General features: G+C 36.8%; 6 protein-coding genes, 3 long non-coding RNA genes and 1 pseudogene across 21 annotated transcripts; 3 read left to right on the top strand and 7 right to left on the bottom strand.

Moving 5' to 3' along the window:
- Positions 1-15,853: 15,853 nt before the first annotated feature.
- Positions 15,854-17,766, bottom strand: LOC147487430 (uncharacterized). The gene is made up of 3 exons (XR_015202336.1): positions 16,802-17,766; positions 16,307-16,400; positions 15,854-16,159 (listed from the first exon to the last, which is right to left on the bottom strand). It is a non-coding gene; the product is annotated as an uncharacterized LOC147487430 (long non-coding RNA).
- A 5-nt stretch (positions 17,767-17,771) lies between these two features.
- LOC147487429 (uncharacterized) lies at positions 17,772-25,268 on the bottom strand. Of its 10 annotated transcripts, XR_015202331.1 has the most exons (11): positions 23,423-25,268; positions 22,732-22,818; positions 22,572-22,624; positions 22,144-22,167; positions 21,931-22,055; positions 21,666-21,815; positions 20,368-20,561; positions 19,411-19,471; positions 18,645-18,762; positions 18,049-18,106; positions 17,772-17,909 (listed from the first exon to the last, which is right to left on the bottom strand). It is a non-coding gene; the product is annotated as an uncharacterized LOC147487429 (long non-coding RNA). The 10 variants fall into 10 exon arrangements; XR_015202327.1 differs by adding an exon at positions 21,164-21,219 and having other exon boundaries at positions 21,931-22,624; XR_015202329.1 differs by having other exon boundaries at positions 22,144-22,624.
- Positions 25,269-44,108: 18,840 nt separating this feature from the next.
- On the bottom strand, positions 44,109-45,684 carry LOC147487428 (zinc finger BED domain-containing protein RICESLEEPER 1-like; annotated as a pseudogene).
- A 27-nt stretch (positions 45,685-45,711) lies between these two features.
- LOC147487427 (zinc finger BED domain-containing protein RICESLEEPER 4-like) lies at positions 45,712-46,149 on the bottom strand. The gene has a single exon (XM_086574031.1). It carries the CDS (start codon positions 46,147-46,149, stop codon positions 45,712-45,714), a length of 438 nt encoding a protein of 145 aa, XP_086430157.1.
- A 13,553-nt stretch (positions 46,150-59,702) lies between these two features.
- Positions 59,703-63,329, bottom strand: LOC147487426 (uncharacterized). Of its 2 annotated transcripts, none has more exons than XR_015202161.1 (4): positions 63,006-63,329; positions 61,645-61,710; positions 60,541-60,707; positions 59,703-60,407 (listed from the first exon to the last, which is right to left on the bottom strand). It is a non-coding gene; the product is annotated as an uncharacterized LOC147487426 (long non-coding RNA). The 2 variants fall into 2 exon arrangements; XR_015202160.1 differs by lacking the exon at positions 63,006-63,329 and adding an exon at positions 61,908-62,152.
- A 13,490-nt stretch (positions 63,330-76,819) lies between these two features.
- Positions 76,820-79,374, top strand: LOC147487425 (putative xyloglucan endotransglucosylase/hydrolase protein 32). Its single transcript, XM_086573467.1, is given in 5 exon segments — positions 76,820-77,097; positions 77,220-77,319; positions 77,482-77,685; positions 77,687-77,700; positions 78,677-79,374. Coding segments are annotated over 5 exon segments (876 nt in total). The 5' UTR covers positions 76,820-76,906; the 3' UTR covers positions 79,044-79,374.
- Positions 79,375-83,873: 4,499 nt separating this feature from the next.
- Positions 83,874-89,341, top strand: LOC147487423 (uncharacterized). Its single transcript, XM_086573184.1, has 2 exons — positions 83,874-85,392; positions 88,865-89,341. Exon 1 carries the CDS (start codon positions 84,001-84,003, stop codon positions 84,838-84,840), a length of 840 nt encoding a protein of 279 aa, XP_086429310.1. The 5' UTR covers positions 83,874-84,000; the 3' UTR covers positions 84,841-85,392; positions 88,865-89,341.
- LOC147487424 (uncharacterized) lies at positions 86,145-87,033 on the top strand. Its single transcript, XM_086574030.1, has 2 exons — positions 86,145-86,501; positions 86,755-87,033. Exons 1-2 carry the CDS (start codon positions 86,145-86,147, stop codon positions 87,031-87,033), a joined length of 636 nt encoding a protein of 211 aa, XP_086430156.1.
- A 4,396-nt stretch (positions 89,342-93,737) lies between the features above and the next one.
- On the bottom strand, positions 93,738-96,204 carry LOC147487422 (casein kinase II subunit alpha-1-like). Of its 3 annotated transcripts, none has more exons than XM_086571379.1 (5): positions 96,072-96,204; positions 95,584-95,666; positions 94,908-94,971; positions 94,713-94,781; positions 93,738-94,328 (listed from the first exon to the last, which is right to left on the bottom strand). In XM_086571379.1, exons 2-5 carry the CDS (start codon positions 95,655-95,657, stop codon positions 94,230-94,232), a joined length of 306 nt encoding a protein of 101 aa, XP_086427505.1. In that variant the 5' UTR covers positions 95,658-95,666; positions 96,072-96,204; the 3' UTR covers positions 93,738-94,229. The 3 variants fall into 3 exon arrangements, with proteins under 3 accessions (XP_086427505.1, XP_086427504.1, XP_086427506.1); XM_086571378.1 differs by having other exon boundaries at positions 96,031-96,086; XM_086571380.1 differs by having other exon boundaries at positions 96,003-96,074.
- A 26,197-nt stretch (positions 96,205-122,401) lies between these two features.
- Positions 122,402-122,926, bottom strand: LOC147487421 (uncharacterized). The gene has a single exon (XM_086574029.1). The coding sequence runs from the start codon at positions 122,924-122,926 to the stop codon at positions 122,402-122,404; it is 525 nt and encodes a 174-aa protein (XP_086430155.1).
- Between the last annotated feature and the right edge of the window lie 21,253 nt (positions 122,927-144,179).

Genomic DNA, 144,179 nt, shown 5'->3' with positions numbered 1-144,179 from the left:
TCGTAGATGATTGATTATTATGCACGTATTAGCTTAGATTTTGATTTGATTATTCTGTATTCCTAGCTAGTGAGATGTATAGATATATGAGGATAAAGTAGGAAACAATAATTTTATTTCTTAGTCGTTATAGTATAGATGAAGTTTGTTAGTACCTTCTCTAGAAAACTCTCACGAGGCTATAACTCGTCCACTAGGGAATTCCTAGTGGTTTAAGGCCTTATTGCATATGGTCAATACAATTGCACTCGGCGAAACGAGATTAATTAGAACTCCATTTTTGGTCACTTATGCTAATTTCTCATATTTGCTTGAGGACAAGCAAAATGCTGTTTGGGGGTGGTTTGATAAGAGCCCAAAACTGTAGTTTTAACCCCTTAATAATCTTACATTTAGACCAATTATATGTATAATAAATAAGAGTTAGTACTGTTTATGTGCTTTTGTGTATTTCAGGTCTTGAAGTCAAATAGGTGAAGAAACATATCACTTTTGCGAGATAAATGAGCAAAGGTTGGTTGCTAAGAAGTTTTATGATTAAAGGCAAAGATTCAAGGAGAAAAAGCTTTTTTTAAAATCCCGGTCAAAGCTGAAAAGTTAAAGTCAACGCGGGTAGAAATAGAGCAGAAAAATCAACAGAACTTCCGTAGGTCGTATCTTTAGACTTAGACCTCATAATTGGGCCTATTATATGTCAAAACGACCAAATCGGAAAGAGCTTTCTAATGGTCTTAGTCTTGACCCAATCAGAGTAGTAATAATGGATGAAAAGAGTGTTGAAGTAAATTTGCATAGAGAAACCCTCTTTGGACATATGTAATTAGGTTTTGGGATTGATTTCATGGCCTAAAACCTGGCTCCAAAGCCCATGCACGAAATTGTAACCTAACCCTCTCCTAAATAAAGAGAGTTAAGGCTAAAACAAAACTGGGCTACTCCCACTTTAGTTTAATATAATTTAGGGTTCTCTCTTTCTCTCCCTTTGTAGTTTAGTTTAGTTTTAGTTAATTAATTTAGTTTATAACCTCCATTAGATTAATAAAAGTCAAGTTATTGTTCTTCATTATGTTTTCTTATTATTCATATATTAATGATAGCCTAATGAATTCTAGGTAAACCTCCATTAGAGGGGTTTGATGAAGCTTGGATGAAGACTTGATGTGTTAGTTAAAATTATTACATTTAAGAGTTCACTCTAGTAGGTTAGTTGATTCACCATGAGAATGGGTTGAACTTCCACATGCTAATTATTAGTTGGCAGAGATTGCCATGAATAATTAGGGATCACAATTAATCTTAATTGGTTATGATTGCAATAATCTACACTAGCATATTAGGAATTTACTTAAGTGAAATCAAATCTCCCTAATCTCTTCTCCATATTCTTCTCTATATTTTATTCAATTCATATTCAATTGTTTAGTCAAATTATTATAAGTAAATTCATATAATTAGTTTCATAGTATAAATTCATCTCTATAAATATTGCTTACACCATTGTCTCCTTGTGTTTGACTAATTGAATTCGTTTAAGTCTAGATAGATTAAGAGTAGAATGATTCCGTACTCTATATATTGAATGAATATATATGTGAAAGTAGGAAATAAATAATTGATACTGTAAAAATAAAGTTAGAGTAATCTAGTTGAGTTTTTACCGGTTATCATAGGCACGAGATTGAGTTCACAACTGCTCCTAGCTTGGATAATGGGACACATTGGGGACATCATGTTTGTAATCGGTTATGTGGTCTTATTATTCCACCATTTAAGTGTGGGCTCAAAAAAAAAAAGGGAACTTAATGGAATTAATTTTTTTAATGGATAAAATGTGATAAACTCATGAACAGTAAGTTAAAAATTTATCAATTAAACACATGTTAACTCTCACCGAGTTTATAAGTTCTATTTAGGCCATGTTTACATGAACATATTAAATAGCATAAGCCTATTTAGGTGATGTGTGTATTGTGTTTGGGCCATGTTTACATTTACGATTGGATGTATCATGTGCACATAAAACGACCTTATGTTTACATTTATGAGTAGGTCTTTCTCTTTTGGGAATCCTTTGGGGTGTTTGTATGAAGTCGAGTATTATCTTGCTATGAAAACTTAGCTTTTGGGATGTTGATCTGTTTAGTTATGTTGAATGTTTTCTCTTCATTGTATGGTGTTGGTGTATCTTGCTTGCTATTTGAAAGCCTATGGATACAATTATTTTTAGCTTTGTGATGTTATTGCTTATGTCAAACATAGGTTTTGCTTTGTGATGTACAACCGGTCTACTGTATATAGGTTTTGCTCATGAAATTAAAAGAAAAAGAAATCCAATACCTGCTAGCATCTAGAAATTCATAATTGCCTAATATTTTAGTAGTAGACTAATATTTAAGTGGTAAACTAATATTTTTTAATTTATCTCATAAAACTTCTTGATCAGTACACTTACCATAGCTCCCTCTGACAAAACTATCAACCAAAACTGACAAGCAAAACTAGAAGGCTAAGTAACTCAATTGAAGTTTAGGTTTTCGTAATTTGGTTTTGAAACTTTAGTTATAAGAAAGTAAGGTTATTTTCTTTTAATTACACTGGGTCACGGTTCAAAGATTTGTCAATTAAGCAAGAAAAGTGAAGTTATCTCGAAGATATATTTAATCCAGGTTCAAAATATTACTAAAAACTATATTGTCGTGCCTTTTCCAGATATATATTATCGACAATTATTGATTGTTTTATGAAGTTGCAATTTTATATCTTTCCTAGGTGGTATTAATACTTTTGGGCAAGCTACCAAGAAAATGGTTTAAACTATGAGCGCAAAGATGTCTATGAAGTTTGCAGTATCAAAATGTGTATTAATACCTAGGTCAATCTGGTTTCGGTGAAACCATTGTCGTCTGCACATAACCACTCAAACCAATCGCTTGAAAAATACTTTTGACCTATGTAATATAATAAACACATACATTAATGGTTTTGGTGCAATGCTTGAGAAAGAAGGAACGGATGCTATCTCCAGTTTGATATCCAACCGTCTATATATTCATTGTACTAATGTTCCTTTTAATGATCATGTTGTACCTTGATAACTTATCATTTGTTGTGTGTATCCTTTCATTGTAATGTAGAGGATCCAAGTGCTATACCAGTTTTCTGTAGTAAAGGAAGAAAACTACGCATAACTAGATCTTGGAACTTTCTTGGATTGGAGAAGAATGGAGAAGTTCATGCTCATTCACTCTAGAAGAAGGTGAGATTTGGTGAAGATACAATCATTGGAAACCTTGAGAATGGGGATTAACTTTTTCCTTTTTATTTTTTCATTTTTCTGTTTTGGTATTAATCCCAATATAACCCAAAGAATTCCATAGAAGATAAATCCTCATAAAAAAATTCCCAACAAGCCATATAGAAGAATCAAAGGCTAAGCAGTAAGGCACAACCGGTGTGCATTAAATATTTTTGGAGAAAATATTTGATCTTCTCTATTAACTTAAAAAATCGCACCAAGGATTTCATTCTCAACACTCAATCTTTCAAACTTCAAATAACTTAAGACCAAAGGATGCATATACCCAAATTGGTTTGAAACCTAGGAGGCTTGCAAAAGTCGAGGTGCTATTCTTCTATTATTTTTCTATCCATCGTCTCTTACGTTGTGGTCCTTCTTTTCTTCAATCTCTTTACAATGTTATGTTAGTGATCCATTATTACTTCCTTATCATGTTGTGTTTCTCTTCCCAGATACAAGTTTCTCACATTTTTTGTTGAATTCAAGCACTGGGTATGTTTCTATTTTCATGATTAAGCATGGTATGAATGTCTTTTGTTGATTTTAAGCAATGGGTATTGTTTAATATTGATAAGAAATGATTTTGCTTGATGGGTCGAGCTGATTAACTGTTTCTTGGTTACCTTAGAGTTTGTTGAATTGAGTCAATGGGTGCATTTGAGTTCATAATCCGTCATCAATTCACTATCTTCTTACTTACAAGCTTGATAAACAAGTAATTCCTTTACCCCATTTTGGACTTGAATGATTTTAAATCTAAGTATATGCATTTTGATACTGATGAGTTTTTGATTAATCACCAAAGTCGTATTTTTTTTATTTCCAGGAATGACTGTCTCTTTTCTTATTCAGTTATTCTGGCCTGCTCTTATTGGGTTAGCTCGATTTTTCATGAAAACAAAATGCTACCCAAAACAATCTCTTAAATTTTGGGCTATGCTCGAATTGTTTGCACACCACGATTTCCCTGTATCCAAAGTCTAATATAGGTGTCAATGCCACCCAATCTTTTACATCATACAATCAAATACTGAACTTCTTGACATACATTGAAAGAACTAACACCTCGAAACCATACAATGTCTACTGAATTGTGTTTCTTTAGCAAATTTGAGAGGATGATTGTTTCTTTAGAAATTTGATGATATTCTTCCTTTACGGACAATATGATGTTGTTGATATTTGATAGTTACGAGTTTAGCGAAATGATTTCATAACTTCAATATTACCTGTTTTTTTTTATCATGCACTGATTTACAGTCCATAGTCTTGGGGAGCTGCTTCTTGACATGGATATAAACGTGTCTACACCAATTTAAGGGGATCATAGAATTTCAATCAAGATTCTGCAATTAATTCAGAAAGTGTGTAGCCTTCTACAGGTTTGAGTTTATGAATTGAGGTATGGCTTTATAGTTGAGTTTTAAAATCATTTCTTTCACATTTTTGTGTAGCTTGCTTTCATGTTTCATTAGATAATATCTTCCTGTTAATGATGTGATATTATTCAAATTTCTCAAAATTTTATTGCCCACCCTATCATGAACTCTTTATTATATGCGAGTAATAAGTTTTTGATGGGTTGTTTTCGGTTTGTTTACTCTAATTGTGATTATTGACTCATGCCAAAAATGGACTTATATTTGAGTATTATGCATCTATACCTAATCAGAAGGGGTCAAAGACTAAACTAGCTTAGATCATGTAGTCTTACTAGGTATCAAATATTCTTGATAGTTAAAAGAACCTTTTCAATAAATTATATTGTACTGTTGTATATACTATTCTCATTATTCTTATATGCCTTGGGATTTAGTAATTAAAAAAAAAAACCCAAATAAGAAAACTATTCACAAGTTTATTGTAAATTTTAACTTCATAACACATGTGAACTGCAATTGAATTATAATATATCAAATGGTGGATACTTTGGAGGTAATAATCAAGGGGTAGCATGCTGGGGGTGCATTGCTAAGAAGTTAGAACAACAAATGGTGGATTAACAGTTTCTTTTACAGAAGAACTTGGTGTAGAAAGTTGCCATGTAGCTGAGTCTATGGCCGTTGTCAAAGGGGCTAGCAAGGCCAATGAATTGGAATTGAATTTAAAAGGGTTGAGTCTAATTTTGCCACAGGAAAAAAAAATGTTCCAAGCAAACAAGGTTAACTGGAAGGCTATATCAGAATGGAATGTATGCAAAGCCATAGCAACTTGGCTCACCTTAACAACTACAGTAGGAACATCCATGCATGGCCAAAGTAACTGCACAATGATGGGAAGGTAAGCCTAATTTTCGACACAAGGTGGAACAAGATGGACTCACTTAATCTAGGTTTTTGAACTAAAAGAGTGAAGTCTAATAAAGCTTCCTCTTAATTCTCTTTGGAACTTAATGTATATTCTTAACACTGTAATAAGCTACCTTTTTGCTATTAATACAAGTATCTGATTATATTAAAAATAACAAAAAGATAATCTTATATAAGCTTCCTTATTTTTGAGTTATGGAAAGGCTAATTATAATGTAGAGTGGCATTACTCTTTAAGCTTTGTAACACATGGAGAATTCAAAAGGGAAGGCATTCGATGTCGAATTGATAAAACCAGCCAACGAACCACCCAGAAAAGGCCACAGCCCACAGGTAACTATTGAAATATCTTTTATGGTTTGATCTAAGTCTTTTTTCTCTCGAGTAATAGGTTAATATGCATGTACACTGTAGGTTTTAAGCATTGACTGCACGCTCAAATGAGCAATATTTTAAGGTGGAATATGACACGCAAAGTGAGCTTATAATATGTAGGATGTGTCATTGGCTTTATGCGTGCAGTTAAAATACCATAATTACTAGGTAGTATTGAGTGAATTTCCTTTAGTTGTTAGCTCATCTCGATTGAGTTTGCAATTTTTTGGTGCTGCTGAACTTCTTCCTCGCTTGAAATTTGTTTCAGCAACCTTTTGACAACTTATTTGCAAAGAGCATGAAAACATTATGCTTAATCGTCCTGGGCAGCCAAGTTTTATGCATCGTGACAATTTGTTTGGAGATTGACTGGCTATGCTACGATGACAAGACAGCAAACTGGATCAAATTCAAGTGCTTTCGATTCCATTTTAGTCATTAATTCAATTCTAGCCACTTGGCATGTGCTACAATGTCAATAAGAACTAAAGGGTGTTTGATTCGACTGAAAATTCAATTCCAGCACGTTTCTTATAAATGTTATTCAATTTTATCATTTTGTGCAATATTTGCTTTTCAGGGGTACAATAATCCATGGAGACTTCAATAAAGGTGCAAGAGGGCGCAAAGGACATTTTAGGCATGGAAGATTCAACCTATTTAAACTTGGAGTTAATATTTTTTGTGATGGTTTTTATGTATAAATTGAAGGATAGTGCATAATCAGTTTCACAAAAAGGGTAAGTTAGCAAATGAAGTTGCGAAATTGTTTCTCTAAGTACAATTTTTATTTTAAAAAATGATAGGCGAATTTCATACTGTAACCATTTAAAAGCGTTGCGTCATTTTCATAATGCAAGTCTTTTATAATTGTATAACAACAAAAAAAAACTACAACAATTATTTTGTAATGCAAATTATAATAAAATTTCATAATAACTTTATGAAATTCTGCTGCCTCTTGAATATATTTTGGCTCAAGAATGGTTTGTGCTTATTCATTGGTCTACATTTTGTTATTTTAAATCTCACTTTTGTCTTTAACAGGTATGTTCATGACATTGAGGCTAGGAATTTCTATGGTACAATTATGTTTTGTTCTCTTTATGGAGTTATGGAAAGGAAGGAAAAATAGAAGATTTAAGCGTCCATTCTTAACTCGGGTACTCTGCAATACCATGAATGAGATGAAGACTTACATTAAGATATGCTCACTTTTGTTAACACTACTGTTGTTGTAGTACATTGGATGAACTGTATATGAACTGTCAATGCCATTCACTAGCAAACAACCCATTGTAACAGCTTTGGAACCACCAATACAAGACTACCGTTTGTACAAGACTACACTTTTGGACAAGATGCAAGCATAATTATGCAGTTGATTATCTTGCATGATTAACCTCATTAAGCAATGTATACCTAGACCTTTCCCTGAATAATCTTTTAAGTCATTTTTTTTGTTATTTGGAGAATGTAGAGTTTAACTTTATATCAGAATGTACAAACATAGTTTCAGAAGCTATGGCGGCATTATCGAGATTTGGATAGTTAGATTTAAAGGAGCCAAAGTACATAGGGTTTAGCCTCACACGAATTCAAGTAAGTAAATTGGAATTTATATATGTGTGAGTTCCACATAATTTATAGCAAGTGTTTTCCATAAATCAACTATCAGTATAAATTGAGTGCATAATAAAGCGGAGACAATTGAAGGCCAGTAAATTATGTGATTGCTCTTGGAAAGTATTATTGGTTATCCCCATGCATATCTATATCTATATTATAAGAAACAATTTCTTTCCTAAATAGCTTTTCAATGCTAACTAAGACATTCATGGATCCATGCAAAGAAAAAAAAAAATACACGCCCTTTTGTATGCATAAAAAACGAAAAAACAAAATAAATCGCAAGCAGTTCAGCGTGACCAATCTGTGCAACTTATGATGGACTGATGAGTCTCTTCATTTTCTGTTTGAAGTATTTCTTTGTGCTCTTGATATTGTTTGTGAGGAATTAACTTGAAAAACTAAAAGCCAAACTATGCTGAAAATTGTTTATCACATTCATTGAAACACTATCTATTCGTGCTTTCTTTCTTGCTTCTTGCTGACATTTGTACTCTTCTTAGCATAAAAGTCAATAGCTATTGGACAATCAATTTTTCTATGAAAATTTTATGAGTGTCTAGAGAAGACTATAACATATCCAATCCAAGACATGGGGTTTAGATATATCTATTATGAGTCCCATGTTACAGGCGGACTCCTGAACATAAAGTATCGGAGAAGATCCTTTGTTCAAATCCGATACATATATACCTTAGAAAAATCAATTTGCCTATTGCATTTTTCTTATTTTAATTTATTAGTCATTTTTCACCCTTCTTCTTTTAATAGCCTTGCTTTTTTTTTTACTGACAATTGTCATTCTTAGAGTTGACATGTGTTGTAGAAAGTGATCTAAAAGAACGGATACAATTTCATGTAGGTCACTTGGTTTGGATCATTGAGTTTTGATGCCTTTTTAAAAAAAAAAAATTTTGATATGACAATAATGACTAAAAAGCTTGATTGACCTGTTTATAGAGAATGTGCATTATGACTTCAACTTAATAATATGATGTTGAAGAGGATATGTTCTATGACCGCCTGAAAAAGCCTGATCGAAAGATACAGTTTCGATGGGTGGAACCTGTGGAATGTAAAAGCAGTCGAGACATACTAGCCTTTAACACATTTTGGGGATGAAGGAAAAGGGAGTGAGTTGTATTTTGAAATTTATAACTGCTCATACATTGATATGTATATGTACATGTGCCTGTGCCTGTGCCTGTGAGCGCAAATAAGAGAGTACTTAAATATACAATTATCAACTTATGAATTCCAGATGGAACGCATGAATATTCCGCTTAGTAAATTTGTTAATGTGCTAAGATGATGGAGACATTTGAACTCCAATGGCAAAGTCTCAAGTTCCCTTTTTTATGCGGAACCTCTCAGTTGGGCCTTCCCAGCAGGTGTCATTCCTTCTCCTTAAGATATTTCAGAAATAGTTGTTTCTCAAACCTTAGGTCCCTAACAGCACCACGACCATAAGGACTTGGTCCCGGGTATGTCTCAGTACCACTATAGAAACTTGGATGATATGGAAGGTCTTCCAAGTATCTCATTGAATTTACATCTGAAGGATTTGTACTCTGATCAAATGGAGCTACCCTTGAAACATTATGGTCCTGGAACTTACCAAGCAAAGTCGGCGTATAACTGAATGGCAATGTGAGGTCCTGAGTTCTATTATGATTGACGGGATACTAATGAAGCCATTGAATAGAATTGTTTTGGGCAGGGTATGCTGTGTTCCATCATTGAACCTAGGGATCCTAAATTCCAGTTAAATTTGAGTAACTGCTTACTTGAGATGCAACATGAATCAATGGTTTTACATCATCAATTACCACTGAACCACGTAACATCATCAAGTAACAATGGAGCAGAAGGCACTGGAGGCATATAAGGAGCTGGCATATGATGGATAGTTGCAGATGAATTATGATGACCAATGACAGAATCTCCCTCATAAGTGGATCCGTGCCCAATATTGGACACAAGATATTGAAGAGAAGATGTACTTTTCACGTCTTGCTGCCCTACTCTAGTTCCACCAATGGAGAGACCAGTTTAGTATGCCGAACAGAAATCATCAGCGCGTCCTTAACCATGTATCCCCTTTCCTCCTGGAATTCCTAAGCTATCTTTGTTTACAACCCATGAGCTGAGGGAGGGAGGCCCTACAAAAGATGTGGCCTCATCTGATTTTGAGCTTAATGCTTTAAACCTTGGTGAATCTGTGAACTCGGTAAATGTATCTATCGCTGAATCCTCTAGAACGAATAGGCTCTGGCCAGAATGTCATGTTGCTAGAACCAGCAGCATTTGAACAGTAATTGATGGGATCAGTGCAACTCCCAATCTTTAGGTCTAGAGACGCCAGAAGGTGCTGCTAGGTCCCATACTCCTTCATCGGCAACCTGACAACTTATTGCAACAGGAACAATAATAACCTAAAAATAGAAATAAAACCCTTCATCAAAACCCTTCAGAAAAAAAATAGAAAAACATAAACCCTTCAAACAAAGTATATATATACTATAAGCAATGAATCATTAACTATCAATATACATATATTATTTATTCAAGTTGACGTAAGGCTTTTGAGTCATTAGCTATCTACTAGATTTTTGGACCTGTTCAACGAACGGGGACCGTTTTTATAAATTTTATTTTTATGTATCAAAAATATTATTTCCAAAGTATATTGAAACTTATACAGTAAATTTATTGATCATATACTAAAAAGCTATTTTTTTTTTAATTCAATGGGAACGGGGACCGTTAAATAAAATCACTTTTTGAGTGAAGATACTAAAAAACAAAGTGATATTAATTTATTTTTACTTTTACAATTTTTTTGAAATTTACCCGTTCATATTTTTTTGAAGTCTAATTTTTTGTATATTTTTTAAAAATTTCTATTAAACAAATAGTTAAAAAAAATTATAATTTATAATTTATAATATTTAATTTTCTTTTCTTTGCAGTTTATTTTTGTGAAGCCCAACTTCTACTTATACAACTAACTAAAGCCCATGGTCCATTTAAAGGCCCAATTTGATAAAATGCCTTTCCTTTTGGATTTTCAATTGGAAGTAAGGTCAGTAATGTCCAATTCAAATAAAGCCTATTGAATTTTCATTTTGAAGTAAGTCCACTTCAAATAAATCCCATACTGCATACTTACAAAATTAGTTCAAATAATATCTCAACCCAAAGTCCTTTGATTTACAAAATTAGCCCATACTGCATACTTACAAAATTTAGGTATTCGTTTTCAACCCAAACAAATGTCTCCAAATATCACACAGAATTATAGAGTAAGATCTTGTCAGATATCTATGCGGAGACCTTTTTAGCTTATGTTTTTTTTTTTTTTTTCCCGAAGGTATATTTGTTTTCTTTCTTGGGGTTTTGTTTTGTTTTTTTTTTTTGTTTTATTTTTTAAAATCTTTTTATCAAATTATTTGGCTATTCATAATCTAAGAGTTGCCGGGTTTGCTACATTGATAGGTAACGATTCAAAATGACAAATTCCAAGTCCATTAGATTGTTGCTTATTTTTTCTCTCCTGGCTTTAGTTTAATCATCAAAAGGATCAACTTAGAGTTGAATTTCTATGCAAGTAAGATAATGTTGATGTGAAGCAATAAAGTACTTTGAAAGGGAAACTTATTTTAGACTTTGATACTTCATTCATTATTAATATGAACGATTGTACCATCATGGCACTGCTTCTTGTACATGGTACATTGGTACTACTAAATGAATTTTCATAATTAAAACAAATGCTTAAAGAATTTCGATAGTCCCCATCATACTGGTAGAATGCTCATGACAAAGAGTCACGACTTGAAGTGGCTCTTTATACAACAAATCATGATATCCCATATACAATTGTCTCGCAAAAGCACAATACACTATGTATGCAGTACAAAAAATGGTTACTCTCATCGGGAACATGCATCCTATTGCTTAACCTTGGAATGCATAGTGTAGAAAACTCCATGGTTTCTAAGATCTTCAGTTCTTCTTTCACCAACATAGAATCCATTAACGCAAAAGATGTAAGTCATTTAATTTATTTGGACCATGGATTCCTCTCTTAAAAAACTGTAGTTCCAGGAAACAAACTGCTCAAGTGCTCCATAAAACTCTTCTGATCACATTCATTTACTTTTGGGTTAGGCATAGTCCATTTTCATGACACTGAAAGCTATGAAAAACTGCAAAGAGATAAAAAAAAAAAAAAAATACCATCACTCTAAGTAATTGTAGTCAGACTGTAGTGGCCGGTTTTGCAACAAAAATCAATATTTTACCTTGTAATAAACAACTTCTAAAGTTGTATTATACTGTGTTGTGATTAAAGACCTTGGTCTTAACCAAAGTTCATTTTTTTTAATGGATTCGAATTGATTGTGGTTCGTAGCATCAATTCCAATCAATATACTCCTACTAATCCACGCTTTCCTCGATATGATCTATAAGGTCCAATTTCTGAAAAGGGGAAAAAATCGTAAGTGCACCAATACATCAGGAGCATTAAGTACCCAAGTATTCATCATGCTAATTATTAAGCAACTTAGAACATACATGTGAAGGTGTCAAATATGTAAAGCATGTGTACTAACCTTTTCAGTTAGATCTCTAGCAGCAAAGAGAATATACATGTGAAGGAGTTCACAACTCAGTAGGTTAAGCTGGGTTGTCAAATTTGAAGAAACACATAGTCGAGTTATGCCAAAAACAAACTCAATTATGTACCGAACCATAAAACAAATTAAACTTAAAAGAAACATTGCAAATGGAGCTAAAATTGTACTTTAAGTGCAAGCTTTGCATGGAAGTGTCGTTCATGGAAATTAGAGGCAGGAAAGATTCAGAAAGAGGAATTTAAACAGTTTTCCGTCATCAAGCTTGGAAACGTTGATGAGTAATTGTTAATATGCCCTTGGAAAAAGCTTATCTCATCGCATCAGTAGAATCAATAAGGTCATTAGAGCTTGAGGAGTCAGATCTAGCCACTACACCATCCTTGTATCTATCTGATTTGCAACTCTTATACTCCATGTCGTCATGTTGATTGCTAACTTCGGTGGACACATTCACATTGACTTGTTCCACATCTGCCAACTCCGTATTTTGTTAAGGATGATGCCTGAAAGTTGGGGCTCTGACTTGTTTCTTGTGCAGCTTGTCTTTGAAATGATTTTCCAACTTCTAAGTTCCATATGCAGAGAAAATAGTCACAATCAGGTTTCTCAACTGACAGAAGGTTGGATTGAGAAGATCCAAACAGTAAAATCTCCTCTGATAACCGTTCCTCTGCCTCAACCATGGCACTCTCCCGATGCGCCATATGACTTGTTGAAGAAAATGCAGATGAGACAACATTTGGACCCAAGGGCGATGGAAGAGTATGTATGTGTGGGTCAAGGGCCATGCCAAGGAGACACTTCTTTAAGTGGGTGTTCCAGAAGTTCTTAATCTCATTATATTATTGGTCCTCCCAAGTAACTGAGAAGTAACAACATAAGCACAAACATAAAGCAAAATGTAGACAGAGTATAACTTGAACATCAAAGGTAATTCCTACTTTGCAAATTGATGTGTAGCAAAATAAAAGCACGTCTTCTCCCATTATTTTGAGGCAACTCACCGTTTGCAGCTAGATATTAATGAGCCAACCATGAAAAAATTATCAAGAATCAAGTCCTACATGTATAAGTGAGTAACCAATGTCCATCATTGTAAGACTTTTAAAAATGCTTATTGAAGCGGAAATTTTACAGAGAGAAAACACAGTCATTACATTTTTTTTCAAAGAAATCTCCATAGTCTTCTAACTTACTTTATCATGCAAATCAACATGACGTAGCCTATAAGTTACTAACACTATGCATTCCAACCCACAAAGAAGAGAAAATAAGACCATGGTCAATAGACTTAAACTATGACATCATAAGAACGGGCAAACTCCTTTTAAACCATCCACGTAATTGATCACTTTTGACAACGATCATGACATAATAGTTATAGTGCTTTTTTAATCCTTTAAGTGGCAATCATTGCCTGATTGCCATTGTCTTTCTTGTGTCCAGAGATTTTACTAAACAACTAATATCTTTGTCACAAATACCATTTAGTAAAGGCAAAGTTTGTCTAGGCAATCCTACTTTCAAATGAACTCTTTGGTTTTGAAAGAGACCCAAGTGCAGGTTCTACTGAAGTGGCATGTGTGAAACTTACGACTGAGTTCCCTTTCACACTCCTCCTGAGTTAAATAGGTGAAATTGGTGGTAGTGCGGAAAACACACATATGCTAGACAATAAATCCTCCATCTCACTACACCATAACAGGCTATTACTGACGGCAAAAAACTGTTGCTAATAATATTCGCAACACTTTTTAAGCGTTGCAAATATGGCGTGGGTAAAGTGTTATAAATATTTGCAACGCTTTATAACCGTTGCAAGCAAAATTTTCCAACGGTTTTTAATCGTTGCAAATATTATTTGTAACGCTTGGTTATGCCTGTTTCATACAAAACTTTAGCAATGTGATAAGAGCCCAAAACTGTAGTTTTAACCCTGTAACAGTCATACTTTTAGACCAATTATGTGAGTAATAATTAAGAGTTAATACTGATTACGTGTTTTTATGCATTTCAGGCTTCAAAGTCCATTATGTGCAGAAATGTGTCACTTTAGCGAGATAAAAGAGCAAAGGTCGGTTGCTAAGGAGTTTTGTAATTAAAGGCCAAGATTCAAGAAGACAAAGCCTTTCTAAAGCCCGGTCAAAAGCTGAAAAGTCGACGCGGGCAGAAACAACACTCAAAGTCAGCAGAACTTTCCGAAGGCTGTATCTTTGGACTCAGACCTCGGAATTGGGCCTACCTTATGTCAAAACGACCGGCTCGGAAAGAGCTTTCCAATGGTCTAAGACTTGACCCAATCAGAGGAGCAGAAGTTGACGAAAAGTCTGTTGAAGCCAACTGCAGCTGAAGAGGCCTTTTTGGACTGAAAGAATTGGGTTTTGGGCCTGATTCTCTGGCCCAAAACATGGATCCAAGCCCATGCACGATTTTTGGATCTGAACATATAAAAACCAAAGCTTAGCTCTTTGATTAATGGTAGCTAGTTATACCTAAAACAATAGATAATTCTAGATCTAGTTTTCATTAAATTAAATTAAGTTTAGTTTAAATTCAATTCTTGTTTTAGATTAAACTCTTAGAATCATTGTTCTTAATTAGTTTGATAAATAAAATAGCTAGTTTGTTAATTTCGATTTTGTCATTTCAATTTATAGATCTAATTTTAATTCTTGTTGAGTATCATTTCTGAATTGTTAAATTAGATTGAAGTATTGTTAGTTAAATTAGCCAAGTTAGAATTTTGGTATGATGTTTAGTTTTAAATCAATGGGAAATGATAGTGGTATGAATCAAGGCTAAACCTCCATTAGAGGGGTTGAAGAAGCCTTGATGACGCTTATCTTTGTTAAACTTAGAAATCGCCGTGATAATTATTCCACTCTAGAAACGATTAATTCACCATGAGAATGGGTTTAATCGCCACATGCTAGTTATGAATTGGTAGAAATGTCATGTATAATTAGGGATTAGAATTACTATTTTGATATGCTAAGCATTCAATTTGGATCACGACGAGTCTTTGTTAGTAGGATTAAGTCGAGTTAAGGTGGATTCAATTCCCTTTAATTCTTTATCTAGATTCAATTCCCTTTAATTCTTTATCTAGATTCAAACCCTTAGCATTCTATCATTTTGTTATTTGTAACTTGTTAATTGAATTTACCTCGTAGTATAGAATTCCCCTCGTAAACCTCTCATTAGACTTAAGACCGATTAGTTGACTAGAAAACATTCCATGCTAGAGAACTAGGAGTGGAACGAATTTGTTACTCCACTCTATTTCGATAGAATTGAGAGTAGAAAACTTGATTAATATAGACTCATAATAAGTTTTAGTTTACTTACGTTTTGAGTTTCATCGTTCATTTCGTAGGTAAACTATCATTTTTACCATTTATCACAATGCTTTTTAATTTGTAACGGTTATGAACCGTTACTGATGGGTTGCAAATAAAAATATAAAAATTTCTCATATTTTGTAGCAACCAGCTAAAGCTGCAAAAAGATGGCCCTCTTGCTAAACCCTACAAAAAAATAATTTCTCATATTTCTCATTATATTGGGACACCCTTAACTTGCAAAAATGACATTACTAGTTCTATATTGAAATAAACATCTCAATTCCATATATGAATTTATCCATATCCCCATTACCTTACAAGTAAATAATAGCAAACCCAAGTAAAAGGCTGGAACATGTAGGATATTCGTTGAACCATATATATAGTATAACTTCAAAATATTTTCTAAGAGTTACAAATTCATATTTACAAATAACGAAGGGTTACAAATTTCGATACGATTTTCCAAGCAATCCCGAATCTTTGCAATACTAAGCATTAGTGATGGCTTCACTCACTATAAATCTTAGCTAGTGGGGCTCCACAAAGTTCATCTAATTCCTAAAAATTCACAAAGCAAATAATGAACTCGGAAATATAATAATACTAATTAAACTCATGTAATTAATTAAAATTTTGAAAATCCACCTAAAGGAAGTAACAAGTTGAACAAATGAGAAAATGGATGGTGGAATTTTAAGTTTTTACCTTGATGAGGAGCTTGACGTGAGCATGATCATCTGATTAGAGAGTTGTTCTTTTGGTCTTCTTGTTTTTCCCTCCATCAAACTTATACCCTACCCTACACAACATATTGAACCACAATAAAAATTATCTATCTAGCTATTCAAGAAGGCTTTGAAACACTTTAAGAAACAAAAGCATCACTTCTACAAACCTAGGAGTGTCCAAAAATATTGCCCTGCATCAACATGTAATAGCAAGCCATGGACCTAACAGAACTCTAAAAAGCAGGGGAACATAACAATGTATAGAGTAGGTCGACCTACTTTGTACCAAGTGAAATTCAAACTTTCAAACTAAAACTTGTGTCCAATGAAAATATATAGAGCAAATCATATGGATTCTCTAACCATGACGCCCAACTAGAAGCATCTAGTCATCAAGGCATTAGTTTCAAACACGGAGGTAAATGGGGCAGAGAAATTATAGATAAAAAAAATGTAAGAAAGAGTTGCCTACCTATTTTGTATTCCTGAAACACAGTACAGACTTCCCTTCCACCTGCCCAGTACGAATAAGATGCCGAGCAGTCCACCAATAGGGAAATCGAACCTTAAAAGTCAATAAATAATGATAAATTACAAAGAGATAGACACGTGGTCGAGCCACATGTCCTTGTAAAGTCAGTATAGCTCGTCATAAAGAACAATGAGGGCCATGTGCTCTATTGCACTGTAATATATGTAAAGTATTAATTCCATGACTAACTTAGTGCAAGTTGTGAATGAAACATAATTAACTTATGTGCCTGTGCACTTAAGGAATGTGCCGAAGTCAATTACATTGTCTCAATTAGTTAGACAGTGTATTAATAACTCATGTGCTTAGATGGTTTAACTTACCAGTTACCATGTACATTTCATAGGAACAACCAAGCATCATAGACCATGAGTGTCTCGTATGTCCACTACGACTAACAACATAGATCCTAACACCCATAGCTCTAGTTAGGACTTTTAGTCACTTAGTTAATTATGGAACTAGACAAAATAGAAAGACAGTAGCTAATCGAGCTAGACCAGCTTATGGTATGACATCAAAGTTAGCACAAAGTTACTGGTCTTTACCATTTACCACCATGGCTTAATGGAACCTTAATCTGAAGATAAACAATATAAATACAATTCACCAATCCAAATGTGACATGTTTCTTCATACTTCCAAGCTAATCCACAATACACACATGGATATAAAAATCTAATTACATTAGATAACCTCATTGCTTCTCCACATGAATAGTAGACATACAAGAGACAGGACATGAGAATGACATGAAGATTTTCTCTATTTCTAAATGCAGGAAAAACACTCTACCAAAACATCCTCACAACATTCCAAACAATCAAATGAAATACACTGTAATTGTAATCAACATAAAAATAAGCTAATTACATGCTATTCAACTCCCAATGAGTTTAAGATAACTTACTTTGTTATACCTGCAAAAACGTAGAAGGTCGTTTAAGCTGAGATTAGTTAACCTAAGATTCCATGAACTTATGAGGCTCTATAAAAAAAACTATGCTATCCGTTGTGCCCGTACAAATAACACATTCTTTTGGAAAACCTGCCAATTAAGTTGGTTATGGAAAATCAGCTAAGGCAATAGTGAAAATAACAGGTCTCAGAATCCAACATCACAAAGTGGAATGATAATCACTTAGGTATTTAAGTAAGATAGTATGGCAAACAGTTAGTATGTTCACCAATTTGTTAATCATGAGTGCTTCTGCCTCTTTTTTCGTCGATTGGGCTTGTGTTAACCTAGCAACAATTAAAAAATTCCAAATAGAATAGTTAATTACTTTTGTAAATAATTACAAAATTGAAAGGTTAATCAATCGCCTTAAAAAATAAAATAAACAAAAATCAAAATATCAAGTGATATATGCAGGAGAGACAAATTATAAGCGGAAGACAATACTATACAACTATACAAGTGAAATTCGTAACTCATTAATTAGTCAAAGACTAGTTGCAACGAAGACTACGTCTTTTGAAAAAAGAATACCAACCACTTTATATGTAAGTTAGAAATCAGTTAAACGAGCTAGACCATGGTATGACATCCAAGTTAACACAAAGTGGTCTTTACCAAACCACCATGGCTAAATGGAACCTTTATGTCAGTAAACGAGATCCCACAGCGGGAGCAATAACCAAGTAAACACATAATGCAACAACAAGGGAATACAATGAATTACCATATATTGTCCTCAAGAAAATTGCAAATTACTAGTAAAAATTCCATATTGAAACTAATGCAGACTAATACAAACTTATACAATATCAAAGAAATTACCTGACTGCACTAGATCTTTATATGCAGACCTTGAATATCATTATGTAGCTTCCTTTCATCTCCTTTATCTTGCTACAATAGCAACAAAGTACATGGAATGGCACAAAACCATAGGAACCTTTTTACACATGAAAATATCCAATAGTTTAGTCCAGATTTTGCAAAGAAAAAGTTATTCAATTTCAATAATAAGTACCTACATCAAGTCTTCACTTGAAGGATTTAACATGCTCAGGCGCAAGTATGAAACTATTTAAGAGCAATTCTTAAATGCAACAATGCTCTCTGGAGAAAGAAGGAATTACATGGGGTACAAACTTGTTTGCTAGTTGCTCTTTTGGGGAACCAACCAAGGTGGCTCTATGGGTAGGGATGGGTCTAACTCTTTGAAAACTGGTTCAGAAACTAATACTGGTTCACCTATGCCAGATACTAATCATCTTCCAACCAATCACCAATCAACACAACATGCCTATATGAGAACCAAACAGTTCACCTATATGGTTCTCTTCGACACCTTTCATCAAGTATTTCAGATGGTACACAAGTGTAATGGTGTCTACTTAGCCTGAACAACATAGAACAACACCCACAATTTACATTACATGAGCTAAATTAGCTCTCCAATACCACACTCTTGGTACTTGTTTCAAATCAAGTGATAAAGAACTTTATGTGCGACAAGTATTTAATGCACTATAACAATCTAAAATTCAGCACAAGTTCTTTTTCTTCCTTAAAAAATTAGAATAGTTAAGCTTCTTACCAAGTCAGCAAGGTAAACTCCACACTTGTGATTACGCCAAACCACTATATCTTAATTCCCACTGTCAAAATCAATTACCCAATTCAATCCTTTGAAATATATCACAATCTAACTAAATTTAACACTAATTCAATCTAACCTAAATTAACTAATTGAGAGAGAGTTATTCTAACCTTTCGACTAACTTGTCGAAGAGACCAAACTCAAATTTCACTCGATCTGTCATACTATCCAAACGTACCACTCAATCCTAATAGCTTATATATAAAAAGGTTGTTGAATTAAAAGGTGAACAGATAAAATACCACCGCTCGGTAAGGTACAGATGCCAGGGCCGCTGGTATATTGGTGGTTTCGGTGGGCTTGGTCTGCCGGAATCGATGTTTGGTGGTGGCGGCACGTAGGATTCATCTCAACCGAATCAGTTTATGCAAAATCCAACTGTGTCATAGATGATCCGAAGTTTCCTTTAAAATCCTCAGTATATACACTAGATTGCAGCTCACCTCTCGAAATTCAAAGTGTATTTGTTTGTTATTGAAGACAAAGAAAGCAGTAAGAGAAAAGATAAGAAAACCCTAATGGGAAGAGAGTAGTAGGGGCTGTGAGAGAGAAATAGAGGTTTTCTATTTCGCGATTTCTTTTTTGTTTCCCTATTTTTGAAATTTAAAAGTTGTTTTAGTTTTTTGGATTTCTAACACTTATCACACGGTTTTCAAGTGTTAGAAATTAATTCTTAAAATTCATCCGAATTTAAGTAATACTTTACCGCATTCCCAACGTTTACAAAGCGTTGGCAAATTACCAACGGCTAAAAACTATTACAAAGCAAAAAAGGTGCGTGTTACAAATATCCTATTATGGTGTAATGTCTCCTAGTCATATAATTTGTTGGCAAGTAAAACTAACATATGGTATATAAAACATAATACGTAATAACAATGAACATTCAATAACCTGGATGGCCTGCTTGTTGATTTTGGAGTGGGTATCAAATCACCGAAGCGTCAGCCCATCAGCCCACTTCTTCCTATGTAGGTTCAGCAACATCTTACCCTCAAATTCATTCATTTTTCCTTAAATTATATTGATTGAGTAGTAATGCATGTTCAACCCATGAATCAAATGATCTTTCCATTCATGCCATCCACCTATTTGAAAAAGTGTATATTCATAAGACCTCAAACTCGGTGAATAATCATATGTGTTTGATTATGTGTATATTAGGAGTAGATAATTCAATATAAATCATGGCACCTGCTCTGCTCCAAGAGCATCAAGCATCACATGAACAAAAACAAATACTAAAACGGTGCATATCTAATAAGTAGAGGGACTATCTAATGGACCCTAATCTTGTTTTGCGTCCTTGTAAAAAATCAGAAACTTAAATCTCTATGCAAAAACACTATAAATTAGAAACATGTTTTCACTTCTTGACATGTAAAAGAATCTATAAACTTTTGCTTACACATCTTGAGCAATAACATCATCAGCTAGTGCCAAAGATTGACACGATAGTTATTTATTTCTCATTGTCACCCTCGTTCTTCTGAGAGCATGTAGTTTCCAACTTTGGAAAGGGTATACATTGCTTATAGATTGGTTTTGTACCAACAATGAGAAGCAGATAGATTAAACCCAAAAGCATTAGCTCATAACGAAAAACAGGACAATCTTGTGGCTTATATATTAAAACTAAATCCGGTTTGGACTCGAAGTTCCTAGGACCTGTGGTGGAGAAGGGAGATACCTTTATGGTAAAGCTTCACTCCTCTGGTTCAATAAAAACTTGACCTAATAGATTGACTGAACACTCAAAATTGAAATTGATATAAGTGTTGGAAATTGATTGAAGGTAAGAGAAAAAGAAGGAACAAACTGTGAATTTGTAGATTGAAGAACACGATTGGCGACAATTATTTTCTCTGCTGATTTAGTCCCATTGATTATTTTATCACCGTTCAACTAATCAAATACCAAGCCAATCTTGAAATACAAAGACGTTTTTAATCAGTACCAAACACCAATATATACTGTTTCAACCATATCACAAACATAATTTTCAAGGGGAAAAAAAAGATAAAGCAAATCAACTAACTTGAACCATAAGTATTCTAGTAATATGTGAGATTAAAAACAAATCGATCTATAGCCAGGGATTGAAGAAATCAATCACCAACTGCGTCATGGAATAAGCATATTAATATTCTTAAATTTAATAAAGCGGATTCAACTGATCTTGCAAAACTTACACTATGCCAGTTGATCCCGCATAAAACCTGATGTGTGCACCAACTTCCACCACCAAATTCCTCTTTAAAGATCCATTAAAGAGAAAATGAATGTTGGCAATTGGCAATGCAATTAAGGGACCGAAATAGAGAATGCTTTGATTCTAATAACTGAGAAGCGATTAAACATAATTAAAACCCATTCAAATATGAGACATAAAATCCGCATGAAGGCAACCACTAATTGAAAAGGAAAATACCAACATTTATAAGGATAAATTGTTACCTGAGTTACGGATGTTGATGTTGCTAGCTATGTTGCCCCTATTTGATCTGTCATGCGAAATCCTCAAAGATCATTGGTTATTTGTGCAGTCTAACTTGGGATCTAAGCTAGTGACCTTGTTGCAACTATACAACCTTGTAGTTTAGAATGGTGCACTTGCTTGGTGGTAGGCATAAAGTCATATTATAACTAAGACTGAGATAGGGAAATTACCATTGTTGTCTTGATTTCCAACACCTTTTAAAGATAGAAAGAACAGACTCATAAATAAACCAAAATGAAAAGGTCAAAAATAGATTTGAGGTAATGCAACTAAAGAAGCAACCAATAAGCTTTTCAACCTTTTCAGCCGATTCAATAGTGATAATACTCCAGGACATTATGTCACAAAGCAAAGAAGACACATGGATTGATATTAAGTTCTGAGCATGTGTATATTCAACAGTAACTTATACTGTGTGCACGTCTAGTTAATAACAACTTAGATTGTCTAAACATGTCTTCTCGTAGTGGAAAATAGTGATAACCTATTGAACCTGCTTTCTCCTAGTGGAAAACATAACCCTTTTAGCAGGTCAAAATATAACCACATTGCCTCCAAGTTTTATATCACCCAATTTTCCATGCAAGAGATGTTTTACCATTGGCCACTTTATATAGGTTATGTAGTTTCGATTTCATCACCAAACATGTCCTACAAATAGGAATAAGACACCTTAGTAAAAGTAGTTGAAATTGTGCTAGGTTTAATTAGTATTGAATTACGGACAACATTAATGAAAACTATCAAAACCCACATACCTTGATCACAGCCTTATGTTTACTCACATAATTGGGCACCACAATCCAAATATTTGCCATCCATGATCCAAATGCACCAAAGCCTCACTGAAAGTGTGAAAATGTGCATAAACTTGTGTAAATAAGACCAATTTCGAAAATAATGTGCCATGTCTTGTAATGTCAACAAAATGTAAAACCATGCCAAAAACCAAGGTATGCACACCGTAAGAAATTTCTAACCGAGATCATACTAATTTCTAAAGCAAAAGCATTCAGCAAGGAACTTATTGCTGGAGTGGTTGTTTATAAACATATGAAATAGTCATGCTCATGACAAATAATGTAAATGGAAAAAGAGAATATGGCATTACACACCATGATTTAACTCTAATGGTAACCTTACTAGCTATCTCCAATCTAAAAGGGCGTATTGAAAAATTTGCCATCATCACTACTTGAGTTGTAGCTAACGATCAATCAAATGTGAAACATTGTTATAGAATTGAGTTAATACATTTTTTGATAGTCCAAAACCAACGCTAAATCAAGTGTGAAACACTTGAATCAAGCATTTCTACGGGTATAAACTCTAGTTATAAGGACACCTTACAAAGACATTATTAGAGTAAGATGGAATGACATTGGAGATTATATATATAACTAAAACCACAAAAATTAAAAATATTTAAGAATGGGCATAGAAGATTACCTTTAATTGATAAATGGGTTTTGAAATTGTTGTTCGACATAAGATGGTGATTATGATGGCGGGTGAAGAGATGGAGCCATGGAGGAGTGCTACCTTCATTTGAAGCATCATCAGTACCCAAAAATCAAATTAAAACATCAAGCAAAGAGACATGGAGATAGAGAGAAAGGAGATTCAATGCCTTTCAACGCAGTAACATAAGAAATAAAGAATTAACATATAATTTTGGACCTCATTTGTCGTAGGAGAAGAAGGGACAATAGAAGCTTATCGAAGGTGATAGACATAATAACATACTTTTTTCAAGAATGTTTGACTTCAGCGCAATATTTCTTAGACGGTATTCGATTTGAACCATAAAAACAACTCATATACAGGATTTAATATATCGTCTTTGATCGAATGAGATGGAAATGATTTAATTTAATAATTAATTAATTAATATGTGAAGTGCTTAGCATTCAAGCACGTACATCCTAGAAATCAGTTTTCCTAAACTGCAATGTACTTATAAATAAGGGTTTTTTAGACTTTGGTACCACCTTTTATACCGATACTAGATTTTGAACCCGAGCATACGCCCGGGATCTTTTAGGTATCTTTCGTGATGTAAAAGAAATACTTTATTATGATAGTTTTTATATTTAAAAAAAATTATGGTCTAATTCAAGTACAAAATGTGTGGCTCTTTCGCGTAAAACTCCTAAGAGTATAAGCAACTAGCCCAACCAATGAGGCAGTGACCCACTACTAATTTTACTATCATCACTTGAAGTTTCCAAGTTGAAGTAGAGTTTGGGCGGATGGAGATGTCTTGGTGCCAAGTCTTGCTTAATTCAATATGCTTTTACCTATAGCTAAATTGCTAATACTATTGGGGGTAAGATAATGCGTATGTGACATGTCTGTATACACGCAATTTATGCTGCAAATAGATAGTCTTAAAATAATAATATGAAGTCCATTTATGTTGTTGAGAATGGAAATCAAGGCATACTTAACATTGTTCTTTCCATGATCACCGTGTTATGCTAGTTTCCGATCAATTTGTATTCTTTTCTACTGTGCTTTTATGGCTTCATTGTCTATTATCTATTCTCTCTGAAACCTCCAATTATTTTTAAGATTTTTAGGAGAGCTTCAGATTTACATATTTTTGAAGAAATAATTGCTAGTTAAACATAATTATTTTTGCTGAATTTGTGGGGTAATTTCTTTCCTATTTTTGAGGAAATAATAGCTAGTTAAAAATAATTATGTTTTAAAAAATAATTGTACATACTAATTTGAATTGCACTTAAGTTGGGAGAGTTGTACTAAAAGAGTACATCTTGTTTAAATGGCTTATGTTGATCTTTAATTCCAATATTGAAGAAAACCCTATACGTACATAATTTGTGGGGGTAATAAGATCATGTTTTCTATTTTTTAGAAAATAATTGATATATTCTTTAGGAATTTGTGTGGTAATTTCTTTCCTATTTTTGAGAAAATAATTGCTATGCGTACATAATTTGTGGGGGTAATAAGATCATGTTTTCTATTTTTTTAGGAAATAATTGATATATTCTTTAGAAATTTTGTGGTAATTTTTTTCCTATTTTTGAGAAAATAATTGTAGTTAAACATAATTAGGAATTTGTGGGGACTAATTTGAATTTCACTTAAATTGGAAGAGTTATACTAAAATAGAAAACAATGTGATAGAAGTATATTAATCGTAAGTATGCACTCTTTTAAAAAGTAGAAATTGAATCAAACTCTCTAAAGACTCCATGTAGCATGGTAGAAAGTACTGTAGAACACCACATAAGAGAAAGAAAAATTTATCTCTAATATTAGAATGCCACCTTGATGTATACAAAGATCATCCATCCATGAAAATTTATCAAGGTGGTTTTTTTGGGTGGTTTCCCCTATGCTTGACGAGGGACAGAGTCAAGTTCATTTTGTTGTAGAGAGAGTCCAGTTATTTTGTTGTAATACTTGATGTACATAAATGACGGTTCATACGTAAAACAGCCTTGTATATATATACATTTTGCAATCTTTGCGTGTAAAAGTTAGGTTATATGTACATATGGTTGTTGGAAGGATGTTATTATTGATTTCCGTGTTATGACAGTTTAAGTATAATAAATGTTGACCAAACAAAGGAAACTCTGCCCAAAATTCGATAGAATTTGGATAGCGTAACACCTCATTCTATTTCTTCATATATACTTGGAGTTATCATAGCAAGCTTATAAGTCTATTAGTTTTACGACTGGGATGATCTCTTTTTTCTAGTGGTTTTCTTTGTACATTGTTTATTTAAATATGGTTTACTAATACTTGTTTTATTTTTCTTTGTAGCGATGGGTCCTCGATCAAAGAATGTGAAGAATGTAGCGAAAACTACATTAAAGGGTGTTAAGAAATTGTTTGGTGGCGGTTCCTCTAGCGGTGATGCAGTTGGAAAGAAAAAAGACATAGGGCGACGGCTTAACGGCATCGTAGAGGGGGGACCATTTGGAAAAAGAGGTTCTTGAGGTTCCCGAGGTTGATTCGTTTAGTGAAGATAGTGTAGATAGTGTAGATAGTGATATTAATGTAGGTTTAGATGTAGGTTTTAGATGTAGGTTTAGACAAAGGGAAGAGTATAGTAGAAGAGGAGAGTGAGAGTGAGGAGGAGAGTGAGGAGGAGGATGAGCGGGATGATGATGTTGAAGAATATGTGGTAGAAGACGCATACCACCAGTGGAAGAAGCACCTCGGTATTGATTTCGTAAGAAAATCCAATGATGATTTGGAGTTTCAAAGAGGTGTGTATGGGGAGGCCCGTATGAGTCAAAGTTGTTGTATGACTATGCGGTGCATGTCGCCATGATGTTTGGGAGAGAAGGGTAATATTTTGTTTTTCTTGTGTACTTTGATTTTCTTTTACAAAATATTTTGTTTCGCTCATATATATCTAATCGTGCTTCGGTTGTTTCGTGAGGATCGCGGAGCGTTGAAGTGTGTTTCACACTTAGCGAGGTTATCCCAATGGAATTTCAAAATGAATGTGAAAGGTCTCCGAGATTTGTCGATGCGGTTGAGAAGGATCTGGGTTGTTTGATCTCGTGGAAGGTTATCACGAGCATATGGATCCACCATTGATCTCGGCGTTTGTGGAGATGGCATTCGGAGACCAACACCTTCCATATGCCAGTTGGGGATGATGATCGTGACTTTGGACGATGTTGTCCAAATCGTGGAGTCACAGTTAGAGGAAGAGCGGTGCAAGGGGACAGTGAGCTGAACTTACAACAATCGATAAATCTCTTACATCTTGGTCTGGGGCTCCCTATTGATTTGATTAGGGCGGAGATGGAAGCTAGCAAGTTCACTTCAAAAGTAAGGCTAGAATTCATCCGGAAGCATTTTTAAAACAAGATTCATGATAGCCCTATATGTGACGCTGCTGGGAATGTGGTAGAGAAGGCCTCGAGTTTCCAGGATGTTCAACGGACTGTTAGAGCTTTTATTCTGTTTTTCTTTGGATGTGCCGTTTTTACTGACAAGTCTGGGACTGGAGTGCCTATATGTTATCTGAGGCCGTTGTTGAAATTCAGTGAGATAGAAGAGTATGCATGGGGTGCAGCAATTTTGGCGTTTTTATATAGAGGTCTCGGGGCTGCCACATGTGCGAAGGTGAAAGGAGTTACAGGCTATATGACTCTTCTACAGGTAAAACTTGAGTATTTTAGAGTTTATTTTTTTTAATGTTAATTTTATTACTCTATCAATATGTTAACTATTTGTGTATATCTAGGCATGGATCTATGAGTATTTTCCGTATTCGTGGATCCCCAAACTTCAACTATATCTCGTCTGACCGGCGTGCTCATAGACACATCCCACGCTCCACACTATTACGACCTAACGTATGCATTGCAGTTTTATCGGCGATAATTGATGATTTGAATGAGTTCAATGTAAGTATTAAATTCAATGACAATTTGGTATTTAAGTTTATTTATATTTATTTTTAGTAATTGATCATTAGAGTTGTTAATGACACATTTGATTTTGTTTCAGTTGTTTGGCATCCCTACAAAAATATCGAGATACAAACCCGATCGATGACATTGCATTTTTGAGGGATTGCTATGTTTTTTCAACATTGTCGAGCTTTACTGTTGTCGCAAGGGTGGTGCGTCGGTTGGGTCACGTGCAACTTGTACCTAAAGATCCTCCAATGCCAAATTGGAGAACAAGAACCGTGGCGGAGACGCTGGTATGAGGTGAAATTTGACCAATATTGGGCCACTTTATCGAGTCGTGGCGTAATCACGTGATTCAACTCGCAACCGAGGACCTATTTCGCCTTATCCATGGGAGTGTCATCAAAACTACATGACTTGGTATCGCGAGGAATTCTCATGTAGTTTTGGTGAACCTGAGCTTCTTCCGATTCATCCCTCCCCGAGAACACCCTAACTGCTTCACCGATTGTAAGTATTGTGATTTTTAATTGAGTTTTCTCTAACTGTGATTTTTTGGCATTCGATTGGTAACTTATCTTGATTTTTCTTTTTTCGACGAACGACGTCATCGATGAAACCAGTCATTTGCTAGAGAGAGGTCTGCAATTGGCTGGGAATGATATGCCAGAGGAAGCAAGGTCCTCCTTCGAACAGGCGTACAACTTGACTAGGTGCAAGTACATTGGTGGGCGCTATAGTTGATTTGTTTCAGTTTAGGGTTTGTAGAATGTGTTTGTAACTTTGTAGTTTAGTTTGATGGATGTAATTCATACATTGATGGATATGATGTTTGCATGAATGTTTGAATGGAATTTAATGTTTAGGGTTTAGGGTTTAATGTTTGAATGTAATTTGTTTCAGTTTAGGGTTTAATGTATGAATGGAATTTTATGTATGGATGAATGTTTGATATCTGATGAATATGGAATTTGATGTATGGAATTTGATGTATTGATGTATGGTTTAATGTTTGAATGTTTGATATCTGATGAAAAGTGGAATTTGATGAATATGAAAGTGTTGTAAAACAAAACGAATTTTTGAAATTTTTTCTTCCAAAGCGACCCAGCCACATCGTTTGGCATAAAGGCCAAAACGACTGAAAGCGAATCGTTTTCCTTTATACCAAATCCACCACGGCAGATCGGTCGCTTTAAATCTCAAACGACCCACCCGATCGTTTTGGTCTAAAGGCCAAACGACATGACCACATCGTTTGGTCTAAAGGCCAAACGACATGACCACATCGTTTTCCCTTTATACCAAACGATCCGGCTGGGGTCGCTTTTGTATTAAAGCCAAACGACTTCACCGTGTAGTTTCGGTCATTATTGACAACATCTGAACGTTATTTCAAATCACTTTCGATTGCGGTCGAATCAACTAGTCGATCACTTTCGATTGCCATCCGAATCAACTTAGTCGATCATTCGATTTCAAAATCACTTTCGATTGACGTCCGAATCAACTTAGTCGATCGCTTCTATTTCCAAATCACTTTCGATTGCCGTCCGAATCAACTTAATCGATCACTTGATTTCCAAATCAAATAAAATAAAAGCCCTAACATTATTTCCAAATAACAATAAAATAAAATAAAATTACATTTGTTCCAAATTACATCAAAATATCAAATTACATCAATATATCACTTAGTCGATCGCCGATTTCAAAATTTGCCGTCGAATCAACTTAGTCGATTACTTTCGATTTCCAAATCAAATCAAATAAAAGCCCTAACATTGATAACATAAAAATCAAATCAAATTACACTTGTTCCAAATTACATCAAAATACAAATTACATCAAAATATCATATCGACAACATACAAACAACTTAGTCGATAACATGTACCGGTTGGGTCTTCAACGAGAGCTCATTTTCCCATATTAAATTGGGAATGTTCAATGCCATAAATTGCAATTGCCTTCTTGTCAAGGCCAAATTCCAACTTTCAACAATATCATATCGAGCTCTAAGCCATTGGCGATTCTTGGAGGAACCGGGACAATCTTCAACAAGTTCAACATTGACAAAATGATTTCCACCAACATGTGCGCTACCCAACACTTGGGTCACTCTCTCTCGATTTGCTTGGGTTCTCGCATGAGAAGGAAGCAGCGACGAGCTCCTAAATGCATAAGGACAACATTAAATCTTGAAGCAAATAAGTATCCAAAGAAAAGGCATGCTCATCCACTTATTTAAGGGTCGTAACCTTCTTCATGTAGGATTTCCTTCATCGAATAAAAACCTCACTTTGATTGTACAAAGTACAATAAAGGGGAGGTTGTCGATAAAGCTCTTCGTACAACTCCTTCTCATCATCTGTGGCCATTCTTCTTGACTTCTTCCTAATGCAATGCATCTAAGCTCTATAACCGCGCGGTTGCCATCGCCAATGGTCATGGACTCTAACAATGTATTTATGCATTTCTTCGGGGAATATCCAACCCGTAATCCTTAGGACCCTTCGTCTTTCCAAAGTCTAAGTCATCTCTCACATTTAAGTGTGTGTGACCGCTTTTTGAGAAGGCTTATTTAAATGGTGTGGTTGTTTTGGTGTTTTTGGAGAAGGTTTATTTCTTGGTGTGGTTGTTTTGGTGTTTTGGAGAGGCTTATTTGTTGGTGTGGTGTGGATGTTTTGGGTTGGTAGTTTTGGAGAAGACTTCTTTCTTGGTGTAGTGTGGATGTTTTGGGTGGGGTGAATGTTTGGTTGTGGACGAGACCCACTCTTCATGGTCACGTTGAGAATGTTCAAAATGAGATGGATCTCGCTTTGAAGAGTTATCATCTCGGTTTGAAGCTTTCTCTGCAGCTACCTTCGGACCGACCTTTGGTTTTGCTTCCTCACAAGGCGGTACTAGCCATGTACTTTCCGTGTGCGGCAATCTCCATAAGCTTCCTAATCATAACCATCCGCTCTTCTTCGTAAACCATTGCAAACCTATTCATGAACAAGTCCATGAAGGTGCAACATCGGGACCAACACCCAGTACGACACATTGGGAGAAGCGGACAATGTTTTCCAAAAGGGGTCGATAGCGATCAAAGGGATGGACCGCTCTTGCTCTTCAAACTCAATTAATTCATGAGCACATGGCGGTCCATGGCTCGTCGGCGCAAATAGCACCAACACCTTATCTCTCCATCTTTAACACGCTTTACGCGGGTATCTATTTCTTCAAATAACAAGTCTAAACACTTTGCGTGAGACAAGGCCTCGAAGTTCACGAAACAAAGGAATCCGGTGGTGGTGCCGAGTTACAATCATACTTCTCGAAGGTAGCTCTAATTTCGGACATCGGATCTCTAGAATCGGGTGGATTAAGCTAAACATACTCAAAAATCATGGCCGGTTTGCATTTCCTAGTACACGCTTCACGAGCATGAGACCCTTCAACTCTATTGGTGATTTGTACTCCCAAAGTGAATGTGTTGGTCAGTCCAACAACATACGAATCGATCCCCAATGGGAAACCAAGTCTCGCAAATAACAAACAAAATTGGAGTACTTTCAACCCCGTAATATTTTTCCAAAGCATCCCATCTACTTGGAAAATAACCTCTGTCTTCGATTTGACTCTGATTGTTCCACGAAACTGGGCCTTCTCTACAAGTTCGTAGTTGGAAAAATATCGTAACATTTTGAAAGGGCGCGACGTAGCGATATGCCATCTACATAGATGCTTGTGTGCGTTAGGAAAAACTTCTGTCGGCACTCATCGGGGCTAAGTCCCCGTGGACCGCGATCCGCGGATGGACTTATGTCACCAAGCAAACCCACTAAAATGATGCAGGGCCCACTCATAGTCGACTGTTGTTTCAGGTGAGCGGCGGACCGACACGCGGTGAAAGATTTCCATGTTGAAGTCACCCCAACAAACTGTACGAAAGGCCACCGATACCTGTTAGTTTTGTAGGTAGCGTCTAACATGAAAACTGTTGGAAAAGTCCGAGCCAACTTAACACCTTCGGATGGGCCCATAACAATCCCGTTATCTCCTCGGTATTCTCATCCTGTCTCAACTCCTCAAAATAATGTTCTTTTGCTAACAACTCACGCAATCTCTGTAATTGTGTGAGACCGTTCATATCCAATTTCCTCACCTTCTGCCTTGCAGTGTAGACTTGGGATATACTAGAGATGTTATCATGATACCTATTCTTGATGGAATCCAATATTTGTTTAGGTTTTATTCCACACTTACTCATCTCTGACAAATACTCGAACTCTGGAACGGTTAGTCGAGTAGCAAATGCATGTCCTTCAAGGGTCTTCGCCAATGGATGGTTGTGAACACCATTAAGAACGACAATTTTCCAACTATCGACGCGGTTAGCGTTGGAAAATACCTTTTAACTTAAATGGACATCCCGATTTCTTGGTTCCCGACCTTCTCTTATTAGCTTCTCTTCGCTTTCCTTCTTGTGTGACCGATACACACCAGCACTCACAAAAGCCAAATTCAATCTTGCTACTTTCGGTTTCCTTTGGCACACTCGACTTTTCAATGACCACAACAACATTAACTTGTCTTCCTCTAGCGGTTGCCCAATCGATTGCCTGCGCTCGTGTATGAAAGACCTAAACACATAAAAACAACAACTATTATTAATACACTAATAAAATTATATTTAGAAAATTTAAAAAAAAAATGAAATCAATGCCTACTCAATCATACCTCTTACGTAGTAAAATTTCTGTTGTATCACTTAAAATCGGTTGACAATCCACATCATTCGAGTTTGCAGAAGATCGGTTCCCGGATAGCGGCAAAGAATTCTACATATAGAAGAATAAAACAAGAGTCTCAAACAATGCCCAACCATGTAGTTTCATCAAGAGTCCAAACGACCCGGCCATGTAGTTCTATAGTGTAATGAAACGACCGGCCATGTAGTTCTCAGTAGTGTAATGAAACGACCCAGCCATGTCGTTCCAGTGTTCTCAAACTACACCACCATGTCGTTCGTAGTGTTCTCAAACTACACCGCCATGTCGTTCCAGTAGTGTTCTCAAACTACAGGCCCATGTCGTTTGATAGTGTTACCAAACGACCCGACCATGTCGTTTGGGCTCGGTTTTGCATTCATTCATTTTGCATCCATTCATTCATTCATTCAATCAATCAAGTGTTTTGTATTCATTTTAATCAAGTGTTACCTCATTATTTAGGTTTGCATTTTGTCGTCGACGATTTCTCAGAATTTCATTTGCTTTCGACTTGTCGCGATCTTCAAATTCTTCACCTTGACCTTCAACATTTTGTTCCACTTCTTCACTTTCAACATATCTTCTATTTTCTCCTTCTCTAATTTGTTGTTCTTCTCTAATTTGTTGTTGTACATCAAACATTACCTCAAATACTTCTTCTTCATCTTCATGTTCTATTTAGAGAAACTTGAGTGTGTAGAGAAACTTGAGTATGTAGAAACTTGAAAGATTCTATGTAAACCCTAAACTCTAAACCGAAATAATGAGTATTCTATATATATTTGAAATTTTGATATATTTCAATAATTGAGTGAAATATATTTGTAAACCCCCAAACTAGTTTATTATTTACAATTGAATAAAAAAATGGAAAATAACAAGTTTAGATATAAAATAGATTATTATTTTAGATTTGGATAATTTAGTGAAATATGTTTGAAATTAAATTTTTTTTTTTTTTTTTTTTGTCGGTACGAAATTTGTAAACCCTAAACCCTAAACCCAAACCCCAAACCCCCAAACTAGATTATGATTCAAAATTTGAAAAAGAAAATAATAAATAATAAGTTTATAAATAAAACAAATTATTATTTTGAATAATTAAGTAAAATTTGTTAGCACGAAATTTGTAAATAACTCTAAACCCTAAACCCTAAATCTCAACCTAGTTTTATGATTCACAATTTTAAAAATAAAATAAAAAATAACAAGTTTAGATATAAAACAAATTATTATTTCAAATAATTAAGTGAAATATGTTGGTACGAAATTTCTAAACCTTGAACTCTGAACTCTAAACCCCAAACTAGTTTATGATTCACAATTGAAAAAATAATAATAATAACAAGTTTAGATATAAAACAAATTATTATTTTAGATTTTATAGCATGTTTGATTACATGTTTTAACTTGGTTATAAAGATACTATGTCATAACAGATAAAGAGTGTAGAGTGCATGTAGTTTTATTGATGTAATTGTGTTGTTTCTAACCCAATTTTTAAATCGGTTTCAATTTTTCTAATTCAATTGAAATCGTTTGAGTCATTTGGAATCGCTTTGAGTCGCGTGTCCACGTCGTTTGAGTGTACACTCAAACACGTGACCAAGTCGTTTGAGTGTACACTCAAATTACATGTCCAAGTCGTTTGAGTGTACACTTTCGCACGACATGACCATGTCGTTTGAGTGTTACTTTTGAGTTTGAGTTACACTCAAACTAGATGGCCAAGTCGTTTGAGTGTATACTCAAACGATATGGACAAGTCCTTTGAGTGTTACTCACACTAACACTGAAACTACGCGGCCATGTAGTTTGAGTGTACACTCAAACTACGCGGTCATGTCGTTTGAGTGTACACTCAAACGACATGACCGCGTAGTTTGAGTGTACACTCAAACGACATGGCCGCGTAGTTTGAGTGTTAGTGTGAGTAACACTGAAACTACGCGGCCATGTAGTTTGAGTGTACACTCAAACGACTTGGTCATGTAGTTTGAGTGCACACTCAAACGACATGGCCACGTAGTTTCAGTGTACACTCAAACTACATGGCCGCGTAGTTTGAGTGTACACTCAAACGACATGGCCGCGTAGTTTCAGTGTACACTCAAACTACATGGCCGCGTAGTTTCAGTGTTAGTGTGAGTAACACTCAAACGACTTGGTCGTGTCGCCCGAGTGTACTCAAACGACTTGGCGAAGTCGTTTCTGTTTTCACTTAAACGACATGGTCATATGGTTTTACGTTTTACACTCAAACGACCGACCATGTCGTTTGAGTAAAATGTAAACGACTTCGCCAAGTCGTTTGAGTGTACACTTCGAGCGACATACGGTCGTGTCGTTTGAGTGTAAAATGAAAAACGACCCCAGGGTTCGTTTTGGCAATACCGGTTGAATTGGTTCTTTGGGCTTGGGCTTTATGGCAAATTTGTAATATGGCAAATTTGTAAAATTTCTTTTTTTTTTAGGGGTTGCCCAATCCAATTTGATGAGTGCCCAATGGAATCACCTTAATTGATGGTCGTTGATTTATTCACGTCCGCATCACGATTTTGACACAATATTATGTGGAAACCACATTGAATATACTGTGGATATTATGAAAATATGAGCAGATTAAAACAGTTTGACTTCGCTCAACTGATAGAAGTGGTACTATTTTCTAATTGTTTTGAAATTTGGTACTATTTCCTAATATCAGTCTAAAAAGTAGTACAAAAGTCTAGAAAACCCTATAAAAAATGTTATCAAGTCATTGCTCTATGGTTGTTAAATCCATTTATCTCAGATTTGGTCCCTGCAACTCTTAAATATGGTGGAGTCTTAGTTTTTGAGAATGACTGCTACATGCAGGCCCTATAACTCTTAGATACGTTTGACCAACCAAGTCAGGCTAATAGTTTATTCAGCACATTAGTCCAGCCAAGTCTACAATTCTTCAACATCAAAAGCAAATAATCATACTCAATCTATAATGTGTTGCTAATGCTAGATTAATCCAAGACGATGGAAGATGATGTAAGATTTTATAGTACCAAATGATTCTCCTTTTAACTGTATAATGTTTATTTCAAATAATTAAAGAAAAAAACTAACATAATCAATTGAGGGGTCTAATTTAACAACTGAAGTTAAAGGTGAAGAAAGTAGGGATTTAATCAATTGTGTACATGAATCCTTTCTCTCCCAATTAAGGCAATATAATGGTAACGGTACGGTGGCATGGAAATCAATACAACATCGGCAATCTTCGATTTGGTGATCAGCGCATTGATTAGCTAATGATCTGGTACATTGATAGCTTATACGTTAATACGACATTGGTACAAATACACTCAGAAATAATCCAAGCCCTAAATTGAAATTGGATATATGACAAAAAAAAAAAAAAAAAAGACTCAGAAAATCAACAAAGGACTCAAATGAAAAAAATGCAAACAAAATTCAGAAATGAATAATTCTCATTGTAAAGGTACTAATTCTTAAAGAAAGAAAGAGGACCTGGAGTGTATTGGACTTGGGAAAATGAGGCCCTAGAAAAAAGAGAACATATGAAAGTGTTTGCATGCCCTTTGTAATCATAAAGAGATTGCACCTTTTGAACCAAAAATACCTGAAAAGTGCAATGCTTTAGTAAGTTAGTAACAAATAATTCAAAGTTAAAACTAAATTATTGAATGAAATATTTAAATATATATATATATATATATATATATATATATATATATATATATATATATATATATATATATATATATATATATATAAATAAACAACATTAGGACCTTAGAGAGGAGAATTCTTGCTCCAACATGTTTGTTATCCAAGCCAAATGTATTACAAGACTCATCAGCACCAAGTGTTTGTCCATTAACTTGAATATAATTCAAATAAGTTGAATTTTTAGTTGCTTTGTGCAACCATGCACCAACCCATAATAACTCATCCTTCAATAAATTGAAAAACTAATCATAACAAAACCCTTCAGAAACTACATTCAATAAACTATGGATGGATAACTGCTTACTTGGTATTTCGACCGCCACCTACGTGGCAAACGTCAATTAGTAGGGGTCTCCATTTTTATTCGTTTAATCGACAGGGCTAAAACCCAATTTGCAATACCATGGATCAATGTACAGGCCCATTAACTTATGTGTCTAAGGCTAAACCTTAGCCACATGACTTGCTACTAATGTACATTAATTTATGTCCAAATTTGTTTCTTATCAAAGAGATAATTATCAGTTGAGAGTTGTATTCAATTACAATTACTTAAGCTACAAGAATACTTGAGCTACAAGGAGCATCTACTCTACCTATATAAATACCAAACTATTTTTCATAAAGAACTACGTTCTTGAGACTTGATCTCATCTATAATTTGGGTACGTAGGCAACCGAAAGGTACAGTCTCATCATTCACTCAATCACCATCACTTTTCTCACAACTCTTCTACGTTATTCACCTATTTCGTCATCACTTAGTGTTTTGATCATATTTGGTCGAAACATAATTAGTGTCGTCTGTGGGGAAGTATTCAACACCCTCGATCACGTTCTGCAAAAGTTATGACGCATACTCGAAGAGCTCAAGGTCCCGATGCAATTACTGACGATCATCACGAATATGATGGTCAAGGTCAACTTGGCGATAACGAACTAATTCCTCCTAATACTGTCGTTCCACTAATGTGCCAAATTATTCAGTGCAAGGTTATTGCCTCTGACGATTCTCCATCATCTGATGAGGATAATGTCAGTCAAATTTCTCGTGAAGCACTTCTTAAAAAGTTCAAGAGTGTCTGAAAACAGAACAACTACTACAAGCATCGTCTGAAAAGACCCATTCCACTCGCTGATAATGTTGTATCTGTCACACCACAATGTAACACACGCCAACGACACAACAATGTGTGAGATTGTTTAAGTGGTGAGGATGAGATTCACGATATTCGCAATAGCCGTCAACGAGTTCCAAGTAATGGGTGCAGAATTCCCCGATCTCCGCCAAGAAACAACCAACCACTCGGTCACGTTCTCGGTAGGCAAAGTACTGCTAATAACCATCCGACTGCACCTCAAGGTCCTACAGATTATCAGCAAGTCCTGAGGAATTCGGGTGGCGAACAGAATAGTGGTCGCACTCATGATCGAAACCATCAATTTTGAGAAATACCTCAGCGACACGATTCTTATCATTCCGAAGGATATTGTACTAAAGTTATACCATACTGTCCATAATCATCTCGACACAGTCACGATGAATCTTTGTCATTTTCTTCTCGTTTCATTCGTTCCCATGAGTGTCATTGCGACTATGATTATGAGCCAGCAGATGTAGATCTGATGACTCCTCAGCGTGTCAAAGAAATGATTAAAAAAGCTCTTCTTGACAACGATCCTTTTGAATCGACACTAGAGAAGCAGGCAGTTGAAGATGGTATTTTGGACAAATTTTCTCTCACCGTCCAACAGACTACTCATAACAAAGATTTCAAACAACCAGAGTTTGATCAATATGGGCAAAGATGGTCGTTTTCTTCTCGTTTCGTTCGTTCCCATGAGCGTCATTCGACTATGATTATGAGCCAGCAGATGTGGATCTGATGACTCCTCAGCGTGTCAAAGAAATGATTAAAAAAGCACTTCTTGACAACGATCCTTTTGAATCAACACTAGAGAAGCAGGCAGTTGAAGATGGTATTTTGAACAAAATTTCTCTTGCCGTCTAACAGACTACTCATAGCAAAGATTTCAAACAACCAGAGTTTGATCAATGGATGCCCTATGCTTCATGTGATTACTTTCACGAACAAACTGGTTTTATCGGGAGGTGATGATGCTTTGAAATGTAAACTTTTCCCTTCTACATTAAAAGGAGAAGCGTTGGTATGGTTTTACGAATTACCACCACGATCTATTCATCGGTTCAAAGACTTAACCGAAAAGTTTTCAAAACGTTTTCATCATAATCTAAAACGTCCAAATGGTGTATGGGTTCTTTTCACCATCAAGCAACAACGTGATGAAACTCGCCGTAGTTTTGTCACTTGTTTTTGCCAAGCTGCAGCTGAGATTTCAGAGTAGTCCGATCTAATGGTGGTCTATGCTTTTAAAGAAGCTATCTTATTTGATAAAGACGGGTTGTACAACTCTCTTGTTCGAGACATTCCATCTTCCCGCCGTGCATTATACCAACGACTTTAACAATTTATCAATGTTGAGGATGACACGGCTGCTCGAATTTCTCGTGACAACGATAATAAAGAAAATGATTTCAACAATCAGTAATATAAATATAAAAATCTGACTTTTGATAAATAACAACCCAGTCAGAAGCCTCCGTATAAGAAAGAAGACTCCATGAGCAGGACCGGAAAGTCTTTTACTAATTTTGTATTAACTCCGCTTAATACTAAATATGTGGTAGTTTACGACAAAATCAATAATAAAAGTCTGCTCACTCTGCCATTTTCCCTGCGCGGCGACACTAAAACAACTCGCAATAAATTGTTATGGTGCAAATTTCATAATGATTTTGGTCATGAGACTGAGAATTGTCGGTCTTTGAGGGTACTCAATGAGGAAAATGTTGATCCCTAATTGTCATTACCTCCCGGGGGCGATGACTTGAAATATTTATCAGATATATCAGCTAATTGCTAAATTTACACCGATAGTTCGCATAATAAGTCCGCCTCCGGTCTTTGTTTTGTCATCTTGAAATTGAATGAAGACATAATTGAGAGGTCTCTACGTTTGGGTTTTGACGCTTCAAATAATATGGCCAAATATGAAACTGTCATTTGCGGTATACGCACAACTCTTCAGCTGGGGGCGACTAAGTTACGATTAATTATTCTAAGTTAGTCGCTAGCCACTTTGAATGATAATATGCGGCTCCCGATAATATAATGGTCATTTATTTGGACTTAATTCAATGAATTCCATGAAATTTTACATCTATCGGTATTGTGTAGTATCCACATTATGATGTAAGACATCCTGATTCTATCGTAACTTATTTGTAGAAATCAAGTCGTCGCTGCCAAGACAACACCGGATTAACCACTTATGCTGTCAGATGATTCCAAATAGCTTGACACTGATAATGTCTCGGTATCTACCGACGATGATCATGTAGCTGAGGATGCTCTGAAATTCCTGTTGACCAAAAACTCTATTGTAGTGGAACAAGTCTCAATCCTATCCTTCGTTATTTGGGCAGAACGAACGATTTACTAGACCTCGAAGAAATTCATTCAAGATTATGTGACCCAATGGGGGGGAAGTCTCGCTCATATAGCACTGACCCAATGGTATTGGTGGCCATACATGCCAAAGGATGCTAAGCGTTTGTCCGAGAAATGTGTACCTTGTCAAAAACATAATATATGATATGGGTCAAACTTCCCGTGATGAAGCGTCATCCAATCCATAAACCTTGGTCATTTGCAAAATGGGGCCTTGACATTGTTGGTTTATTTTTGACGACCCCTGGCAGTGTTCGTTTCTTGCTCATCACAACAAATTAGTTTACTAAGTGAATGGAAGCCCCAATCCATGTTTTGGACGTTAAAAATTTCTTATGGCGTGACATTATTTGTCGTTTTGGTTTTCCAGCATCGTTGACTTCCGAAAATAGCAAATACTATGACGTCCAAGAAATTTGACAATTTTGTTTTATGAGCGGACAAAATAGACAAGTTGAACGAAAAACCAGACAAAAATTTGTTAGTCTGTTTCCAATTCAATAGTTTCTTTTTCGTTATTATTTTTGCACTTTTCAAGATTTGGTGATCAATAAAGTATTTCTTTCACTTCAGTTCTAATGGTATAATTTGGTTTCCATCTCAACATTATTATCGCTACAACAACATCTGACGAAGTTACCACATTTAGCTTCGTCAGTCTAAGTTTGAACACTTTTACGCTCGCTTAGTTCGTTACTATCGCTATGACAAATCTGACGAAGTTACCGCGTTTAACTTCGTCAGTTTAATTTGAACGCTTTTACGCTCGCTTAGTTTGTTATTATCGCTACGACAAAATCTGACAAAATTACCACGTTTAGCTACGTCAGTCTAAGTTTGAACGCTTTTAAGCTTGCTTAGTTCGCTATTATCGCTACGATAAAATCTGACGAAGTTACCACGTTTAGCTTCATCAGTCTAAGTTTGAACGCTTTTACGCGGCTTAGTTCATTACTATCGCTACGAAAAATCGGATGAAGTACTGTATTTAGTTTCATCAGTCTAAGTTGAACACTTTTACGCTCGCTTAGTTCGTTACTATCGCTACGACAAACTCTGATGAAGTTACCACATGTAGCTTTATCAGTCTAAGTTTAAACGCTTTTATGCTCGCTTAGTTCGTTATTATTGCTACGACAAAATCTGATGAAGTTACCACATTTAGCTTCGTCAGTCTAAGTTTGAACGATTTTACGCTCGCTTAGTTCGTTATTATCGCTACGACAAAATCTGATAATGTTATCACATTTAGCTTCGTCAGTCTAAATTTGAACATTTTTACGTTCGCTGAGTTCGTTACTATCGCTACAAAAATCGACCAAAATCGGTGAAGTTTGAATGTTTTACCACATTTTCGCTACTATTGTTCGACAAAATTTGAACGCTTTAGCTTTTCTAAGTTTGAACATTTTTCTCACTTAGTTAGTTACTATTGCTACGACAAAATTTGACGGTTTACCGCTAAGTTTGAGCTTCATCAATCTAAGTTTGAAAAATTTGACGATTTTTACCGCTAAGTTTGAATGTTTTTGTGCTCGCTTAGTTCGTTATTATCGTTACGACAAAATCTGACAAAGTTACCGCGTTTAACTTCGTCAGTCAAAGTTTGAACGTTTTTATGCTCGCTTAGTTCGTTATTATCGCTACGACAAAATCTGACGAAGTTACCATGTTTAGCTTCGTCAGTCTAAGTTTGAACACTTTTACACTCACTTAGTTCGTTACTATCGCTACGACAAAATCTGATGAAATTACCATGTTTAGCTTCGTTAGTCTAAGTTTGAACGTTTTTACGCTTGCTTAGTTTTTTACTATTGCTACAACAAAATCTGATGAAGTTATCATGTTTAGCTTCGTCAGTCTAAGTTTGAATGCTTTTACACTCACTTAGTTCGTTATTATCGCTACGACAAAATCTGACGAAGTTACCGCGGTTAGTTTCGTCAATCTAAGTTTGAACGCTTTTACACTCGCTTAGCTCGTTATTATCGCTACGACGAAATCTGACGAAGTTACCACGTTTAGCTTCGTCAGTCTAAGTTTGAACGTCTTTACGCTCGCTTAGTTCGTTACTATCGCTACGATAAAATCTGATGAAGTTACCACGTTTAGCTTCATCAGTCTAAGTCTGAATGCTTTTACGCTCGCTTAGTTCGTTACTATCGCTACGACAAACTCGGATGAAGTTACCATGTTTAGCTTCGTCAGTCTAAGTTGGAACGCTTTTATGCTCGCTTAGTTCGTTATTATCGCTACGACAAAATCTAACAAAGTTACCGCATTTAGCTTTGTCAGTCTAAGTTTGACCGCTTTTACACTCGCATAGTCTAATTTTACCCAGTTAAGTTAGCATTGGGGGCATTTTTTCTCTACATGGGGGTGTCTCGTTCTATTCCATTTCAACTACATAAATCAACAGCATTGTCAGTTTTCCGCAGGTATGTTATCTGACACAACAATAATATTCAATAGCAAACATATAATTTATTTTTATTTTTCATCAACAAAAGTTTTAGCTCTATGGTATTACATTCCCACAATTACCTAATTAATTGTCTCTGTCAATTGTCTTACGGTTGCTCGATTAAATCTTTGTTTTCTTCTTAGAAATCTGTATTCGCTTCGCTTAGCTTCGCGCTTTTGGTTAAATATTTTTTGACAGCTTCATTATTTTTTCTACGGCATTGTGCCGATCTTTCTACGAGAAATTTTCCCAGCGAAATTTTTTGATAGCTTAATTATTTTTTCTAAGGTATTGCGCCGTTCTTTCTACGAGAAATTTTCAAAGCGAATTTTTTTGACAGCTTCATTTTTTTTCTAAGGCATTGTGCCGATCTTTCTACGAGAAATTTTCCGAGCGAAATTTTTTGACAGATTCATTATTTTTTCTAAACCATTAAGCCGATCTTTATGAGCGAAACTTTCTGAGTGAAACTTTCCGTCAGCTTCACTGTTTCCGCTCAAAACTTTTCTTCATAGACTTTTCATCGATATCTTTTGCTCGTAATTCTGCCGTTTCGACTTGCGACGAAAGTTCCGAACTTTTCATCACTCTTTCTGACTTAACCAAAATTTTAAAATAAGTCATAACAAATATTGACATACTTGTATCGAAAATCATTGACACCTCATATTCCGCAAGATTTTACAACAAACCCAACCTAAGATTCATAACCAATTTTGATTGATTGATTTCAACTGATTCGATCGTCCGTATCCTCTTCAGCTTCATCATCGTCTAATGCATCATCAATGGCAACTGCCTTCATCTCTGTTGTCATATCCATCTGTGTTGATTGCCTTTGGAATTCTTATATCACCTTTGCTCTAAGCTAATTCTGAGGCTTCGTAGAGTTCATTCCTAGTGAGTCAATTATAGTCATTGATAGTGTTAGAGTGAGTTCGGAATACAATCGAAATTTTCGACGGAATAGGTATTGAATCTTGGAAAGTACTACCGTTTGGAGCCAATTGGTATGATGTCATTGGAAATTGAGCAGGCTCACAGTGATGTAGTTGAAATTGAGGAAAAGGCAGAAATCAATGTGAGTGTTGAAGGGAGTTGCGTGTGTGCAACCATGTTTGGTTTTTCGGTTTTAGCTTGCCTTTTGAGTTAAGGCAGGAGACCATAATCCTTTTATACACCCTTTTATGGTTTCCCCAACCAACAATTAAGCAAGCCCAACCAACAATTAAGTAGGCCCAACGTATTTTGGATGGATCAAACAGAAAAACACTTATTTAATCCAAACTCTTATCTAATCCAAATTAGGGCTAGAAATGGAGCGGGTTCGGGTCGGATCAGACTATATCCATGCCCAAATCCATTTTTTCAATACAAAACCAGATCTGGATCCATGACCCGAATGGATCCAAAATGTCATACCATATCCGAACCATTTCTGTAAATGGGATAATTGGATCCGACCCGACCTTACCCGAATTGCGAACCACAAGTTCTCAATCACCCACGTTTTAATAATAACACTATACGTGCAAATATAAAACACATGAATTCTAGCAAAAGTCAAATGTCTCCTTTCGTTAACAAAATCGGTGTAATCTTGATAGAGATTTTCTAAGCACTCGTAACTTTACAAGATTCACAAAAAGCAAAGAAGGAAATTCAAAGTGCAAAATGTTCAACTTCTAATGCCTGCCACAAACTTCACCCTGGCTGTATCCGGCCTCCATGTGGAGATACTACTAATTCATCCACCGAAGTTCCATGCGCTTAAAAAAATGCACAAAAAAGACGCTGGAACCACCGCAAAGCCGCCACCACAAAATATCTTTAGTGTCGTCACCACGAACTATCTTTCTTTCTTTTTTGCTTGGTAACGAACTATCTTTAATGTCCCATATGCCAAAATATCATCAAAATGAGCCAACAAATAAGCTAACCACATAGCCTGTAAATAATCAAGAAGGAAATGTAGTCATTGACTCATTGATTAGCAATTTCCAAAGTGAATATGGTGTTCACATCATAAATCATACTTACTTCTTCAGTCAAGTTACCAAAAGCAACCCCTCCCATACAACAATATCAGTGTTTGGGTTCATTGCATGAGGAAGTAGATTCCTCAGTAGATGTCGCATGATCTTAAGATAAAGAATATATAGAATTTAATTAGTGATCACCAAAAAAATAAAATGTTACCAGCAAAATAAAACTATAAATACATATCAATAACTAACAACAAAACTTACCACCAAAATCAACTTTCATCCAGTCTTGAGTGCAAACTAAAGCTTGTACTATATATGGATTCAAGGAACTTCTATACTTACTAACAACTCGACCTCCAGTACTAAAAGCTGATTCAGAAGCGACAGTCGGCACCGGAATTGCAAGAATATCACGAGCCATTTTGGCCAAGACTGGGTACTTCGCCTCGTGCATCTTCCACCAAGTCAATGCATGCATCAAAATCTGATGATGGGGTTCTAGGTAAAATAGGCTCCTCTAGGTAATAATCTAAGTCACACTTGCCTTCTTGGCCCACTGAAGTTTCACTAATATACGTGTCAAACCTTTTCATTTTTTTGCTACTGCCACCATCCAAGATGCCATCACTATTTCTACTTCTAGCTTCCCAAGATGATTCCAAGAGTGAATGTGTAGCATACTCATCGTAAATGGTCACAAAACTATCATAGATACTCTTACTCTCTACTCTACCAACAACACTCCCATAAATTTGAGGGTAATAGCATTCAACTACCTTCATCTTGTAACGGGGATCTAAAACAGCAGCCACGGCTAGAAGCACATGACAAGTACTCCAATACTTGTCAAACTTTAGCTGCATGCTCTTAGCTATAGAGCTGACGTGACAATTAGTACTATTACACCATTCCATCAACTCAACTTTGATTTCACAAATCTAAAAAAATAACAAATTCCCGTTGGATATTTGACACCTACATGAAAAAATACTACATTTTAGAAATTTTACGAATAAAACACTATGTGAAGGAACTAATCTTAAACAAAATTTCATAAATATATACCTGAGAAAATTTTAGTAGTGTCATAGAATGGCTTTAAGCAACTAGCAACAACACTTGCTCTGTCCTAATCCTCAACTGAAAGAGCAAATTTGTAGTCACGGTCACGGGCTTGTAAACGTGAAAAGGCATTTTTATACTCAATTGCAACCTGGAGCATTGAAAAGGTAGAATTCCACCGTGTTGGACAATCAAGAAACAATTCCTTTTTGCTAATGATATTTACCTGCTGCACAACATCTTTGAACATCTTTTTTCTTCAGTGATTTCGTTACATACTTCACACTCTCACGAATATTGTCAATAACACCTTCAATGGCAGTTAATCCATCTTTAACAATTAAGTTAAGGATATGAGAAGCACAATGGATATGAAAATAATCACCACCAAACAAAAGCAACTGCTTCTCATTTAACGTATCAGTAATCTTGGTGGCCATACTATCATTAGTAGAACAATTATCCGGCGTCATTGAGAACATGTTACCATCAAGGTTCCAGTCCATCAAGCACGTCATCATCGAATCAACAAGTCGCTCCGCATTGTGAGGAACATCCACCATCAAAAAGTTTAGTATTTTCTTTTGTAGTTTCCAATCACAATCAACATAATGAGCAGTCAAAGACATGTAGCCAAGATTTTGATTGGATGTCCATAAATCTGAGGTAAAGCTAATTCTACCTTGATTGGCATTCAATGTTTCATACACCTTCAATTTTTCAGATTCGTAAACTTTCATGCAATCAGCTTTTGCCATCTTAGCGGTCATAAAAGAAAACGATGGCTAGAGATTTTTCACAAACTTTCTAAATGCCACATGCTCAACCATGATAAATGGATACTCATGGAAGATAATCATACGCGCTAAATCCAAATGAGATGTTTCATTATCAAACCTGAAATTCTCAAGGTCCACCGTTCCTACTTTTTTCTTCTCTCCATATCTAAGCAATTGTTGTGAAACATCACCTGTGCTCTTCCTCAAACACCTTTTTAAATGATTTTTTAAGTGACTTGTTCCACTTGTACTCACTCCACTTAATGGTTTGTTACAATGTTTACAAATAGCTACCATTATGTTATCTTTCTTCTCCCTTGTAAAATCGTTCCATATAGCTGAAGTCAGTTTCTTTTTCTTCTTCAATATCAGCACAGGTGCAACTTCCACAACATCATTAGCATCTCCTCCATTAGCGGGAAGAATGGGACTGGAAGTAGCCATGACAATCTAAAACAATAATAACAAGTTAAAACTATAAAAATATGATTTTCCAAAATGCTTGGTAGCTACTACAATCTAAAACTTGAAAGTTGTGTTCTTTAACGATTACTTAAGAGTAACAACCTACGTAACAACTTCAATTCATGAATTAGATAAAAATGTAGAAGAAATAATGATACCAAAAAAAAAAAAATAAAAAAAATAGAGATTAAACTTACTCTAACTTACTCAAGTACTACGATCTAGGAGTCGGGACAGAGTTTAGTAATAAAACAATGAAAGGAGTAGAGAGTGGGGAAGAAAAAGACTGTTAGCTTGAGGCAGCTCTAGAGCACCATGACGGTCATCTTCTTATATTTATATGTTTGAAGAAGAGGAAGAGAGTTTTGTAAGTTCGTAACTCTATTGCTTGACGTTTGATTCTTTGACTAAGTGAAAAAGTTTTTGTTTCTACAAAGGAGAAAGTTGACTTAGGTCTGAAAAAAGTATGTTGGAAAGTGGTGTTGGCAGTTGGAAAGTGGTGTTGTCAAACATCAATCACGAGAGTCCAGACCGTAGAGACTATAGACAAGAGATACCTATTATTATTGGGAAGATATATTAACAAAATTTTCTATTTTTTATTCGGATCTAGAGGATCCGAACCGTTTAGAATAAAACCATATTTGAATCCGAATTAAAAATGGATAACCCATATCCGCCCCATTTTCTTATTCAGACTCATTATTAAAGTCCAAACCCGTTGAATGGGTTTGGATCGGGTCGGATTCGGGTCAAAACCGGCACCATTTCCAGCCCTAATCCAAATTCTTATCTAATCCGAATTTTTATCTACTCCACATTCTTATCTAATCCAAATTCTTATCTAATCCAAATTCTTATCTATTCCACATTCTTATCTAATCCAAATTTTTATCTAATCTGTATTCTTATCTAATCCGAAGTTGGCATCCAGTTTGAGTCGCTAAAGTTTTCACCTTCGAATCAAATTCGTATTTAACTTTCTTTTTCTTCCTATTATTACTAAACTACCCCAACATTTAATTTTAACTGTCTACTCCTAATATAAATTTTCTAGTGGCATGTGTAGTCAAAATCATTTTTATTACATAATTATTTCGATACAGTTTTTGCTATCAATTTCTTTTGCAGCTTTTTTTGTGCCACCCATTTCAATTCTCACTTCAGCCATCTTTCATTATTTAACTACATTGCATCCCATATAAGTTAGTTTGACATTATTTCGTTCCCAATAATTCATGAATTTTTCCCGACAGTCAATTTTCCTATCGTTTACATTCACACGACACTTTGTTATACATTCCGCTCACTCTTTTCTTATTCCATTTTTTTCCTTGATTTTTCTTCTCTTCTTTGCCATATGAACTTTGTTCACATGCCAAAGAGGGGGCGGTGGCCTACGTGGCAAACGTCCATTAGTAGGGGTCTCCATTTTTATTCGTTTAATCGACAGGATAAAGCCTAATTTGCAATAAGAGCATTCCCAATACAGGGGATTATAAGGGGTTTGTGACTATAGTCACCAGTTTTTGGGGAAAATGGGTGTTCAATGCAGAGGTGAACAACTGGTGACTATTTTCCTCAGTTGATTTCAAGGTGAAACCTTCCACCGAGATAGTGGCTGACTTATTTTTTTTTTCGGTTTTTTTTAACTTCAGACAAAATACCGAACGGGATGTTACATTCCGTCTCAATCAAAAAGCTTCTAGACGAAATCCAACATCCCGTCCGAGATTTTTTTTTCACCTTTGCATTGCACAGCTTCACCTTGCTTTTCACCGTTTTGGTGAAAAGATGGTGAATAAGTGCCTAAGTGGAGGTGATAAGGGGGGGATTATTTTGACTTGCATTGAGAATGCTCTAACATGGATCAATGTACAAGCCCATTAACTCATGTGTGTAAGGCTTAACCTTAGCCACATGGCTTGCTACTAACGTATATTAATTTATGTTCAGATTCGTTTTTATCAAAGAGATAATTATCAGTTGAGAGTTGTATTCAATTACAATTACTTGAGCTACAAGAATACTTGAGCTATGATAAATGTTAAAAACATAGTTTTACCAACGCATAAGCTACGAGACTCAAACACAAGTAAAACTAAAACTAATTTCTGCTTAATTATCAAAGTTTTCTACTCTCGATGCTATTGCAATATAGTTGTAATAGAAAGTTTGTTCCACTCCTAGTTCTTTAGAATTTACGTTAACTAAGATTATCAGTTTTATCAAAGTCGATTAGAGTAATGATGGAAATTATACTAATCAAGATGCAATAATTCAAAATACGGAAATACTAAATTGACTATATGATAATAAATTAGGGGGATTTTATTCCACCTTAATTCGACTTAATAAACTAGCGAGGAATTTTCGTAATCCGAATTGTGATGCTTCCACATAACAATTGGGTGTTTCTAATCCCTAATTATTTATGGTAATCTCCACCAACTAACAACTAGCATGTTAAGCAATCAAACTCATTCTCATGGTGAACTAATTACTTTCTAGAATGGAATAGAATATTAAGAACTATTCTACGCTAATAACAATCAAGTTTTCATCAAGGCTTCTTCAAACCCCTCTAATAGAGGTTTTAACCTTGAATCATTATAATATCATTTTTAAAACAAGAACAATCAAAACAACCTATTATTGAATAAATGATTAAACTCATAAATCTAATTGAACAATAATAATAATGAGTCCAAATGAATTAAAACAAGATTTAAACCTAATGTAGAACTAAGATGATGATTAACTAATTATCAAATTAAGATAACCTAATTATGAATTTAAGACAACTAAAACTAAATAAGGATTGAATCAATAAACTAAATTAAAATGAAAAACTAATAATTTATTATAAAACTAAATCTGATTCTAAATAATATTCATTCTTTGTTCTAACTAATCTATTGCAAATGGAAAACTAATTCTATGAAGTAAAAACTAGATCTAAAACAAGTTATTGGATCCTGGCTAAGTAAAAAATTAGATGCTTAAGAGCTAAGTCTTGTGTCTTCAAATGGAGGAGACAAGATCCACTTTTTTGTGCATGGGCTGAGGAGCCATGTTTTGGGCCGAAATATCGAGCCCAAAACCTAATTTCTTCAGTCCACAGAGGCCTTTTCAGTTAGATTTGACTTCAATAGCCTTTACATCCACTTATGCTCTTCTTATTGGGTCAAGGTTGGGACCATTGGAAATCTCTTTCCAAGCCGGTCGTTGTGACATAAGGTAGGCCCAATTCCGAGGTCTGAGTTCAAAGATACAGCTTCTGGAAGTTCTACTGACTTTTGTGCGCTATTTCTGCCCGCGTTAACTTTGACTTTTTAGATTTGACCGGGCTTTAAATGGGTTTTTTCTCCTTGGATCTTGACCTTTAATCATAGAACTTCTTAACAACCAACCCTTGCTCCATTATCTCATAAAAATGGGCACATTTCTGCACATATTCGACTTCAATGCCTGAAATACATAAGAACACGATAACAGTACTAACTCTTACTTATTAATCAGAGAATTAGTCAAAAAGCAATATTGTTAAAGGGTTAAAACTACAGTTTTGGGCTCTTATCAAACCACCCCCAAACAGTATTTTGCTTGTCCTCAAGTAAATATGAGAAATTAGAATAAGTGACCAAAAATGGAGTTCTAACTAATCTCGTTTCGCTGAGTGCGATTGCATTGACCATATGCAACAAGGCCTTAAACCACTAGGAATTCCCTAGTGGATGAGTTATAGCCTCGTGAGAGTTTTCTAGTGAAGGTACTCACAAACTTCATCTATACTATAACAACTAAGAAATAAAACTTGTTTCCTTATTTATTGTCTCAATTATCTATACATCTCACTAGCAATGAATACAGAATAATCAAGTCGAAACCTAAGCTAATATATGCATAATAATCAATCATCTATGAATAAACATATATACAATGAGTAATACTATGAAAATGCACTAACAGGTCCGTTTCTGAAACTTTGGAATAACATCCTTAAGTAGGTCCTCACATAAAAGTCTAGACAAAAACACTCTGATTTTTCCGTTCAAATTTCGCTACTCCAGTGTGCAGTGAGCACACTTTACCTTATAAACTCAATGACACACAAGGAAGCTGAAGTCGATCAAACACATCTGGCACTTACTATCACACTAACCTATTCCTAATTGAGCTAGAGGTCTTATTAGGTGTTGCGGGAATTAGGTGATGGTTTAAGAATGAAAGAAATTGATATTCAAAAAGGACAAGTCTGAGATAATAGAGTCTTCATATTATATAACTAGAGAAAACCTTGTTCTTACTTTGCTTCTACACTTTGTTTCCATCCTTAGCCATTTTTTTTCCTTTAGCTTTTGACTCCTTTGATTATGTTTTTGGAGTTCTAACAATTTCTTGATTTCAAAGGTCTTTCTCTTTTATATTCTTCATCTCTATTCTCTTACTCATTCAAAAAACGGGTAGGCTAATTTTTATTTTTATTTTGTTTTGTAAAAGGGTAAAGGATTTACATGTTATGAAAGGCTAAAGAAAGGCTCAGAGGGGCGACTAGCAGAAAATAATTCATAGGTTTGAATTTTTGGCTATATGGATCCAAAGAGGGCCTAAATTCTCGCTTAGGATATGGTATAGTGATCAAGCAAGTGGACGTGTGATTTCTCTATCTGGAATTTACTTCTCCTTTGTGATATTTCTCAAATATTTCACTCATATAAGGCTTTATGCTATATTCTCACAGGATTTGTAGAATAAGTACTCTAGCCTAGATTTCAAAAACTTACTGCCAAACAATCATACATACTGATGTAATATATTTATAGAAAAATGCAAAGATTATTACCTACATATTAACTTATGTTTTTAAACACGATTCTAATGCAAAAACTAACGTGGAACCTCTAGATTATTAAAAGCATAGAGAAAGAAACAATACCAATATTCATAAGTGTATAGTATAAACTTTTTATTTATATTTTTGAATTTTTAAAATTTTTGCTAGAAAATAAGTGCATATTGTACATATCTATATCCTAACAGATGCCTTAATTACACGTGTTTCTATGCCACCCCCAAACAAAAACATGTTTTGTCCTCAAAGTAAAAAATTAAGGAGGATAGGAGTTACCATTGAAACGCGTGAAACTTTAAAGTATCTGCAAAAAAAAGTTAAACATACTAATATAGAAAAATAAAAACAGACACAACTCTATATGAGTTCCACCCGTTATGGGGGTTACAAGAAATAAATTGCTTGGGACATAAGCAGACACTAACTAAAATAAAAACTTACCTTATCTCCATCATTTAAGCGTCATCCTCCTCCTCTTCATAGGAAGTGAGGTTCCTTCACATCCTGCCATGCCATGATGATTTTCCAGGCTTCACGCCATTTTTCATCTACAATTGCTAACCATTAGCAGTTCCCAGCCTACGTGTGTGATCACCTCGCCGGAACTATGCACCATAGGTGTCGCTTCCCAACAAGTCTTCTAAAGACTGCCCAGGTATGATTGTAGGAGATGTCATCACAATAACTACTCTCTTTAAATGCTGCAAACAACCCTGGAACAACTCACAAAAAATCAGAAATTTCAGGGGCTACGGAGGTCAGGGAGCGGGGTGCTCTTAGAAATAGCTTAGGTAGGGCGCGGGTCGCGCTCCTATGTAACTCGAGTTCCATGCGCGTTCAGAAGTAGCCTATGTAGGGCACGAGGTGCTCCTTGTGTGAAGAGCAGGATGAAGTGAAAAATAAAAGGAGAAATGTAGAGGTGCAGGGTGAGAGATGAAAGTGAGATGTGTAGGTTTTGTGTATAGAATGAATCAAGTATATATAGGGTTTTAGTTTCTAAAACGAATTAACAAGTTGCCAAAAAAATTGAAGGCAATTGCCGGAAACAAAATATTTTCAAAACCTAAAACGGAAATAACCCAGATTCATTATTCCAAAACCAACCTAATATCTTTTATATTGAATTTAGAATAGCAACTTCCCAACCCATTGAAATTTCATCCTACCACAATATCTAATCATAGCCACACCAATAATAGCAACATTCTCGACCAACTCATTGCAAAATTACTTCGAAAATGGTGGATCAGATAAAAGCAATGCTAAAAATAATAATACCACCCCCAAACAATTCGGGAAGGTGGGATTTACGCAAAAATCATCGCATGCTTAGACAAAACCCAAGTTAAATTAAAATAGAAATTTAAATAACAATTAACTACAAAATTCAAATTTAACTACTGAATTTAACAACTTAACATCCAATCTACTAAAAACAATAAAAACAACATCAAAACAACAAATTTATAGAACAGAGTTTAGAATGGAAATACCAACACCCCACCCCCAAACAAATTTTATAGAACAGAGTTTAGAAAATTTGTTTTAAACGTGTGTCTTTTAAAGTCAGATTCCCGAGACTTCTATAGGAACCGTTATTCATAATGTAAAATTTCTACAAACCGTGAGAACCACACGTAGCGAAATCAATGGGTGTCCACAATTTGTGATTGGAAAACATACCTTTGAGAATCGATTTAGATAACTCTGAGAATCCAAGCTTTATAAAATCTAAAATCAACATCTTGATCTTCTGTTGTATTCCTTTAGAATATATTGGACGTTGTGTGGACAACGATCTACCAACCCCTTTCTTTCTCTCAAGATCAGAAACGAATTCAGATCTACTTTTCTTACCTCTTTTTTAGAACAATGAATAGTGAATTTCAGCCAAAAAGAGAGTATTCTATTTATAGGCTAGAACAGGGACCATGAGGAGAAATTAGGGTTCGCCTCCCGGGCTTGGGGCTTCCATGTTAAGCCTGCAACACATGGCCCAAGTCCATCAACAAATGGCTTATTCCATTAAAGGCCATTGTTGCACTACCGCCCTAATCCCAAATTACGTGTCAGCGTTTATGGGCTCCATATTATATGCTTGTTGATCTCCCCGTGTTTAAGATATCAAATGTTCGTTGATTAAGTCAAGTTACTGACAACTACATTAATCAACTTCTTATGTCCTTGAGTAGTACCACTCAACCTCATTGTCATATCGAATAAATCCACCTGCAGGGTTTACATGACAATCTTTTTGAGCTCCTCGAGGGGACATCATCAACCCAACTTCTTGCGAGACACAAATTCCTTCTATAATCAACAGCACACCTTACATACAATGTCATTACCAAAACCATCGAGTTTGTTGATTCACAAATGAATCTCACTCATTAATAATTTAAAGCAATGTACAATGCATGTAAGTGCCCGTTATTATATCCAGATTAGGAGGACAAGCATCCATAATAACTGAGGCGTTTGTTCTCTTATACAGTTAGTATAAAGAGAAACAACCTCACTTGGTCTTGTTCAATACACACAAAGTGTACTAGTGTAATCCTATAGTCAAGATAGACTAATACCAGATTATACTACAACCGTACCAATGGTTTGTCCAAATCCATCTAGGTTGTGAACAATTACTTATACTTTATGAGGTACTGATGATATGATCTTCTGTGTGTTCACACCATATCATCTACAACATAAAGTATTAGACACATGCATATAACTAATAACATATATAATATGCATAATATTTGCCCATATGATTCTCATTCAAAATATAAAGAATTAGAGTTAATACAAAAGTAATGCTTTTAGTATATAACCCTATCAACTTCATCTCTAATATATATATAGATATATATATATATATAATGAACATGCAGTTTACCATATATCAACAACCGAAATAGTTGTGGATCTTTCCATAAATAAATAACATGGAATGCACCCCCAAACATAATGAAGCACCAAGATTTTCAGCGAAGTTTGATAGACCTAGAACGTAACCGAGCATGCACCTTCTTTTTCATCTTTGAAGGAAAGGGTGTCCAAGTGAATGATCGTGAGAAAATGGATGTTTGTGGAAGATATGTTGAATACGGATAAGTTTTAGAAGGAAAGAATGGAAAAACTGAGAATGTGGGTTTAGCACAAAACTCGTTCATGGTGTAAGTAAGAACTGTCTCAATTCTGAAAATGAAGGTGTCAAGTGCCTTTCCCTTGGGAATTATTTTTGTATTAAGAGGATTTAGAAAATCATGAAACACAGGAGAAACAAGAGGGTCAAGTGCAAGCTCAAGGTTCCTTTGAAAAGGTGGAAGGTGGGGAAAATTGGTGATAGAAGATGAATGAGTGACAGGATGATATGAGGTGGATGAATGGGGCTCGGCTAGAGCTCTCAGGTCTAGATCATCAGAAGCCTTGAGATATGCAAGACATTCCTCAATAGGTGGGTTAAGAGAATCACTAGGGATAGAGGGTGAAAAATTCATCTTTTGTCATAGCGTTAAGGGATGAATGGATGTTGACAAGGAGGGACTCGTGAGGTGGCAATGAAGAGTTGCAAAAGAGTCGAAGGAAATCTTCCTCGACTTCCAAGGAGTTCTCGTCGAAGTTGGAACTTCCAAAGAAAAGGAATTTGTGCATCTGATTATCAGGAAACGTGGTTTTGAAATAATCTTGAGTTAAGCTATCAATCATGCTAACCTGTCCATCCGAAATCGTATCTGGGAACAGTTTCATCATTTTAAAAATATTTACCTCAACCGAAAGATGGCCAAAAGACATGGACATCGAACCATCGCGGCAGTTTATGAGCGCGTTGGTAGTAGCCAAGAAAGGACGCCCTAAAATGATTGAAACATAATCGTTAGCGACTTTTGTATTGAGGATAACAAAATCAGCAGGATAGTAGAAATCTTGAACCTTAACAAGCATGTTTTCAACCACCCCCTTAGGATACTTAATAGACCAATCAGCTAATTGCAACGTCATTTTAGTAGGTTGCATCTCCTGTAGACCTATTTGTTTATATAAATAATACGGGAGTAAGTTAACACTCGCCCCAAAGTCTAATTACGCGGTCATCGTATGGGAATCTCCTAAGGTACACTGTATAGTTGGATGACCATGGTCCTTATACTTAACGATTCCATTATGTTCGGTTAAAGTTGGAAACTGTTCAGTTAAAAAGGTGTCTTTAGAAATATTTGTTTTATGCCTAATAGTGCATAACTCTTTGAGAAACTTAGCATGGTGAGGTAACTTTTTAATCGCTTTAAGAAAAAGAAGGTTTATCGTTAGATTTTTAAAAACCTCCCTAATCTCATCAAAATTTGTATCCTTGTTTAACATAGCTAATCTCTGGGGAAACGGTAGTTTCTCTCTATATTTAGCATATGGATCAATAGGATGTTTAACCTTGGCCTTTTGTTTCTTAGGTTGTGGTTTAACTGGTACTTTTACAGAGGTAGGTTCTTCAGTTACTACTTCGGTATCTAGTAAAATATCAAGTGTAGGGACTACTGGTGGGGTAACTACATGCATAGTTATGGCGTTATCAACCACTCTGCCAGAACGGAGAGTGGTGATGACATTTAGCTCACCTATGTTTCCATTTTCATTACTAGTATTATAGTTTACCTCAAAGGCTGTGTTCGTTGTTTTAGGATTTGGTATCGCTTGACCTAGAAACACACCTTTGGGTTGTACTTTTCATGGGTTAACTACTGCAAAGAAAGTTGGATGGACTGTAAAATTTGTTGTTGGGTTTGCATAAAGGCGTCGAAACGATCCGGTTATGGAGGAGTAGTTGTTACAGGTGGTGTGACAGGAACTATCTCACGTTGATTATTAACAGGTGGGTTGTGATAGTTATGATTAACCGGAATGATACCTCTATTAGCATTATAATTATTCTTATTATAATTACCTTGTCCTTGTCCTTGTCCTTGTCTCGGTGGAGCTTGATTGTAATTGTTTGCTTGCCTAACATTTTGATTATTATACGCTGGAGGTGTAACTTGTTGATTATTTCGCCAACCGTAGTTAGGATTTTGTCTCCAAGGTGCGTTAGGTTCACTATTAATGGAACAAACATTGTCCGGCTGGGCGGATGGTTGTTCATAGACTAAAGGACAATAGGAGTCAAGATGCGTAGGACTCAAATAGAAATTACATGGAATAGAGTTGATATTCATGTTAGGGGTAGGCTTTTGTTGAACAGAAATAGCTTCTACCTTTTTAGTGAGGGATTCAATTAGAGGTTTAAGCTCAAGATCAGATTTAACCTCAAACATACTGGTAGCCTTAACTGTTGAAGAAGAACTAGCGGAGCGGGGGATATCGTCACTAACCCCCCAATTATTATTACGCTTTGTTTGATCTTCTAAAAACTTATAAGCCTCTGACGCTCCTTTACTGAGGAAACTACCCCCATTCATTATATCAAGGACCTCTTTATGGTGGTGTAAAAGTCTCTTGAAAAAGGAACGAACTAACGTGTCTTTCGCAAGGTTATGATGTGGACACTCTATAAGAAGGTCAGTGAAACAATTCCAAACCTCTGAAAAGGATTCATGAGGATTCTATCGAAAAAAATGAATCTTGAAAAGCATTTCATATGTCTTCAATGGTGGGTAAAAATGTTCCATAAATAGTTGAACAAGTTTGGCCCATGAGTCCACAGAATTAGGCGTTTATGTAGTTAACCAAGACGCCACCTTGTCGGCTAGGGTGAAAGGAAACACCCTCAGTTTAATTTGTTCTGCACCAACCGTAGGATGATGGAATGTGGTAAGGACTTGTTCAATCCTACTCATATGCTGATAAGGTTTTTCATGGTCTAACCCATGAAAAATGGGTAACAAATTAAATATATTTGGGGGATCGAAATCCCCATCGGTCCGCAAGAACGATGCAAGATTTTGGGCTATCGTTCAAGGCTTTGTAAAAGTCAAAGAGAGGAGACTCTCTTTCTTCAGCCATTATTTCAGGTGTGGTGTGTGGTATACTAGATAGGTGTGTGTGTTGACGTTCACGATAGATTATGTTAGTCATTTTTTCTCTACTTGACCTTAATCTCATGCAAGGCTAAGTCCAATATTAAATAAACATGACAACAGTCAAACACAACCCTGATATGCTAGTATAAATCCTCTAATAGGAGATGCAAGGAGTGGAAGAAAGAAGTACCTGAATACCTCCTTGCTTCGCTTATGAATAGCGTCTTGTTTACGTGAGCTCAGTGTATTTAATAAGTTAGAAACACTGAATAACTTGAAGAAATGGAAGTTTGAACTGACCTGTGGAAATCGGGTTGCTCCAGAAAAGGGCGCGGGTCACGCTCAGAAATAGCCTAGATAGGGCGCGGATCGCGCTCAAGTCCAACTCGAGTTCCAGGCGCTTCAGCGCAGGGGGCGCTCAAAATTTGCCTTGACAGGGCACGGGTCGCGCTCAGGTCCAACTCGAGTTCTAGGCATTTCAGCGCAGGGCGCGCTCAAAGTTAGCCTTGGATGGGCGCGGGGTGCGCTCAGGCTTTTCCTAGAAATTTTTTTTAGTTTCTGAACCAGACAATCACGGTTAGAACCAAACAAGGGTGAGTGGGTTTAATGGGACTTTGGGAAGACTAACATTACTAATGAAACCAATTCTAAACAGAACTAAGATGGCAGCGGTGCCATTTGATAAATGTAAAAACGATAGTTTTACCTACGAATAAGCGATGAAACTCAAACGTAAGTAAAACTAAAACTAATTTCTACATAATTATCAAAGTTGTCTACTCTCGATACTATTGGAATATAGTTGGAATAGAAAGTTCGTTCCACTCCTAGTTCTTTAGAATTTACATTAACTAAGATTATCAGTTCTATCAAAGTCGATGAGAGTAATGATGGAAATTATACTAATCAAGATGCAATAATCCAAAATACGGAAATACTAAATTGACTATATGATAATAAATTAGGGGGATTTGATTCCACCTTAATTCAACTTAATCAACTAGCGAGGAATTGTCGTAATCCGAATTGTAATGCTTCCATATAACAATTGGGTGTTTCTAACCCTAATTGTCCATGGTAATCTCTACCAACTAACAACTAGCATGTGAATCATTCAAACCCATTCTCATGGTGAACTAATTACTTTCTAGAATGGAATAGAATATTATGAACTATTCTACCCTAACAACAATCAAGTTTTTATCAAGGCTTCTTCAAACCTCTCTAATGGAGGTTTTAGCCTTGAATCATTATATTATCATTTCTAAAACAAGAACAATCAAAACAACCCATTATTGAATAAATGATTAAACTCCTAAATCTAATTGAACAATAATAATAATGATTCCAAATGAATTAAAACAAGATTTAAACTTAATCTAGAACTAAGATGATGATTAACTAATTATCAAATTAAGACAACCTAATTATGAATTTAAGACAACTAAAACTAAATAAGGATTGAATCAATAAACTAAATTAAAATGAAAAATTAATAATTTATTATAAAACTAAATCTGATTCTAAATAATATTCATTCTTTGTTCTAACTAATCTATTGGAAATGGAAAACTAATTCTATAAAGTTAAAACTAGATCTAAAACAAGTTATTGGATCCTGGCTAAGTAAAAAACTATATGCTTAAGAGCTAAGTCTTGTGTCTTCAAATGGAGGAGACAAGATCCACTTTTTCGTGCATGGGCCGAGGAGCCATATTTTGGGCCGAAAAATCGATCCCAAAACCTAATTTCTTTAGTCCACAGAGGCCTTTTCAGTTGGATTTGACTTCAATAGCCTTTTCGTCCACTTATACTCCTTTGATTGGGTCAAGGATGGGACCATTGGAAATCTCTTTCCAAGACGGTCGTTTTGACATAAGGTAGGCCCAATTCTGAGGTCTGAGTCCAAAGATACGACTTCCGGAAGTTCTGCTGACTTTTGTGCATTATTTCTGCCCGCGTTGACTTTGACTTTTTAGATTTGACAAGGCTTTAAATGGGCTTTTTCTCCTTGGATCTTGGCCTTTAATCATAGAACTTCTTAACAACCAACCCTTTCTCCATTATTTTACAAAAAGGGGCGCATTTATGCACATATTCGACTCCAATGCCTGAAGTACATAAGAACACGATAGCGGTACTAACTCTTACTTATTAATCACATAATTGGTCAAAAAGTAATATTGTTAAAGGGTTAAAACTACAGTTTTGGGCTCTTATCAAGCTACAAAGAGTCTCTACTCTACCTATATAAATACCAAACTATTTTTCATAAAGAACTGCGTTCTTGAGACTTGATCTCATCGATAATTTGGGTACGTAGGCAACTGAAAGGTACAGTCTCATCATTCACTCAATCACCATCATTTTTCTCACTACTCTTCTACGTTATTTACCTATTTCATCACCACTTAGTATTTTGATCATATTTGGTCGAAACACTTGGTAACCAGAATAAGAGCAGTAAAATGGGCAGACATATGATTTTAAACCATTACTACTCCTCTGTACTTATCAGCAAGTCCATATACCTATGAAGCCCACATTGAAATAAAACTTCTAATGACTAAAGTTTTAAAGAACATTAGAAACAAAACAAAAAAAAGAAACAGAGAAAGAAAAGACATTTTTTCTTACACTGATAACTCTTCTGCTCAGAAGCCTGGAGTAAGAGGGATCAATTTTCCTAAAGACAAATGAAGCAGTACTCTGCTAGTGTTGCAACAGTTTCAGCAGCTATATTTGACCCAGGACTATTTTTGTCTATCTTGAATACTGATCTTCATGTGTCCATATCTTCTGGTGTCTCTCAGCAAGCATGGTCCTTATTAGCATCACCAACCTGCCCAACACAATTGTCCAACAGAAAACTTAGTTCCTCAATAAATAAATAAAAAATATTGAGCACAAAATAAATTTCAAATTAGGGAGAAATTTTCCATTTTTAGGACATTTAGTGTTCACATGCCATAATGGATTTTTTTTTTGTTCAAGCATGGAAGCAATATGTGCACATTTGTGCGTAGAGGAACTTCATCTAGTTTTTTTTTATTGCATAGCCTAAAGTAAAATATGGACACATTATGAGTAACTCAGTATTTAGTTACATGTCATGTATATGATAAGCGAATCGATCACAAATTTCATATATAACTATCAACACACAGAATATTGTCAGACTATAGATGAAGAAGCATAAACAAACTCCCAAGTTCATATATCAAAGTGTAACATTCACAATCACCATACAAATATTTGCAACATAACCAAATAAGACACTTAAAAACACTTCTCAAAATAGATAAGAAACAACACTAGAGTTTCATTGCATTCAAATCAGCCTCCGGCGATGCAGAAATTGATGTCATAGCCTGCACATGACCATTACAACACATAATCAATCATACACTCCTTAAAGTACACTAAATTTTAAGAAACCCCAATTGTTTAAAAAACCCAACTAAAAATCAAAGAAACGAAAATTATTGTTTTTTAAGTGTATACCTCTTGAACTCTAGTAGAATTAAGCTGACGATCTTCGACATGGTTAGTAAGCTTGTCAAGTGCTTTACTTTGTTACTGCAAGTCTTTTGAGTTCTCTACTCTATCAATCCCTTCTTCTCCTCCCTCCATTTCTCTCTCTCTTTCTCTCCCAGTACGCTACTCAAAACCTAATGTGTGAATTTTGTTATCAAGAAGATTTTTAATTTGTATTTAACACCATAATAATGTGATAGCACCAATTTTTCACCAAGATAGCATAAGGGCAGATTCTAAGGGGTGGGGGTGGAATAGAAGAAATGAAACACTGAAGAATCAAAAACAAAGTTAAAAAATTCAAAAAAACTAACTTACTTCTTAGTATTCTTCTATGATGTCCCTTGTTTTATACTCATATATGTAGATCATCAAATTGAAGAAATTTGCAAATATTAAGTTCTTGATCGAAATTTTCCCAGATGTAAACAAAAAGAAGAAGATATACAATATACTATTAAGATATAGACCCAGATTCTATGTATAATAATTGAGTTGTTACGTGCTAGGATGATTAGACTCTGGTTAACACAAAATAGAGAAACAAATATTGGAAATTTGAAGTAGAGATAATGGATAGAGAAATAGAGAAAGGGGTCTAACTATCTCATAATCACTACAACAGTTTCGAGCCTTGACTGAATAGATTGGGGGATTGAAAATTACGCTTTCGCAAATATTAACACATTTGTTTAACTGAATCAATGAATGAAAATGCAAATCAGTGAAAGGAATTTTTTTTTTTCCAGTTTGAGGAAGGGTTTTTTTATTAGTAGGTCCTCAAAAAAATTCAGTGGTTTTTTTTTATAAATGCAGGTTTTGACTTTTGAGAGAGAAACAAGTTTTTCTTTTTTTTGGGTGTTTCTACAAGGCGAACAATTGAAAATTGAAAAGAGCGCATGGAATTCTTTGTTTTTGGCCGAATTATTGTTTTTTTGGGTAAAAAACTGGGGTGATAAATATTGGGGTGGGTGAACAACAACTAAAAGATTGTATAAAAGGGACATACTTGAATACAAAATTGCCGGACCTATCATATCATGATAAAATTCAAAGAAATGAATTGCTTACTTGATTGAACAGTGCCTAGAACGGCCTTGGTGCCTTCTTCTTCATTGTGATTGGGGGTTTCCTTTTCTGTAGAAGAAGAGGAAAATTTGTGTTCAATTAAATATATATCAAAACCCAAAAAAAAAAATATGTGTTTAAAAATAAATACTAAAAAAAACATACGAATCAATTGAGTGCAAATTGTGAAAATAAATCTCTAGGGATGGCAGAATAATTCTCAAGTAAGTCATACATATAGTTAAAATTGATATTTAAAATCTCACCAGTTGGTACATCATCACTGCACACATATCAGTTTAAGCCATGTGTAGAATACAGTCAAGCTGAAAATAATCTTTCGAAGCTCTGCAACCAAGTAGATAATAGTCTACTTTCTTGAGGTCCACTTTCCCTCTCCCTCCTTATCTGCTTTCCTCACCTCTAGATAAGAGTCTGACAATGTCAGCCATACTCCTTGGTAATGAAATAGGAAGGAAAATATAGTCTTTAGTTGGCTGGTCTTGCATTAGTGTGCTTTTATGTTTTTTATGCAGATTGAGCTGCAATTTCCTATGAGCTTTAGTGTTTCATTTGAATGGTTGGAAACTTTTGCACACGAAGGTGGGTTGGTAGCTAGGGCACTAACATAGTGGGAGTGTCAGCTATCTTTCTGATCCAAAGTCCCCCTACCTTGTTGGTCATGGAACTCTGCTCATATTCTCACGTACTATCATCAATAATTTGAATACGTTCACACTTCCTTAGTAACATACAGGCGGGGAATGTCAATTCGATGGGATTGTTTTCTTACATCAAACTCTCTTTAGAGATCAAAAGAATTTGTTATTTCTACTACTTCATTAAGTAGTTCCTTTAACCTATGCTTGCTATAGTGGAAACATATCAGGAAGAACTTAAGCAATGCCATATCTAAAGAAACACAATTGCACATCCCTCCACAGAATCAACACATAGTCCAGGACAAAATTACACAACCAAAATCACGAAAACAAACGAAAAAATGGAGAAAAATAAAACTGTCAGCATATTCAAATGAATGTGGCATGAATGCAAAACAAAATACTTTAGTGAAATAGTCTCATGTGAATCTTTTCCTTGAGAATATATAGAGATATAGGGACGATAAAACAATTTATAATCCAACTCCAACAATTATGTAACATATATACTTAAATAGCAATTTGATTTCTTGAATGTGAATGAGTGAGAGATTGGAATACCGCATAACATAATTTTAACTAATAACAGTTCAACAAAGCAAATTAAGCTCATAAACATGCAAGGAAAGTGTATGCTGATGCATGTATAAGATTTGTTAAACCCTTGATTATAGGAATCCACTAAAGCTCGCAAAACAATACCTGTCATGCTCATAGGTTGTATTTGTTTAACTTGCCAGTACTTGGTGCTGACAACTGAAAGACTTTTTCAGCTTGATAAGGTCTTAATATCAATTGGAAACTGGTGTTGACATTGTTCAGCAACTGAGATCACAACAAGCCTCTAGTATGCGTACCTAGTGTTGGAAAGACTAAATTAACAGGATAGGAGAGGGAACAGTTGTAAGTTGTACGTGTGACTATTTTCAGTGCTAATTATATTTTTCCAATTGATTTAACGAATGCAAGTATGCAACCTTCAACAATGCAGTAGTGGGGCTATTGTGAACTCTTGCTTGGTAGGGAAGAAAATAAGAGACAATCGTAGTTTCAGGAGAAAAGTTAGGTTTTCGGTAGAATTTGTATAAGGTTTATTTAATTTGTTATTATTTTTTTTAATTTGAGGAGCTATAGAAAAATAAAAATAGATTAGGGAGATTTAAACAAATTTGGAGAGACATTTCTAATTATTAGGACCTCCTCTTTTTTAAGAACCACTAATATTGTTTGGATTGGAAACAGGGGCGGCTCAAGACAATCAGGGGCCCTAGGCAAAGTTCAAATGCCAATAGATGCGAGGAATTTTTTTGGTTAGAGAATGTGAGAGAAACGTTGGAGAAAGCGAGGAAAACAAATGACTATCTAACGTTATTTCATAGATTCCAATGTACGTTATCTAACCCTTAAATAAGGGCCTGAAAAACGATAGTGGGCTGAAAAGAAAACATTGGGCTGAATTATATTGGGGCCCTTTGGGCTGCGGGGCCCTAAGCAGCTGCCTATTTTGCTAAGGGGTTGAGCCTGCCCTGATTGGAAAATAGAGCCGATATATTGTGGAAAAAAAATATGCGCAAGCTTTTATATAGATAGATAGATAGATGTAGCAAGTCCGGCCATAGGCCAGGCCAAATGGCTAGTAGCCCAAAAGTAGTGGCACTCTTACTTACATGCCAAATCTAATAAGATGCCGTGATGGTAGCTCTTTTCAGGCCTTGGCAAGCCTGGTCCATGAAAAGTCCCTCTTTTTTTTTCGAGAATGGTCCGTGAAGAGTCTAAACGAAGGATCAACAGTGGGGCTAATTAAGCCTAAACAAATGGCACTACTGCTGTTGTTGGGTTTCCATTTTTTTTTTCAATCCCAGGATCCTTAGTTGACCGTATTCAGTGAAGAATCCCAAACATGGGAATCTAGTCCAGAAATGTTGATAAGAAAATTAACAGTGCAACTAATGCTTACTACAGTTGTTTGGTGCTATTAAGCAGCAGATTAGCATTTGATTTGTCACCTCAAAATAATATTAAGGGTATTCCTATACTTAATGGGAACTAACATAAAAAGTGTCGGTAGGGCAAGGTAGGTCACTGTACTGAACCGAAAATATTTGATTGGACACTCTTTTGGATTTAGTTATTCGGAGCAGTTCAGTCTCTCTTTCTAGTGTATACTGTGTACTGCTTGCTTCCTTTCAATTAAAAACGCGTTCCTTCCACATTTCTTGTTCAATCAAGTCATAATGTTTGCAATGAAAGCTTACTTAATAGTAATTAGAATCCACAAAGAATTAAAGGCAAAATAAAAATCCACGGAAATCCTCACCCTCCAGTTTGTCGTTCCTACAGGCTACAAAATTACAGATTAATTTATTGTTTTGGTAGTTAACGATATAAGGGTCAAGTGGTCCAATGACCTTGTATCCCAAAGGCTTCACTTGGGAGCCACTAATACCATTTTCATAGAACTAATATGCTCATTTACGTACGTCCCATTCCCTGTCAAAATGATAACAAATTTGGAAGACATGCTGCATGTCTACGTAGTCTACTATTCTATAGCTAGCTTACATGTCATGGACTCATGAGATTGAATCCTTATTCAATGATCGACGCGAAAAGTAGTAAATGATTGAATCAACACTGTTTAATTATTATTTTAAACTAATGACGGATCTATGGCTCTATGCAGCTCACTAGAGATTTAGAACCAAATCTGGAAAGGTCACTTCCTAATTCTTAAAAAGGACGTCAATGCAAATAGTAAACAGTGGGATCCCATAATAGTCATTTATACAATTATACAAATTTTACTACGCATCGGTTTTTTTAAGTCTTAAAATCCGTATCTCCATGTCGATAGTTAGCATGGTTTATTTAGATTCTAATTGTAAATGGTAATTGTAATTATATAAGAGAGACTCATTTATTTTATTTTTTAAAACAAAATAAGAGATAATTATGTTATTTAAGTGATATTAAGAAGGTTTTTTTTTTAATTATCAATAATAAAATAAGACTTATTTTAATTTCAATGTGAAAGATAGGAGTAATTATTTAATTTAAGTGACATTAGAGAGGTGTTTCTAAATTATTAATAAACAAAAAGACTTTATTCAAATTATATTAATAAAAGTGGGACTTATTTTAAATTTAGTGAGGAAGGTATTGGTATTTCTAAATTAAGTAAACAAAGAAATTTAAATTTGCCTATTTTAGAACTGAGGAGAATTCCCAATGACCCGGCTATCATATAGTGTAGAGATTCACATAGATGGAGGTTACTAATTAATATCACATAATCTTTTTATACTAAGCATGATTTAACCAAATGACCAACGGCATTCTCTTTTTCTTGCTAGGCGTGATTTGAATTGGCCAACAACACGTACTGGGGCTAGGCACCACGCCCGATTAGTGATTGGTAGACGGGCATTCACCAATGCTGCTCACAATTACAAAGAAGTAAGAGTTGAACTTGAGACATCACAAATGGTCAACATGACTCCAAAGTCCAAACCAATTTGGCTTCGATTGGAATACACAAGTTAATTAATTAACCGAAAAGAGAAAAGCTCATCTTATTAGCACAAATTATACATTATTTGTGTGTCGGTAAAAAGATGTATTATGAAGGCAATAAACCGCATTTGCTTAATCCTATTCAATAAAACTTTCAAATGTAGGTCATTTCAATTTTACAATCCTAAAAATCAAGAAATGGATTTGATGTTGGTGGCCGTCTGGCCGATACCAAAGTCACTACGAATATCATGAAAACTTTCCAAATTTGCTACCAAACTTCAAAAGTTCGATCAGATTTGCCCACGCATTCCATGACCTGTAAGACTTCAGATGTTCAGAGTTACTTACCCTCTAAATTAAAAGTGAAACTAATAAAACTTGTTATGCAAGTTTTGCTTTAAATTAAACAAGGCTAGCTCATGCTCCGATCCATTGGCCAACCACTACTACAGAAAAGCTCATATACCACTGTTATTTACAGTGGTAAAAAGTCTTTAGCCACTGTTTTCATACCGTGATAACAACCACCGTGACAAATACTTCTAACAAAACCGTGGGGAAAAGTACCTCTTATATACCACGGCTTTGAGTAAAACAGTGGTATTAGGATTTACAAACCGTGGTTAATAGTCCGAAAAGTTTGCTCTTATATTTACAAACCGTGGGAAATAGTGATGATATATACGACGATTGGATACAAACCGTGGGTTATATAAACTGATTATACCTCGGTTCTTATCAAACCGTGGTGTATAGTCATTACAAACCGTGGGTTATATAAACTGCTTATACCTCGGTTCTTATCAAACCGTGGTTTATAGTCTTTTTAAAAAAAAAAAAAAAAAACTAATTATTTGATTCTAATCATATTCATTCAACCTGCAACCCGCCCATTTTCACCATATATATCCACACTTGGATTTAAAAACACATTGCTCAAATAAACAATTCATAGTGCAACACAAACAAAAGAAATAAATTTACACATCCAACACAAAGACATTGAATTGCTAAAAAGAATTTTGAACTTTTTGAATCATCAATAATGAAAGAAACATCCAAATTTACTTGTTATATGAAAATAATAATGACCTAACTTGTTGCATCAATAAAAAAAGCAATCTATTTGTTCTATCTAAAATATCAAAAAAAAATGGTGAGACCCAAGCACCACACCTTAACCGGAAAGGGTCAAAACCTAACTAAGACTTCGGCTTGGCTCGAATGCTCCATTATCTTTGGATGAATCTAAGAATTTCAAGTCGAACAACATCAAGTTCCTCTTGTGTGTATGTATCTTTGAGGGATAGATTTGTTATCTGCACGATCAAAGATAAAAAAGTATATAATAACTTAATAATGAAGAGTAACACAAAAAATGCGATAATAAACCAACTATCGTGGGACCAAAATCTAAAATACCCTAAAAAAAATTATCTAAACAAGCTTCCATTATTTCCATCGTCATAAACTTCGTTACATAATACCCACTCTGTATCACCAGGTTGGTACGTGCCCTATGTACAAGTAATATAATGAAAAATAATGCAACTACCCCCCAAATATGCAACCTTGCACTAGTACTTCGCAATAGTCTACTCCATCTCAAGGTTGAAATGTATAAAGAAATATATTGTCCTATTTGGACTAAAATACAATGTTTGTAGTGCTTGGCATGGGTCACTAATACCTTTATAAGGGGAACATGTATATGGGGAGAGAGAGAGAGAGCACTTCGTTTGCGCAAAACCATCTATCCCATTTAATAAGTCCAATTAAGATATACATACAAGTGAATTAGTGAACCTTAGTTTAAACGCAAATGCAGTACAACTGATTGTCCACATATACAAAACATGATCCCATCACAATAACTGAAAAGTAAGAACGAAACAACTAAGGTGTAGTCGCTTATCAATCTTAAGGAGCTCTAAGTAACCATGCCCAAATACAAACCTCACCTTCAAGACATAATGGCCATATAGAATGTTTTTATGAAATTTCTCAAATATATATGCAAGAGAAAGGAAGACAAGTAATAAAAAAAACAACACTTGTCAAATATGATGGGGAACTTAATTGTAAAGACACTTGTAAATTGTGGAAGTGCTGAAAAATGAAAACACAAAAAAAATGAATATCTCCTTGGTACAAAAAAAAAAGGCAACTAGAAATACCACCATAAATCGGGGAACTAACACACTACCAATGACCAATCAGCTATGAGTTAAATACTTAAGCGACTGAAGTAGTTATAAGCTTCTAGCAAAGTCATGGTCTTTGATTGGGTAAGAATTATGAGCAACACTAGGACATGTATATATAAACTAATTTTTATGATGTAGGTTATCCAACACCTGACAACTGAAAGAGTATGCTCCAGTGAGTTGAGCTTGAGCCACCTGAAAAACATACCAACCCAATGCAACATTAGTTTAAACAAAATAAAGTAAATAGGTCACCAAAATAGAAGTAAACAATAATTTACCATAACCATTTTGTCCACATCCAAATGTTCACGAACAACCAACAAAGCTGCCGACAAAAGAAATTAAAATACAAACATATTCCTAAACAATATAAATCAGCCAAAGTTATTAGTCCTAAGTGAGCAAGGTTTGTTACAAACCGGAGCCCGGTTTTTCAGACAATTGAATATTCAGGTAAAAGAGCTCAATCTAAATATTCAACAATCTAATAAACCAAGACGTGAGCGGGTTTAATTCACACGAGTCCAAACTATAACTAAAATATAAAACCCCCTCTGAACATCGGCGTTCTAAAAAAAATAAAATAAAATAAAAAATTCGGTAGAGTCTCCTCTGTATTTCTAACCTTTCATAAATCTACAATCTGTCCTAACCTAAAAATTAAATAATACACTTCCATTTATTATATTAAAACCTCAACCATAAACCCAACTACTAAAGATATTGATTCGTGGCACCGGCTACTTAACCATCTCGACAAATGCCAGTTAAATCAAGTAGTTGCAGTGCCCCGAAACAAATCTCATACCCCAGATCAGTCTTTCCCAATTGACGCTAATCCATGTCATACTTTCTAACTAATGGATGCATCCTAATATGAATTCATTATTAAAGACAATAAAGAAATACTAAATTATTACAAAACAACTTAAATGAATAAATTTATAAACAAGAAAGAGCTAAAAGAACCGCCTTAGCCAATCCGAGTGCGTTTCACGTTAAATTGTTCTTAATTTACCCGTACGCCTTTTCTTGTCTTATGGGAGCACCTGTGAAGATACTCCAACGCTCAGTGTTGGATACGTAGTCAATATATAATAATCCACTTAAAATGAAATTGAAACAAAAGACGAGGTTAACACATACCTTTAGCTGCTTAATACCACTTACCGTTTCCTTATTAAATCCTCGTAAGTGCATTGATTAACATACTCTCAAGAAAAACATTAGCATTCAATATAATTCATACTCACAAGATTTCTATCATGCTTACCACGTAGGCAAATGAATTGTACTAGAATTAACTAGAAATAAAATAACTTGAACAACCGATTTTCTTACTACAAGGGGTGAGTGTTTTCCTTTGGAAGCGGCTGAGCCGGGTGGCTGCCTACGTATCCATTTAGGGATCAAGCCAATCATAGTTCCCCTATTCGGGTAAGGATCTATGGGGATGGATTAAACCGTTTCCGATGAGGAAGGCAGTATAGGTTCCTCACTCTCGTTCTAACCATGTAACGTCCCCTCACCGATTCTCAACTTTGAATCGGTATTCTACCTAGTATGTCACTTCACTTCTACTTATTCGAGATTTTTCCCGAATTCTCGAGTAAACGCACCATATATATATTATTATTCAACCTAGACAAAAAGAAGTAGACAAAAAAGAAGTATTTAGCGCCAAGAGAACCTATGATAATGGCATGTCATTAATATACTTATCTCACTACTATTCTAACAACCGATTAATTACGCGGGAAATAAAACAATAAGTTAATAAAATAGGCACGGATATATCAAAGCTCATTGCGGCTTGTGGTAGCCCGATGAAAGCCTGCAGTGACCTAACATGGCATGTAGCGGTCCGACAAATGGCTTGGTGATAGACTCCTTGTGGCCTGACAACGGCCTATTGCGGCCTTTCTGAGCACAACTCTCAATTCAGATATCAAAAACAGTTCTTGCTTGGTTCCAGCAGGTGGTCTAGCTATCCAATTATTAATTCAAGATACAAGGAATTGAAAATTAGAGGTGTAAACCCTATAGCCCATGAACCACCACATGTAACTCCTCGTATATATTCTCTTCAATCCAAATTTAAGGAAACCTAGAAGTCGGTTTCTCCATTCATGATAGCTAAACAAAAATAACTAACCTTGAATAAAATCCTTTGAAGGAACATACACTATACTAGGTTTTTAACAATGGGTATCGGCAGTTCACTTAACGTTTCAGCTGCCATGTTTTCGGATAACCTTGTGCTCAATGATTCGGGTGTCGTCTGCAAATTTGGTGCTCTTGCTCTTGCTTTGCTTGTGTTCAGGGTGAAGTCGCTAAGTGAGGGATTCTGGATCAGGTACTTTCTCTTTTCTCTTTATACAAGTGTTCAAATGTTCTTGAAGCGATTCCTTTAGTTGATTTGGAGTAGTAAATGTAGGGAAACTATAGGTTAAATATGTTTTTATCAACATCCACCAACCGATACCCATTGTTAAAAACCTAGTATAGTGTGTCCTAGAGGTTCTAGGATAACGATACAGAGTGGCGGTTGAAAGAAATTACATGTGGATCCATTCAGCTCCAAATTGATTAATTAGCTTTGTAAGAGTACGTCTGATTTCTAGGTGTTGGACTCTTGGTTCCCAAGAAATCCTAGATTATAAGTATGGGCTTGTAATTGAGATAAATCTGATAGTCTTTAATTTGTTTTTCAGAATTATGAATCAAAATAAGGAAACCTAGCGGAAGAATATATACATCCTAAAAATACATAGGGTGTTTACACATCCAAACACAACTCGATCCTTCCTCGCCGTTGTTATATATAGGCAAGTAAAGGCAATGACAACAACATATGAGGTTAGGCATACCTCAACCTATACTACCCAAGATTACAAAGGAGCATTCATTAGTCAACCAAAAATGAAAATTTTAGGAGATAATGTCCTTTCCCCACTCACCCTAATTTGCAAGTTTCATAATAAAATAAAATACCTTGCAGTTCTTGCAGTCACAAAGATACAAATCAAAGGGAAAATATTTGTTTCAATTCTCTATACTGTTAGAATAAAGGGGAGGTAGTAAGCAGGACAGACCTGCTACATCAAGTTACTAGAAGCAAATAATGCTAAATTGAACAACAATTTCAAATCACATGAAGTAATTTAGGGTATCAATGGCTTCTTAGATTAACCGCAAGTACTGACAAGTTTGGTAAGCAAAAGGCAAGGTATATTAACTAGAAATTAGGTTCAACACTCCAACATTGCAACTAGAAATGAATAAATTCACATAACAGGGAATCTTTTGTAACCTAATGATAAAACCTCTTGTTTCTCAAATAAGCTTCCAAGATCGAAGCATTGTGATCTAGAAATAAACTCAAATGCATTCATTGATACGGGATTTTCTTTCTTTTCAGTTACAAGATATTCCTACAAAATGGAGTGCCACATTAAAATTAAAGATCCCAATAACAAGTTCACTCTTCAACCATTTTTAAAGGTTCCGTCTTCGAAAAGAAAGGACGAGATACATTACAAGTCTTTCTTTTTTCACCAGCACAAACTCAATAAATTGCTAAGGGAAACAAATATGTCATCTTCTTTGGTTGTTTTGACCGCTGGTGGTGAACGAATCATACTCTTTACGCTTACATTAACACCACCGAAAATGGAAATAATAATAAAAAAAAAACTGAGCATAAGGGCTCAATTCATCATAAATTTGGAATGCTGAAGATATGAATTAATGATCATACCTTTGAGTCGTTAAATACAACAACAACATCATCGAGGCTTACGTCTTCTCCTTGTTCAAAGTCTGGTGGTATGTACCCTTTCTTAAACCATTCATTTTCTAGTATGTTAGGGATTGTAATTCTCTGGGGAACATAAAAAGGTGTAACATTATAGAAAAGCCAAGCACATTAAATCTAGGATGCTGATTTCAGTACAGAACAAGCTCAAAGATTGGGATTGGGGACAAAAATTTAACTATAAAACCACTAGCATGGAGGAAGCTTTCTCGAGAGTGGAGACAACTTACGAAGAGGATTGGGGTCAAGGATGCGCTTTAATTAGGTTCTTTCTTGTTTGGGCCCGAAAACCATAAAGGACACGTAAAATCAGCCTTGTTGATCTGCGGTTTGATGAACTAGATCATGCATCACTTCTCGATCAAATATTAATATTGAGATGGGAAGGAAAGCATATTTAAGTAGTCACCTTTACGATCGAGATATTAGATTTGACGTCAAAAGGCAAAGGCAAGTAGCCACCATAAGAACAAAAAAAATCACTCCACAGGACCATATATCCTCTGTTGTTCCATCATAACCTTTATCATTAAGAACCTAATATAAGAAAAACACCGGGAAAAATACAAACTGTCATAAGATGCAATAGTGAAAACCAATTCATGATTAAGCGAAGATAGAACCAGAAAAATACCTCGAGCAACATAATTTGGTGTCCCACAAGCGGTGTGAAGTAGGTCATCCGCCTTTCAAAAATTAAAGAGGTTTTCTCTTAGTTTATCATTATCTACCAATAAATTGAAAATTGAAGGGTTTTTTCTAACAGGGCACCTTTGAATGTGATGTGATCATGTGAGCAGAGAAGTGTGACACGGAAAAAAAAAAAACCCAAACCCAGATATTGTTATGCTAACCAAACCCAAAACCAGGCATTGAATCTTGGCTTCTAATCAATCTTTCTCTTGATTTCGGCATCTTGTAACCAACTTCTATCTTTCCCAGTTACAAGATGAACAAAATTTCATCAAAAAATCAAGATTTCTGGCAAGAAACCATTAAAAGTAAAAGAATTCGAAGAAATGAGATGCACCCATTGTTTAATTTCTGAAAAAGATTAAGTTTTTACCTTTGATTCTTGTTTTAGAGAGAAATTGGGTAATGGGTTCTTTACATCTGCTGAAATATTTACACGCAAAGACAGCAAACTTGTAGTTGGTCGACTGATTTCTCTCAAATCGTGGAACCATGGTGGCAGAAATTATGAAGAGATAGAAGTGGAACAGAAGTTCTAGCAGAGTCTTCCCCAGAACTTCGCCCACGGTAGCTATAATTTTGCCCAAAATATAAACCACCGTTTTCACGAAAACAGTGGGGTATACGAATACAAAAAAAATATTATGTTATATTTGATAATACCGTGGTATATAGAGTATTATATACTACCGTTTCACAAAATCAGTGGTATTTGTTTGTTCCAAAACTAAGAAAGTGTTTTGTACCGTGGTGAATGAGTATAAACCACTGTTATTATGGGAACAGTGGTATATACCAAATAACCTACCGTGGCTAATGTGCATTTTTGTAGTAGTGAACTTATCAATCAATCATGGACCGGCCACTCTTTACAAATCCGTAAGTTAAATATGGGTACACTCTAAATATATGTTTTTGCACTGAAAAAGATATATCAAAAGGAAAGAGTATGTTTTATACTACTCGATACTTAATTCCAATGAGGAAAAATGAGATCGATAAAAGTTAGAAAAAATGGGGTCACATGCATAACGTATCACAGGAATCCCATGTCATAACTATTTTTTTTTGGTGAAGATCCCATGTCATTATTCATACCCACGGTAGCCACCAACCTTATATATATATATATATTAATAGTTTTAATTTGCTATGATAATATACATATATATATATATATATATATATATATATATATATGGTACGTCGTAAACGTCCTTTAGGCTTCTTTATTTTGTCGGTAAAATAGTCACATTCATGTTTTCGGTCTTCATGTGAACCACGGCCGACACAATAGTTCTCATTAAACAGTCAACACTCTCATTTGAGTCCCGATTTTTGTATGTGAAAGAAGCTCATTCTTCTACACTGCAAACTCCTCTAACACTGACTAAAGGGGAAAATGAGACTGACTTATATATGTTGTGATAATGATACACTAATACTAGTGTTTACCCAGAGGCCCCTTTCATGGTCCAACAAGGGCCCGAACAGTCTTTGTTGATTGGAGGGCCACTATCTTTTCATGTAGTCAGTGTTTTAAAAATCGGTCTATGTGGCCGCTTAGGCAGTCTCTAGGCGGTGTTCAACCAATTGGCCTAGGCCAAGTTATTTAAAAATTTGGTGGACTAATTAGGCGGGTCTAGACGGACTAATTTCTAAAATTTTTTTTTTTTTGGATTAAATGTAAAATTAAAGACACAGCAGTAGGATTTGAATGAGTTTAAAAAACTAAAATCCAATGTAAAAAAAGAGTATGTTTTTATATGAAGTCGATCTTTTTCAACTATTACACATTTTTGTAATATGCATATTTGTTTGTGTTTACTTTTTGAATTATGATAAATGATTTTATTCATTTATTGTAATATAGGTGTGTATTACTATATATGCTATAAGATATATTAGTAAAAATATAAAGAAAACTCCCCCAGCAACAGTGTTATTTCTATCAACCGGATTTTTGCTTTCCAATTTTGCCCTCACTCATAATTTCTATTTACAATGCTATCATCTGATTTTTATTTGTAATTTATTATATTTGATAAGGTTAAATGTGTAAATATAATATTCAACTCTCTAAAATTTGATGGGCTTTTACTAATGTTGCAAAAAATTTGAGGAGGTTTGTTTTTTTTAAAATCAATCTTGCTACCCGGATTGGGCTTTTTTTGGCTTTTTCCGGCTTGGTTAATTGGACAACTCTCAATTTCACGCTTTTTAAAATTCAGAAATTATTTTATTTTTTTTTATCCCGTTTAACACATTTAGTTTAAATTAGTTATTTAGTAGGACATCTTTACATCTAGTGGGTTGGGAATTAAAAAATTATGATATTCAAATTTGAATTTTGGAATCTTTTTTTATTAACCCGATATTTTGGTTTCGGATAGTAAAAAATAAGTGCCACCAATTTGGTTACCTTATTTTGACTAGGATTCAATTGCAATTTTTTTTTTAAATCAACATTGCCAGACACTTTTGTGGGCTTGCTTTTATGGTTTGGTTCATTAGACAATTCTCAATTTCATGCTCACCCAAAATGCTAGTATTAATAAAAAACCACCTACCACCTAGCCCGTCTAGACACTGTGCTACCTAGAAAGCCTAGGCACTCTCCCACCGCCCGAATACCACCTAACGTTTTTTTAAAAATTTGCATATAGTGTGAAGAGGCCAGAAAGAGTTTCATATGTTTGAAGAAATTTTACATCCAAAATTATCACTGCCTGACTGCTAGAATTTATTTGGTGGGTCTCAGGAGCTCTAGCCTGTAGGCATACATAGAATGCTTAATCCGAGGGAGATTAATAATAGAGTTTGGGTTGGTACATACTACTAGTGGATTGTACGTTTGTACTAATTAATGCATTGAATGCCTATGTTTTTGCTCGATCTAGGGGAAATGTTTTCTTTGAAGCGAACAGTTTTACATCGGTTGTACATTGGGGCGTTGGGACATATGTAAATTCCCTTTTACATCGTATCAAAATGAAAAAATATCCTTCTTGTGAATCTAGGGTGTGCTTGGTTTGTGGAATTATGGGAATAATAACCACACTTATTGTCATTTTGGATGAGTAATCCTTAAAAACAAATTAAAGACACTTGAATCACTATCCACTACCTAGCCCAAAATTTGTTTTTTTTAACATCTAGGAAAAATAAAATTAAAAATCGTGTACTACTCCAAGCACCACTAGCATATTTCTTTTAAAACATAAAAAGAAAAAGAAAATCTATTTACATAATGGAGGTAAGCAGGTGTTGCTTACAACCCAAGCAAAGATGTCAAAGAATGAAATACGCCCTATGTGAAGATCGTCTATCTTTCGCTTTTGTCCACCTAAGAAGCCACATCATGCAGCACCCACCGGGGCTCAAAGGCTTTTCATCAATCACCATCCCACGAAGTTACTGAACGTGGAACCGTAACAAACTCTAGATGTACAACTCTGCCCCAAAGGCTATTGTCCCATGCTCTGAATGAAAACCGTAGACGACACTAACGAATTTCATAACTGCAACCCCTCGCCCTTAGGAGTGGGGTGCAAGCCATTAGCCATGGCATACCCTGGTACCCAAGAATCAGAACGAACGTGCCTACTGTCTATGTGCCTACTTCTAATCAATGATATACTAGTACTACTTGATTGGTTAACTGGCCATCAGAGTCTGGGCCAACCCATTTTAAACCAAGTGTGAAGGCAAAGAATGACAGTGAGTTTCGCATTATGCAAATCGGACAACCTTCACAAGAATAAACGTAAAAGAAGGGGCACATCACTACAAGTATACAACATTTCGTTATGCAATATAAACTTCCCAGCAACATTTTGTTATGATATAGTAATGTTGCTTTTAATAATTCAGACAGATACCCATGTTGCTTTCCATGTCCTCTAAGTATAATGCATAATGCAAACTTTATGTACATTCACACGAGTACATAATAAACACCCCATTATCAAACACTCTATTCATCTCATATATTTCGTAATATTTTCCCCAAACAAAGAAGCAGCAATAGCTATTAGCAGTTTCCATCATAATTCATAAATGGAATAAAAAGGCTAGTTGAAACTTGAAAACAGCAAAATTAAGGAATAATAGCTTATAGCTTATCACATTTTTTACTTTGCCTCTTGGTTATACTTTGATATTTTGTTATTTTATTTGAAATTTATGAACCCCACATCAAGTCCCCTTATCACCTCTCTTTGAAGGGTGGGTCCTTGATCTCCATATTTATAGCAACTGTACTGCCATACTCATTCAAATGCACCTTCGCTTGCCTCACCTATAGTGCACCTTAAGCACACAATCATTTTAGTTTCTATTCATAGTATATTTTCATCTCCATTTTCATGGCACTTCTTCTGTCTCTTTTTCTGCTCTTCATTATCCCTTCAAGCACTGCTCAACCTTCACCTGGTTACTCTCCAACTTCTAAATTTAGAACTGTAAACTTTTATCGTGGATTTAGAAATCTATGGGGTCCTCAGCATCAGACAGTTGAACAAAATGCTTTAACAATTTGGCTTGATAGGAACACAGGTCTCTCTCAAGTACTCTAAATATGCTTTATGTTAGAAGTGTCAAGTGTGTAGTCTACACATGCTTCATTTATAAGTGTGTTTTCACATGTTCTCATTTTCTTACTTGATTTGCATAGCAGGGAAGTGGTTTCAAATCCAAAGTCCCGTTTAGATCGGGTTACTTTGGATCTTCAATCAAGCTTCAACCTGGTTATACTGCAGGAGTTATAACAGCCTTCTATGTGAGAATTGGACTAGTTACTTAATTGAGATATTTTTTGCTGCTTTAGTCCTTCCCTGCTCTGTTTGTCTATGATCTATACAATATTTAATAATGCTAATTAAATAATGAACTTTTAACGTTGTGAATTCTTAATATTAATGTCGTCAATTGGAATTGGCAGCTATCAAACAATGAAGCGCATCCTGGGTACCACGATGAAGTAGACATTGAATTCCTTGGGACAACGCCTGGGAAGCCATATACATTACAGACTAATGTATATATAAGAGGGAGTGGGGATGGAAAAATTATTGGAAGAGAAATGAAGTTTCATCTGTGGTTTGATCCAACTGCAAATTTTCACAACTATGCTATACTTTGGAGTCCCAAAGGAGATCATGTAAGTGAAGTTTCCCATTCGCGTACAGATCAACTCAGAAAGAACCCAAGTGGCAGTGTGTCCATTGTCTTAAATTGGTGCACATTTTACACTTATCTCAGTTGTTTGGCTATAAAAGACACCAAGTAGATAACGTACTTGACCTGAAATCAGCCTAACTGGTTTTCTATATAGATCAAGTTATTAGGAAAAAAATCTTTGTATGAGGGAACAAAATAACGGACGATCATAAATAATAATTGAAAGCTACCCGAATCTACCATACTAGCTAGTACGGTACTATATGAATATGATTATGTTACTCAATAATGATAGCTCTAGTTCAAGAAGAGTAAAGTTATTTTGAAAGATTTCTGGTACTTCTGTCGAGTTCATTATTTGCTACAACCAAAACTGCAATCCATTATTTGCTACAACCAGAACTTTCGACCCCATAGGGCAGAAAGTACACTACAACTACGTATTTAGATTTTAGGGGCTAATGATATTCTCTAGATTGTGGTGCCATTCAACATTTGGTATATTCACATAAACATAACGTCAGATTGCACAAAAATAAAACTGAGATGACCCGAATTCTTATTCAACATTCAAGCTTGCGTGACTCTTGAAAATATTTATTAAGTATGCCTAATAACTTTGCTTAATTTGGGCGTTCAATATACTTCATACAATACAATATACTTCATACAATTCTTATTCAGTATACTTCATACAATATACTTCAATATTTATTAAGTATGCCATATGTTCTTACTGATCTATGTATGTATATATCATACAAGTGTGTATAATGTATACTATACGTTTAAGGACTCAAGGTAGACTTTCTGTAAATTGTCTCATTTAATACGTACCATATATGTGCAATTGTATAAACTCCTTATTAAAGAAAAACAGACTCTTGTCTATACTACTGTAATCATAATTCCCCTACCAAGTATATAGCTTTACAAGTAACTTTCCTCTGATTCAGATTTTTCGTGGATGATATACCCATAAGAAGGTACCCTAGGAAAAGCGTCAATACATTTCCCTTGAGGCCAATGTGGCTGTATGGCTCAATATGGGACGCCTCGTCGTGGGCTACTGAAGATGGAAGGTACAAGGCTAATTACCAATACCAGCCATTTGTCGGCAGGTACACTAATTTCAAAGCTAGTGGATGCTCCGCCTATGCGCCGGCGTATTGCCATCCTGTCTCAGCCTCTCCATTTCGTTCAGGAGGCTTATCTAAACAACAATATGCAGCTATGAGATGGGCTCAAACACACTACTTGGTCTACAACTACTGCAGAGACTACAAGAGAGATCATTCAGTCACACCTGAATGTTGGAAATAAATCCAGTATGTGCTTTCACAAAGGGCGTCCCAATTTTTACTTTGAATACTTGGGGTATCTTGAGATGGGTCAATTTGCCAAAAATATAACTCAAAGGTAGATGAGCGTCCAAGCCTCCAATATTTAAAAGTTCTAGCAGTTCCGTAATTGTAGTATTATTGTTGTAATTGCTCAACATCACTTGATACATTATGTGTTATTGGATTTAAGCATAGAAACAAAGGGAGATGGGGTCTTGAACAAACAGAAATGGGGTTGAGTGTTCACCCACGTTTCATTTTCACTGTTCACCCACGTTTCATTTTCAAATCAATTGAAATATATGTTTGTAGTCAGTGTCTTAAAAGTTGGTGCAGTTATGGAGGTTTCAATTTTTCTCTTTTGGACTTAGTAATGTGGGGTTGAGGAGCCCATAAGATCCTCTTCACTCTTGTGTAAGCTGTAAATCAATTCAATCAGCATCAAGGTATCACGAACTCAAGGCATGAGGATGCACTCTGACGAATTTAACAAGAGGCCTAGCCAACTAATATGGTTCATTTGAACACACCAATTTAAAAGTTGACAATGACTATTCTGGTCCGTGCTCACAGTAGTTTCTGTATTTAATAAGAATCGAGGCCCTAAGATACGGAATCAATGTTATGAGTGACAAATAGAATGAGGGCTTCCTGGTGAGATTATATAAAACAGGAACCCTTTCTCGAACCCAAATCATACTTAAATGATAGTTCTCAGCCAATTTCATATGTGAAGATTTTGGAAAAGGCAGCTCACAACAGTAGGCGGCCACATGAATCCTGGCAGCTAAAACCGGCCCATAGTCCAGATCAATATACAGTTGAAAGTCGCAGGCTCTGGAGGTGAGCTAGCTAGAGGCTAGGTGCCAGGAAGCTCGAGTCTGACTTAGTGAGCTCATTTACATGATCACTTCACAGGTAAGGGTGTACCTGCAGAGTACCGACGCAAACAACTTAATGAGGTGTCTGCTTCTAATAGTGCAAGAAGCTAGGTTGTTAGAGCAGGTGAATACACAAGTGCAGTACAATACTATAATGTTCAAGAAACCATATTTTGCTCCTGCCATGGTCTCCTCGCAACTCGGGGAGCATGAAACTTAACACAGATGAGGCTGTTAACTTGTCTAGGAGGCCTTGGGCATGAGGTGCTTGGAGTGACTTAGAGCGAACCTCTGCATCCAGCCAGAGGATAGGTGTTCATGTCGATTTCCCCAGTAACCAGGAGGGCTCCCCCTGACCAAAGCAGCTAGGAGCTGTAGTTGTGTACTTGTGCATACAAATGTGATTCGTACATACAAATCAATCGTACAACATGATTCATTTCAAAAGCACTTAAAACTAAGGAACTACTAGGCCAGCTAATCGATCAACTCAGCTCCAATACGAATCCATTATTTTAATTTTGATTCATTTTCAAATGTGTAATTTTGATTCATCTTACAAGCGTTGCATTATTGGCATATTTGCATCTGATGTGGGGAAATATGCTTTAGCAATCAATAATGCGAAGCTTAGAGAAAGAGATTGAACTAATGGATGGGGTCTTGTGCTTTCAACTTTATGAGTTGTACAGAAGAAAATAATTAACATAGACGGAATGTTCCAAAAACAATGGGATATAGCTATCACCTATATATCCTGATCTCCCAGTTCACTATATTGTCTTTTTTGTGCGAGTCATTTATGTTTGGTTATTAATTGGTAGCCTCTGAAGTCTGAACTGTTAAAGCCAGACCTCTGCCAACCATATACTCTGAATTTTGAGGATTTCATATCACCTTAATCAGTTCCGTTGCTGTAAAAACTAAGTTCATGACATTAAAACTATCATAAGCACATACTAATTAACAGACAAAAAATTGTTGATAAGTATAATACATGTTATCTCCTTTTCTTCTATAAAGTTGAAATATAAAAACAACAAGAATACAAGTATGTGAGAGCTACGTTATGTCTTTTTTTTTTTCGATAATCAGTTAATCACCTCCCATATATTACTTAACTTATAAAACCATAGGTACCAGATTCTGTTCCAGGATACACTTTGGAAGATTACTCATGTTCAGTTGATGGTGAGCCCATCTGGCCAACTCATGAGCATCCCCATTTGACTCCCTACTGACCCAATTAAAACTACTAGAATTGAAAGAAAACAAAAGATTGTTTACTGAAGGTCTCAAACTCTCCAAGGCCCATGAACATGTATGGCCAGACAAAGCTCTGATTATGTTATGTCGAAATCCTTATAGATATCATCAGATAGAATTGGGTTCTAAGCCAACCACATGTAACATTACTAAGTTTTAATCAACAGCCAAAAGAAAGTATGTTGTTTTCTTATGCTTGCGGGCCATCGCAGCAATATATGTTTAGCTCTAGTCAAGTCCAGCATGGTCATCTGAGCTTCTTTGGGTGCCATTGTCAGGAGGTCCGGTCAAGAATCATGTCTGTGCATTATGCCATTATATATGTCTAGGGCCATATAGCAACGTGGAGAAAGGAATCCATGTGTTTGGTACTACTTATTGCTTTACATTACAAATTATGGATAGGATTGTTGATATGCTGATATTTATTCGACAAACAATCCTGATGAAAACAAATTGTGGAGTTTGGTTACGAACAGTCAGGAAGTTCTGTAAGTGGAAAATACAAACATTACGAAATCTAGTATGTATGGCACACAATAATAAACTGATTCAATCACTCTACTTTACAAGTATGCAGCACCAGTTCTTGTAAAGTTTTGTGAAAAATGATACTAATCATGCGATGTTTCTTGAAAAACCCGTGAGAGACTTGAATAACCCTAATCCTGTGAATTTATACAATCCCAAATAAAAAATATAGTGCGAGGAGGTACAAAATAATGAAATAAAAATGAGGTGGTCTACAATAGCTCGGGAAGGTATTACTAAATAATTAAATTAAAAAGTTGCTCACAAATATGTAGGGAGGTGTTTACAAAAAAGGAAAATATGGAGATTAAAACTACACTGTTCGGCTGGTAAGAGGGGTTCCTGGAAAGTCCTCAATCTAATAGTGTAGAGAACTTGTCATTTTACCGCCACGCGATGGTTCAAAAGAGGTCACTCAGGCGGATTTACCCAAATTTAATGGTTTAAATTGCCTAAGTTTTCAAAGGTTTGGAATATTCTATTATGGCTATACAAGAGAATACTAAAAAGATAATTTCAATAGCTAGTTTCTAGAATCCAAACATGATCCAACCGAGATATATATATCAATTAAAGTGTCTGATATCTTTACTACCTTACAAATCCACACACTTCTTGGGTTGAAAAAAAAGAAAAAGAGCAAAGGATAGGGTTCTAAGCTCTCCTGCGGCTGAAAGCAGTGTCTTCACTCATCTCTCAAACTCTCAAACTCTCAAACTCTCTACTCTCTCTCTCTATATCTCTTACAAGCAAATTCCCTCCCCATCAAGTTTTGAATCTCGTTTCAAATTTGAATTCTTGGGTTTCCCACAAAACCCAAGTTTGAATTCAAAAGTGCTAAAGTAGGGTTCAGATATAAGTTTCTTTTTCTCTTTTTTTCCCTTTCTCTAGTCAATCCTATCCCCTCTCTCTCTTCATCTGTTTAGTTATCTGGCTATTCTTGTTTGTGTACATGTATCTCTATTTCGCCCATCTTCACTACATCCATAGCTCATAAAGCTTCAGGCTGGCAGTAAGCATGCCAGAAGTGTCAAGGGAACTGTTTAGGGGGGAAGCAGTTGTTTCCTCCTCAAAAACAAAAATAGAGATGCTCCAGAAAGAGATGAAAAATTTGTTTAGCTCTAAGGAGAAAAAAGTGGTGGACATAGTATGTAAGAATGAGGTGGAAAAAGATGGAACAAATGTGCTGATGGGTAAATTACAAGGGGATAAGTATCTCAAGCTACAAGATAATGCAGATGAGCTGCATCGGAGCTGGCAGACCAGAGGAAATACAAAGATTGAACTCGTTACTGAGGGGTTTTACAAATTTCAGTTTGATAATACAACAGAGTATGATCATGTGAGGAAAAATGGACCATGGCTGGTTGACTGGTTCATGGTTTTATCATGTCTATCAAAAAATGGAAGAACCCAGGGAAATTGGAATTTGATCCGAGTTTTGACTTGGTGAACTTCTGGGTTCAGATCTTTGGTTTACCAACTAACTGCATAAATGAGGAGAATGTGAGGAAGATTGGCTCAAGTTTGGGCATAGTCAAACTCACGGATTTAACATGTTCGGCTGAATTCAAGAAACCAGTGGCAAGAGTGCGCATAAAGATGGATATTAAGGAACTATTGCTTAAAGGTATTGATTTAAGAACAAAAGTGGGGGAAATGCTACTAGTAACTTTTAAGTATGAAAAACAGGATATTTTCTGCTATTTCTGTGGGAGGATTGGTCATGATTTGCACTTCTGCAACCAGAAAGATAAGTACTGAGTAAATCTTCTCATGTGTGGTGGGTCACCGAGAGATATAAAAAACAACTTCTCTTTCACGTTAAGAGCAAATGTGTTCTATAATGGAGTGGTAGATCCAACTCCTAAAGTGGTTATGATTTCAGGCACACCGCAAAGGCCGCGTTTTGATCAAATTCTGGCCAAAAACAAAGCTTCACCAGTAAGAAGGAACTGGCAAGGTACTGGTATTTCGGCCACCCCCCCAGGCCCAGGAAGGAGACTGATGTTGCAGGTTCAGTGACTGTTGGATCAGTGATTAATGGAGCACGTGCAGAAGAGTCCCACACAACTCAGGTTTCAACGGATATAGCAGGGATTGGGACAGGTTCTGAAAGATCTGTTGGGGCCCTAGTGGTGTCAGATCAAGCCTAGGTCCTTGTGACAATAGATCTGAGTCTTTGGGCTCGGGCCCGATCAGTGGATCTAGTAGCTCAGGGGAAACTTTAGGCCCAGTCTATCAGGTTGGAGCTGGGGAATGGTGCTTTGGGTATCTATGTCAGGGGCCAAACATATGGACTTGGACGAACCAAGTAAAGAACAGGGGACTAGTCAGGCTCTTAGCCTGGTGGTAGTAGGGCTGGATAGACCTAGAATGATGGATGTGGAGACTTCTGGAGACTGTTCGAGCAAGGTTGGACAAAGTGTCAATTCCTTGGAACATGAGCAGAACTCGTCAAACCACTCTTTTCAACCTCTCCATCACAAGCCGCCTGTTGCCATTGCTGCCCTACCCCTTAGCAATGAAGGCATGGTATCAAAAGATGGGATCTTGGCACAGTGGCCCATTTATCAGTTCAAAAGTGCGCCAACACGTGGTGGAAGCTTAAATATGTTGGCTTCTCAAGGTATGAGAAGGCAAGTGCAAAAGCCAGAGTCTTCTCGGGCTTTGGTAACTCACTCCTCACAAACAACATACTCAGTGCAAGTAGGCTCAAAGAGAAAGAAAATTTCTAAAGAGGAAGAGAACATGGCAAGTATTGTTAGGTATAGGTGGGTTAGAAGAAGTGTTAGGGTGAGTGTGATGCGCTCAAAAAGGGTAAAGCAACATGCTGATTATGTGAGGAGTAGAGGAGAGGGACATACTCTGATTCCTATGCATGCCACAATCTTTCCAATATCAAGTGATTCTAGCTCCTCTGTATCAGTTGGGCCATATACTGTGGTGAGTTCCAGTGAGAAGTTGTCTTCTGATGCTGCAATCCTGGATAATACTCCACCAGGATCTGAAGGTTCAAATGATGAAGAGGAGGAGCCTAATCTCCCCTTGGTGATGGACAATCCACATGACCAGATACTGGAGTATGAGGGCCAATAGGATTATGGGATGCTAGGTCAATCAGAGTTACTGATGGGGTATGATGCTGATTTTGAGGATGATATTAGTTAGCCGAGACCTCTGGCCATGGATAACTCTTCAGTGATGCATAAATTCCAATTCAGAGAGATACAGGGGGATGAAGGGAGCTTTAACTCACAACATGGGAAAAGGCTAGCACATGAGGAACAGATTAGTACAGGAAGTCGAAGTGGCAGTTTAGCAGTGGGGGTCTGCTCTCTCCCCCAGGGTTCGCAGTGGCTGTCCCCCAACAGCTACCTAAGCTTCAATGATGACCTGGAATTGATATGGAATAGGAACCTCCACGGTAGTTCATAATCTAAAGGACCTAATCCGGCAACATCAACTAGAAGTGATATGTGTTTTGGAAACTAAGGCAAAAGCAAAAAGGATTGAGGAAGTAGCTAGGGATATTAGTTTTAAAGGTAGTTTCTGTTATCCAGCAGCTGGTCATAGTGGTGGCTTAGCTATTTTTCTGGAGGGATGGAGTGGAGATAGAGATCTTGGGTGCTACAAAAAACTATGCAACTGGTAAAATCTCTAAATATCCTAGTACACAATCATGGTTTTTCACTCTGGTTTATGGTGAACCTATTGCTAGAAACCGTATCAGAGTTTGGAATGAACTCAGAGCCCTTGCACCTAGTATACCTGGGCCTTGGGTTTTTCTTGGGGATTTCAATGCTATAACATGCTTAGATGAAAAATCAGGAGGTAATAGTATTTTTAACAAATGCATGATTGATTTCAATGGTTTTATTAATGATCTTGGCCTGATTGACCTTGGGTTCAAGGGACCAAAATTTACCTGGTCCAATAACAGAGACTTTAAGGACCATATTCTTGAACGTCTGGACAGATTCTTAGCATCTACAGACTGGTTAGTTATGTTTCCTCATGCTGCTGTGAGAACAGTGGTCTGTGCTGCTGCATATCACCTTGCTCTCAAACTTTCTTTTACTGCTTTAGAAGAGAGAACTTATAAACCTTTTAGGTTCTTTAATATGTGGTTCCAAAATGAGACTTGTATTCCTACCATTGAGGAGGCTTGGGAATCTGCAAACCATTTTAAACCTGACTGCAATATGATTACTAAATTGACAAAAACAAGGATTAAAATGACTGCTTGGAACAAAGAAGTCTTTGGCAATATGTTTCAAAACATTAGAGATATCCAATCCAAGTTGGAAGCTCTGATGGCAAAAGCTTTGACTAGAGCTATATGTGAGGAGATTCGAGCGCTCAAAACTCAATTAAATTAGTGGCTGGATAAGGAAGAGGATATGTGGAAACATAAGTCAGGTGCTCTATGGCTAAAAGAGTATGGGAGGAACACTAAGTATTTCTACATGTCAACCCTGTATAGAAGGAGAAAAAATAGTATCGACAAACTCAAAGATGATTTTGGCCAGTGGCTAGAAGGTAGAACTAAAGTGGGTAAGAATGTTAATAAGTTTTTTAATGACTGTTTACTTCTGAGGTTACCTAGTATCAACAATAATATAAGCAATCTGTTTAAAGCTATTATTACTGATAGAGAAAATGAGATGTTGGTGGTCATTCCATCCCATGAGGATGTGAGGTGGGTGGTCAACAAGTTGGGGGCTTTGAAGGCCCCTGGACCAGATGGGTTCCAGGGGGTGTTTTTTCAAAAATTGCTGAGATATTGTAGGGAAAACAGTTAGTGAGTGTGTTCAAGATTTTTTTAGAACTGGTATCCTTAACCTTAAGTTTAATGAAACTTTTATAACTCTTATTCCTAAGATTGCTAACCCTGAACATATAACTAAGTTCAGACCTATTAGCCTATATAATTTTGTGTACAAAATTATCTCCAAAATTCTTGCTAATAGGCTTAAATGCCATATTCATAAGATTGTATCACCTTTTCAGGGCAGGAATATTGGGGACAATATTGGGTTAGCTAGTGAGATTTTCCACAATATGAAAAATATGTATAAGAGGAAGGAAGGGTGGGTGGCTCTAAAGCTTGACATGGCTAAGGCCTATGATCGAGTTGAGTGGTCTTTTTTAAATGATATCTTTGAAAAACTGGGGTTTTGCAATAAGTGGAGAGGGCTGATCAACCAATGCCTGTCTTATGTGTCTTTCAAGGTCCTTCTTAATGGTTCTCCTCTAGGGAATATCTTCCCACAGAAGGGCCTGAGATAGGGTGACCCTCTGTCTCCTTATCTCTTCATCCTTACGTCTGAAGCCTTATCAAGGATGATTAACCAGGCGGAGGTTTATAATGCTATTCATTGGATCAAAATTAGGAGAAGTGCTCCCCCTATAACACATCTTCTTTATGCAGATGATTTGCTTCTGTTTACTAGGGCCTCCCTTAATGAGGCTTCTACTCTGAAAGGTATCCTTGAGGATTACTGCCTGGCTTCAAGGCAAAAAGTTAACTTTGATAAATCGAGTATTTACTATAGCAAGAATGTACATGCCAGACATAGGAAAATCCTTAAAAAGTTTTGGAAGATGAGAGATTTTGATACTAAGGATAAATACCTGGGAGTTCCAATTGTGCTTACTGACAGTAAGAGTGAGGATTTCAATTACCTGGTGGACAACATTCACAATAAGATTAAAGGATGGAGGGCTAGACTGCTTTCACAAGCTGGAAGGACTGTGCTGATCAAGGCAGTGGCCCAAGCTTCACCCCTCTATGCCATGTCTGCCTACTCTCTACCAGTGTCTGTGTGTGATAACATGGATAGGGTTTGTAGAGATTTCTAGTGGCATGGTACACAGGAATCTAAGAGTATCCACACTATTTAGTGGGATAAACTCTGCAAACCCAAAAGCCTTGGGGGCTTAGGGTTTCGTAAGTTTGTTGATATTAACAAGGCCCTTCTAGCAAAACACAGCTGGAGGGCTCTAAATGAGTCCTTATGGGCTAGAACATTCAAAGTTGCATATGGGAACAAATGGATTGGACATGAGGAAAGGCCACCTTCCAATGCTTCTTTCTTCTGGAAAAGGGTACATAAAAACCATGACTTGATTCAGAATGGATATGGGGCTTGTTGGAGCATTAGGAATGGTGTGACCACCTCTGTCTTCCAGGATCCTTGGCTTATGTTTCATGATAAACCTATCATTCTCAAGGACATCTGTCCACCCAGAGGTATGCAGAAGTACTGGAAAGTTAGCCATCTCTTGAGGGCAGATGGTACTGGGGGAACCAACAAGTCCTTAATGAGAATTTTGACAGTCTGATCAAAACTCTTATTAATGAGGTTCACATTAGACCCATGGCTGGGAATGACAAACTCATTTGGTGGCCAGACAAAAAGGGTGGCTTCAGTGTTAAGTCTGATTTCAACCTATTGAATCAGGAACAGTGAGAGGAGCAAGACTCAACCCTACAAGTCAAGTCTATAAAGAGAATCTAGAAGGCAAAGGTGGCTGCCAAAGAGCAAATGCTCTTATGGAAAATTTACCTCAATATTCTACCCACTGGGGACAGAATTAAAAATAGAATCAAGAATGATGATATCTTATGCCCGTTATGTTCAGAGGAGTTTAAAATTCTGGAACATGTGTTCTTTCAATGTCACTGGGCTAGAAGCATCTGGTTTGCTTCCCCTTTGGGGATTAGAACTGAAGTATATAAGGATTGGAGGGCTAGGAGATGGATAGATGAAATCATGGAGTGGAGTAACAGTAAGGAAAAACATATTGCTGACTTGGGTGTATATGCATGCACTTTGCTGCAAGGCATGTGGGATAGCAGGAATATGCAAAAGTTCGGCAAGGGTGCTCTAGGTAAAGAGGAGATACTAGCCTCTAACAATATCCAGTGGCACAAAAGACTGAAGGCCTTCGAAAGGGAAGACACCCTACCCCAAGGAAGGAGAACTAGCAATCCAGTTATTGCTGGAACATCTTCTAGTCCTCATACACATATACATACACACAACCATCACTTGAGCATAGTAGAAAACATGGAGAACCATAGTTTAACTAATGTTGTGTATGATGTGAATATCAGATTTGATGGAGCTTTCAATAAGGACAAGCAAACTGGAGCAGGAGCTGCTATGGCTTAGAATGCACAGGGAGACCTAGTAGCCGCTGCAGTTAGGAGGTTTAAAGTTCGGACAACTGAGAAAAGTGAACTCTTGGCGGCTGAAGTGGCAGTCAAGCTAGCATCAACCCTGGAGGGAAGGAAGTATGTCTTTTAGGGAGATAATGCTGCTGTCATCAGATCACTTGCAACCCAAGTTTCTAATCTAAATTGGTCCCTTCAGACGATAGTTGAAGCCATTTGTAGAAGTGTCAGTCTTTTGGAAAATGTAGTTTTTAGGTGGTTTAACAGAACTTGTAATGGGGATGCCCATGATTTAGCAAAATGGGCAAGTAACTCGTGTGACATGAATGATCTGCCTAGATGTTGCAAAGACTATAACTGTAATCCTATTATCTGGTAGTAATAGAAATGGGGTGTTAGCAAAAAAAAAAAAAAAAACTACCTTACAAATCCCACTCCCACCTAGTGATACAACAATACTTTAATATTTTTTTTATGTGACGCCTTCGTTTATTTTATGTGACTGTTTTGCCTCTCACTTCTATCTTAAATTTCAATAATTTCTTTGTCAAATATTGTAATATGTGTGGCATTGTAAAGGTAGTGGGAATTACATCTATCTGTTTAGGATTATAGGGTATAAACATAAAACATAAGTAAACTAAATTTCCTCATGTTTTGTCACATCATAAGACACATAAGTGAACACCATATGAGATCAAGACCCAAACGAGTTTTTTTTGGCTGTTTTGTTTAAATTCCAATAAAAAAAAATACTATTATTTATACAATTCCAAAAGCATTTCAAACTTTACATAAAAAATAGGAACTTATTGGAAAAAATAGAAATGAAAAAAAAAATAAAAAATAAGAAAAAAAATTGTACCTTTAAAAGATTCTTTAGTAAGCATTATTAACTATTATTATTTTTCGATAATTCTAAAATCACATTTGCAACTTAATAAAAAGCACATTGTGCGTGCATGTAACTAGTATTTCTTAAGGCACATAAGGTAATTGACCAAAAGACAAAAGGAACAAAATGGACCAAAACAAACGTTTAACAAATGCCCCTTAACCAAGCTGCCGAAAATAGTTGGCGAGAACAACCTACTGCTGACAGCTCCTCCTGACCTATGAATTTATTTTTTTCTTCCTCATTTTTCTTCTGTTTGGTGGCTTAGAGCACCTACTTTTGTTTCTACAAATTTTTGTAAAGATGTCATGGGCATGTGTACAACTCGTAATGTTTATAAGTATAAATAAAGTTTAATTTCAATAAAACAAACAAAAAAAAACAAATGCCCCTTAGCAAAATATATCAAATGAACAAGACCTAAATCTCTTTATTCATGCCATCCCCATTTCTAACCATTGATGTTGAGGACTCTTGTCCGGCCTCCACAATAGACAATGGAGATATTCTAACTCGCGCCAAACCTCTTTCACCACCTCAAACACTGGGAGAGGATCCCCAGAGCCTTTCTCATAGAAATATGTACAACTTCTGAGGTGGTGAAGGATATGAATCGATTGATTTCTAGATCCACTAACAAGAATGGTACATAGACTACTAATCTTAAATATCTTTTTTGCATTGATGTCAACATAAAAAACTGTGAAATAATAACGAGCTATAATTTTTATAGAGTTGGGTTGTTACATATTGCATTGGAGATCTGTTGGCGGAAGCATAAATGATAACAAATATAATGGTGATAACTAATTGAATGGGTGATAAAACACAAACAAAACAAAGTACCAATCAATGCAAAAGTAATAAAGCAAACAAATAATGGAGACAAGATTTACGTGGTTCGGCAAGTTGCGCCTACTTCCACAAGCAAAGGAGAAACTTCAAATTGAGAGAAAATCAAATTGCGTTCACACACTCACTTTGGTTTAATATAACCCCCAAAGTCCTCTTGTTTATGAAATCACAAATCTCTCATACAATTTTCAACCCTAAAGTCTTAAACAATGTTCTATATATAGTGTATAAAGTTTCATGGGCAAAATTTTGGTTTTGCCGAATTTTCAGCAAAAAATCGAGTGCAATGTCAAATGCGTTAAAGTAACAAAAGTGTGATCGATGTTAAATGCTGTTGACATAGGTTAATATGATGCAATGTTAAATGTGGTTGACATGTCACTGCATCTCTCTACGCCAACAACCAACAATGGCATACTCCAACAATTCTCCACCTTGGCGATAATTTCCCAAATTTGAGCCGACCAATCAAATAACAAAATAATAACTTTCTCCGATCCTCTACTCTAAATGTCCCAAAGGACCAACAACTGCACCACATAACGGTTTCCTACGTATCCTCTAAACGGGATCAAGCCAATCGTAGTTCACATATGCTTATAAGAGCCAAATCATCTTAAATGAAAGATACAACTCAAGTCCAAGCAATGGTGGAACTTGACTCCAGAAACCACTTTGGTTATTAACATATATATTAGCGGGGGTTCACCTTGGTATCTATCTTAGTAAGTAAGATATCACCCTCTTCCAAAATCTCTCTAACAGAGTGAACCTACCGCATGCACATCAATGTGCTTTATATGGGCATGATAAATCTGGTTCTTCGCCAAATATATAACACTCATGCTATTACAGTGAATCTCTAGCTGATCCTGCACAATACCCAAGTCATCTAACAAACTCTATAACCAAATAACCTCTTTCATAGCCTCAACCACTGCCATATATTCTACTTCTATCATAGACAATGCAGCCGTAACTATAAAATAGCCCTCCAACTCATTGGAGCACCATCTAAAGTAAATACATACCCAGTAGTGGACCGTCGCTTATCCAAATCACCTGTATATAGTCAGAGTCAACATAACCCACACAAAGCTAGTATCCCTCTCAAACATCAAACCAACATCTACAATACCTGGAATGTACTATAGAATCCATTTCATAACTTGCCAATGTTTCTTCCTATGGTTGTGCATATATCTACTGAAACACTAGCAACTACTCGTGAATTGTCTAGCCTAGTGCACACCATCGTATATATCAAACTACCAACATCACTAACATATGGAACATGAGTCATGTACTCACGCTCCTTATCGGAACTAGGAGGCATAATAAACACTAAGTTTAAAATGAGGGGCAAGAAGATGTATTTACAGATTTAGTGTTCCCATCAATACCAAATTTATGAAGTACCTTATTCAAATATGCCTTTTGAGACAACCAAACACTGCCTTTTGCTTTATCTCTCTAAATCTCCATGCCAAGAATCTTCTTAGCTTCACCAAAATCCTTCATCTCAAATTCTGAAGACAAAAGCTGTTTTAGCTTATCAATCTCAATCTTGCTTCTTGAAGCTATAAACATATCATCAACATACATGAGCAAGTAGATGAAATAACCATGTTGTAGTTTGCAAAAATAAACACAATAATCATAGTGACTTATTATGTACTTGTGCCCTAGCATAAACCGGTCAAACCAATTGTACCACTGCATGGGAGAGAGTTTCAAACCATATATCGACTTTTTCAATTTACACGTACACCAAATCCTCCTTTCCTGCAACTTTATACCCACTCAGCTGAGTCATATAGATCTCCTCTTCTAAATCACCATGTTAAAATATAGTTTTTACATCGTGCTAGGCTGCTAGCTACAAATCATACTGAGCTACCAAGGGCAAAATGATGTGTATGAAAGAGTACGTGTTTTACAACTGAAGAAAACACCTCATTATAATCAATCCCCTCCTTCTGTGTGTAGCCTTTAGCTACCCATCTTGTGTTTTAACCTAACTCATCACTTAGAGATTTTTCTTTCAATGCAAACACCCATTTCCCGCCAATTGCCTTTTTACCCTTAGGTAACTTTACAAGTTCTCAAGTCGCATTCTTATGAAGAGATTGAATCTTCTCATCCATTGCTGTCTTCCACCTTTTTAACTTAGAGCACTGGATTACTCCATAATATGAGTATCTTCGTCAAGACTTTCAATAACAAGAAGTGCATAGGTAGCATAACCTTTTAGCCAATATAATGGGGGAACATTCCTTTTAGCCAATACAATGAGCAATGTCAAATGCTTTTGACATCTGTTATAGTTATATATAGTAATAAAAGGGAGATGTCAAACGTGGTTGACATAGGTTAATGATACAATGTCAAATGTGGTTGATATGTCACTGCCATCTCTCTACCCTAACAACCAATCGTGGCATACTCCAGCAACAAGTTCCTCTAACAATACAAAATGTATTTAACATATTTCAATAATAACAATTACAATTAAATGTGTGTGTCATCTCCAGTAAATATAACAATCATACTTATATCTGAATGTTCTTTTATATCCTAATCAAACCGGAACTCCAAGCTTAATCGCTGCCAAGGATTTCTTAATTCTCTCTATTGCTGCTTGCAAAGTTGGCATTGATGTTGCGTAAGAGATCCGAATGCAACTATCATCCCCAAACGCACCTCCAGGTACAACAACAACTTGCCCCTTACAACGAGTCTGAATCTACATAACGAGTCTGAATCCTTAATGGTACCAAACCCTTCAACCTATGATCTATAGTAAGAACTAAAATCAAGAAACAAGTAGAATATAGAGACAGATGGGTTACCTAATCAGTCGAAGTAGGACATAGAGACGGATCAAATTGCAATATGCACCAAGGTCCTACGGGTTTCTACAAGCAGCACAAGGTCATGCTGTAAATATACTGTCGGGGGTTTACGAGCAGTCTGGTCATAGACTGAAGTTGCAAAAACTTGTTTTTTTAATCACACATTCCCGATTCATGTTGAAATGCAAAGATGTTACATTTCTATGGGTTTGAGATGAAATGCAAAGATGCTACATTTCTTTGGGTTCAGGACTTCAAGTTGAAATATCCTCTCATCCAAAAAAATATTTTGAAATATTCAAACTACAAAAAGAATATCTAGACCTTTGGTGTACCTGATATATGCAATGATATACAAAGGTTGCAATACTGAAAGACCTATCTGTTGTTGTACAAATAAAGAGTTAATTAGTATTAACCGAGCCAATTAGGATTATTCCCCCCTCCCCTCTACACACACAAAAAGTCATTTGGAGGGAAGACCCTAATTTTGGGTGGTTGTTAATACTAGTTAACCCTACAAATAATCACAACACACTTTCCACTGGGAAAGAGTTTCTAAGAACACGTACCAAAAATCTATCCTTTTTCACTAGTCAAAGAAAGCAGTCTACAACTGTCATCACATAAATTGAGTGTTGGTAATTGATCTAAATCTAAGTTTTGCACAGGAAAGTTTTCTACATCCGATGGGGTATAGTTACTGATCCAGCATTTCGTCGCAGCTATCCTTTTTCCTTTTCTGCTGAAGCTTCCTGCTAGTATCAACAACTCTCACTTGAGATAAGTATGGATGGGCCTGATGCAAGAAGTTAAGAACATATCAAACTAATGATGAAAACAGACTTCGTACGAGAAGTTTTTTAATTCAACATGGCAAACAAATATAATGGAGAGGTCTAACAAGTAACTCCGGTGGTAGATGCCAACTATTCTAATATTAGTACATTGTAATTGTGCAAATTCCAGCTGATTAATTTCGAAGAGACTACACTTCCTGACCCCAATCCTTAATACATGCTAACAACAGCCACCCCTCCCCCACCCACTCTCTCTCTTAGTTGCCTCCCACATTTGTGGACCTAGCAATTTGTAGATAATGATTCGCTTCGACAAACAACAGCAAAAAAAAATAAGAAAAAGAAAAAAAAATAAGGGACTTCACTGACTCGTATAGAATTACCATAGTTTCTTGTGCACTAAGCCTATCCTGATGATCATAGCGAAGACGTTTATCAAGAAAATCAATTGCCTGCAAGTCATATACAAGTAACTAAACTTAACTAGTTCATAGAAGTGATAAATATAGAGCGATAATGTAGTTTGTAAAAAGGTTTAAATATATTAATATTTCTTTTCAAGGGAGAAAAGGGATAACCTCAGGAGATACTAGATGCTGATTCTCTACATTAACGAATTCGGACCAGGGCTTCCTGTTGCGCCTGCACAAAAATTAACCAAAATCATCATCACCTGACATACAAACGACTTGTTTTGTTCCTTTCTACTGATCCCAAATGAGAAAGGACCTTTCTAGCTAAGAGTGGAATTTGAGCAGAGTGGCTCGGGTTCAGCTCAAGCTCGTTCATTTAGTTAAATGAGCCAAGCTTGAACCTATATTATAACCCGTGTAACAAACGATCTTGATGAAGCTCTGCTCGATAAGCTCAAATAGCGTCTTCGCAGTGTAAAATAACTGAGCAACTCAGGCTCGGTTCAGGCTCGTTCATATAATATATGAGCCAAATTTGAATTTATTTTAAAGCTCGCTTAATAAACGAACCGGGCTCGAACATACTGAAGCTCGGCTTGATTAGCTCGAATTCCACCCCTCACCCTTCCACCAAACAAAGTTATATCCTTGTCCCCCCTTATCAATTTTCTTCTATTTTTTTCCTCCGTAACCGCATATTACCTGGAGGGAGAATTGCCATTTGACTGATCACAACTTATGTTCAAGTGTTCAACACCGCAAGACTCGAAAGATTTGAGACCAAGACCCAGACCCCCAATCCACACACAAGGAAAAAAAAAGTACACATGTAAAGACTTACCTTTCAACAAGGCCACCAAACTCAGGCTTAAGTTCCAACTGATATCTGAACAAATGTGAGTTTAGATAATCCATGCCAAGTACCTGAAAGGATATCCAAAATTTTAAATTTGTGCTCCGGATAATCTCCCCCTTCCTCTATCTATCTTCTCTAACTTATAGATGTCAAAAAAAATTGTGGTTTTATACAAATAAATTAAAACCGAAGATATTCACTTCAATTGGACTAAGAGCCAAAGGAGAAGATTGAAAGCGCACTCTAATATATACAAATAAATTAAAACCAAAAATATTCACTTCAATTGGACTAAGAGCCAAAGGAGAAGATTGAAAGCGCACTCTAATATATACAAATAAATGAAAACCAAAGATATTCACTTCAATTGGACTAAGAGCCAAAGTAGAAAATTGGAAGCGCACTCTAATTATCTAATATATACGGGACGACCTTGCTTAAAGGCATTATTATGATGCTAAAAATACACAAACCTATCCATGATAGCTAAAAAATAAAGCCGAGGCATGATATTGGTTTATAGTCTATGCATCCCATTTAGATTGACCATAGAAGACCTTTCGGGAGAGAACTTAAAACCAAATATAATAAGTTTATAAAGGATATTGGGAAAAAAACAATAAATGGAAAGTACCTATTTCTTAGAGCATTTGCAATGCAGGTGATAGAGAGGGGGTAGTGATAATTATCACCTACTTGGGTCCAAAACTGCTGTGCAATGCAGGGTGATAATGAAGGTGATAATTATCCCCACTTCAAAACGAGGTGAAACCAACCACCGAGTTTATCACTGACTTGTTAACTTCGGACGGGATGTTGGATTCCGTCTGGATTACAAAACTCACCAGACGGAATCCAACATCCCGTCCGGAGTCCTAACGGCTACCAACGGTCAAAAAGTCAGAACGGTCAAAGAACGGTCAAAATAAAAAACTTTGGTATATATACAACATTTGTTTCATTTCAACTCACACTTCCAACAATCATATATCATATTTCTTCTTCTTTAAAATCAGTTCTTAAAAACCAAATATCAAATGGCATCAACTCAGCATCTCAAGCAAGTGGTAGCACTCAAGCAAAAAGCGAGAGCTCACTTTAGCATGTCCGATGATCAAGCTCTATGTCTTGCTTGGATAAAAATTAGTGAAGACTCTATTGTTGGTGCTTTCCAAAATGCAAAAGGATTTTGGAATCGTGTAACAAACGAAGTTCAATCAAGCACGGGTCGGATAGGTCTCCGATTCAATTAGCGGAAGGTGGAAATATATTTCAAAAATGATGAACAAATTTGTTGCAATTGTGAATGCGGTGGAGGCTCGACATGCAAGTGGTACAACAATACAAAGCCGGGTAATTACAACGTTGTCAATTTGGAATTTATTGATTATCTTAGTCTTAGTCTAATTATTTCCGTCTTCGCCTAATTATCTTAGTGTATTTATTATTTCCATTTTAGTCTTAGTCTAATTATTATCTTAGTCTAATTATTATTGCAGTTTAATTATCTTAGTCCTAGTGATTATTTTAGTCTAATTACCACCATTTTTTTTTTTTAGTTGTCCGAGGCAAGGATGACGCACCAACTACAAGAAAAATCGGCTTTTCACTTGATCATTGTTACGTTATACTCAAGGATAATCCAAAGTGGAGTAACGCTTTTTGAGGCAAGGTCAAGCCCCCTACAAAGGAAAAGGTCGCAAAAATGATGGTGAAGATTCAACTTCTAATTCACCAAGTGTTGGTGGAGTTGAATTGGAGGGTTCTCAAGAAATAGAGCGTCCCAAAGAAATGGAGCCGCCCTCTTGGATCGAAGAAAGCCAAGTCCAAAAGGAACCAAGAAAAAAATCATTTGGTATGTTGGAGGGTTACTTTACACGCTTAGGATACATTTGCACAGGATGCAAATGAAACACAAAAATGCTTAGAACTTAGGGAAAGGGAACTTGCATATGGTCAAAGAACTGTGATGGCAAGAGAAGAAAAAAAATCGGATTCAAGCAAAAAAAATCAGGTTCAATTGGAAAAAAAAATCGGGCTTCAAAAGATGCAATATGAAGCTAAGATTTTAGCGACCGATACAAGTGTCCTCCATCCCGATACCGCTTTTATAATCGAAAGCAACAACAAGCTGAAATACGTCTTTGAATGGGGAGGGCTAGAGGTGGTTCTAGCTCTAACTAAGCTTATGTATTTTAATTATCTAGTATTTTATTTTAATTAAAGCACTATGTATTTTAATTAATGCACTATGTATTTTAATTTCACTGTCTTTTTAATTAATGCACTATGTATTTTAATTTCATTGTATTTTTAATTAATGAACTATGTATTTTATCTAACTGTTTTTTTTTTAATTAATGCACTATGTATGTTCTCATCCAATATAATTATTTTCATAGAAATACAATTACCAATCAAATTAAAATACATTGTAATATAGTTCATTAAAATACAACTGATTAAATACGTTGGAACTACATAGGAAATACATTAGGAAATACATTAGGAAATACATAGGAAATACGTTGGAACTTAATAGTTCACGTTAGGAAATACATAGGAAATACATAGGAAATACGTTGGAACTTAATAGTTCATGTTAGGAAATACATAGGAAATACATTTTCATTTCCATTTTAATTTTCGCCTCCTTCTCCCTCATCTGGATCCGACCAATTTGGATCATAAATTGGTACCGGATCTGCTGTTTCTTCAATGCCACCCAATTAAAAAAACATGTTCAACTAAGTCCTTTTGAAGATTAGTATGTGTAACTTCATTTCGATCTTATTTCTTGCTTCAATCATCCGATAGACAAAATGAAAACCATCATCTTCCGAAAGAGAGCTTGTATTGTTTCTTTCCTCCGACCTTTCCAATTCCAAACTCCACTTTCACGCTCATTCTCAACAATCATATTATGCATTATAATGCATGCCTTCATTATATCTCCAAGAACAACAACACTATGACAACGCGCGAAGCCTTAACAATATGCCATCGTACTCGCAAAACTCCAAACGCCCTTTCAACATCCTTTCTTACAGCTTCTTGACGTTGAAAGTAAAGATCTTTTCATGCTTATTTCTTGGATAACTAATGGCTTGAACAAATGTGCCCCATTTTGGGTAAATACCATCGGCAAGATAATATCCCATATCATAGTCATTACCATTCACATTAAATGCAAATAAAGGGGAGCCTCACCTTGCTCTAATGATTCAAAAACATGAGAACGATGAAGCACGCAATGTCATTATCACCGAACCCTAGTAGGCCGAAGAAGCAATGCCAGATCCAACAATGTTTGTCTGCAACGGCTTCAAGTATCAAAGTTGGTTCCTTCTTGTACCCTACATGTGTTCCAGCCCATCCACTTGGGCAATTCTTCCACACCCAGTGCATACAGTCGATTGATCCAAGCATTCCTGGAAAACCCCTTGCTGCATTTTCAGCTAATATCCTAGCAGTGTCTGCCTCACTTGGTCGTCTCAAGTACTCTTCCTCAAACGCCGTGATAATTGCCTTGCACCAACGCTTCATAGATACATTTGCTGTGGAATCTCCAATTTGTAAATACTCATCCGTTGAATCAGAAGAACAACAGGTTAATTGTGCAACCGCAGCTAGTCCCCTTTGTAACCCGAGAAATTGCTTGCCGGACCCAATCCATCCACCTTGTCTTTAAAGTAATCGTTTAATGATGCAACAAAGATGCAACATATACATAAAAAGCTCTTGTCATCCCTGCACCTTCGCCTAAACTTATGAGGAGGCCACCTACAAGGTGTTGTGAAGTAATCCTCATTATCTTTTGTTTACTGAAATCACCACCATCTCTAAACGTACTTTCCGCCCTCGCACAGATCCACCGCGTTGTCTGCAGATCCACATCTTCAATTCTAATGGCTCATTGAGTCATTAATGCCCCAAAGAATGGATAATAACCGCAACCTCCTCCTCCTCCTTCACTCATCATATCATTATGCTCATCTCTTTTACTTTTTCCATGTAGTCATCTTCGCCAGTATACTCGTAAGATCTAATTCGGTGAAACCGTAAGACTAACTATTACTACTAGATCCTCCCCATAACCTTTGGTTATATGTAATTCTTTCTTCTCTAGACATTTTTCCTATTTTTAGCTTGGTTGTGGGGAAGAAGATGGCTATGTTGTTTGTTTGATATAAAAGATAGAAGAGTAAAACGAAATATGAAAGGTAAGGTCACATATGATAAGGTCACATGTGATACTTTGATTTTGGTCCACTTACCAATTGACAACACATTTTATTAGATTTTTGTTCACTCTCCAAGTGACAACACATTGTATCCAAATGTCTATCCATGTACCCTCAATAATTCCAAATGGGCCACCATCCATAATTGCATTGTTTGGAATAGTAGAATGTGCAGGAGGAGGGCTTAAAAACCGTGCGGGATGTTACATTCCGCCTCGGTCTAAAAAAACGTGACGGGATGTTACATTCCGCCTCGGTATCCCCATACACTATTCCCCGCCGAACCTCACGTAACCAAACCACCTGCAAAATGAGTGATATTCCAAACTAAAAATTTGCTTTTTCAACAATGATGTGAAATGAGTGAAACAAATGTGAAACGAAAGTAAAACGAATGTTCCATTTTTGGAAACATACTTAACTTATAAGTTTTAATTTTTTTTTGGCCATAACCTCATTTGTTTTATTGACATATTCATATAAAAAACCCGCTAATATACTTTGAAAATAATAAAGAAGACAAACAACAATCATGAACAACACCCAAGTCTAACACGAAACTTCGGTAAAAAACTAACTTATAATTTCTTAAAAAATTGACATAACCTCCTTTGTTTAATGACATATTCATATCCAAAACTCATCAAAGAAAACCTGCTAATCAAAAATTCATTACAAACAACAATCCCAAACGCCATAAGACAAGTAATGGCGCATGCTTATTACAAACTACAAAAAATATCTCCACCGAGACCTCTCCCCTACGAAGGCCGGTCAAGAGCTCTCCCCACGCCGTTGTCGCCTCGGGTTGAGCTTGAGCTTGAGGTACTCCACTTCCAAAGATTCTCCAACTTTTGCACACGCTTCAAGCGTTCCACCATCTTTAATGATGGCTTTAGGGAATGCCAAACCCACGTAGAAAATATATTCTTTAATAAAAAATACAACGGCCTTATGGTCATTGCTACGCAAGCTTGTGGCCTCTATCCATTTAGACACGAGTCCACGGCAACTAGAATATAAATGAAACAAAGGGGAAATAGGGAAAGGACCCATGAAATCAATGCCCCAAACGCCAAAAATTTCTACTATCAAGATTGGATTTAATGGCATCATATTACACTTCAGCGGATTCGCCCAAGTTGTTGGCAACGCAATACACGCCTTGCAATGCACTTGGGCATCCTTAAAAAGGGTAGGCCAATAAAACCATTATTGAAGCACTTTTAGCTGCTATTTTCATCCCACTAAAATGGCCACCACACTCTTTGTCATGGCAGAACGATAGAACTTCATTGTATTCCCCCACCGGGAATACAACGACGAATAATCTGATCCGCACAATACTTAAAAGGTATGGCTCATCCCAAAGAGTATAATCTTAACTCCCGCCAAGAACTTCTTTACGCTCATTTCTTTGACCAATTATAAGGCATAACATCAGCCGCTAAATAATTTACAATGTCAAAGATACCATGGTGCTGAAAAAATCGCGATACGATGCTCATCGTGAAAGAGTCTAGTATGGACTCCGTAATCACTCGATCGCCGCTTATGAGTCTAGATAAGTGGTCGGCAACCACGCTTTTCGACCCTCTTTGTCCTTTTTTTTCTAATGTGAACTTTGCAGAGAAGGATCCATCGGATTAATCTCTAGCAGCATCCTTCTTTGCAAGAAGGTACTTAAAAGCCGCATGGTCCGTAAACTAAAAGTTTTAAACCAACCAAATAAGGATCTAAACTTATCTAAAGCATAAAATGACAGCTAAGAATTCTTTTTTCTATAGTTGAATAATTCCGTTGAGCATCGCTGAAGGTTTTACTAGCATAATAAATAACAAAGGGACTTATTATCTAGTTTTTGTCCCAAGATCGCACTAACCGCATAATCACTAGCATCACACATGAGTTCGAAGGTTTAGACCAATCGAGGTCAGATAATTGGTGCAGAGGTTAGGCTTTTTAAAGTTTCAAAAGCCCGCTTACAGCTTAAAATTAAAATCAAAGATTGCATCCTTCAAAAGCAGATTAGTTAACGCCTAGCTATTTTCGAAGTCTTTTAATAAACCGCCTATAAAACCTCCGCATGGCCTAGAAAGGCTCTAAATATCACGGACAGTCCGCGGGTTTAGGTAGAGTCGCTATCTTATCTAGTTTGGCCTTATCTACTTCGATGCCATCACTAGATACAATGTGACCTAGTACTATGCCCCTTTTCACCATGAAATGACACTTTTCCCAGCTTTTAAAACGGGCTCTTTCTTCACACCGCGTCAAAACCTTAGACAAAGTTAGACAAACAAATTGCGTGAAGGAGTCTCCATAGATAGAAAAATCATCCATGAAAACTTCCATAAAGCGCCTACCATGTCACTAAATATATTAAGCATACAATCACCGAAGGTTCTAGGAGCATTACAAAGGCAAAAGGCATTCGCTTATAGGCATACGCTCCAAAGGGACATGTAAAGGTAGTCTTTTCTTGGTCATCAATATCAATAATAATCTGAAAAATAGCCCGAGTAGCCATCCCGAAAACAATAAAAGCATGACCAGCTTAGGCGCTCGAAAGCATTTGATCTATAAAAGGTAAGGAAAAGTGATCCTTTCGTGTCATAGCATTTAAACGTCTGTAATCAATACAGATCCTCCATTTCATAGGGCCTTGTGTGACAACATAGTCACCCTTCCCGTTACGTACCATGGTAACTCCTGATTTCTTAGGAACTACATGAATGGGCTTACCCATTCGCCATCGAGATTGGGTATATGATTCCCGCATCGAGTAATTGTAAGACTTCTTCCCTAACCACCTCTTTCATGGTTGGGTTCAAGCGACGCTTTGAGGTTCATGAAAGTCTTCGCTATCCTCCAAATGGATATGATGAGTGCAAATATTAGGGTCAATTCCTTTAATGTCGGCTAGGGACCAACCAATCAATCGACCGATGTTCCCTAATCACCCGTGATTAAACGGGTCTCTTCATTCTTAGATAACAGAGAAGATATAATTACCGATGACTACCATCCGGATCAAGTTGAATATATTTTAACTCGGGGAAGGGGTTTAAGCAATCGGGTGGAAGGAAAATAAATAGATGTTTCATTGGGTCCTCATTTTGCATAATGAATACTTGCTTAGGTAGCAAGTCTTCATACTTAATATATGGAGCAACCGGGCGGGTCTACAATTGGTGTGGACTCAAGGATGGTGTTGACTTCCCTCTAAGTAGGAGTCATTTACAAAATCTAAAGTTCCAAAAGAAAGGAATTTGTACATATTGTTTTCGTGAAACGTGTTGTTAAAATAATCTTGAGCTAAGCTCTCGATCATGCTAACCTCCCCATCTATAGATGAATCGTAATTGTTTCATCATTTTAAAAACATTTACCTCAACCGTAAGATGGCCAAAAGATAAGGACATCTTACCATCGCGCAATTTATAAGCGCGGCGCCATAAGAAGGGGCTTCTAAGATGATCGGGACAGAGTCGTTGGCGACTTTTGTATCGAGGATAACAAAATCAGCAGGATAGTAAAAATCCCTAACCTTAACAAGCACGCTTTCCACTACACCCTTAGGATACTTAATTGACTGGCCCGCTAATTGCAACGCTATTTTTGTAGGTTGCATTTCCTGTGTAGACCTATTTGTTTATACAAGTAATATGGGAGTAAGTTAACACTTTCGTGTCTAATAAAGCGGTCGCCGTCAGTGTAGGAATCTCCTAAGGTGCATTTTATAGTAGGATCGACCGGGTCCTTGTACTTAACGATTCCATTATTTTCGATAAAGTTGGGAACCGCTCAGCTTAAAAGGCGCCTTTAGGTATGTTGGTCTTACCTAGTAGTGCAATAACTCTTTAAGAAACTTAGCGTGGTTAGGAGCTTTTAATAGCTTTGAGAAAAGGAAGGTTTATCGTTAGATTCTTGAAAACGCTCCTAATCTCCTCAAAGTTTGTATCCCTAGTTAGCATGGCTAACTTCTCGGAGGGAATGGTGGTTTTGCTCTATATTTAGCTGCGATGGCTCGACTTGATGATGTTACCTTGGCTTTCTTTTGCTTAGTTTGTTGTTTAACCGGGTACTCTACGCTGGTAGGGTCTTCAGTTTCTACTTCGGGTATCTAGTTCGATATCCGGTGTAGGGAGTATCATGGGGTAACTATAGGCATAGTTACTTTGTTATCAACCACTCTTCCAAGACGGAGAGGTGATGGCATTCAGTCACCTACTATTGTCGTTTCCGCACTAGTATTACCGCTTACCTCAAAAGGTCGTGGTTTGTTGTTTTAGGGTTGGGTATGGCTTGTCCCGAAACACGCTTTTGGTCATTTCTCTTGGGCTAACCGTTGATCCCCCGATTTATGGATTGTAAGATCCGTTGGTTTGATTGAGTCATTGATTGGAAAGTTATTGGGTAACATGTATAAAGGCGCCTATAATGATCCGGATGTGATTGTGTAGTAGTCACAGTGGTGCGACCGAACTATCTCACGCTGATTATTTATGGGTGGGTTGTGATAGTTACTATTGTTAACCGAACGATACCTCTATTGGTATTATAACTATTATAATTACCCCTGACCTTGTGCTAAACCTTGTCGTGGTTGGCTTTGGTTGTTATAATTATTATAATTTCCCTCGACTTAGTCCCTAGCCTTGCCTAGGTGGAGCTTGATTATAGTTGTTTGCTTGCCTAACATTTTGGTTATTAGACCCCGGAGGTGAAACTTATTGATTGTTTCGCCAACTAAAGTCGATGTTGTCTCCATGGGGCATTAGGAATAGGATAGTTATTAATGGAGTAAACATTATCTTGCTCTAATTGTTGTTGTTCATCATAGAGGACAATAGAGTCGTGGTGCTCAGGTGACTCAAACAGACATTACATGGGTTGGAGTTAACATTCATGATCGGGATAGGCTTTTGTTGCATACGAAATAGCCTCAACCTTTTTAGTTAGAGATTCGATTAAATTTTTAAGTTCTAGATCGGGTTTCATCTCAAACATACCGGCGGCCTTAATCGTTGAAGAAGAATCCAACAGAGCGGGGATATCATCACTACCCCCAATTGTTATTACGCTTTAGTTTGATCTTCTAAAAATTTGTAAGCCCGGAGGCTCCTTTACTTAGAAACTACCCCCATTCATTATGTCAAGGACTTCTTTATGGTGATGTTGAAGTCCTTTGAAAAAGGCACGAACTAACGGTCTTTTGCTAGGTTATGGTGTGGACACTCAATAAGCAGATCGGGTGAAACGATTCCAAGCCCCGTAAAACGATTCATGAGGATTTTGTCGAAAAAAATGAATCTTGGAAAGCATCTCATCCGTCTTTAGGGGGTGGGTAAAATGTTCCATATAAACAAACAACAAGTTTAGCCCACGAGTCCACAGAGTTAGCGCTTTGGGCGCTTAACCAAGACGTCATTTATCGGGCTAAGGTGAATGGAAATACCTTCAGCTTTAATTTGTTCCGCATCAACCGTAGGATGATGGAATGTTGTAAGGACTTGTTCAATCCCACGATGTGTTGATAAGGTTTTTCATGGTTTAAACCCATGGAAAACAGGTAACAAATTAAATATGTTTGGGGAATTCAAAAATCCCCCACTAGGTCTGCTAGAACGATGCAAGATTTAGGGCTATCGCCAAGGCTTTGGTAAAAATCGGAGAGAGGAGTCTCTTTGTTCACCATTGTCCAGGTGTGGTGGTGGGATAGTAGTTAGAGGTGTAGTGATTGGTATACTCGATAGATTTGTAGTGATTGGTGGACGGTTAATTACATTCGCTGTTTTTCTCCGACCAGACCTTAATCTCATGCAAGTCTAAGTCTAAACACGACAACAATCCAAACAATCTTGATATATTAGTAGTATGAACCTCTAACCGAGATGCGAGGTATGGAAGAAAGGAATACCTGATAAGCGCCCTTTTGCTTCGCTTATGAATAGCGCCTTTGTTTACGCTGTTCAGTGTAAATAACAAGTTAGAACACCGAAAAACTTAAAAATCGGGTTCAAAACAAACCCACAGAGAAATCCGGAAAATTTTGCTTAGGGCTGCAGCGCGCCGCGATAAGCCGTCGTCAGCTCCGTGTTCCAAGAACTTAGCTGGTCGCGCTTATGAGGGCGGTCGCTATGTTCCACCGGACTATAGGCGCAGCCTTATAGGCTAATTTCGCCGCTGTAATTTTGTCGCGGAACGCTGAAACGGATAACCACAGTATGAATCAAACAAGGGTGGGTGGGTTTAATGGGACTTAAAAATGACTAATTCTACTATGAAAACAATGTTAAAGTGCAACTAAGATGGCAGCGGCGCCATTTGATAAATGATAAAATTGAATAGTCTACCTACGAAATGAACGATGAACTCAAAACGTAAGTAAACTAAAACTATCTACGTGTCTATTTTTATCAAAGTTTCTACTCTCAATTCTATCGAAATAGAGTGGAGTAACAAATTCGTTCCACTCCTAGTGCTCTAGCATGGAATGTTTTCTAATCTAATTAGTCGGTCTTAAGTCTAATGAGAGCTTTAATGGGCGGTGTTATACTACTTATACCTATATGAAATTGATTATGTTGAATCTAACTACTTAATGCTATGGAAATATGATTGTTTTTGAATCTAGATAAAGGATTAGAGGGGAATTGAATCCACCTCAACCCAACTTAATAACCTAGTATAGATTCTTGTATCTCGATTCTTACGCTCTTCTGCAAGAATTCGAAGTTCTAATCCCTAGTGTTCATGGCATTTCTACCGAATACTAACTAGCATGTGAGGTCGCCCACCCATTCTCATGGCTTAATCACGACCTTCTAGATTGGAATAGATTCTACAATGCTTCTACACTATACCACTAAGTTTTCATCAGGCTTCATCAACCCTCTAATGGAGGGTTTTAGCCTTGAGTCATCAAACCATCATTTCCCATTGAATTATAACTACACATCGTATTAAAATTCTAACTTAACTAAATTAACCAACAATGTTTCAATCTACTTAAACTACGAAATGATAATCAACAAGAATTAAAACTAGATCTATAAATTGAGATGACAAAAATCGAAATTGACAAAATAACTATTTTATTTATCTAATCAATCAAGAACAATGATTCAAAGACTTAATCTAAAACAAGAATTGAAAATGGAACTAAAACTTAATTAAAATACTGGAAACTAGATCTAGAATTATCTATATTGTTTTAAGTCTAACTAGCTACCATTAACAAAGAGCTAAGCTTTGGTTTTTATACTTTCAGATCCAAAAATCGTGCATTGGCTTGGAGCCATGTTTGGGCCAGAGAATCAGGCCCAAAACCCAATTCTTTCAGTCCAAAAAGGTCTCTTCAGCTGCAGTTGGCTTCAACAAACTTTTCATCCACTTCTGCTCCTCTAATTGGGTCAAAGCTTGGACCATTGGAGAGCTCTTTCCGAGCCGGTCGTTTTGACATAAGGTAGGCCCCATTCCGAGGTCTGAGTCCAAAGATACGCCTTTATCTCGGAAGTTCTCACGACTTGTGTTCTCGCTTAAAACACTGTCGACTTTTCAGCTTTTAACCGGGTCTTTTTAGAAGCGCTTTGTCTTCTTGAATCTTGGCCTTTAATCACGGAACTACTTAGTAACCGAATCTTTGCTCCTTTATCTGCAAAGTGGCACATTTCTGCACATAATAGACTTTGAAACCTGAAATGCATAAAAACACGTAATCAGTGTTAACTCTTAATTATTACTCACATAATTGGTCTAAAAGTATGACTGTTACAGGGTTAAAACTACAGTTTTGGACTCATACCTCGGAATTGGGCTTACCTTATGTCAAAACGACCGGCTCGGAAAGAGTTTTCTAATGGTCTAAGCCTTGACCCAATTAGAGGAGAAGAAGTGGACAAAAAGTCTGTTGAAGCCAACTGCAACTGAATAGGCCTTTTTGGACTGAAAGAATTGGGTTTTGGGCCTGATTCTCTGGCCCAAAACATGGCTCCAAGCCCATGCACGATTTTTGGATCTGAAACATATAAAAGCAAGAGCTTGACTCTTTGTTAATGGTAGATAGTTAGACCTAGATTAGTTAGCCTCCATTAATTAGTTTTAGAACTTAGTTTTAGAATTTCAATTAGTTAATTAATTAGTTTTTCATATCTTGTTTTAGATCTACTTTCATGTTTAATTAATTACTTTAGAACAAAGTAGATTATTAATTTAGTATTTAAATCATTGTTTTATTATTCATTAGATTAATAAAATAGTGTTCTTGGTAATCTAGTTTCATTTTCCATTTACTTATTTAGTTCAATTCTTAGATTCAATTATTTGTCTTTATTAGATTGAATAGATTTTTGCATGAGTAGTTTCCATTTGAGTTTAAATAAGCAAAGTTTCAATCTTTATATCATGTCTTGTTCGAATTTGATTGGGAATGATAGCGTGATGATTCTCAGCTAAACCTCCATTAGAGGGGGTTGAGAAACCTTGATGAAAGCTTGATTTGTGTTAATGTTGAATAGTCGTAATTTCCTTTCCACTCTAGAAATGATTAGTTCACCATGAGAATGGGTGTAATCGTTCACATGCTAGTTATGAATTGGTAGAAATGTCATGTGTAATTAGGGATTAGGAATAACCGTGATTGTTCTCATGGGGTAGTTCAATTCGATTACTTAATTATTCGCCGTTAGTGGATTAAGTCGAGCTAAGGTGGAATCAATCCCCTCTAACTCCTTATCATAGAATCGAATTTAGTATTCCCATAGTTGTTTAAATAGTCTACTAGTTGCATCTTGTGGGTAGTTGCATCAGAAGTCTAGTTATCATTTCAGAATCTCTCATTAGACTTTTGAGTAGAGTAATTAGACTAGAAAACACAATGGGAAGACTAGGAGTGGAACTAACTTTCTACTCCACTATATCTATTCAATAGATCGAGAGTAGACAATCTTTGATAAATTTAAGCACGTAATTAAGTTTTAGTTTACTTTACGCTTTGAGTTTTATCGCTCATTTCGTAGGTAAACTATCTTTTATGATTTATCAAATGGCCACGCCATCCTTAGTTTCACTTTCGCATTGTTTTCGTGAGTATAAGTACTCTTCTTAAAGTCCCATTAACCCCACCCACCCTTTGTTTGATTCATACCGGTTGGGTTGTTTTTCAAAGCATTAAACTTCCTCGAAAAAAATTAAAAAAAATTGCACGGAGCGCCTGCGCTTAAAGTTAAAGCCGAAGCGCCAACGCCGACTCAAAACCGAAGACCCACGCCAAACACCGTAACGGAAGTTTACACCGAGTGCACCAAGCCCAAAGTGATGCATCATCTACCGAGCTGAATTTTGCCGGATTTCCACAGTTTGATTCAACTTCGATTTTTCAAGTTTTTCAGTGTTCTAACTTGTTATATATTAACCTAACAAGCGTAAAACAAGACGCTTATTCATAAGCTAAGCAAGGACGAATCGTATTCCTTTCTTCCACACCTCGCATCTCCCGTTAGAGGTTTATACTAGTATATCAGGATTGTTTGGAGTGTTGACGTGTTTAGCTAAGTTTGGTCTTAGCCTTGTATGAGATTAAGGTCTGGTCGAACAAAAACACCGAACGCAATTACACGACAACGTTAACAAACAAGTCTATCTAGTATACCACCCACTACACCTCTAGCTACTATCCCACCCACCACACCTGACATAATGGGTGAAGAAAGAAAGACTCCTCTCTCTGACTTCTATAAAGCCTTGAGCGATAGCCACAAATCTTGCATCTTCTAGCGTAACCCGAAATAGGATTTCCGAATCCCCAAATATTTTTAATTTGTTACCCGCTTTTCATGGTTTAGACCATGAAAAACTTATCGGCTGCACATTACGCGTAGGATTGAACAAGTCCTAACAACATTCCACCATCCTACGGTTGGTGGAACAAATTAAACCGAGGGTATTCCCTTTCACCTTAGCCGCCGATAAGGGCGCCTTGGTTAACTCTGCCTGCCTAATTCTCAATGGACTCGTGGGCTAAACTTGTTCAAATTGCTTATGGAACATTTTTACCCACCCCTAAAGACGGATGAGATGCTTTCCAAGATTCATTTCTTTCGACAAAATCCTCATGAATCATTTTCGAGGCTTGAATCGCTTTCACCGATCTCCTTATAGAGTGTCCACATCATAATTCCAGCTTAAAGACACGCTAGTTCGTGCCTTTTTCAAAGGACTTCTACACCACCATAAAGAAGTCCTTGACATAATGAATGGGGTAGTTTCTTAAGTAAAGGAGCCCCTGAGGCTTATAAATTTTGTGAGGATCAAACTAAGCTTAAATAACAATTGGGGGGTAGTGACGATATCCACCGCCCGCCAGTTCTTCTAATACAGTTAAGGCCCGCCGGTATGTTTGAAATTAAACACGATCCCGAGCTTAAAACTCTAATCGAATCACTCACTAAAAGGTAGAGGCCATTTCGCTCAACAAAAGCCTATCCCCGCCATGAATGTAAATTCAAATCCATGTAGTTTCATTGATTCCCGAGCATCCCGACTTTAATCGTCCTATAGCCTATGAACAGGCTTGTTTCATTAATAGTGAACCTAACGCCTTTGAGACAAAATCCCAACTTCGTTTGGAGAAATAACCAACACGCCACACCTCCAGTGGTACAATAATCAATATGTTAGCCAACGCACGGTTTTATCCAAGCTCCACCACGACAAGGACAAGGTCGGGTAATTATAATAATTATAATAACTAAGTGCAACCTCTCGACAAGGTCAAGCACAAGGTCAAGGTAGTTATAATAATTATAATGCTAATAGAGGTATCATTCCTAAAATAATAACTATCAAAATCCGCCCATAAATAATTTACGAGATAGTTCCAAATTACACTACCCGCGGACTACTACACCCACACAACCGATCGCCTTTGACACCTTCATACAAGTGAGCCAAAAACTTTTTCCAAACCATGGCTCAATCTAACCAACAAATTTCTACAACCGTTAATAATTTAAGCCAACAGTTGGCCCAAGATAAAGCCCAACCCAAAGGTGTGTTTCCAGTCACGCAATACCTAATCCTAAAACAACAAACACACACTTTGAGGTAACCGATAATACTAGTAATGAATATGAAAATGTAGGGTGAGCTAAATGCCATCACCACTCTCGTTCCGGGCAGAGTGGTTGATAACAAAGTAACTATGCCTATAGTTACCCCACCAAGAGTCCCTACACCCGCTATTTTATTTTACTAGAGACCTAAATAGAAACTCAAGAGCCTACCACCGTAGAGGTACCATTATAACACAACCTAAGAAACAGAAAGCCAAGGTTAAACATCCAGGTGATACATATGCTAAATATAGAGAGAAACCACCGTTTCCACAAAAATTAGCCATGTTAACTAGGGATACAAATTATGAGGAGATTAGGGACGTTTTCAAGAATCTAACTATAAACCTTCCCTTCCTCGAAGCTATTAAAAAGCAACCACACCATGCTAAGTTTCTTAAGGAGTAGTATACTACTAGGCGTAAGACCAATATACCAAAAGACGCCTTTTTAACATAACAATTCCCAACTCTATCTGAACATAATGGAATTGTTAAGTACAAGGACCTCGGGTCATCCCCATCAGATAATGCACCTTAGAGACTCCTATACGACGGCGTTATATTAGACCTGGGGGCTAGTGTTAACTTACTCCCATTTTATTTGTATGACAAATTGGTTTAGACGAGATGTTACCCACTAAAAAGACGGTTGCAATTAGCTGATCGGTCTATTAAGTATCCTAAGGGTGTGGTCAAAAATGTCTTTGGTAAAAGTTCAGGATTTCTACTATCCCATTGATTTTGTCATCCTCGATACGTAGTCGCTAACCACTCGTCCCGATCATCTTAGGGGCGCCCTTTCCTCGGCAACCGCCAATGCGCGATCACATTAATTGTCGCATGGTTCGATGTCCATGTCTTTTGGCCATCTTGATGTTGAAGTAATTGTTTTTAAAACAAAGACACATTTACCCGATTCGTCTATGGATGGAGAGGTTAGCATGATCGAGAGCTTCGCTCGAGATTATTTCAACAACATGTTCCCTGATAATCATATGCCTAAATTTCTTTCCTTTGGAAGTTCAGACTCCAACATTTTCATCCCAACACTAGTCAATACACATATTATGGAGGAGGACGAGATAGATGACTTTCTCAAAGATATAGAGGACTATCATAGTAATGTGGATATGACCAATCTAGATGAGGAATTCGATGAGTTTTTTAGAGCAGGTGATGATTCACCCTATCAAGAACTACTTTGCACAACATCCACCTCGACTCCCCTCTTTCCACCCTTTCAAAGGAATCTCGAGTTTGCACTCGATCCTTTTGTTTCTCCCCAGTGCTTCATAATTTTTAAATCCACCTAGTAAACAAATACTTCATAAGGACAAACCATTTGACACCTTCATTTTCATAATTGAGACAAATTCCCTTACCTACACTATGAATGAGTTTTGTGCTAAACCCACATCCTCATTTTTCCATGCTTTCCTTCTACAACTTATCCATATCCACCATATTCTCCACAACCATTCACTTTTCCACACTTATTTACTAGGACACCCTCTCGCTCAAAATGAAAAAGAAGGTGCATGCTAGGTTACGTTATAGGTTTATCCGACTTCGCATTTCATTTCACTAGGTTGCGCCATAGGAAATCTTGGTGCTTAATTGTGTTTGGGTATGTTTTTGTGATATTTATTTATGGAATGATCCTCAACTATTTCGGTTGTTGATATATGATAAACCGCATGTTCATACATATGTTTAGATAAAGTCTCGAAAGTATCCGACTATAAATGACTCAATTTTTATGTTTGGTGCATTTCCTTTCATTTCCATATATTGGTGAGTGCACCATTAAGGTAACCGGCCCTCCCTATGGAGTGTGTGGCTGTAAGTACCGGATCCTAAGTCCACGCTTAACATAATTCACGCTTTTCCACCCTTGCATGTTTTCTCGATTTTTAGTCATGTTTCTATGGGGTGAATTATGTCATTATTGCTTATTGTTTTTCCTTATAAAAGTAAAAAAATATTAAATAATAAACATAGTAATCTAGGAAGTCTCGTGAATCTGACTTTTAAAAGACCCACTTTTAAAAACAAATATTCTAAACTCATGTTGTAAAAAATTTGTTTAGGGGGGGGTTCGTGTTTCTGTCCTAGAATGTTTTATGTCCCATTAGAGTTGATTAGGCCATTTAATTGTATTTTGATTCGGTTGACATAATCTATGAATTTAGAGTTCATTCGCTCAAGATAACTTACGCCATGCACGCACTTCGAGGCGTTTTCCACTATCTTATATGTCATCCACAGTCGAAATAGAGTGTTTTATGGATCATTGATTGGAAATTCTCTCCTGATCATTTCCATATCTCATTCGCAAAAATCGGACCGGTAACGGCTGCAATATTAGTTTGAAGTCGCTAAAATCGACAAAAATTCGAAAATTCGAAATTGGGCTAACTCAAACTCCAGCACCCTCCAAGACTCAAGCTCTTTACCTTCACACCAACAAATAGCGATCTTCATCCTCCCAAACCGCCATTAACAATAAAACAAAGCTTTAAACCCTAACAAAAAAAAAAACACAATACACCAAACATCCAAACCCACTCCAAATCTTCTCAAAACCGTATTCCACCACCACCTCCACCAATTTAAATCACCAAAAACCACCAAAAAATAAAATAAAATTCACGCTTTCGCTACTACCACCACCACCACCACCATCGTTTTTTTGTGAGGTTGTCCCTCATTGCTTCCCCACTACATTCCAAACACTCCAATAGCTCAACAACATCGAATTTTGCCGGAGCAAGCATTTACTGGCGACCACTTCGCGCCTATTTACGGTGACGAAATGATTAGCAGAGATTGGAATAGCTTGTGGTACTCCAGCAATGCCTTCTACCACGAAGAGTTAGTCCGACGGTTTTACAACACGAGGGAGTTGGATGGGAGTAGAATTTTGTTACGGTGGCAAAGAAGAGGAAGGAAGTAATCATTGGTTTGTTGGTCGAGATTCTAGGCATTATCGCTAGAGAATCCATCTTGATGCCACGCTACAGAGTCCCAATATAATGGGGTAGAGCTGTTGATGAACGCGATCGTTACCGAAGGGAACTACAATGTGAGCTCGCGATTGTGTTCGCCAGCATTCCTCTCGTAACCAACCGGTGGTGGCTGCAGCTTAATGGATTGGTCGAACGCCCTAGGGAAGGAGAAGGTCACCGACATCGGTCCGAATCGGCCTCCACATTCTATGGATACTCCAGAGCGTAAGTATGAGTTCTCAGATCTTGGAGTTTTTGCTTAACATGATTAGGGGAGTAGGGAAGTCTATTGCACCTCTCCCCGCTTTGATAACCAAGATCATGTCCGAGTTGAGAGCTTAATCCGACGCCCGATAGGATTTACCTCACCCTACAATCAAATCCTCGGATTTATAAGGAGTGTATCCAACAAGTTTGAGGTTGCCTCGAGGATATGGTAGAGGACGAGGAGGATGGTGGAAATGAGAATGACTCGGAGGACGAGGAGGACTTGACATGTTTTGATGCTGATGCCTCGAGAGGTGTTGGTCGATGCGTAACGCATGGTCGGATTCATCGCGGGTATGCTCACTCAATACTATCTGCGAAGACCTCCTCGACTCGACAGGCTACTATGCACCATAACTTCGAGATTCGCACTCCAGCGGAGGATGAGCAAAGGGGAATGATGAGGGCCGAGCTAGAAGCTCAGCCGCCGTTTCGAGCCGATATGCTTGCACGCTTTCCACCTCATGGGGATTCTCCTTCCGAGGATACATCATCGAGGCACGACCGTCGTTGAAAGACGAATGGTGTCGGCCCATCGGGAGCCTCGAGCCATCTCCTCGAAGGTGTGCCCTCCGCTACCAAGATCGACGGTTTAGGGATAGTATAGCTTGATGATTTTTATTTGTAGTTTTATTATTGTTAGTTATTTTAATGTAAATTTTAATTCGGTAATTTTAATTTTGTAGTGAAATGTACTTTGAATGAAAAAATTTAATATAATGCGTTATTTTCATTGTGTGTGGTTGTTTAATATTGATCCCACCTTCCCAAATTGTTTGGGGGTGGTATTATCTATTCCAAAGATGATTTTTATATGACCCTCGCTTTTTAGAAGTTATTTCGAGTCGTGGTGAGAATATTGCCGATTAGGCATATCTATGAATAAATATCATGGTAGGATGAAATCTCGATAAGTTAGGTAGTTTTATCCTAAATTCAACCTAAAAAGATACTAGGGTTATTTTAGAATCAAGAATATGAGTTGTTTCCGCTTCGGCTTGAAAATTTTAGTATTTCCGAAATTGCCGTAAAAATTTTTGGCAACTTCCCCGATCCGCTTTTAGCAACTTAAAACCTATAAAAACTTCATTCATTCTACACTCACAACCCACACTACACCTAACTTCCATCACTCACCTTTCACTCCCACGTTTCCGGTTGTTCTTCACCATTTTCAAAAATCAAGACTTCGAGCGCGCCTGGCCTGCTGGAGCACTCCACCTCTCTAGTCTCTTCCGAAATTTTGCACCGAGCTTAATTCTGCGCTTCAAGGTGAGCGCGACTCATGCTTCAAACACTGGAACTCGAAAATCATCGAGGCACTCAAGGCCAAGTGGAGCGCGACTGCCTCGACCTCCATAAATACAAAAATTTTGAGTTTTCTGTGGGTTGTTCCCAGATCATTTGCAGTTGTTCCAGAGCATCGTTTTGAGATGAAATCTCCTACAATAATACTGGAACAGTCTTTCAAAGATTTGTTCCAAAGCACTACTTATGGTGCTTGGTTTCGCGAGGCGATCACATACGTAGGCTGGGAACTGCTTATAGCAAGATCTGCTGAACTTTATTCTCCAACACTAGCATCTTATTTTTATGATAACTGTATTTTCTTTGAGAGACCAGATGGAGAACAAGTGTTCTCCATCAACATTGATGATGAACCAATGGAAATTACCAGGTTCTTGCTAGCATTTGTTCTTGGACTTGCTATGCCCAATAAATAAATACAAGACCCATGGTGCTATTGGGTAGATAATATGCATCTCTACACTTATGAAGTTTTTGCATGAGTCGATGGGCAGGCATTTTCCGTGATCGAGGACCAAGGGGAATATAACGCCGCTTTGGTAGCCTGTCCATGAACATAGGAACTGTTATGTTTTGGATCATGCTAAACATTTTAGGGGAATGGCATTTTTCTTCTCAAATGATGCCACTTGCAACCTTTCCTTGTTTTAGCCACTGGACGTATGTGCCATGACCTTCCCTAACCTTGATGTCTAGTTTAGCTCGAGCCCATAGCATGAAGCATAAGTATCTTCTTATGCCCGTTATAATTTCCGTGTTATTGTGTTATGTTTCTTTCCTATTTTTTGTACACGCTTCACGGATTGGATTACGGCCGACACTATGTGACCCACCAATAGTATTATTCGATCTTTCCGCAATGACTTGGCAAGGGTGGAGGATACAACCTCATCAGGTTGCACCTTATACCCTGCCGCACCAAGTGGTGCTTAATAGGTTAGCAATAATAGATGATAAATGGCGGAAGCCCGGCAAATTATCATGGCATGGCAGATCGCTGAAGGAACCTCACTTCTTTATAGAAGAAAGAGGATGAGGAGGATGATGAATAAAGCGAGAGATAAGGTAAGTTTTAATTCTAGTTAGTGTCCGCTATGTCCCAAGCAATTTGATTCTTGTTAACCCCATAATGGGTGGAACTCTTATAGAGTTAAGGCCGGTTTTTATATTAGTATGTTTTAACCTTGTTTTGCAGATGTTCCTCACGTTTCCATGGCATTTTTCTACCCTCTTTTATTTAAATGCTTTCGTGACAAAGCATGCTTCTTGTTTGGGGCATAAAACACGGTAATTAAGGCATCCGCTAGAATATAAATATGTATAATATGCATTTGTTTTCTAGTTAAAATTTCAAAAATTCAAAAATATAAATAAATAAGTTCATGTTATACACTTAGGAATATTGGTATTGTTTTCTTTCTATGCTCTTAATAATCTAGAAGTCTCACGTAGCTTTTGCATTAGAATAATTTTTAGAAACTTAGATTAATATATAGGTAATAATCTTTGCATCTATCTATAAATATATTACATGAGTACCTATGATTGTTAGTAGTAAGTTTCTGAACTCTAGGCTAGAGTACTTATTCTACAAATCCTGTGAGAATATAGCCTAAAGCCTTATATGAGCGAAACATTTGAGAAATGACACAAGGGAGAAGTAAAATCTGGATAGAGAAATCACACATCCACTTGCTTGATCACTAAACCATATCCTAAGCGAGAATTTAGGCCCTCTTTGGATCGATATAGCCAGAAATTCAAACCTATGAATTATTTTCCGCTAGTCGCCCCTCTAAGCCATTCTTTAGCCTTTCATAAACCACAAATCCTTTACCCTGTTACAAAAACAAAACAAAATAAAAAATTCAACTTACCCAATCTAGAATAAGTCTGAGAATAGAATGAGTGAAGAAAGAAGAAGAGAAAAACCTGTGTAAACAAAAGTTAGTTAATTGCTTCAGAAAATAAAGAAAAGAAGTTTCCATCCAAGGAAAAGAAAAAGAAAAATAGAAATAAATAAAAGCTCCAAAAATAGAATAAAAGGGAGTCAAAAGCCAAAGAAAATAAAAAGAAAAATATGGCTAAGGATGGAAACAAAGTATAGAAGCAAAAGAAAATAACAAGGTTTTCTTTAGTTACATAATATGAAGACTCTATTATCTCAGACTTGTCCTTTTTGAATATCCATTTCCTTCCTTCTTAAACCATCTCCTAATCCCCGCAACACCTAATAAAGACCTCTAGCTCAATTAGGAATAGGTTAGTGTGATAGTAAGTGGCAGATGTGTTTGATCGACTCCGCTTCCTTGTTGTCATTGAGATTGTGCCCCACCGCATTAACCTCGAGTAAATTAAACTTGAGTGGGAAAAATCGAGTGTTGTATCTTGACTATTATTGTGAGAACCTACTTAAGGACGCTTATTCCGAAGTTTAAAACGAACCTACTAGGCATTTCATAGTATTACTCATTGATATATGTTTATTGTAGATGATTGATTATTATGCATATATTAGCTTAGGTTTCAACTTGATTACTCTATATGCATTGCTAGTGAGAGGGTATAGTTAATTTAGAGCATGAATAAGGAAACAATAGTTTTATTTCTTAGTCGTAGTATAGATGAAGTTTGTGAGTACCTTCACCGAAAAACTCTCACGAGGTTATAACTCGTCCACTAGGGAATTCCTAGTGGTTTAAGGCCTTGTTGCATATGGTCAATGCAATAGCACTCAGCGAAACGAGAGTAGATAGAACTCCATTTTTGGTCACTTATTTTAATTTCTCATCTTTGCTTGAGGACAAGCAAAATGCTGTTTGGGGGTGGTTTGATAAAAGCCCAAAACTGTAGTTTTAACCTCTTAACCATCATACTTTTAGACCAATTATATGAGTAATAATTAAGAGTTAATACTGATTACGTGTTTTTTATGCATTTCAGGCTTTAAAGTCCATGATGTGTAGAAATGTGCCACTTTAGCGAGATAAAGGAGCAAAGGTCGGTTGCTAAGGAGTTCCGTGATTAAAGGCCAAGATTCAAGAAGACAAAGCCTTTGTAAAGCCGAGTCAAAAGCTGAAAAGTCGACGCGGCGTAAAACAAAGACACAAAGTCAGCAGAACTTCCGAAGGCCGTATCTTTGGACTCAGACCTCGGAATTGGGCCTACCTTATGTCAAAACGACCGGCTCGGAAAGATTTTTCCAATGGGGAACCCTTGACCCAATCAGAGGAGAAGAAGTGGACGAAAAGTCTGTTGAAGGCAACTGCAGCTGAATAGGCCTTTTTGGACTGAAAAAATTGGGTTTTGGGCCTGATTCTCTGGCCCAAAACATGGCTCCAAGCCCATGCACGATTTTTGGATCTGAAACATATAAAAACAAGAGCTTGACTCTTTGTTAATGGTAGATAGTTAGACCTAGATTAGTTAGCCTCCATTAATTAGTTTTAGAACTTAGTTTTATAATTTCATTTAGTTAATTAATTAGTTTTTCATATCTTGTTTTAGATCTAGTTTCATGTTTAATTAATTACTTTAAAACAAAGTAGATTATTCATTTAGTATTTGAATCATTGTTTTATTATTCATTAGATTAATAAAATAGTGTTCTTGGTAATCTAGTTTCAATTTCCATTTACTTATTTAGTTCAATTCTTAGATTCAATTATTTGTCTTTATTAGATTGAATAGATTTTTGCATGAGTAGTTTCCATTTGAGTTTAAATAAGCAAAGTTTCAATCTTTATATCATGTCTTGTTCGAATTTGATTGGGAATGATAGCCGTGATGATTCTCGGCTAAACCTCCATTAGAGGGGGTTGAGAAGCCTTGATGAAAGCTTGATTCGTGTTAATGTTGAATAGCTGTAATTTTCTTTCCACTCTAGAAATGATTAGTTCACCATGAGAATGGGTGTAATCGTTCACATGCTAGTTATGAATTGGTAGAAATGTCATGTGTAATTAGGGATTAGGAATAACCGCATTGTTCTACGGCGATTCAATTCGGATTACTGACGATTAAATTCGCCGTTAGTGGATTAAGTTGAGCTAAGGTGGAATCAATCCCCTCTAACTCCTTATCATAGAATCGACGTAGTATTCCCATAGTTGTTTAAATAGTCGACTAGTTACATCTTGTGGGTAGTTGCATCGTAGTCTAGTTATCATTTCAGAAATCTCTCATTAGACTTAGAGTATAGTAATTAGACTAGAAAACACAAACATCTTGGAAAGGACTAGGAGTAGAACGAACTTTCTACTCCACTATATCCGCTCAATAGATCGAGAGTAGAACAATCTTTGATAAATTTAAGCACGAATTAAGTTTTTGTTTACTTACATTTTGAGTTTTATCGCTCATTTCAGAGGTAAACTTTATCATTTTTATGATTTATCACCCCCCAAACATCCTAAATAAACCAAATGAGAAAGGGACAAATTTTTACTAGAACTAGGCGGATAATGGACACGATGACTTTTTGCCAAAATGCAAGTTTCACATTGAAAATCTAAGGGTTTACATTTGGAAAATAAAGCAGGAAACAAATGTGCTAAATAGCCGAAAGAGACATGATCCAACCGTCGATACCACAACCAAACTTGATCTTGTCCAACACTAAACGCACCTCTTGCAAATAGAGAATGACTTGCACCAACATCATCAACATAGTACAAACCCTCTCTCTTACTACCACGCTCAATTATCTCCCCGCTGCTGATATCCTAGAGAAGACAGAAATTGGGGTAGATTAATACTAAATAATTTAATTGTGAAGTTACTTGCTGTGCAGATAATAAATTATTAGAGAGGGCAGGAATCAAGAAAGTGTGTTCCAATGATAAAGATGGAGTCAGATCAACTCGTCCCGCTCCATTCACGGGATATGAAACACCATTAGCATTGGCAATAGAGGAACATTTAGGCAAACAGTGATCACATAAAATGGATGCATCGAAAGTCATATGATTTGTGGCACTGGAATCAAGAATTCAGCCATGATCCCTTGTTGAATTAGTAGCAATTAATGCTTTACCGATATTACCTGACTGTTGTAGAAGAGTAAAGTCTACCACAGAGTGAGAGGGTGCTATTGGGTCTGGCACCAAAACAGAGGATGGTATCGAAGTGTACACACCGCTTTGCCTTTGCTTCTTGCCTTTAATCGTTCTTTATGATCATTCCACCATTTCGGATACCCATTTTTCTTGAAACAAGATTCCTCAAGGTGTTTGTCACTTTCGCAATGAGAACACCGACCACCAACTGTCTTTGTAGGACTATGTTGAGAAAAAGAAAATGGAAAATATTTCTTAGCCATATAGCAACTTGGGATATATCTCCTTGATTCAACATAGTATTCCAACGCTGTTCTTCACGTCGCATCGATTGAGAAAAAACGATTTCAGACTTCGGAAGTGGATCAATGCGAGAACTTCCCCTCGAATGGAATCATATATATCATCTAGATGAGCAAGAAACAAATAAACTCGTTCTTCTTCGATCTCTACCATCCTGTATCTTTGATAACATCTGCTCAAGCGTAAAAGGTGATATTTACACTTTATGTATAAAGATTTGATTTCTCTTCTCTGTTCGGTGTAAACTCAAGTCCTTACTAACATGTCTTCGTTTGTTTAGCTCGAGTAGGAATTCATTCTAACCTAAAGTCTAGGACAACATTACAACTTTATTGTGCTCCTTAGGAAACTAGTGAGTAAATTTCATATTGATTTGCTAGCTAAGGTTTGCTGTGTTTTAAATCCTAACAGACACTTAAAATGCGAGACAAAAAAAACAGAAAAAACTAAGATTTTTAACAAGATATTGAAAGAGAAAGAAAGGGTAAAGGATTATGCTACTCATGCAAGGACTCATTATAATCCCTTAAAATAATATTACTACCATCTCTAAGCCATTTTGGGTTCATTATCAAACCCTAAACGGATAGAACGTCGATCCCTAGCGAGATGAACTCATCTCTAAGTCCATTTCCCTAGCATAAGGAGTTCAACTGATATTTCATCTCTGAAATACCATCTCAACTCCTGGACTTATACAACATACACTTGTCAAATAAAGAATTAAGAGGTCAAATAGAACCCGCGCGCGTGGCTAGCCCAGACATGAAAAGGGTGGCGCATGCGAGTCTTTCTTAACCTCCAGGCCTCAATTTTGGCCGAACACTACCATTTTGGGGTAGTGTGCTACATGTGTCCTTAGTCCTAAGAAGTGAATTCTACTTCTAAGAAACATATATGAATCCTCACATGAGCATCATTAACCTCCACCTTGGAGGGTTTTAGCTCATGATCCTTAGATTATTTGAAAAACTACAAGTTATATAAGCTAATGAGAGAGAGGAAGAAGAAAAGAAAAACTAAAACCTGAATTACCTAAGGAAATGATGAAGTTTATTTCAAAAACTAAAGATGTTCTCCATTAACACTATTACAAGCTTTCTTACATAAAAACAAAAACTAAAAACTAAACTACTAGACAAGGAATGAAAAAAGGAATCTAAAAAAGGAGTTAATGCTCCAAAATCAGCCCCCCTTATACATAAGAAAGCTTTCTCCTCCTATCCCACGTAAAACACAAACTCCTATTAATTTCCATCTTATCCAAAAAAACCAAAGCAAAGTGACACCTTGCATGGTTTACACTATTAGTACCTAATCTTATCTAACTCCATTAATTGCATGCAAGGTGTCCATTTTGTTCCAATTATTTGTTCCTTTTGTCTTGACTTGCATGATGACTCATCAAATTTTGTGAGCCTACATAGTAGGTCTACGTGGTGTGTCCAGTGGCGGACTGGTCTTTTGGCATTTTTACGTTGTTGAAATGTTACGTCTCTATAGGGTTTTATAATACAATTTTGGGTGCTTATCAAAAGGGATAGGTTTACGATGATCAAGCTCCTGCCAAATAAACTTCATATCTGAAAAATATATTGATATCGGCCTCCCCACCTGTTTGGTTGCCATAACTTTACGAGATAAATTATATAGTATTGATTTATCAACACCTTCATAGAAAGTGCGAGAAACAGCATCCCAAACATCTTTTGCAGTAGGTAGATGAATGAATAATAACATTACCTCCGCTTCCATAGAATTAATAAGCCATCCTTTCATAATCGCATCATCCATAACCCATTTATCGTAAGTGGCAGCGCCTATATCAGGTTTCGGAGTGGTACCGGTAAGATATCCCTTCTTGCCTCTGCCAACAACAAACATAGTCACAAATTGCGACCAGACATCAAAGTTAGGGCCTTTCAACTTGATCCCACCAGGAATTGACATCGGTTCTGATGCCACCAACACATTCATCATCGGCGGGACAACAAGAGCATTAGATGTTGCGGTGTTCACCATCGTATGAGATATGAAACAATAGGTTTCAGAGTATTGGTTTAGAGAGTAGAGCAGTAGGCTCTTAGGGTTTTGTAGAAAACCTTGCTTCTGATACCAACTAGAATTAAGAGTAGATGGAAAAGATTGAATATATATTCAATGATAGTTAGTTGTTACATTAAGAAAAGCTAATGTTTAAATAGGAGTGGCTGAGTATATAAATATGGAAAAATAGGTATGAGAATTATACCTAAATCCTAGAGATAATATCTTACCATATTAACCTATATCTAGACTATGCCGATATATTCCCATAGTATTCAATATAGCATAAAGGTTTTCATCCTAAACCTACAATAGGAGTACTCTAGCCGTGTTATTGTGCAGCACCTAAAATGAATAAATTAAAGAGAGCACATCCAAGATTTGTTCCAACAGCTGCCTACTCCTCGAATATTCACCACTTCTCAAATTCCTAACTGCCAGAAGATAAAGCGTCTCTCTCTTTTGTAGCGGGCTGCTACCTAGATTGACCAAAGAATCTGGAAAAACCAAGTTGGTCAGTTATAACATGATTCAAATGAAGATTAGACCAGTACAAACATACCAACACAATGAAGGCCAATTAAACCATGAACTCCATGCAGCACATGAGCTACTTTGGATAGGTAATAAAGAACCTAATAAATGAAATGCAATAGTGCTTATATGATAAACCTTCAAGCATGGCTATCCCACATTGCACATCTTCTGGATGTCTAGAGTGAACAAGAGCCCAAGATAACCTCATGATGCTCTCTTTCCTAATATCATCTGAGGTACCAAATTTGCAGCCTCTGTTATTATGGATGCTTGTCCTCGTAATCTAGATATAATAACAGGCACTTACATGCATTATACATTGCTTTAAATCATCAATGAGTGAGATTCATTTGTGAATCAACAAACTCGATGGATTAGGTAATGACATTATATATAAGGTGTGATGTTGATTATAGAAGGAATTTGTGTCCCGCAAGAAGTCGGGTTGATGATGTCCCTTTGAGGAGCTCAAAAAGATTGTCATGTAAACCCTGCAGGTGGATTTATTCTGACATGACAATGAGATTGAGTGGTACTACTCAAAGACATAAGAAGTTGATTAATGTAGTTGTTAGTAATTTGACTTAATCAACGGACATTCGATATCTTAAACACGGTGAGATCAACGAGCATATAATATGGAGCCCATAAATGCTGACACGTAATTTGGGATTAGGGCGGTAGTGCAACAATGGCCTTTAGTGGAATAAGCCATTTGTTGATGGACTTGGGCCATGTGTTTGGGGCGAACATGGGAAGCCCAAGCCCCGTCGAGGAGGCCCAACCCTAATTTCTCCACATGGTCCCTGTTGTAGCCTATAAATAGAATACTCTTTTTCTCTGGCCGAAATTCACTATTCATTGTTCTAAAAAATAGGCAAGAAAAGTATATCTGAATTTGTTTCTGATCTTGAGAGAAAGAAGGGGATTGGTAGATCGTTGCCCACACAACGTCCAATCTATTCTAAAGGAATACAACAGAAGATCAAGGGGTTGATTGTTGATTCGGACTCATGAAGCTTGAATTCTCAGAGTTATCAAAACTAGATCTAAAAGGTATGTTTTCCAATCACAAATCGTGGACACCCATTAATTCCGCTGCGCGTGGTGTTCGCGGTTTGTAGAAATAGTCATTCTGAAAAAACGGTTCCTACAGAAGTATGGTGCAAGTCTCTTTACTAGCTTGCTTTACAACCTAAATTACAGGGTCGTCCGGACAATTGGCGAGATGATGTAGTTCCTAGACAGAATGCCTTTGTAAGAGTACTAACTACTATATGGAAGTTTAAACATGTGACTGTGTGCGCATCTGCAACTCAGGTTCGTAAAATTACTTATGGTGTCTTACATTACTTATTATTCTATAGTGAGACTAACTACTACTAAGTTTTTGTGTTGTATAATGGTCTAATTCACGTAGTAAAATACCAGAAAATATCAGAGTAGTGGAGATAAGTATGAATGATTCGGGGTTTCGTGATATTGGACCAACTGTGAGTTTTTTCTACTCTTGCTTACATTTTAAATTTACTTAATTTGGTGGACAGTTTGTTGTACATGACAAGGCACCGAGTTTAGGAGACCCAGAGCATAAGGTTGCAGGAATAGATTGGAACTTCAATAGCCGGGGTGGTAAGACTCTTTACTCGCAAACATTCTATCTATTTAGACATGTTGCAAAGATGTTCTTGTGTGGATGTTCTGTTCTAGATCTATGCTATTGTGGACAAATATATACCTCTTTTGTGTGTGTAGTAAAGCGAAAGCTGGTTTTGAAGATATTATCTATTCAGAGTAAATTTGCTCACAAATGTTTCTCAGGTGGTGGTGTAGGTGGTGACGATGGCTCGCTCTGAGAGACTAGAGACTTGATCTTCTTGTCGCAAGGTAGGTTGGCAATAAAATTTATGTGTATTGATTTCATATTGGTAGCTGGTACTCCTGGTAGTATTAGTTTATTCTCCCTTGCCAAGTTGTAATATTTTGTTCCAGCACTCCAGTGAAGATTTGAAACCTTGATTTTTTTTTTCATGTTAGATTCTGGATATCGAGAAGCTTCCTAGATTTCCACAGTCTCTCATTCTTGAGGGTGAACTTCTCTCTCACAACCCTATAAACCACTACAAAGGTAAACTCAGGCAAAAAAGAAAATAGAAAAAGGAACTCCTATATGTTAGGACACTAGCTAAAAATTCACAAAAAGTAAAAGTGTAGCAAAGGAAATCACTGAAAAATGGTCAAGGAAGGAAAGCAAAGCCTTTAAAAAAAAAGAATGAGATGAGATATTTCATTATCATGCAGCACAGCTTGTAGCACGCTTGCCTCAATCATTTGTATATTTACATAAAGCATCAGACTCTACAAAATACTAAGCACCTTCTTTGATCAGTAAAAAATAAGATGAAATTTTATTTCTTTTTTCTTTTTTTGTAAGCAAGATGATATTTCTTTTTTTTTGTGAATACATTTTTTTAAGGGAAATAATATCATTACATATACAATTATAATCAAGACATTAACCAAACCGACTAAAAATTATTTGCCATATTGAACGCACCCTTTTAACTCTTACAAGAGCTTAGAAGTTAGAACCAAGTTATAGAGAAAGTGGTATCTATCTAATAAAACACAATGGTGTGGGGCCCGTAGGGCCTCCATCCAATGGTTGTTATTGTGTTTCACAAGTTGTGACATGGCACTTTCAAGTTTATCTAGGTGGTGTGCTACATTTCTAAGCTAATAGGCGGTTCTACAATATCTCTTCTTCTCTAATTTAGGGTAAAAAAAAAGAAAGAATCATTTCCTTCCAACATCTGCCCTAACCGCCACCATCACTCCCACCCACTCTCACCCCTTTTCTGGTTTATTTTACTTTGCACACATACAAACCCTTTATTTGTTTCATATTCAAGTTTTCCTTGATCATTTCTGATTTCTCTATTTTTTCATTTGTTAGGTACAACTACAAAAGCTGCTTCCAATGGAAATCTACGTTGTCTCAAAAGTAAAAGACTTCACTCTTAATTTCTCTACATTTGTGTTTCTCAAACTTATGGGTATTATCTTATATAACCAATTTTTATTTATTTTTTTATTTTTTTCTTTGGAGTGGACTTAACTGCGGCACTTGATGTTGGAAATGAAATGGGAATGGCGACAACAGCTGCCAGTATTAAGAATCCAAAAGGTGAGTTGGCTCTTCATCTTGCTGTTGTAGATGGAAACGCTGATATTTGCAAGTACTTGATCAATGATTTGAAACTTAAGCTTGAGTCTATGTATATTTGGGTGAAATGAGCACTGAAAAACAACAATTATCTGATACATATTCCAAAAGAAGAATGAAAGGTAAAGTCATGACGGTGTATTGTTTATTTGGTTTATTATTACAGGTGAAACCCCATTACACAATGCAACTTCGTGAAGGCATTTGGACACTTCTTTGTTTATCTCTGAAAAGGGGTGCTAATCCTAATACTACTTAATGATTCGTTTTTCATTCCTTTGCATTATGTGGCAGAAATAGGTACAACTCTTTGTTGCGTTTACATTTAAGTCAATCTATAAAAATATAATTCAATGTGTTTTTTAGTATATTATGCAGAGTTATTGCTCAATCATGTACGTGCATGGTGTGTTTTTTCTTTTTCTATGGTCTTCATGTCTATAAAGGATTTCTGGTTGATGTGAACTCAGTTCAGTGGTGGGATAAAAGGGAAGCACTCCAAAAAATAAAGGATAGGGAGTAGAATAAACTAATGAAATGAGACGATTAATATGATATTTCTTGATTGCTTACTGATAAACGCGAAATTGTACATTATTGGTTTCTAGTTACTTAAGTCCGAAGTCCACAATCCGAAGACCAAAGTCCAAAGTCCAAAGTCCGTATAGTCATTCGTTTAGTCAAGTTACCTTACTCACGTGGGTTTGGTAGGATAGGTTGAGTAAGGGATCGTCCAAACCTTAGGGCTTGGCAAGGTTCACAACTGGAATTACAACTTTTGGTGAGTAAGATTTTAGGTTTTTTAGTTGGTTTAATTAATTTAACGGAAATATAAATAATGTAAATTACTAACGGTGATTTCGATGTAAATAAACAAAGATAAAGAAACAGGGAGAGGGTAAATCATGCTTATGCAAGAATTATTTTTTAACATTTTATATTACCACATCACTACAGCTCTAATTCGTCTCAAGTTCATAGACAAACCCGAGACGACGTCGAGTATTGATCCCTAGTGAAACGCGCACCTCTCAGTCGCATCGCACTAGCACAAGAAGTTGAACTAATATTTCATCTCTGGAATATCATTTCAGCTCCTGGGTCAATTCTACATCAGCTAGACAAATTGGAGAGCTGTTGGACACAAAATAGTCGCACGCGAGACATTTTGGGTCTCTCGCGAGACTATTCTGGGGCATCAGCACTCCAAATTTGTACAGTCTCAGTCATTTTGGGACCGGATGTCTAATCTACACCTAATTCCTAAGTAGTGATTCTAGAATATTAAAGAGTCAATCCAGATTTTCACACGAGCAGCATAACCCTCCCCCTTAGGGGGGGGATTAGCTCATGGTCATTGGAAGAATAATTAAACTTGTTGTATACATTAAATAAATAAATGCAGGACAGAAATTAAACTAGAAAATAAATGACTTTCATTAAGAAGAAAATGACTTACAGTATTAAGCTACTGAAATAAAAGGGACAGAATTTAAGTGCTGAAATGAAAAACTAACTGACTGCTAAGCGGAGGCTAAAGAATGAAAATGCTGAAGGCCGAATAATGAAGACCCCCCCCCCTTCATATATAGGCTGGATGGTTGGAGAAGGATTAATTGGTTTTGTCTTTTAGTAAATTTAGATGTTTAAAACTTTGAAAATCAAAGTTTTGTCTTTACCTTGTTTAATTTGGTTTGTTTTTTTTCGTATTTAAGGTTTTGTCTTTTAGTCAATTTCAATTCAAACCACCTGCTTTGAATTTGTACGTGTCTTCCCCATTGCAAGTGGCACAAATTTTTGACCATCACTTGCCACCTACCTATGCTGACTCGTCATGCCTTTTGGGCCCGCAAAGTGGGTCCACTTAGTGTGTCTAATGGCGGCGCTGATTTTGGCGTTTTTACAACTTTCTGTCTTTGCGTAGAGTTTCCCGCCCTGGTCGCTCTTGCAGTTCACTAGCCAACGTCGGCATCTAGATTTATCAGATGTAAGCTTCAAAAGTTTGCTGCTTCTTTATATGTGGACCCATTCTGCACTGGTTTTGTTCTTTTGGAAACTTCGGCTCTAGTCAGGCTTTGTTGGGCTTCACTGGGGTTGAGTGGGAAACTTCAAATATTCTGGTATTCCCGAACTTCGATGCATGTTTTATCATTATATTCATGTTAACTGTGGAAACCTGCAAAAGTACGAATTTATAATTATTACATGATTATTAAACACATAATTGATCAAAATACTATGTCTCTCGGGGTTTAATATTATAGTTTTGGGTGCTTATCACACCACCCCCAAACAACACTTTACTTGTCCTCAAGCAAAGAAGAGACATTAAAATGATAAGTGGTAAAAAATGTGTCGTCCTAAGCTAAATCTCATTTCACAGAGTGTGGTTGCATTGACCGTATGCAACAAGGCCTTGAACCACTAGGAGTTCCCTAGTGGATGAGTTATAGCCTCGTGAGAGTTTTCCAGAGAAAATACTCACAAACTTCGTTTATACTACAACGACTTCAAGAACAAAGGTCTGTTTCCTTAATTAATCTCGGTATCTAGACATCTCACTAAATGGAAAAACAAGGATTTAATTCTTTCGAAATTCAAGTTAATATATATATAATAATCAAGACATCTACGTATGAGCATGCATGCAGTGATCTTATAATGAATGTACGAGCAGGGCCGTTTCTGGATCCTTCGGATAGCGTCCTTAAGTAGGTTCTCACAGGTATGTGTTGAAACACAATTTCTCTCTTATTTTCTACTCAAGTTTGCTATCTCCAATGTGCAGTGGGCACACATTTCCTCACATACTCAATGACAATCAGAGGAGCCGAGGTCGAGAAGTCACAACTATTACTTATTATCACACTATCCTACTCCTAATTGAGCTAGAGGTCTTTATTAAGTGTTATGGGGCTTAGGAAGTAGTGTAGAAGAAAATGGAATAGAAAATTTAAAAAAAAAAAGATAAGTATGAGAGAATAAGGTCTTCGACATATTTATACTAGAGAAATCCTTATTTTCTTTCCTGCTTCTAACATGGGTTTCCATACTTGGATTTTTCAAGATTTTGTATTCCCTTTTGATTTGATTTTTGGGGGGAATTCTAACTTTGATATTTCTTTTGATTTTTTGGAAACATATATTTTTTTTTTTCTTTTCTTTTCTTAAAACAGTGTGAATTTGATTTGTGACAAGGTTTTTCTCTTCATTTTTCTGCACTTCATCCTATTTCTCATACTCATCATCTAGGTAGGCTTATTTATTTGTGGTTAATAGATGGGTAATGAATTTTTGTTGAAATAGAAAGGATGAAAGGTTCAATGAGGGACTATTAGCGGTAAAATTTTTCTGAGATGTGAATTTTGGCTATATCGATCCAAAGAAGGCCTAAATTCTAAGCCTAAGATTTGGGTAGTGATCAAGTAAGTAGACGCGTGTGAACTTCTCTATTTGGAAAATACTACTCCTTTGTGTCATTACTCACATATCACACATTTTGAGGCTTTTGGTTAGATTCTTACGATATGGAAACTAAGTTGTCTAACCGTGTGTCCCGAAACTTCTGGCGTGTACATTTTAATGATAGTCGAGTGCATGAATGCTCATGAAAAAGATGTAAAAACTATTGCATACTTAGTAAATTAAGTTTCTAAGAACAAGTCCTAATTCGATGCTAGGGTGAGATTTCTAAATATTTTTCATCACGCAGAAAGGAAACGAGAATTTGTCACTAAATACGTTTATTTAGACATAAAGTAAACTATATACAACTATGCATGCTTAATTTTTGCAAAAGGTTCTCACCACCCCCAAACAGTCGGACAATGTGTCCTCAAAGTGTTAAGAGGAAGAAAGAGTATACCTGAGAGGCTTTGAGCAAAAATATAGCCGACATCTTCTACAGAAATTTATTGTAACACACTATATATTATACATCATAAAAGTGAAAGCACACTGTTAGATTGGCACACTATTAGGTTATTTATTTATCTCACATCAAAATATAAAACAAATATGTACATGCATCAACTCACGTTGCCCCAACCTTGAACTGGGGGATAGTCCATCCTTGCCTCGTCCCTGTAGAAATGTCATTCCTTTGCATCACGCCAATCTATCATAGCTTTCCAGACTTCGCTCCACTTCCTCTTCTTTGCAGTGTCTAGATGAGCTATCATTTTATCATCATTAGGGAAGGAACGCACTTTCATTAGATACCTTGTAGGGCATTGCCATGTCCGAAATCGCAAGGAACGAATGATCTTGTTGGTTGGACACATAGAGTCGACCTTTACCCAATCCTGAAAGGTGGCATAAGCCGTGGGAAATGCGTCCCTTACTATCACGCATCTTTGTGGATAGCGTGATATAGTGTTGCCAAAAAGACCGAGCCTTCTTTAGGTTCTCAATTACTAGGTCTGTGATGTCGAAGGCGGTATGTTGCTGGGCTAGTGCATGGAACGTCTTACAAGATGACTTTGATGCAGTGGAAAAATGTCAATCCCCCATGATGTTCAAAAGAATAAATAACATGGCAGTTCCAACATTCATGGTCATACTGGCAAGTGGAATAGTAAAGTCTGGCCATCGGCCAACTACGGCACGTTCCCTGGCCTGGGCAAGGCCAGCGCCATAACGGGCGGCAAATTTTTCCCAAGAATAGTCATTAAAGTTGTTTTCTACCACGTATTAGATAGGGAATGTCTGGCTGAAAAGGAGGAAGGTCTAGAGCCATAGCAACTGTTGGCTCGTAAAAAGAGTATCGGGTGTTACCAATACGGATTGTAAATCCGTTCAAAGAAAACCACAATGCAGCCCGAGGTAGATCTTCCATATGATGTGTAAAATAAGTTGCCAAACCTGGGGAGTATGTCTACTCCGGGTGTAGAATAAGAGAGTTCCAACCAACTCGAGTGATGTAGTCTCTGAAAAGATATCCATAAGCAGGAGAATTCAGCAACGAATGGAAAGATTGTTCTGGAATCATCTTTGGAGCTTCCATTGCAGAAGATGTGTGAAGAAAGATGCTACCTGTTAGACAAAGATAAACAATTATTAGAATATGATGAGAATAATTAAGAAAAAACAAATTACCATAGGGAAATTTCACTATATTTAAAAAAACTAAAAAGAAAATGACAAAGAACGTAAAATTGCAAAATTTAAATTGCAAATTACCATAGGAAAATGACAAGTAACGGCGAGGATCCTTTTGTGAAAGGAATCCATTTATAAAATCTTCGATGCCGTCAATTCTGGCAATAGCTCGTTGCATAATTTCACTCTGTGTCTAGTAAATCTTGGCGTGGTTCTCCATTATGAGAGTGTGATTTGCCGAGAACAGGTTGTGACTGTGCAAGAATTGTGCTTGTTCCTCTTCCTGCATTGTCCGGTCGTGAAATTCAAGGAGAGGCGGGTGATGATAATGTTTTGGCGTTTGTATAATGTCATTAGTCCTTGTTGAATTAAACGAAGGCCTTCCATAGGATTAAATACATTGCTTAATGCATTTTCGAAAAGATGTTGTTAGCGGAACAAGCTTCTTCTTGTTTTAAATCGACATGGTTCTTTGCAACGTCGGGATTCCAAAATCCGTTCTGCAAACCGAAAGTGAATGGTAAGAATGTTAGCTGTTCTGAGAGGTGTATTAGGAGAAGTACTAGAAAAACCCCAACGTATCATGATAAGTGTCACAATGGTTGGCAAAGGAGCTGCCTTTTTCCTATCACGTGCAATAGCGTTCGAGATAAATTTAATAATGCAAAAATCATTGCAGTTAGTCTGCAAGACCCATAGTAGATGGAGGAGGGGCTTTGTTATTTCGGAAGTCTTAGACGTGTCGAGCACATTATGAGCCAGCCATTGGATCACGAGATAATTGGTTCTTTTTGCAAGGATGGCCGATAAACAACCACGCTTTTTCGGTTGTATTCATCGCGGTGAAGGATAGTTGCAAACATCAGATGTCTGATATTGTCGAATGGTGAATCCTGAAGATGTATCCCTTGGTTTGTAATGGGAATTTGAAGTACCTCGGAGATAATTTCCATAGTCAATTCACTCTCGCATCCGTTTGCACAGACAAAGAATTGCCCGTTTTGGAAATAACCGTGTTTATAGAACAACATGACCAATTCTCTGGAAAAAAAAATGTCTGTTTATGATGTAAAAGAGGGTACCATCCTCGACGTAAAATTTCTGTGTCAAAAAATGGATGAAAAAGACCGTTTTGGAAATTTTCCATAAAATTTTGCTCGGGCACGAAAATTCGAGTGAGGGCCATTAAAGATGGAGGGGTAAAGAAAAAATTTAGTGAAAAAAGGGAAGTTGGTATTTAGGGTGTCTATCCTTGTTATAAATAGGCACCAATCCGAAGATGTAGAAAATACAGATTGAGGTGTCACAGGGTAGTTAGACCACGTGTATTTTCTAAAATATGGCGTAAAGTGTGGATGAGAAGAATGGGGCATGTTACTACAAGGAGTGGCCATTTTTTTTATTTTTTTTTTTGGAAAAGAAATAGCATAAGTAGAAGGCAAAGGAAGATGTAAATATATTATTACAATAAGATGTAAGAACGTACAGAGGATTGGAAACACATCATAAAGATACGTGAACTAAAATACACACCTAAATATTAGATAGAACTATATACCACATTAATAACATTACTATAATAAAACAACCGAGCATGAAGACTTGAGTAGCATATTCAATCTGCTGCTACTCAACCTTTTCTAATGCATCCATAAATCTTGAAACTTGGAGTGATCTAAAAACTTTTTTTAGAATAAAAAGTGGAGTGGGGAGAAAGTAAAAGGAGTGAAATGTGAAGAATTTGTTGAACTTATTTATAGAAGAAAATTTAGCCATTTTCTGACCGTTTTTAGATGCGATTTCATGACCGTTTTCTGACCGTTTTTCAAAACGTTGGTTTACGGTAAAATTTTGCCGTTAATTGTGACATTAAAAATATATGTGTATATTTTTATATATCTATATATATTTTTATTACTAATATTATTATATATGGTTCTACCTATAATATTGGAGATGACTAAAATATCAAAGCGTAAATTTTTAGGAAATAAATGCACTATTAAGTTGGAAATGCAAGTGCGTAAATCAAATATCGACATAAATATTATACAAGACCGAAAAATAAACCGGCTACTAATGGTCCTCGGGGGCTGCGAAGAAGAACCCGAGAAGTCTGCGATGTCGTCGCGATCACGAGCTCCGTGGAGGCTAATCTGCTCCTGGATATCACCCAGAGTATCCATCACCTGAGCCTGGAACTGTTGCTGGTTTTCCATGAGCATGCGCTGGAACTGGTTCTGGCGAGTAGTCATATGGTCCTGAAATGTAGTCATGGAAGCTAGCATTTCCTGCTGAAATTCGCCCATGCTGTCTATCAGCGACTCGTGGCGAGTGGTCATATCCGTCCTTAACTCGCCCAAGGTATGTTTCATCGATACCTGGCGAGTGTACATATCTCTCATGACACTGTTCATAGCACGCAAGGCATCCATAGGGTGACTCATCTTACTCATAGCAGTCTCATCAAAATAGGATAGGTGAGATGGGCCTACGTTAGCGTGCTCAGCAGCCATTGGTGTTGTGGGTTCCGAAGGGGCCAGTATGCATTTCTTGAAGACAAGCATATTCTCATATTGTGGTATGGGGAGTAGCGGGGTGGCAGACAGAAACCCCAAATAAGAACGGCAAGAGGGGCTGACCTAAGCGTGGCATGTGTAATAATATCAAAAAGAAAGGTAACTATGCAAAAGTTACCCTTTCGCTCCTGGAGGATCCACAGAAGGTGGAGGAAGGTCTTGTTGATGTCCGAAGGCTTCGAGGTGCCAATGACATTCAGTCCCAGCCATTGAGTCACTTTGCCGGTTTGGTTCCGACCGAAAGCCGAAGCGTCTGGCGCATTTCCCATCTATGTTGTACTCTCCTTCGATTAGTGTGTCGAGCATTAGGTCGTAAGTCCGATGGTACACTGACTGCTGCTGAGTCAGTACGTGGTCGACTAGAGGAATGCCCGTGATCCTGGAGATCAAAACAGGTGTGACTTCGCGGCGCACACCCTCGACGGTAACCCAAAAATAGTCGCCATTAAAGCTCCCATTGTCATAGAATGTCATCACCAAATCCTTGGAATAAAGCCCGCCATTAGCATATAACAAGTACTCCTATCCTTTAGAGTGAATTTCATTATCAAAGAATGGAGCAAACATCCCATTTTTGAACAAATTTCCAAAAAAATTCTCCACACAAATTCGCCTGTTTCCGGCCATCACTGGTCTTAGGGAGAGGCTGGCTATTGATTTATGATGAGGGGGAGAAATGGGACTTGCTGAAGGAAGGGAATTGGGGGTCGGAGTTGTAGGAGTCTCGCGCGAGACCTGTATATAACGTGGGCCTGTCTCGTGTGAGACTTAATCGAGAGGGAACAAGATCCAAAAATTTGGGAAGACGAAGTGTGTGATGGTGATACGTGTGGTCGGGTTTAAAGAGCCCGAGATTTCGAGATTTGGTTGGGCCAAAAAAAATTCCCAAGCCCAAATCAAGCATAAACCGATTTAAGCCTAAAACATCTAAACGCTCACACATGACTCGTTTGGACTCCGAATTGGATGAATGAGATATCGAAATAATCGGCACGAAAAATTCTATCCAATTATATGAGTCATTCTTAAAGGTCACAAGAGTTTTGAAAAAAAAGAAGGGTGTTTTATTTATAAACAAATGTTTTATTTATATACAAGGGAGATTATGTGAAACACACTGGATGTCCAGAAGAGTCACCATCTAAATTCATAGGCAACTGTCATGTCGGCTCTGGAGTGAACCCAATCCAATCAGACTGTGGCTTTACCTTTATGTATTATGGGGTTAGGGGATCGGTACCATCCCATCGGACCGCGGCGCTCTGGTCTAATAATATTGCCCTTATTACATACGGCTATCCTCAAACCGCCCCCAAAGGGAACTCAAAGTAACCAATTCTAGGGTTGATGCGGTGGAATCCATTGCCCATTTGTGTTCCAAGTATGTAACATCCGAGGTTGAACACGAATCTCTATGTGTACCACTTAAAGCGCGGGAATTTGTCAACAATATATACATATCTACAAGGTGAGTCTTTTAACGTCGGATCCTCAAGACGAATCGAAGTCTTTAATGTCGATTCTCAAGATGTGTGTGAGTCTTTTAACGTCGATTCTCAAGACGATTCCCAACCCGGGGAGAAACGCGGTCGCGGCGAAGATTATCCCTGTCTTGGTGTCGGACAAAAGTATACCTTAAAACCGACTAATATCGGATAGGAAGTCAAGACCTTGGAAAGGGGTGTTTGGCAATGCATATACCACCACTTTCTTTCTTGTAGCGTCATTTACGAGCAAAAGTACTACGACCATTCCCTATTCGTGATGAGTGAGACTTACACCAAATGATTAGCTGAAGTTCGCGAGGCAGAGAATAGAAAAGGGAAAAGAAGGAAGGAAGTGAAATTTTAGGCACCCATCGTTTACCGACAGGCACATTTGCTCGTGTTGTAGAAGACATTTATACTCAGTTTTGAAATAGAGTTTTCGTGGACTAAGGTTCTGGCGCTTGCAACCACACACTTCAAAGAACTTTTGAGATCATAAAATAGAAGATGGCCTGGCTACCAAAATGGCGTACCCTCTATAGAAACAAGATTGAGTACACCAAACGAAACATCTAGTCTATGTAGATCGGATCCTGAAGAAGAGTCCGTTCAACATCTGGGGAGCATAATTCGTGGTAATATTTTAGGCGTTGTCCATTGACTTGAAATTCGCTGTTATCTTGTGGATTAAGCAAAGAGATTACCCTATAATGTGTCATAGCTGACACAATGAAAGGGCCAGACCATCGTGTTTTTAATTTACCAGGAAAAATGTGTAATCTGGAGTTGTATAGTAAAACTTTTTGGCCAATTTTAAAATCCTTACGCAAAATGTGCTTGTCGTGCACTCTTTTCATATTAGCTTTGTAGGATTTCGAGAGATCATAAGCATCACTCCGAATCTCCTCAAGCTCATTTAATTATAGTTTTAAACTTCTTTTGCCTCGTTGATATTGTAATTGAGCTTTTGATGGCCCAAAGGGTACGATGCTCAAGTTCAACTGGCAGATGACAAGGTTTTCCAAAAACAATGCGGTAAGGAGACATCCCTATAGGTGTCTTAAATGCTGTTCAGTATGCCCACAAGGCATCCGATAAGCGGAGAGACCAGTCTTTTCTTGATGGATTGACAGTTTTATCCAGAATGGACTTTATCTCTTTGTTGGAGACTTCTACTTGGCCACTCATTTGTGGTTGATATGGAGTAGTAACTTTATGAGTAACTCCATATTTCTTCATTAAAAAACCAAAAAAATTATTACAAAAGTGTGGGCATCACTGATGATAGCCTTGGGGACCCCAAAACGAGAGAAAATGTTTTCTTTTACAAATTTCACGACAGTCTTATGGTCATTTGAGCGACATGCGAGTGCCTCAATCCATTTAGACACATAGTCTACAGCGACTAGAATGTAGAGAAATCTTTGAGAAATCGGGAAGGGTCCCATAAAATCAATGCGCCAAACATCAAAAATTTCCACAATCAAGATAGGATTTAGGGGCATCATATTGCGTGTTGTAATTCGACCTAGGTGCTGACAACGAATGCAGGCTATGCAATGTTCATGTGCATCGCGAAAAAGGGTAGGCCAGTAAAAACCACATTGTAACACCTTGGCCGCAGTTTTCTTTCCACTGAAATGACCTCCGCAAGATTGTTCATGGCAAAAGGATAATATGTTGGTGTGCTCCCAGTCGGGAATGCAGCGATTAATGAGTTGGTCAGAATAATACTTAAAGAGGTAGGGGTCATCCCAGAAATAATATTTTACAGTGGATAAGAACTTTTTACGATCGGGACGTGACCAAGAGGAAGGAACTTCCTCAGTAACTAGGTAGTTAACGATGTCCGCGTACCATGGAGATGAGAAAATAGAGTACAAATATTTGTCTGGGAAGGAATCAAAGATGGCTTCAGAATCACTATCAGTGTCACCAACCAGCCTTGATAAATGGTCGGCCACGACATTTTCGGTTCCTTCCTTGTCTTTGATTTCCAGGGTGAATTCTTGCAAGAGAAGGATCTAGCGGAACAATCGCTGTTTAGCGTCCTTTTTCACGAGTAAGTACCGAAGTGCAGCATGGTCAGTATATACGATGGTGGATGATCCAACAAGGTAAGGGCAAAACTTATCCAAAGCATAGATAACAGCTAGGAACTCTTTCTCAGTTGTTGTGTAATTGTGTTGAGCATCATTAAGAGTTTTACTAGCGTAGTAAATGACAATGGATTTGTCATCATGTCGTTGGCCTAGTACGGCGCCAATAGCAAAGTCGCTAGCATCACACACCAGTTCGAATGGTTGAGACCAATCAGGGGGTTGAATGATAGGAGCGGTAGTCAGGGCAGTTTTTAGAGTTTCAAAAGCTTGTTTGCAATTGTAATTGAAGTCGAATACCGCATCCTTAAGCAGGAGATTGGTTAAGGGTCGAGCAACCTTAGAAAAATCCTGAATAAATCTCCTGTAAAGCCCAGCGTGTCCTAAAAAGGCACGGATATCACGAACTGTACATGGGAAAGGTAGCGAAGTAATTTAAACAAATTTAGCTTTATCAACCTCTATCCCGTTTTTCGAAACAATATGACCTAGAACAAGTCCTTTGGTAACCATGAAATGACACTTCTCCCAATTAAGTACCAGATTTTTCTCTTCGCAACGCGTCAACACCTTAGAAAGGTTGGATAGGCATTCATTAAAGGAATTTCCATAAATGGAAAAGTCGTTCATGAAGACTTCCATATAACGTTCCACCATATCACTGAAAATGTGGAGCATGCAGCGTTGGAAGGTGTCAGGGCATTGCAAAGACCAAAAGGCATTCGTCTGTATGCAAAGGTTCCAAAGGGACATATGAAAGTTGTCTTTTCTTGATCGGCGGGATCGATGACAATTTGGAAGTAGCCGGAATAGCCATCAAGAAAATAGTAGTAAGCATGACCGGCTAAATGTTCTAGCATCTGGTCAATGAATGGGAGAGGGAAGTGATCTTTACGCGTTCTGGCATTAAGTTTGCGATAGTCAATACAAATTCTCCATTTTAATGGAATGCGAGTGGAAATGCATTCACCATTTTCATTCTGTACAACTTGAATGCCGAACTTTTTAGGAACAACGTGGACAGGACTAACCCAGTCACTATCAGAGATAGGGTATATGATACTCGTGTCAAGTAAACATAAAACTTCCTCTCTCACCACCTCTTTTATGGTAGGGTTAAGGCAACATGGTGGTTCTTGCAATGTCTTTGAGCCGTCATCGAGATGTATACGATGCGTGCATACGCTAGGGTCTATTCCCTTGATATCATCTAAAGACCACCCGATAGCGGAGCGGTGTTCACGAATGACACGAATCAAACGTGCTTCTTCGTCAGTAGTTAAGTGAGCAAAAATTATTATAGGGTGACTACCATCGGGATCGAGATGCACGTACTTCAAATCAGAGGGTAGAGGTTTTAAATCTGGAGTTTGAGGATTTAGGATTAAGGATTCGTGAGCGACTGTCTCTTCAATGGAAAAGATCAAGTCCGGTTCTTCTGGATCAGTTAGTACCGCAGTAGTAGGATCAAATAGTAGTACTGACTCTAATAATGCGTGGACATCCTTGATGTACGAGTCATTGTCAAACTTAGGATTATCAAAAGAAAGAAATTGGTGTACCTCGTCTTCGGGAAAAGATTTTGTGAAATAATCGTGTGCCAGACTATCAACCAAGCTAATCTCACCTTCCATTATAGGATCAGGAAATTGTTTCATTAATTTGAACACGTTGAGTTCGACAGAAAGGTTCCCGAAAGACAATGTCATCGAACCGTCCCGACAATTTATGAGAGGCGTTACCGGTTAAAGAAATGGGCGTCCCAAGATGATAGGAATGGAATCACATGCCACTTCGGTATCTAGAATGACAAAATCAATGGGGTAGTAAAAATCTTGGACCTTGACTATGACGTTTTCTACTATGCCCTTTGGGTACTTGATGGAGCGATCCGCGAGTTGTAGAGTCATATTGGTAGGTTTTAATTCATGAAGACCTAACTGCTTAAATAAGTAGTAGGGAAGTAGGTTAACACTTGCGCCTAGGTCTAAAAGTGCGGTAGCGGTATACTTGTCACCCAACGTGCATGGTACAATTGGTCGACCTGGGTCTTTGTATTTAACCACACCATTGGTTAGTAATCGAAGGAAACTGCTCAGTGAGGAACACTTGTTGAGGAATATTCGTACGTCGTTTGGTGGTACACATGTCCTTCAAAAACTTGGCATGCGTGGGCAAATGCTTAAGCACATCTAGAAAAGGTAAGTTTATGGTCAAATTTTTGAAGGTTTCACGGATCTCATCGAAATATTCGTCACGTTTGTTCTTTGCCAAACGGGTAGGGAACAGAGCTTTTGGGCGGAATAGCGCATAAGGATCAGTGGCGTCTTTTGCTAGGGACATGGGTGTAGATTTGGAAGGAACAACTTTGTCCGTTATAGGCTGCGAGGTAGGAGTTGGAAGAACGTCAGCCGTGGCTTCTGTCAATTCTTCATCTGGCATACGTATGTTATTATCGATGGTTCGGCAAGAACAAAGAGTGGTAATGGCATTTACCTCACCCTGGCTTGCATTACTAGATCCTAGTGCATTGTTGAGTTCAAAGGCAGTGTTTGTAGGCTTAGGGTTTGGAACTGCTTGGCTAGGGAACATGCCCTTTTGACTTTTAACCTATGCTAACAGCTGAAGAGACTGTTGGATAGATGCTAAGATTTGATTCTGTTGATTCATGTAAGTCAGAAAAGTTTCAGCTGTTTTATCGGCAGCGGATTGTACCAGTGGAGCAGTAGGAACAAGTTCACGGTTATTGTTTACAGGTTGATTTCGGTAGCCATATCCTTGATTAGCGGGAACAAGGTTACGGTTGTTTTGGTACCCTATATTTGCGTTATTAGGAAAATTATTTTGTCCTTGCTGAAATTGTAGAGGATTTCCTTGACGGTAGGAATTCTAGTTCGCGGGTGGTCATGCAGAAGCGTTGTTAACACCCTGAAGAGTTTGTTATTGGGCAGGGGGTGCCCAAGCCAAATTCGGATGTTGTCGCCAAGGTGCATTAGGGATGTTAAAAGCACAAGCCTCTTCAGAAGATTGGGGAGGGCACTCGTATACCAAAGGACAATAAGAATCGCGTGCTCAGAACTTAAGCAAAGAGGGCATGGGGAAGTGTTGGCAGCCATGACCTGTTTGGGTTTCTGATCATTTACTTGAATCGAAAGAGCATCGACCTTTTTGTTTAGGGACTCGATCAGGGTTTTTATTTCCGGATCGGGTTTGACCTCGAACATAGATGTAAACTTGGTAGGAGTGTCTTTAGAATATCTGGAAGAATCAGTGTTTCCCTAATGGGTGCTTCGTGAAGCCTGTTTCTCAAGGAAAGTATATGCTTCAGTAGCGCCATTGTCCATGAAACAACCGCCGTTCATGATATATAATGTTTCCTTTTGATGGTCAGAGAGACCATTAAAAAATGAATTGACTAATACAGTGGTGTCAAGTTGATGATGGGGACATTCGAGAAGCAGATCAGTAAATCTGCTCCAGGCTTCTGAAAAGGATTCCTGGGGATGTTGGCGAAAGAATTGAATCTTCTGAAGCATTTTTGTAGTTTTCTTCTGAGTATAGAATTTTATCATGAATGCTTGTATGAGTTTGGCCCATGTGTCAATGGATTGCGGCGCTTGTCCGACGAGCCAAACTGAAGCTTTATCAGCTAAGGTGAAGGGGAATAACCTAAGCAAGACTTGTTCGTTGGTAACGGTCGGATGGCGGAAAGTGGTGACTACTTGTTGCATCCGACGAAGATGATTGTACGGTTTTTCATGGTCTAAACCATGGTAAACAGGTAACAAACCGAAAATGTTTGGTGGAATGCAAAAATCACCTACAATTGCATCGAGTTTAATGCAGGAAGCAGGTCCTTCCTGTAAGGCAGTATAGAAATCCGAAAGGGGTTTCTCGACTGTGGGATTTTCCTGAGCCATAACTAAGGGAGATAATGGCAATGGAGATGTTTGACAAGGTTGGTTTACGGAGGAGGAACTATGTCTAGGAGATAGCATAAGTAGTTGTTTATTGTATTTACGACGATGATATGTAAATTCTAATTCCTTATGTTTACCAGACCGCAGTCTCATACAAGTACAAATTTTAATTCAAGGCTCATAAGGAACGAATTTATGACTGGAGGATTAAGAATTAAGGAAGGAGGGAGGTGAAGCACGTCTTCCTGAGCTGTTTCTAACTTGAGCAGGTAAGCTAGGACAACGTGTGAATATTCCAGCAACTAGGTCACCTGATAAAATTAAGGGAGGTTGTTCGTGCTAGTACGTTCCTTAATTAGGCAACCTCAAATTTTTTCAAATTTCCTAGGCACTGATGGAATAGGATAATGATTTATGATGGTGTATTATGCGGGGTGTTATTAAAATGATTAAGATGAAATTTTAATTATTAGGATTTTTTTTAATTTTTTAATTTATTTATATATATATTTATATTTTAGTTTACGTAATTAATGTATTATAGAGACGTGATTACGAAACATGCAATTAAAAACGATAGATGTCAAAATAAAAACTAAACATACAATTAACACATGCTAGTTTTACATAGGAAGTCTACATATGCAAATCTATGCGAATAGAAATGTGTCCTACGCATGCAATAATCTATAGCAATCGATACGTGTAACTTAAATGTGAGCTAGGAGAATGTCGAGAACGAACTCATACAAATGAATACCGCGTACGTGAATTGATGTAACATACACATACAAAAATATTCTAAGCAGGTGGTTTGAAACTACACATACATCCAAATATATTCGAATCATATTAATCGTGTTAACGTGAAGATGTAATGACGAGCCACATTTATATGCAAAGAGTTCTCATGCCAATACACAAACATGCAAGGTAAAACAGGTTATAGCAACAACCAAATAATATCCTCGACAAAGTTTGAGGAGTTTAAGAATTTGAAATATGGCATCCCGCGATTCCTCGTACACGATCGAACTAACTCCCGAGCTCGTGAACTTACTGGATAAACTGGACAAGAGAGTCCAAAAGAGTACTGAAAGGGAAAGTGGCATGTACCTGAAAATTGGAGTGTTGATACTCCAGGTTAGTCTCGCGCACTACTAATATAGTCTCGTCCGAGACTCTTTTGTCAGTTCAATGCTTCAAGTTCCTACGGAATACTTAGAATGTGCTAATGAAAATAAACAATACTTGGTTCACAGATATCTATTAGTAGAAAAAGTTGGGGCAATAAGGTACGTAACACGTTAGTATTACAAAAGAAATGGAAATTAAAAAGATGAGGAGGTAGGGGAGGGGGTTTTTATGTTTGATGTATTCCAGTTATTATGTTAAATGTCTAGAGTCCTTCGGCGTGCAGCGGCGCCATTTGATAAACGCGAAATTGTACGTTATTGGTTTTTAGTTAATTAAGTTCGAAGTCCACAGTCCGAAGTCCGAAGACCAAAGTCCAAAGTCCGTATAGTCGTCCGTTTAGTCAAGTTACCTTACTCACGTGGGTTTGGTAGGATAGGTTGAGTAAGGGATCATCCAAACCTTAGGGCTCGGCAAGGTTCACAACTGGAATTACAACTTTTGGTGAGTAGGATTTTAGGTTTTTAGTTGGTTTAATTAATTTAACGGAAATGTAAATAATGTAAATTACTAACGGTGATTTCGATGTAAATAACCAAAGATAGAGAAACAGGGAGAGGGTTAATCATGCTTATGCAAGAATCATTTTTTAACAGTTTATATTACCACATCACTACAGCTCTAATTCGTCTCGAGTTCATAGACAAACCCGAGACGACGTCGAGTATTGATCCCTAGCGAAACGCGCACATCTCTGAGTCGCATCGCACTAGCATAAGAAGTTGAACTAATATTACATCTCTGGAATATCATTTCAGCTCCTGGCTCGATTCTACATCAGCTGGACAAATTGGAGAACTATTGGACACAAAAGAGTCGCGCACGAGACATTTTGGGTCTCTCGCGAGACTGTTCTGGGGCATCGGCACTCCAAATTTATGCGTCTCGATCATTTGGGACGGATGTCTAATCTACACCTAATTCCTAAATAGTGATTCTAGAATATTAAAGAGTCAATCCGGATTTTCACACGAGCAACATAACCCTCCCCCTGAGGGGGGGGATTAGCTCATGGTCATTGGAAAAATAATTAAACTTCTTTGTGTACATTAAATAAATAAATGCGGGGACAGAAATTAAACCGAAA

This window comes from Coptis chinensis, chromosome 7 (genome assembly GCF_015680905.1).
Source record: "Coptis chinensis isolate HL-2020 chromosome 7, ASM1568090v1, whole genome shotgun sequence".
NCBI lineage: Eukaryota > Viridiplantae > Streptophyta > Magnoliopsida > Ranunculales > Ranunculaceae > Coptis > Coptis chinensis.
The sequence above is the reverse complement of the archived record's forward strand: the minus strand, read 5'-3'. Positions and strand labels throughout refer to the sequence as shown.

Excerpts from the sequence above, each read along its gene's own strand:
- LOC147487423 (XM_086573184.1), top strand. The coding sequence starts at position 84,001 with ATGGTGCTTTGGGTATCTATGTCAGGGGCCAAACATATGGACTTGGAC.
- LOC147487427 (XM_086574031.1), bottom strand. The coding sequence starts at position 46,149 with ATGGCTACTTCCAGTCCCATTCTTCCCGCTAATGGAGGAGATGCTAAT.
- LOC147487422 (XM_086571378.1), bottom strand. Across the intron at positions 94,782-94,907 it reads AGCATCTAGTATCTCCTGAG|GCAATTGATTTTCTTGATAA; the intron begins GTTATCCCTTTT and ends TATGACTTGCAG. Across the intron at positions 94,329-94,712 it reads TTAGTGCACAAGAAACTATG|GCCCATCCATACTTATCTCA; the intron begins GTAATTCTATAC and ends TTCTTGCATCAG.
- LOC147487424 (XM_086574030.1), top strand. The coding sequence starts at position 86,145 with ATGTGGAAACATAAGTCAGGTGCTCTATGGCTAAAAGAGTATGGGAGG. Across the intron at positions 86,502-86,754 it reads GACCAGATGGGTTCCAGGGG|GGCAGGAATATTGGGGACAA; the intron begins GTGTTTTTTCAA and ends TCACCTTTTCAG.
- LOC147487421 (XM_086574029.1), bottom strand. The coding sequence starts at position 122,926 with ATGGTGAACACCGCAACATCTAATGCTCTTGTTGTCCCGCCGATGATG.